Here is a 144,179-nt window from a genome sequence, read left to right as displayed (position 1 = left end):
TTCATAACTACCATAACGAGTTCGGAAAGCAGTTTTGGAGACATCTTCCCCCTTAACCCTCAATTGATGATAACCCGAGCGGAGATCGATTTTCGAATATACACAAGACCCTTGTAGTTGATCAAAGAGGTCATCGATGCGAGGAAGAGGATATCGGTTCTTAACCGTCAATTTATTTAGTTCACGATAATCAATGCACATTCGTAGGGATCCGTCTTTCTTTTTAACAAACAAAATCGGAGCGCCCCAAGGTGAATGGCTAGGTTGGATGAAACCACGATCAAGTAGTTCTTGGATTTGACTTTGCAATTCTTGCATTTCAGATGGAGCGAGTCTATATGGTGCACGCGCTACGGGTGCGGCTCCCGGAATAAGATCGATTTGGAATTCAACCGGTCGATGAGGCGGAAGACCCGGCAATTCGTCGGGAAATACATCGGAATAGTCATTAACAATTGGCACATCATCGATGTGCTTCTCATCGGACTCGACTTTCTTAACGTGAGCAAGGATCGCAAAACAACCCTTACGGAGTAGTTTTCTAACTTTAATACTCGAAACGAGGTTGAGTCCGGTGCAACTCTTATCGCCATAGACGATCAAAGGTTCACCATTCTCGATAGAAATTCGGATTGCGTTAAGATCACAAAGAATGTGAGATTTCGTTTTGACTAACCAATTCATACCGATTATTACATCAAAGCTTCCTAGTTCCATGGGTATCAAGTCAATTTCAAATTCCTTACCCAAAATTTTCAAAGTACACCCCCGGTAGTATGTGTCGGCACTTAAGAGTTTTCCGTTGGCCACTTCGATGGAATAAGTAGTATCTAAAGGGTGTGGTGGAGTGCAAAGGGTAGGGGCTAAAGTCTTGGACACAAAACATTTATCGGCACCCGAATCGAATAAGCAAGTAACATAAGAGTTGTTGAGAAGAAACGTACCCGTGACTAGTTCGTTGTCATCTCGGGCTTCCTCGGTGTTGATGTTAAAGGCTCGGCCTCGGTTGTTGGGGTTGGTTTTCTTTTTCGGGCATTCGTTCTTATAATGGCCCGTTTGGCCACATTCGTAACAAGTGACCGTTTTTGGAGGATTGGGCCCCTTTCGAGCGACGGGGGCGGTGCTTGTGCAATTGTTGGCCCTATGACCAACTCCTTGGCAACGGTGACAAATTAGTTTGTTACATTCGCCGTAATGATGTTTGTGGCACTTGTTGCACAAAGGTAAGTTTCCGACATAACCCTTCTTGCCGTCGTTGTTGAAGGGCTTTTTGGTGAAGGTGTTGTTGTTGTAGTTAGTTGATGGAGTGGCTTCCCATTTCCTTTTGTTGCCACCCGACTTGTCCTCGGCCTTAGGAGCCGGCACTACGACTTCGTCAACCGTTTCGATTAATTGACGAGCCATGTTCATAGCGGCTTGATGAGTAGTGGGTTTGGATGACATCACCCCTTGTTTGATGCTTTTTGGAAGACCGAGCATGTAGAGCTCAATCCTTTGAGATTCGGGGTTAACAAGATTAGGACACATCAAGGATAGTTCGGCGAAGCGTTGATTATAAGCCTTAAGATCGTTTCCGACCGCTTTCAAAGCTCTTAGTTCTTCCTCGAGTTTTCGGGTTTCTTCGCGCGGAAAGTATTCGACAATCATCTTTTCCTTCAAATCGGCCCAAGAGAGGGCATGAGCTTCATCGGTACCCACCGATTGAACATAGGTGTTCCACCAAGTGAGAGCAACACCGGAGAACGTGTGGGTGGAGTATTTAACCTTGTCTTGATCCCGACAACCGCTTATGCTAAAGACGGCCTCGGTTTGTTCAAACCAACGAGTAAGCACAACCGGTCCACCGGTCCCATCATAAGTGTGAGGTTTGCACCCCATGAAAGCTTTGTAGGAGCATCCCTCGTTTGAGTTACCGGCCCCATTGTTGTTGTTGTTGTTGTTGTGGTGGTTGTTATTGTTATTGTTGTTGGAAGAGTGACCGGCCATGGCCGCATCTACGGCGGTAGCTATCATCCGTTCGAGAGCTTGTTCGGGAGTTTCATTGCGGCGTACACGACGAGGAGCCATTGTTCCTTCAAAACAAAATAATACCGTTGGTTAGTATTCTAAATAATACTAACCGTGATATGGGATAAAGATAGAGAGAAAATTATCCTTGACCCGCCTTAAATTCTTTATGTCATAATGTCGGTATGTTCATATGAGTCACCGTAATATAATTTCCGGGAATTATATTACCCTAATTCATATGTGCATTCGACATTACGTCATATAGTCAAGGTGGCGTGTCAATTAAATTATATGACGCAAGATTTAGATAGAATAAGAGTAGATATGAGTAGAAGAGTTAGAGTATAAATGCACAATTTGTCAAGTAATTCCTATGTCAAGTCTATATGCCGGTTGTAGTCTAGACTCACCAATGTACCCTAAGACTCGTGGTTGACACCAATGAACTCTAAATCCCTACAACCAAGGCTCTGATACCACTTGTAGCGACCCCGACAAATCGTCAAGTGACGGCGTCGTCTACGTATGGTCCCATTACATGGTTATAAGTATTTATAACAAAGTTTGACCGAAAATATGTCGCATACAATTCATAAAGGATGTTCCAATGTTTACAAAAGTAATTCCCAAGACAAGTACATAACAAAAGTTATTATTCATATGAAACACGCGCGACATAGTTTAAAAATAGCCAAAAAGACGGTCCACGTATGCAAGTATACTCGACATCCAATGCAAGTATCAAAAAGTATGTGCGGAAGCATGTATCACTTAAGTTCAAGGACCTGAGAAAAACATAGAGAATCTGTCAACGAAAACGTTGGTGAAATCATAGGTTTAAATAAGTAAATGAGTAATAGTAAGTTGAACCACAAGATTTGCAACATCGATAAAGCCATAGTACATTCTAAAAGTTAATATTCACGAGCACCCAATTATCAAAGCTTAACGTTCCGTCCGTTGAATACCCCATCAATTAGTGCTAGAACAACACTGTTCCCGAAAATATATTTCATTCGTAAACGGTAGCGAACCGTTTGAATGAGGGTTTGTCAAACCCATATGGCCATATAACATAAGTTCTCGCTTACACCATCTGATGTAACTAATGATAATCGGATTGGGGATTTTCGTTCTAAACTCGTATGTAGAATGTTTGTTTTCCCGTTCTTGTGTTCACTTAGTTCAAAAGTATCGTTTATGTTTTCTCATCCCAAAAGTAAGTTAAAAGAGTAAAAGTGGGACTATGATCTCACCTTGTATGCACGAACCAAAAAGTACTTCGACAAGTCACGTGTGCAAAGAACAATGCTAGTCTTGACCTAAACAAATAGGTTGTATCAATAACGATAGTCACGAAGGGTCAAAGATGTTCAATTAGTCCTATGGCTCAATACGACTCGATTAATATAGCATGTGAAGCAAATTGTCAAGTTTCATGCAAGATACAAGTATAAAAGCATGTTAGGAAGATTGCATAATTAATTGGTTAAGTTTGACAAAAAGTCAAACTTGGTCGGTCAAAGTCAACGAAAAAGTCAACACGTTCGGGTCGTGTCCCGAACTATTTTTCTGAGGTTTTTAATCATGTATGAGCATGTTAGGACAAGTTACATGTGAATCGGAGGTGCGTAGCATAGCAAACATTATTCAAAAATTGACCAAGTTGGACAGAATTCTGGCCAGGCCATTTGGCGCGCCGCGCGGGGTAGGGGCGCGCCGCGCCACCATCTGTGCAGGTCTGTTTCTGTTTTTCCCAAGTATGCACGAGCCAAAACCTTTTCCAACCCAACTCTTGACCCGCAAACACTTATAATGCCTATTATATATCGTTGGAAAGGTAATTTGACGAGGAATACAACTAAGCACATTTCATCAATCAAACTTCCACTTACAACAACCAAAAACCGTAATTAAACATTCATAATCAAAGTTTAAGTTCCAAAAACGCATTTTATGATTCGGGCAACCAATTTACATGTATGTTATGCCGTTTCGAAGGTAGTCAAACACACATTGCAACAAAACACTTAACAACAATATCTCATAGCATTTGACGCATCAAAAGTTCATGTAAAGCTCATCAAACCCTAATCCAAAATCACAAATTCAACAATCTTGCATATGAAACTAATCCATGTCAACCTACATACCAATTTGAAGCTAGTGATGTTAGGAACACAATTAAAACATGAACTTTCATCATTCAACAACATATGAACACCTAAAACTCAAGATTAAGCAAGTATTCTTTCAATATGAACTAGTTACATCAAAATATCAAAAACGAGCATACAAATCACATAAACAAACTAGACTCGAGCCATAGACACTAGTTAACAACCTTATAACTTAAAAATCTCAAGAACACAAGAATTAGTGATTTTAGAAAGTTACCCAAAATTGATGAAATCGGTATGGAAACGAAGAGGAGATCACGAGGAGTTCAAATATGCAATTTGTTTTGATCGAATCCTTCTTGAACGAATTTGGATGATGATTGAAGGTTTGAGGGTTTTGAGAGAAAAAGGTGAAGTATTATTTGGGAGGTGATAAAATGAATGGAGAGGAAAGAGTTGACTAGTTGACCTAGTCATCTCTTTCTCCATTTGGCAACTTTAGTCCCTCAACTTAGGAAACGGGTACGGGAATTACCTAAACGAGATAATTCAAACGCGTATTAACGAGATGTGTTATAAACATATAACGGAACTTAAATAGTTAAACGGAAAAGTAAATGGAAAAAGGCGGGATGTTACAATACATGCTTCCGCTCATTATTTTGATACTTGCATTGGATGTCGTGTATATATGCATACATGGAGCGTCTTTTGGCTACTTTTAAATTGTGTCGCATAAGTTTCATTTGTACTTATAACTTTGTAACGTAACTTGTGGTGGAACTATTCTCGTAAACTTTGAACAATCTTTACATTTGAAATGAATGCGACATATCTTTTGGTCAAACGTTGTTTTAAAGACTTATGACCACGTAATGGGACCTAAGTAGACGGCGCCGTCAATGACGATTTTGTCGGGTCGCTACATGGACTTAGGTCCCTAACACTCTTAGGCATTAGAGAAGTCGGGAAGGCATCTCCTTTCACAAGGTCATAGTGTTTTCCACTAATGCTCAGCCATACCCAAAGACTTGGGAGTCGCCTCAAAACATATCGTATTACTACTTGCTACACGTACAACTCGACGCGAGACCCAGATTAAATTTCTAGAAAGGAACCTAACGACGTTACCTGAACCTGAACATTTTGAAGAAATTTCGGGACATTTAGGCATTGATGCATGACATACGGAACCTACGCACCCACACCGAGAAAATGTGAGATTAATTATGTAGATTTGTTTTGAGATAGCATAGATAAAGCACCGTTAGATGAAATTGAGTAGAACTTGAAGTGATCACGTTACATTGACCATATGGAGTGATATTGGAATGAACGTACGATTTAGTACAATATAATGACGCCAGGACAGCGTGATTATATTGAACTAAATCATGCAGAAGTCCCAATGCTACTATATAAGGAATATGAATTGATTCAAAGAAAATTTTGGTAGGAACCACTGGAGTATACGCATTATGGTCTATTAGAGGTAGGGAAAGAATAACCGCGTAGCCCAGATACTGTACAAGAAGGGCTTTGATTGCAGAATTGATAACCCAAAAATCTGTTAATGATATAGACACCCTGGACACTTAAGGAAAAAGTTCTCAAATAGGAAAAATGTTGGACTTACTTGCGGTAGAGAAATTGTTATCTCAGCTATGGAGACCCACATGGATCCTGATTTTAGTTAGGGTACGTTTCGTCACAACATTTTATTGTCTCGGAGTTGTTTAGTACTAGAGCGATAGAAACCTTATATCTGAGGACCTTAGTGTTATGACTAATAAGCCGTTAACAACCATGAGAGTTAAGTATTTTCTAGGACGAGCTAATGGTAAGCTAGCAGAGATAGAGGAATGATTTAAGGTAGTACCTTAAAATTAACAGGTGGGTCATTTGGAGATGACCGCATGCCAACAAACTTGGAAATTTTAATGAAGTAGTTGGAAAGGATTAGTTACCTATGCACAAACAAATGTTATTTGAGAAGGTTGATAGAATTTTTCGCGATAGTATAATAAGATTTAGTTGGAATGAACCTTAAGATTAACCTAATACTCATCAAGTCAGGAAGCTTGATGTAAAAGTTGGAATGGACTTTAGGATTAACCTAATACTCATCAAGTTTGGAAGCTTTGATGAAATAGTTGGAACGGAATGGCTTTCAAGGATGAAAGCGAAAGTTATTTATAGTGAGAAGGTCATTCGTATACCTCGCAAGAATGGTGAGCCATTAATAGGTTACGGGGAGAGAAGTAGCCCGAAGTTGAACCTTATTAGTTGCATGACAACAACCCGAAATCCCACAATGGAAATGGGAAGGAATAACAATGGATTTCATCACGAAGCTACCAAAAATGGTAGGCAGTTATGACACTACCTGGGTTACTGTTGACCGCCTCACCAAATCTGTTCACCCTCTAGCCATAAAAGAAACCGATGCAACGGATAAACTTTCACAACGATACATAAAGGAAATTGTATCCCGTCACTTCAGCGATTCGGATTCTATATTAAAAACTACCCGAGAATCTTATTTGATACTCATTCTTACGCGATTCTGAATCCTAACTTATCCCGGGAGATTTCTTATTCGATAATAATCATACCATCATCCCTCTTACGTCGATATTAGCCATACCAGTTCGAAATTTCCAAAATCAATGGGTAGTTAAATATAGTACCATTGTTGGTCACTCCTCAAAATTTCGGGACGAAATTTTCTTTAACAGGTGGGGAATGTAACGACCCGGCTTTTTTCGACTTGTATTTGTGCTTTGTGCCTTCACAAAACTGTTTATATGTGCGTACTGAGCTAGTTTATGCTCTGGGATCTTATTTAATGATTAATTACTCTCATTTATATCTTACAACGTGCTATTAAGTGTGTAATCACTTAACTTGATCCCCGAAAGCTTTTACGACCGTTGGTGTCACTTGACGTTTGAAACGAGCTATGTACTTGGTACACGTTTAACTTTGGTCATAATCGGAATATTATGACTACGTAATACTAATTGTTATTTTATAATAACAATTACTTGGGTTTTTGGATGCTTAATTACGCTTAGTAATTTACTAGAACACACTAGTTGGTCTTGTTGGACTTTTTACCTTGTTGGACCTTAGCCCACCCTACACTAGCTAGTGGAGTATTTAATTAGCCCAATTATAATAAGTTAGTGACCCATAATAATATAAGACAAATGCCCATTTATTAGAGGGAACATACTAGCATTTTTGTTAAACATTATCCTTAATGTTGCATGTGATCCTAACATAAACACCAACTTTAGACAATCATTAACTAAAAAGCAAATCTTGTCCCCCCTTTTTGTCTCCCATAACCCACGGCAACAAGGGCCTCCCCACACCCTCATTCCCTATAAATACCAAGCTTTTCCCATTCATTTCACACTTGATTTCATTTACAAATTACACACACTTACTCTCTAATTCTCTCTCTAGTCTTTCTCACTCTAAAAAGTGTAAGTTTTAAATTTTCTTTCTCTTCTTCTTCCCTTCATCTACATGACATCATCATCATCATTTATTGGATCTAGCTTTTAGCTTTTAATCTTGTTATATCTTGTAGATTTAAACTTGGGTTTGAATCCTCCAAGAACATGAAAGATTCAAGCTTTCTAGCTTGGAATCTTCATTTACTTGTTAGATCTAGCTTGAAATTTCTTTGTTTTGTTATAAAGATCAAAACTTGTGTTTATGATCTTCATGTATCTTAAAGATCCAAGCTCTATGCTTCAAGATCTTCAAGAACACTAAAGATCCAAGCTTTCTAGCTTAGGGTTTCATTATTATGTTAAAGATCTTAGATTTTTAGCTTATGGTCTCATTACTTTCATTATTTTGTTAAAGATCTTAGCTTTCTAGCTTATACTCTCATTAATCTTGTAAAGATCCAAGCTTTCTAGCTTAGGATTTTCTTAATACTTGAAGATCTAAGTTATTATCGTAGATCTCACTTACTTGGAACCTTTTTGTGTTTGTTGTGATGATAAATATCAAGTCTTCATCATCACATATGTTGGAGATGCATAAACTTGTGTAAAATGGACAAAGGTTGAAGCTTTATTGGATCTATGCAATAAAGAGGCAATCTTGATGTTCAAAACTTGTAGAATGATAGATTTTACTCTTAGTTGTGTATTGATGGTTGAACCTTGGTCAAAGTGATGCTAAAACATCAAAGAGTTGTACACTTGAAGCTTACAAGCATCAAGGATGAGAACCATGATGAGCATCAAGCACCAAGAATCTCACCGGAGCACTTGTTTGTGTTGGTTTTATTTTTTGATAGAAAAAATTGATATGGTTACTTTGTGAAGAATGTTATCCCACATAGGTGGGAGGAGAAATTTGGAGGTAGGTGACTTGGTTATAAAAGGAGGGCTAAGTCTTCATTCCAATTTGCACCAATCAATACACTTTAAGTATTTGATTATTTCTTTCTATCTTACCCTTGTTTGAGAGTTGTATTAGTTAAATATTTTAGAGAGTGTAGTTGGCTTAAGAGAGTCGTCTATATCATTGTAACAATTTGTGATATAGTGTATTTCTCTCTTTAGGGGCCGGTGGTTTTTCTCCTGTTTTGGAGATCCTACGTTAAATCTTGTGTTGTGTATTGAACTTATTTCTTTACTATTATTGTTGGGCTGGGTGGTGGGAATTAGTGAGACCGTAATTTCCCAACAACTGGTGTCAGAGCCGGGGTTACCACATCGATGTTGGGGGGGGGGGGGTGGGGGGATTGTTGGGGTGACCTTCACCCCTTTCCCACATCGGTTGGAGAGGCAAAAATAAAGGCCCTATATGTGGCTTGATACCTCTTCCTCACAGGACGCGTTTTAAACCCGTGAGGGCAGTTGAGCCGCTGGTGGCTCGCTGTTCCCAAAACGGACAATATTCTGTGGTGGTCCTGGCTTCTGTCTCCGTTACCATCAACTGGTATCAGAGCGTCAGGTTTGACTGGGGGTCTCGATTATAGGAGTCGGAGTATGCTCTGTGGTTGCCACGGGAGTGGATCGTCCACATCAGAAACGAGTTCTATTGATCGTATAGGGAATCTTTTTGATAGAAAAAGATAACCATACTTCAACATTATAAGGATAACCGATATAGATGCTTCCTCGACGACAACTTCAAGATCCTCATCTTCATGCCGATGACATTATCTCCCAAAATACAAAACTTGCATCTTCATCGAACATTGTCTAAACCGACAATCATTGTTATCACAGACAATCATAACTCTTTACAAGAATTATCATACTTCACCATTAAGAGTATAGCACTTAGAATATCATATTCCAAGCATTTCACCTCGGCACATGTTGTTAAACATCCAGATGAAACTTTATGGTGCAACTTCCCAGTTTGGCTTTCTCGAAAGTCCCATCAGCTACAACATCAGTTTCCACCACACAACCTGCATCAACGCTAAACAAATGCCCATGTGTAGTTGTGGAACCGTTAACGAATATCCCTTTCCACGGTGGCGCGGACACACCATGAGGATGACATGACTTCAGAGGAATTCGTCACTCTCTGTAACAATGGAGACATCATTAGCGCCTTTGGAGCCATTTGCCAACTTAGCTCCACCTGGACAATTAACCCTTACATGCCCAGTTTTCCTGCACTTCCAGTATACCAGATTCTTTCCAGAGTTTCTCTTCCGCCTATCCGAACACAACAGTACCGTACTTTCTAATGACGAGACCATGTTACCTTCCAGTCTTTTCTCCTCGGATAGTAGCTTGCTAGTAACGTCTTCAAACTTCAGAGTTTCTTTCCCATACATCAAAATAGGTTTCATGTGTTCATAAGACGATGACAATGATAATATCAACCTCAAAGCTTTATCTTCATCATCCACTTTAACTCTAATAGCTTCAAGTTCTGAAACAATACCATTAAGAATACTTAAATGATCTGAAATCTTTGAACCCCCATCCATACGCAGAGTATGAAATTGTTCTTTAAGACACAACCGATTTGAGATGCCCTTGCCCTGGTATAACTGCTCTAGTTTAACCCAAAGCTCCTTTGTCGTTGATAACCCGTGCACATTTGAAAGCACGTTCTTTGCAAGACACAAACGAATCGCACTTGCGGCCCTTAAATCCATATCATCCCATTCTTCTTCATCGAACTTCTTGCTAGAATCACTGCCGGGAACAAGGGTGGGTTTACCCTTCAAAGCCTTGTGTAAATAGGACTGAATCAACACATCCTTGACTTGAACCTGCCACAAGCCAAAATTGATCCTCCCATCAAATTTCTCTACATCAAACCTCATCGGACTGAACTTCGACATAGTATCCGTATTCTACGAACAACACTTTCTCTGATTTTGCTCACGTTTCAACTGGCCGACAGATGTAGTGGAGTGGCGCACAGGATCCTTTAAGTCAGAAAATCCAACACCCGGTCCACTACAAATTCTAGACACTACTTACTCCGAATCAGAAAAAAAATATTGTCTAACCAAATACCCTATACGATCAATAGAACTCGTTTCTGATGTGGACGATCCACTCCCGTGGCAATCACAGAGCATACTCCGACTCCTATAATCGAGACCCCCTGTCAAACCTGACGCTCTGATACCAGTTAATGGCAACGGAGACAGAAGCCAGGACCACCACAGAATATTGTCCACTTTGGGAACAGCGAGCCACTAGCGACTCAACTGCCCTCACGGGTTTAAAACGCATCCTGTGCGGAAGAGGTATCAAGCCACATATAAGGGCCTTTGTTTTTGCCTCTCCAACCGATGTGGGAAAGGGGTGAAGGTTACCCCAACAACCCCCCCCCCCCCCCCCAACATCGGTGTGGTAACCTCGGCTCTGATACCAGTTGATGGCAACGTAGACAGAAGCCAGGACCACCACAGAATATTGTCCGCTTTGGGAATAACGAGCCACCAGCGACTCAACTGCCCTCACAGGTTTAAAACGCGTCCCGTGAGGAAGAGGTATCAAGCCACATATAAGGGCCTTTGTTTTTGCCTTTCCAACCGATGTGGGAAAGGGGTGAAGGTCACCCCAACAGTTTTCTGTTTTTCGGGGTCTGATCAGACTCCTGGGCTTCTGGAAAACTGATTTTCAGATAGTTCGTTTCGAGTAGATGACTTTCTGTTTAGCCCTCGACTTAATCCGATATACGGTTTAGGATTTATAGCCTTCCAAAAGTCACTACGCCTTTGTAACGTTGTGCTGAAATTTCTGACCTACTCGCACTTAAACCGTCACCACGGTCAAATGAACACGAGTTAGATTCTGAAAATTGGTCAGAGGTTAGAGGACTCACATACGGAGCCATTTCCACTGACTACACATCTTTTCGATTTGTATAGAGGTCGTAACAGCTGTCCGAAGTCATCCTTTTGTTTTGATGTCTATTCTTGTTAAACTTACCTTGGTTTTGATGAATGATGATGATGATGATGATGATGACACTTAAACTTAATTTATGCATTTTAAACTTATGGGGAAAACATACTGACCTAGTGACCTTTGACTTAGGTTGAAGACCTTTCAGACCGACTTACTACTTGCATACGTATCAAATCGACTTTACTGCTTATTCACTGTGAGTTATAGCTTCTCTTTTTACTTATACTATTTTTAGAACTGAGAATACATGCGCTTTTTATGTTTTACATACTAGACACGAGTACTTAAACACTACATATGTGTGGGTTATATAACGGCATAAACTTTCCCCTTAGCACGGTAACGTTTAATTATTGGTTTTTGAACCGGTGAATGCTAATATTAGATATGGATCCATAGGGTTTGACATCCCCACTAGGGCTAGTCACGCTAGCATTTAACAGGTGTTTGATACTTCGAGGACATACGCACTCGCCAAGTGTACTTTTAGGGGGTATTATTATTACGTTAAGTTAGTTACCGGGTGCCCACGGTTAAACATATACTTTTCATACTGATTTAAGCTGCTGATTGAAGCACTGAAATCTCGTGGTCTACATTACTTTACAGATTACAAACTATAGCTCACCAACATTCGTGTTGACTTTTAAGCGTGTATTTCTCAGGTGCTTAGACGATGTTGCTTCCACTGTTAGAATTGCTGTCCTGGTGTTATAGACTTGCTGTTATGGACCTACTGTGTTAGATTTACGCTGCATTACTTAGAGATGTCTCAATCATGGAACTTTTCCTTTGCATTTGTAATTTATGTTATTTTCAAACAATGACTTTGTAACGACCTTTGTGTCACGTTATCTTTTGTAAAATGCTATCTTTTTATGAATACAAAACTGGTTTTCAAATAGCATATAGTGTTTGACCTTGTAATGATCCTGTTGTTGATGAACCGTACACGATGGTTTTGTACGGGGCGTTACATCAGGACAAGCTCATTTTAGTCATTTAAGATCACCGTGGTCCCCCCTTTTTGGGCACTACTTGGACGGGACTCACCCATGGTGAGTTGATTATTGGGTAGATAAGGCCCGCATCTAGCAATTTGATCACTTCCTCTTTAACTACCTCTTTCATGTTTGGTTTAAGTCTTCATTGTCGTTGGATAACTGATGTTATGCGAGGCGTATATGAAATAGCTTATATTTTACTAGGAAATACTATTAAATATGATACAATTTTACACAAGATATTTATTTATTTATAGAATGGATATACCTAAACCTTGCTACAACACTTATAGGCAGTGTAGTTAATCGTACAGTAGTGTAGTTTTTAGTAAGTCCGGTTCATTCCACAGGGAAATCTTTAAACAAAGCTTAACGCTATATTAGTTTTAATTTTATAAAAATACAAATATATATATATATATATATATATATATATATATATATATATATATATATATATATATATATATATATATATATATATATATATATATATATAAGTAATATTATTATTATAAAGGGGGTTTTTTACCGTTTAATGACTGGTTTGTCGATTTTTAAAACTTTTAGTCGCAGTTAAAACCTAATGTAAAATATTAAATAAATAAAAGACTTAATTTAAAGCGTAAAGTAAATAACGATAATGAAATTGCGATAAATAAAAGTGCGATGAAATAAAATTGCGATAATTAAAAAGTGCGATAATTAAAAGTGCAATTAAATACAATGACAATAAATAAAAGTGCGATAATTAGAAGTGCAATTAAATATGAAAATAAAGGAATTATGCTTATTTAAACTTCCGTAATCATGATGTTTGACGTGTTGATTTTAGTTTATTCCCATGGGTTAATTGTTCTTTGTCCTGGATTATTCAATATGTCCGTCTGGTTTTTGTCCATAACAGTCCATCAGTCATAAATATAAAGTGCGAGTGTCATCGTCAAATTATCCTTATACCCGAAGTCAAATATTTCAACTAATTGGGGACTTAAACTGTAACAAGGTCTTAATACTTTGTTTAATAATTACACCAGGATATCGACTGCGTGTAATCCAAGGTTTTAATACTTTGTTAACAATTACGCCAAGTGTCCTTGTACATAATTTCACCCCTGTTTTAATAATTCTATAGACTATTAATCCATTCTCGTGTCCGGTTAAATGAACGATTATTCGTACATATAAATACCCCACCCATCGTGTCCGATTGAGTGTATATGGTTATTTATAGGGACGTCCAATTGTAAATCTTTATATTAAAATTAACAAACTATCATTTAGTTAAACAAATATAAAGCCCATTAATAGCCTATAATCTAATTTCCACAACTGTCGTTCTTTTGTCCAAACCCCAATTATGGTACAAAGCCCAATTACCCAATTTTAGTAATTAGCCCAACATCATGATTACTTCGTTTTAAATAAGCATAATAATAACTTAGCTACGAGACATTAATGTAAAAAGGTTGAACATAACTTACAATGATTAAAAATAGCGTAGCGTTACACGGACAGAATTTCGACTTACACCCTTACAACATTCACTAACATACCCTTATTATTGGAAATTAAAATTAAAATTAAAATTATAATATATATATATATAATATATATATACATATATATATATATATATATATATATATATATATATATATATATATATATATATATATATATATATATATACACATTGAGAGAGTTGGATGGATAAAGATGTGTTAAATGATGCACCAAAGTTCGAAATTTATAGGCCTGTGAGCTGAAAAAGGGGCTCATGCGACGCATGAGCTTTGCTCTTCAAGGCCATGCGATCGCATGGCCAGCTGGGGAGGCTCACATGTTGTAGTTTTCTTCTGCCGACGGTTTTAATTAAATATATATAATATATAAACAATTTTAAGAATTATTTATATATTATATTATATTTATGTGCATAGTTGACTTGTAATTTTTAGTCCGTTGCGTCGAGCGTTGAGAGTTGACTCTGGTCCCGGTTCTGAATTTTTGAACGTCCTTGCGTATAATTTAATATCTTGTACTTTGCGTTTCGCGTCTTGTACTCTTGTAATTTTGAGACGTTTCTCATCAATAATTGGAACCTCTTTGATTGTACTTTGTACTTTAGAGGTTTTTGGTCATTTGCGTCTTCAATTCGTCGAATCTGTCTTTTGTCTTCACCTTTTATTATTTAAACGAATATCACTTGTAAATAGAACAATTGCAACTAAAAGCTTGTCTTTCTTGAGGGATAATGCTATGAAATATATGTTCGTTTTTAGCATTATCAAATATTCCCACACTTGAGCGTTGCTTGTCCTCAGGCAATATAGTCTTGAAATATACTAGAATCACTTCTTTATTCTTCACACTTTGTACATCAGTGATTACTTTACGACGGTATAAACAATGGTAGTAACGATGTGGTTTACAGTCCCACATGACTATAAAAATTTTGATCCTTTAAGGAAATTGGATCTTTATGAAAACATTTGATCTTTTTGAAAATTCAATCTAGTTTTTACCCTAGATAAGTTTTCCTGAATAACCCTTCTCCGGTGTTTGCAAATTCTTTTTGTGGGTTTGGTGGGTTTCATATTTGAAATTTTTAGCTCAAAACTTAAGGTTTTGTGTCACCCACTTGCTAACCTTGTATTGGGAAAGCAACACGTCCAGTATACTTGCTCCGTATATTACCTTTCGGTAAACTACAGTCCGGTTGTAAAGGAAAGCGTTGAACAAGCAACTGTTAAGGCAATGTCCCCTGACATGCTTTTAATTATGGTCTATAACGTGTCAGATGCAATTACTATCCTTGGTAGGAGCAATAGTAAAGCTCACCCTTATAATTTTTCGGTCTGGCACAAGGTCCTGTCTTTGACCATGCTATGCAACCACCGTTCTTACGGTTGACACCCGATTTGGTTCAGGTGACCTAATGAATTCCAGGTGAATTCCTAGGATTTTACGTTCAATGGTAATGAACGCATTAAAAATAGGTTTTCAAAAAACAAATCGGTTTGTAATTTTGATCAAAATATTTTCTCGTTCAAGCTCGAGTTTAGATATCATTGAATTCCATGAGTTTGTAATTCTCAATCTTTAAGGTCAATCTCTAGGATTGAGTAATATCAGGCTTAAAAGCTGATTTTTGATCTTTAAGGAGATTATCCTTTTCTGGGGATCTGATTCATTAGTCTTATCAAGCTAATTTGCACGGCGTCCTCCCCATTTTACGAGACAGATCCTCTCATGGTTAGGATAAGTCTGACCACTTGGCGACCCTATTTGATGCTGTGGTCCGTGGATTTCCTGCTGATTTTAGTGATGACTTTTCTAGATTTTTCGTCAACCTACAGCTGGTCTGGACGACAACTTCATGACCTAAATCAAGAAGCGCGTTTCTTTTTCGGAAGACTTTACTTCCTTTTAATAATGGAATTGATTTATCGTGTAGATCCATCTTTCTTTCAAATATATTACAGTAAATCGGGTAAAACTGATTAAAATCGTCCAAAACAAAAGTATCTTCAGTTATTTGTTATAAAAATATGTGTGATATATGTTTTAAATAACTTGGTAAATTTTCCCACACTTGGCTTTTATTTTCCTTTTTATTGTCCTCTATTCCATTTTAAATGAATTCTAACATTTTGGGTTGTTTCTCAAATTATGTCCTTTCCGAGGTAACAATAATTTCGGTGTTAACACCTAGTTTTATCGTTCATAAATATGTATAAACATGATTTTGAATTCATTTAATTGAAAATTTTGAAAAATTTTACTAGAATTGGGTAGTCAGTATATAAGACTAGGGCTGTTCTTTATTATTAGAGAGCACTAGATTCTAATACAACTACTGCTTTACTAGTATTTCTAATGGTAACCAAGTGTATAAATCAAAAAAATTTTAAAATTCCGAAAGAATTTAACCCCTTCCCACACTTAAGATCTTGCAATGCCCTCATTTGAAAGAAATCAGTAACAATTTAAATTATTGAGGGTAAATAGCGTAGAAAAATTATTAAATTTTACCAAAGTTTTCAAACATATTGGCATTTGTTTGCTGAATGATAAATGGTGCACATCATTTGTTCATTTCGTCTTGTTGTTACATCACATTTGTTTTTCGTTTTGTCGTCAAAAGTACTAGCTTTTGCTGAACTTAATGCCAGTCTTTGAAAATGCGCAGTTTTACCCTGTTTTGTACAATCGATAATATACATACAATACAAATATAAACATGCATGGTAATTTGAAATGGGACTTAAAATCCCACTTTCAAACTTTCAAATCCTAAATGGGAAATATTAGTACACAATTTTAATAAAATGATAAAAATTACACAAATATATCCAATAACATAAGTTTAAACATGAATAAGTAAAAAGATAAAAACATAAAAATCATAAAAATAACCAATGGAACCAAATCAGTCTGGATAGGGGTTCCAGTTCATCTCGTCAGGTGGGTTCCATTGTTGGTTATAGGTGTTCTGATAGGCTTGGTTATAGTCATACCGGTTAAAGGGTGGTCGGATGTCGGGGTTGTGTGGCGGAAAATGAGAGGTCGAGTAGGCACGTAATTATTTGGTACCTGATATGATAGCTGGCTCATGATTTGGTGCTGATGAACTAACCAGCTATCGTGTTGGCATCGCCTATAATCCTCGTATACTCGCTTGGAGTTCCACTGCTCGTACATACTATGTCTGGCTACGCTCGTCATTGCTTCCTCATCTATACGAACGTAGACGTCAAGAATAGCATCTCGAAAGACATCCCTAATGTCTTCCACTTCCTCCATTTCCTTGTCTGAGCCTCTCTCTACCTGAGGATGATTACCTTCATAGGGAACTGGCTGGTTATGTCTACTCTTCAATACCTTAGCACCCGTATAAACCCGCAATCCTATGGTCTCATCCTATTCTCTACAAACCTGTAATGAACCTCCTTGGTTCCTATCAACACCTAAATACTCTCAAATGAGAGTAACAAAAATACCTCCTCCTATTATACTCCCATCCTGCATTCCTTCTACCATTTTAGATAAATAAAAACCAACACAGTAAGGGATATTAACAAAGCTTCTCGGGTCTCGAATACACTTTAGGTAAAATAAATCATGTAAGGTCATTTTCTCCTTATTGTGACCTCTCTGTGTAATCGAGTTAGCCAAAAATCTATGAATTACACGAAGCTCGGCATTGTTAATATGTAAGTAGGAGTGTTTTCCTCCTAGTGTAAAAACAGTATAGTTTGACATACGCCTCCAAACGGCGTTCGCGTCAAAATTCCTATCTACCATTTCACCACGATAAATCTAAGAAAATTTCTATCATCTAACCTATCTACATCTACATTTAACGCTATAGTACTCATCAGCTCAACACACTATTTCTTATAAACAGGTCTACGAATGGTGAAAAGACGTTCCCAATCTGTAAAAGAAGAACTGTCATACCTTTGAATCAAATGCTGTCTAACACGGTCAGCTAGATGGACCGTTTCCAAAGGATTCCAATCAATTACTCTTGGCACCTCTACCTCTTTTGTTACCAATTTAAATTTATTACTTTGATATGCCGGGTAATCTCTCCATCGTCTATCGAATCTCAGATTAGGATGCAACGTGTGTTCCGGAATTGTTGGGTATTCTACAGGTGGATGTGCCGGAAATACTATGAATTCATTAGGTAACTGTAGCGGATCATAATAAGGTACGTGCTGATCAGGCTGTTGTTGTGGTTCCCGTTGTGGTTTTTGTTCAGGTTCATATTGCATTTCTGGTTCTGGTTCTGGAGCTGGAGCAGGTCGTCTAGATGATGATGATCCTGAACCTCCAGTATCGGCTTTCTGCAAAACACATTAAACACAAAATTTGTGCATCCAAATATGCATTAGTGTTAGCAAAATAACAATTTAAAACAATCACAATAACATGTTAAATCAAAATTAAACTTATACACATTTTCACATTTTTTTTTTTTTTACAATCCTATACTTTTTCAAATAAGCACATATGAAAATGTATACAAAGTTCATAAGCATTTAACTCAAATAACATGTCAAAATAGTCATTACTAACAATTAAACAAGTCTCAATTAGCAATTATATCAAATTAATCAAGTTCATGAATTTTCGCCTAAAAACTCCACTTTAATCTTTAAAAATCATGTTTAGGATCAATGTTTGGATCATTTAACTACCTAAACATGTTACACAACTCAATTAAGCAATAATTCATCACAAAAATCGGCCATAACCTGTTTATATCAAAAAGCTCTAAATTGCTCAAGAACACAAACCCTAGATTTCTAAAATTTTTGAAGTTTTTGGCTTCAAATCATGTTAAATAGCATCAATCTAGGTTATACATGCATAAAATACTAACAATTTAACACTAATTACACTAGAAATTAACAAAATTGCATTAGGTAAAATATTGGTAATTATCACAAAAACTAGAAAATTTATGAGTTTAGGGGTGTAATTTTTACCTTCTTTGAAAAGCTTCTGAACAATTTCATGATTAGAGCGAAAAATTTGACGAATTACGGTGAATTTTGGTGAAATTTTGAGAGTATTTTGGAGTATTTTCGTGTATTTTTGTGTGTTGTGGTGTGAAGAACAGCTCGCTGAGAGTTTTTGATCCTGGACAGTTTTTCAGCTCCATGCGATCGCATGGAGTTGAAGTGTAAACCCCATGCGATCGCATGAGGGTTCGGGTACAGTAATTTTGACTTTTTTTTTTTTTTATAAAACCTTACACTTTATAAAACATAAAATTAATAAAATTTTAAAAATTTGTTTCTTTTTAGGATGAGGGCATTTCGGATCGATGTCCTACTCCGTCCTTCGACAAAATTTTAAAATTTGTCACTTTTTTATCGCGGTTTTAAAAGTAAAGATTTATGAGTTTTTTAATGTTTTTGGCATACTTTAATTCAATAAGATTAAAAATAATGATAATAAAAGTTCTCGTCCCTCCCTTGGTTAGAGCAATTTCGGTTCAACGACCTAGTCTTCAACTCACGACGAATTTTAAAAATCATATTTCTAACTTAACGAAATAAAGTAAATTTTTATTTTTAAATTCACACCAAACTTAAATTTAAAATGCATAAAATTAAAAATTCATATTAAAAATTCACACCAAACTTATATTATATTTTTTTTTATACATACAAACTTATATTAAAAATATTAATTTTTCAGATATTTACAATTTTAAAGAAGTTTACAATATTAATTTAATATTAATTAAAAAAACAAAGTAAAAATAAAATTAAAAATCTTTTTGGCTTTTATCCCACTTTAATCAATCAAATATTATCAAAAATATGCGCCCCTCTTTTCGATAAAGTAATTTTAGTTTCATAACCTAATTTAACTCATGATGAATTTTTGAAATATTTTGGGTTGATTGATTAAAGATATTTATACCTTAAGAATAAACGGTAAATTTCGCAGTGATATAATAAATTTTTGTATGATATCAATAATTTCGGTCGCAAGACCTAATTTTATTGAATACCAATTTAATACTTTATAGCGAACAAATTAGCGTTTATTATCAAAAGGTTAAAAATAAAAATAAAAATAAAAACTGTACAAACTTACCTGTGAGATAGATTTCTTAGTGATATGCTCTAGCCCACTCATAAGATAGTCGGACTAATTGATTTTCCATGGCTACATAGGCGTAACCTCGAGCATTCAACGTTTTTTCTTCTAAACATATAAACGGTCCATCTCTGCATAAAGTAACAAATTCGGTGTTTGAATAGGTTTGATTATTTGAACATTTACCTTCGTGTGACCATTTTCCGCATTTGTGACATCTTTCAAGGTGTCGTGCTCTTCTTTTCGCTGCGGATTTTGATTTTCCTTTACCAAACTGTAACTTATTATTTTCGCATCTGAATTCTTTTCTTACTCCGTCCAATTTACCTCTGATTAATGATACTATTTCACTTGGAAGGGTGTCATTATTACGTTTAGTGATCAAAGCGTGTAGCATTAGACCATGGTTTAATTCACAGGAAGTCTCATCTCGTAAAACCTAAAAAAAATAAAAATTCAGAATGGGAGGAGAAGACTAGTTCTTTAGGGTCTGCTAGGGAAAGACCATTCGGATTCCATTTTTGAGAACTACACGAAAACAGAAAATCTAACTCTAACAGAAATACATATTATCCTTTAAAGACTTGATTCTCCCCACACTTAGTTAGCTGTGGTGTCGAAATTGTTATTAATTTCGTTGTCGACTTCCATCGGACTATCTATGTAATGTTTAACTCTGTGACCATTAACCTTAAATTCAATCCTATTTGAATTTATTAATTCTACTGTTCCGTACGAGAAAACTCTTTTGACTATGAATGGTCCAGACCATCTTGATTTCAATTATCCAGGAAATAGCTTGAATCGTGAATTGAAAAGAAGAACTCTGTCTCCTTCTTTAAATTCTTTTGAACTTCTGATTCTTTTATCATGCCATTTCTTCGTTCTTTCTTTATAGATTAATGAATTATCGTATGCTTCATGTCTTAATTATTCTAATTCATTTAATTGACTTAACCGTAGACGTCCCGCTTCATGTAAATCAAGATTACATATCTTCAAAGCCTAAAATGCTTTGTATTCAATTTCTACTGGAAGATGACATGCTTTTCCGTAGACGAGTCTGAAAGGTGTGGTTCTAATTGGAGTTTTGTAGGCTGTTCTAAAAGCCCAGAGTGCATCCTCCAATTTTATGGACCATTCCTTCGGATTTGATCCTACGGTTTTCTCTAGAATATGTTTTAAAGCTCGGTTGGTATTTTCAACTTGTCCACTTGTTTGTGGATGATATGCGGTGGAGATTTTATGAGTTACTCCATATCTTTTAAGAACTTTCTCAAGTTGACTGTTACAAAAATGAGTACCCCGATCACTTATTAAAGCTTTCGGTGTTCCAAACCTAGCAAAAAGACGTTTTAAAAAGTTGACTACAACTCGTGCATCGTTAGTTGGGAGAGCTTGTGCTTCCGCCCATTTAGATACATAATCAATGGCTACGAGAATGTAGAGATTATTATGAGATTTTGGAAATGGACCCATAAAGTCAATACCCCAAATGTCAAATACTTCACATACTTGAATGACATTTTGTGGCATTTCATCACGTTGACTTATTTTTCCGGCCCTTTGACAAGCATCACAGGATTTGAAAAGAAGGTGTGCGTCTTTGAAAATTGTAGGCCAATAGAATCCAGCATCGTAAACTTTTCTTGCTGTTAGTTGAGGCCCATAATGTCCTCCTGTTGGTCCTATGTGACAATAGTTTAAGATTTTACTAGCTTCATCTCCGAATACACATCGGCGTATTATTCCATCGGGACAACTTTTAAACAAATGTGGATCCTCCCAGAAATAATGTTTTATATCACTAAAGAATTTCTTTCGTTTTTGGTACGATAATCCTTTTTCAAGGAATCCACATACTAAGTAGTTTACATAGTCTTCAAACCATGGAATTTTACTATAATCTATCTTCAATAGATATTCATCAGGAAAGTTTTCTTGTATGGCCGATTCATTTAGAACTTCTAATTCGGGATTTTCAAGACGAGAAAGATGATCAGCGGCGAGATTTTCTGCTCCTCTTTTATCTCGGATTTCAATATCAAACTCTTGTAAGAGTAAGATCCAATGGATTAATCTTGGTTTAGCATCTTGTTTCAAAAATAAGTATCTAAGAGCAGAATGGTCGGTATAGACCACCGTTTTAGCTAGAACGAGATATGAACGAAATTTGTCAAAAGCAAAGACAATAGCAAGGAGTTCTTTTTCAGTAGTTGTGTAATTTGTTTGTGCTCCTTGTAACGTCTTACTAGCATAATATATAGGTTGAAATTGTTTTTCAATCCTTTGTCCTAAAACGGCTCCCATTGCAAAATCACTTGCATCGCGCATTAGTGAGTTTTTCTTTAAGAATATTAAAAGATTTGATACATTCATCTGAAAAGATGAATGGAGCATCCTTTACTAGGAGTTTATTCATAGGAGTGGCAATTTTAGAAAAATCTTTTATGAAACGTCGGTAAAAACCGGCATGCCCTAGAAAACTCCTAACTCCTCTAACATTGATGGGATGTGGAAGTTTAGAAATTACATTTACTTTAGCTCTATCCACTTCAATTCCTTCCTTTGAAATTTTATGTCCAAGAACGATGCCTTCTTTAACCATGAAATGGCATTTCTCCCAATTAAGAACTAGATTTGATTGTTCGCATCTAATAAGCATTCGTTCAAGATTAACTAGACATGATTCAAATGTATCACCGAAGACTGAAAAGTCATCCATGAAAACTTCCATGCATTCTTCTATCATGTCGTGAAAAATCGCCATCATGCACCTTTGATAGGTTGCAGGGGCGTTGCAAAGTCCAAATGGCATGCGTTTGTAAGCAAAAGTACCATAAGGGCACGTGAATGTGGTTTTCTCTTGATCATCGGGTGCTATTGGAATTTGAAAATATCTGAAAAAACCATCAAGAAAACAATAGTAACTATTTTCGGCTAATCTTTCCAACATTTGATCAATGAAAGGTAAGGGAAAGTGATCTTTTCTGGTGGCGTCATTTAATTTTCTATAATCTATACAAACACGCCATCCTATTACAGTCCTAGTAGGAATAAGCTCATTTTTCTCATTTGTGATGACAGTCATGCCACCCTTCTTAGGTACGCATTGAACTGGGCTTACCTATGGACTATCAGAGATTGGATAAATTAAATCTGCATCAAGCAATTTAATAATTTCTTTCTTAACAACATCTTGCATATTAGGATTTAGTCTTCATTGGCGTTGCACATACGTTTTATGACCTTCTTCCATAAGGATTTTATGTGTGCAATACGAAGGACTTATTCCTTTAATATCATGAATCTTCCATGCAATAGCTGGTTTATGAGCTTTTAACACAGAAATGAGTTGAGATTTTTTATTTTCAGTAAGAGAAGACGATATTATTACAGGTAATTCAGATTCACCATGTAAATAAGCGTATTCCAAATGGTTTGGAAGTGGCTTTAACTCTAATGTCAGAGGTTCTTCTATCGATGATTTGTATCGATATCTGTCTTCTTCTTTTAGCATTTGAATTTCTTCTGTTGTTGGTTCATATCCATTAGCCATAAGTGTAGCTAACATTTCAGTTTCATCAATTGGTTCAGTTTCTTCTCCTAAAGAACATTCTCCTGTTCCTTGTAATTCTGGAAATTCTTCTAACAATTCTGCATGTGATTCTATAGTTTGAATATAATAACATGTATCATCTGCAGATTGCGGTTGTTGCATGGCTCTATCAACTGAAAAGGTAACACTCTCGTCCTCTATACTTAGGGTCAGTTTCTTACCGAACACGTCTATTATTGCTTTAGCCGTGTTTAAGAATGGTCTTCCTAATATGAGAGGTACTCGAGAATCTTCTTCCATATCCAGAATAACAAAATCTACTGGAAATACTAAATTACCAACTTTAACTAGCATGTTCTCCATTATCCCTCTAGGATATTTTACTGATCTATCGGCTAGTTGTATGCTTATTCGTGTTGGTTTCAATTCTCCAAGGTCTAGTTTAGCGTATAATGAATACGGCATTAAATTTATACTAGCACCTAAGTCTGCCAATGCTTCTATTGAACTAAGACTACCCAGAAAACATGGAATTGTGAAACTTCCTGGATCTGATAATTTTTCTGGTATCTTATTCAACAGCACTGCTGAACAATTAGCATTCATAGTAACAGCCGAGAGTTCTTCCATTTTCTTTCTATTCGAGATTAGATCTTTCAGAAATTTAGCATATCTAGGCATTCCTGAAATCACATCAATGAAAGGAAGATTTACATTTATCTGTTTAAACATATCCAAGAATTTGGATTGCTCGGCTTCAAGTCTCTCTTTTCTCATTTTACTCGGGTAAGGAAGTGGTGGTTGGTATGGTTTAACATAAGTTTTAGCCTTAACTGTGTTATCTTCATTAACCTTTTTAACTACCGATTCTTTTTCCTTATCTTGTTCAGGTTGTGGTTCTTTTAGAGTAGGAATAGCTTCATTAGAAATTACAGGTATTTCAGGTGGTTTAAGTGTAATACCACTTCTTGTGGTAATAGCTTTAGCTGGTTCATTCCGGGGGTTAGCATTAGTATCACTAGGTAGACTTCCCGGTTTTCTTTCACCTATTAACCTTGCTAGGTTACTTACTTCTTGTTCCAAATTTTGAATAGAAGCTTGTTGATTTCTAAATGCTTGAGTATTTTGTTCATTGGTTTGTTTCTGAGATGTGAAAAACTGTGTTTGAGATTCAACTAGCTTCGTCATCATATCTTCTAAATTTGGCTTTTTATCATCAGTTTGTGGTGGTTTGTTTTGAAAATTAGGTCTTTGCTGATTGTAAGTATTATTGGATACTTGTTGATTGCTAGGACCTTGTTGGTTGTTGTATGGAACATTTCGATTATAATTCTGGTTTTGATTGTAAATTGGTCTTGGCGGTTGATAATTATTCTCATAATTATTTCCAGGCCTTTGGTTTATATATGAAACATTTTCTCTTTATTCCATTGTTAGTTCAATACTGAGACAATCTTTTGTCAAATGTGGTCCTCCACACTGCTCACAACTAATTCGTATTGAGTGAATATCTTTAGTCATCTTTTTCATTCATCTTTCGACATCATCTATCTTTGCAGAAATGGAATCTAAGTCATGGCAAGAATCGGCTCTAGCTGCTTTAGATGATCTAACGATATATTTTTCTTGGTGCCACTCATGTGAGTAGGAAGCAGTGTTATCAATAATTTTATAAGCATCAGTTTCTGTTTTCTTCATAATAGAACCACCGGCTGCTATATTTATGTCTTTTCTTGTAGTGATGTCGCATCCTTGGTAGAATATTTGTACTATTTGACAGGTGTCTAAACCATGTTGCGGACATCCTCTCAATAAATTTCCAAATCTAGTCCATGCCTCATATAGAGTTTCATTTGGCTTTTGTGTGAACGTAACAATTTCTCCTTGAAGTCTTACGGCTTTAGATGCCGGAAAGAATTGTTTAAGAAATTTTTCAACTAAAACATCCCATGTATCAATCGCCCCTTCAGGTAACGATTCCAACCAATCTTTGGCTTCTTCCTTTAAAGTCCAGGGAAATAACATGAGATATATCTGTTCATATTCAACTTCTCTTATTTTAAATAGAGTGCAGATCCTATTAAAGGTACGAAGATGTTCATTTGGATCTTCCTTCGGCGCACCACTAAATTGGCATTGATTAGTCACCATATGTAGAATTTGTCCTTTGATTTCATAATCTGGCGCATTAATGTCTGGATGAGTAATTGCGTGACCTTGGCCAGTGCGTTTAGCTCTCATTCGGTCTTCCATACTTAGAGGTTTCAGATTCTCCATGATTGAATTTGTTGAATCTGAATCACTAGAGGATTCTGATTTAATGGTTGGTTCCTCAACAATCTCTGTTTGAATGATTGGTGGTTCCGGAGGAAAAATTAATGGTTCAGGATCTCGAAATCGTCCCTGAATATTCTCCGGATTCTCAATTGTGAGGTTGGGTTCAAAAAATGGATTATCGGAAATTTGAATTGGAGTACTTGGTCGACTGGATGACGATTCTAAAGAAAAATCAACGGCAACAATATTTGCTAGATGTCTTGATCGAGTTACAGGTGGTGAACGTACAAAAGGTGGTGAACGTTTTGCTCGGTGCATTCACTGAATATCCTATTAGTTTTTAAAAAGGAAGAAAAATTATATAAGTTATCAAATTAATAGACTTTTTTGATTTTGCCCACGTTTTGAATAGCCAAAAGATGCAGCAGAGGGGCAGGATTCATTTGGTCTCAATATAATTGAGTACTGTTTGGCTCCAATAACCAGGTCCACGTACAAATCCAACTATTACTACGAACCAGAAAATTTTTGATGTCTATCAATTTAACCACTTAAAATAAATTTTCGTAATTTAAAGAAATATTAGATAAGAAATAGAGAAAATTCTAAGTCCTAAAAACTAGAATGGCGAGAAATAAGAAAGAAAAAGAGCGCGTCGAAAAACGTCGAAAAATAAAAATAAGAAAGTAGCGCGTCTAAACTTAAAAAGACACTAAAAACTAAAAATTAAAAGTTGCGTCTAAAAATATTAAAGCTTAAAAGAAATACTATATCCCAAATGGCAATATCTTAAAAAGGTACTAAAAACTAAAAACAGCGTCGCAAAATTCTAAAGCACCTAAATCTTAGTCTAAAGAAAAAGCATTTAAGGGATTTTACGGCAAAGCCTAAAAATCTAGAAATAAAAATAACTATGGCAAAAACTATGTCTTAAAACTAAATACGAACGAAAAATACAAAAAAAATTACGCTAAAACAAATAAAAAAAGTACAAAATATAAAAAAAAAATACTAAAATTTGTAAAAAGTACAATTTTTATAAAAATATTATTTTTAGATTATTTATTTTATAAAACTATTAATTTTATAATTTAATTAAACTAATTAAACTAAATATACAAAATAATAATAAAAACTAAATTATATAATAATAATACCCTAATTAGGGTTTAATTTAAATAATAAAAATAATAATTACTCCGTAATGATTACAGAATTAGGGTTGTTTGGCGTGTCAGACACTCTCATGCGATCGCATGAGAAATTGCCTTCGGGCTCATGCGATCGCATGAGCTAGGGTTTCGGGCCAGTGATTGGGCTGCTACAGTACTGGACTCGAGTGTTTTTATTTTTTATATATTTTTTTTACAAAAGTAAACTAAAAATTAATAAAAATATTTTTTTTATATATATATAGCGTTGCGCTTTCGGCGTTTAAGCAGATATGTTCCCTGGCAGCGGCGCCAAAAATACTTGATGTTATGCGAGGCGTATATGAAATAGCTTATATTTTACTAGGAAATACTATTAAATATGATACAATTTTACACAAGATATTTATTTATTTATAGAATGGATATACCTAAACCATGCTACAACACTTATAGGCAGTGTACCTAATCGTACAGTAGTGTAGTTTTTAGTAAGTCCGGTTCTTTCCACAGGGAAATCTTTAAACAAAGCTTAACGCTATATTAGTTTTAATTTTATAAAAATACAAATATATATATAAGTAATATTATTATTATAAAGGGGGGTTTTTACCATTTAATGACCGGTTTGTCGATTTTTAAAACTTTTAGTCGCAGTTAAAACCTAATGTAAAATATTAAATAAATAAAAGACTTAATTTAAAGCGTAAAGTAAATAACGATAATGAAATTGCGATAAATAAAAGTGCGATGAAATAAAATTGCGATAATTAAAAAGTGCGATAATTAAAAGTGCAATTAAATACAATGACAATAAATAAAAGTGCGATAATTAAAAGTGCAATTAAATATGAAAATAAAGGAATTATGCTTATTTAAACTTCCGTAATCATGATGTTTGACGTGTTGATTTAGTTTATTCCCATGGGTTAATTGTTCTTTGTCCTGGATTATTCAATATATCCGTCTGGTTTTTGTCCATAACAGTCCATCAGTCATAAATATAAAGTGCGAGTGTCCTCGTCAAATTATCCTTATACCCGAAGTCAAATATTCCAACTAATTGGGGACTTAAACTGTAACAAGGTCTTAATACTTTGTTTAATAATTACACCAGGATATCGACTGCGTGTAATCCAAGGTTTTAATACTTTATTAACAATTACGCCAAGTGTCCTTGTACATAATTTCACCCCTGTTTTAATAATTCTATAGACTATTAATCCATTCCCGTGTCCGGTTAAATGAACGATTATTCGTACATATAAATACCCTGCCCATCGTGTCCGATTGAGTGTATATGGTTATTTATAGGGACGTCCAATTGTAAATCTTTATATTAAAATTAACAAACTATCATTTAGTTAAACAAATATAAAGCCCATTAATAGCCCATAGTCTAATTTCCACAAGTGTCATTCTTTTGTCCAAACCCCAATTATGGTACAAAGCCCAATTACCCAATTTTAGTAATTAGCCCAACATCATGATTACTTCGTTTTAAATAAGAATAATAATAACTTAGCTACGAGACATTAATGTAAAAAGGTTGAACATAACTTACAATGATTAGAAATAGCGTAGCGTTACACTGACAGAATTTCGACTTACACCCTTACAACATTCACTAACATACCCTTATTATTGGAAATTAAAATTAAAATTAAAATTTTAATATATATATATATATATATATATATATATATATATATATATATATATATATATATATATATACGTTGAGAGAGTTGGATGGATAAAGATGTGTAAAATGATGCACCAAAGTTCGAAATTTATAGGCCTGTGAGCTGGAAAAAGGGCTCATGCGATCGCATGAGCTTTGCTCTTCAAGGCCATGCGATCGCATGGCCAGCTGGGGAGGCTCACATGTTGTTGTTTTCTTCTGCCGACAGTTTTAATTAAATATATATAATATATAAATAATTTTAAGAATTATTTATATACTATATTATATTTATGTGCATAGTTGACTTGTAATTTTTAGTCCGTTGCGTCGAGCGTTGAGAGTTGACTCTGGTCCCAGTTACGGATTTTCGAACGTCCTTGCGTATAATTTAATATCTTGTACTTTGCGTTTCGCGTCTTGTACTCTTGTAATTTTGAGACGTTTCTCATCAATAATTGGAACCTCTTTGATTGTACTTTGTACTTTTGAGCTTTTTGGTCGTTGCGTCTTCAATTCGTCGAATCTGTCTTTTGTCTTCACTTTTTATTATTTAAACGAATATCACTTGTAAATAGAACAATTACAACTAAAAGCTTGTCTTTCTTGAGGGATAATGCTATGAAATATATGTTCGTTTTTAGCATTATCAATAACCGGTTTAAAATTCTCTTCTATGAGAATCTTGTGTGTACAATATGATGGATTGATCCTTGAGATATCTGTGGTCTTCCATGCTATGGCCGTGTAATGGGACTTAAGAAGTGACACAAGTATTGTCTTTTGGTCTTGGGTGAGTCTCGAGGAGATAATCGCCAGAAGTTGATTTCCTTCCTTTAGATAAGCATATCCAAGATGTTCGGGGAACTCCTTGAGCTCAAGAGTAGGAGGTTCTTCCCATGAAGACTTGATTCAAAATCTATCTTCGTAGGGAATAGACTCAAATGGCTCTTCCCGAGTAGTCTCACATTCCAATTCGCTATCATTAACATTAACGTTCATCAAATCCCTAAAGTCAGCCTCTAAATCCACAATGTCATTATCAAAAATTTGGTTGAACCCCTTGTTATCAACCCCTAAAAGCTTTTCAAGCTCCTCATCTACACAAAAGTTAATGTGGTCAAGGGCATAACACTCATCATCATCGGTATTGCTCGGTTGCTTCATATCTTCCCCGATATTTATGCTAACACGCTCTTCACCAACTCCAATGTTGAGTGGATTGCGTTGTACCAAGATGATGTTGTTGGTGGTCGCTAAAAATGGTCTTCTTAAAATGAGGAGGACTTAAAGATCTTCCTTCATCTCCATGATAACAAAATCAACCTGGAACACCAGGGTGTCAATGCTAACCAAGAGGTCCTCGGCGATGCCAATAGCGGTGTCAAATGAATGGTTAGCCAATCTTATCCTAATCCGGGTCGGTTTAAGAGGTCCAAGGCCGAGTCTCTCGTAAAGTGAATGGGTCATTAGGTTAATGCTTGCACCCAAATCGGCAAGTGCATTGAAGACTTCCGAGTCACCAAACTTACAAGAGAAAATGAATTTTCCCGAATCTCCTAACTTCTTAGGAATCCTTTGCCTTGATGCAACAATCTTGTTGCATTCCTCTTCAATAAAGAAAGATGTTTCGTCATGATATTGATATCGGCTAAAAAGTCACGTTTTCACCCCGGTATTAAGGCCCAAAAACAAGAAAGATTCGAACTTCATCAGCAAAATACCCACTTCGTTGGTTAGAATTGAAGAATAAGTAATTACGAAGAGGGTGCAAAAAGGATCAAGAGAATCAGAGCTAAAACGAAGATTCTAGAGTGAAAACGGTGAAAGACAAGAAATTAAGTTACGATCCAGGGAATCAGCAAGCCAAACAGCTTGCCAAACGGGCTGTCAAATGGCCTGCTAGTGTGGCAAACGGCCTGCTAAATGCCCAGATCAAAGGGTCTTTGTCATTCATTCCAACACACACTTCAATTCACTTCTTTCTCTCTCTTGTACAATATTAGTCATACTCTCAAGGCCTTCGACTCCGTGCGGGAAACCTAGTACCCAGAGAAGAATGGCGTAGATTGTATTAGGAGCTGTCTGGAGTCTTGAAGTTGTCACTTTTGTATTCAAAACTCGTTTAATCTACTGGTACTTCTATCCCTTATCCTTATATAATCATTATTTTATGTGATATTGTTGCCATGATTAACGAGTAGTTATCTTTAGTGTATGCTATGATGTAAGCAGTTATAATGTCGAAATAATGTTATGGTTTATGTATGTTGTTAAAATGCTTTCCGATTATGCTTTAAACTCAATCGCTTTTTCAAGTAATAGAACGTAGTTATTGGCTCTGTTATTGGGAAGTCGTGAACCCCGATTCAGAGTACACTATATGTGTCACCCCTTGGTAAGAGAAGTCTATCAGATACAACATAAGATCGACTGAGGCACACCGGTTGTAGTAAGTCTATCAAGCTTTGGATTCCGACTGAGGACTCTTTCGTAGTGAAACATCTGACTAGACCCTTAGTACATTGTCGGTCCCATACCATGCTAGTGTAGTCACCAAGCATATAAACTTCGTACGTGCATGCTGAAGCACAGCGGTTGTTGTAAGCTGTACCTCTGCTAAGTAAGGCCATGGAACCCGATCAGTGTTGATTAGTACACTGCACCATAACGTGGTCTCAAGAATTGCACCCCGCTTGAGGGATTCTTAGTTAATTAAGGAACTGTTTGTTTAGACACATAAAGGATTGGACCGTTAGGATAACCGAAAATGTTCATGGAAGTCAGCTCGACTTGGCCATGGTGTTCTTTATGGTTGAACTCTTTTTAAGGGCCTAACTATCTTTTAAAACCAATCGTTAACAAAAGCATTGAAACACATCACGTCTCTCGGATATGGTAAACCATGTATTCTATTATGCTTAAGAAAGTTTAGACCATTGATGAATGTTAATACGTCACCCAACCGAGTCGCTCAATTGGATGAGCCGTCTGAACGTGTATGCCTGTAGTCAGACTGCACGAGCATCGGGGGCAAGGGACGTTGCTGTCTATTCAGAATCTTCAAGCCTAACGCGGTACCCAGTGACATGTCTTATGATAGGGGCGTTTAGGACCAGTGTAATGAATACAAGGCCTCTGCCTATTCATGAGCCAGCATTCCATAATCTCGGCAGAATAACTGATGAAATCATAGTATGCACTCACTTTAACCTTATCTGAATTACGAATTTTATCGTATTTACTTTATCTGTCTTATAAATTAGAAAATCCCAAAATTAAGTAACCACCACTCCTTCATAACTATCTTAGGCTTAAATATAGGTTCGATTTTACTGATATCTCAAAAATATGACTCTAGGTCATACTTCCCTTACTCATACTAAGGAGTAGTACGATTTAGGCCCCGCTAAATATAAATTTAAAATAGTACCACCCCCTTGGTGGTTGATTCTGGCGTGTTGCGGCCCGACGACACCGCATAAATAAAACCGTCCGTTTCGGCCATATCAAGGGGGAGTCTAGTTTTTTCGCCACTGCCGGGGAACTGGTATCAGACAATACTGCTCTCTATTAAACTTATTCACAAGCATTTAGTGGTGTCTAAGAAATACAATTATACATGGACTTGGTTGTTGGATTTTCCGAATAGTCTCAAATTATATTGGGACAAAAAGGATCCTGCCTCTCCGTAGTCGGCCTGGCCACTTGGTTTGTTGAATAGTTCGTGCGGAGCTCTGTTATCAAAATACTAGGGAATCAGTAGCCAGAACCAAAAACATATTCAATTATAGGATAGTTAATTAAGTTAAATTAGATTACCTTAGACTAAGACCACTTTAGATTAGACTACCTTATACTAGTTAGCCTACCTTAGATTACTTTAGAAGTTTAGTTTATTTGCTAAAAATTAAAAACAAAAAGGCATACCCAGTGTATGACCCAAACCCGATCTAGACTAGGGCCGTTGTTATTCGTACCTGATCCAGACACAATAATCTCTAAAGCACGCAAAGAAGCACGAATCAGAAACCGAATGGCGTTACTCGTTACTTTAGCAGAAAATACCAAACCCTCGATTGAAGGTCGAGGAGGACCGATCAGATTTCCAGAGATTCAAGGACACTCGTTCGAGTTAAAACATCACATCATCCAGCTCATCCAGAATAGCTGTTAGTTTCATGGATTACCGAATGACGATCCTAATTCTCACCTTGATAAATTCATATCTCTTTCGAACTCCTACAAACAGCCAGGGATAGGACAAGATATAGTCTGGCTACACTTGTTTCCCTATTCTCTCACTCATCATGCTCAAACATGGTTCGAAGGACTGGAAAAAGATTCCATCACGTCATGGACGGAGATGGCTACTAAATTTCTAACCAAATATTTCCCTCCTTCTAAACAAACCAAACTAAAGAATGACTTCATTAACTTCAAACAAAGTTATGATGAATCTCTTTACACTGCATGGGAGCGATTCAAAACCCTGCTGAAGAAATGCCCTAATCACCAGCTAGAACAGTCAGCCCAAATCTGTACCTTCTACAATGGTCTTACGGTAAATCATAGGATGACGATCGATGCAGCAGCTTAATAAAATCTGCTGAACCAAACCGCAGACGAAGCATGAGAATTGCTCGAGAACTTGACAATGCATCATCATGACTGGAACAGTGGTGAAACAAATTCATCATCTGCCCCACTCTCTGCACTTAACAATCAAACGGAGGCCATCAAATCCCTCACAGATAAGATGGAATCTCTTGCTAAACAACTCAGAGAATTGAAGACACAGCCACAGCAGGTCAACCAAGCCCAGGCTTGTGTTAATTGTACCAACCCGCAACCTACTGAAGAATATCAAGTTGAGTACGAAAACCCTGATGGTTCAGTCTATTACGTTCAATACCCAGCTCGTCCACCAAATCCTGGATTCAATCAACAACCTAGGGTTAATCAATTTCAACGAAGCAATCAACCTTTTCGCTATCGCTATCCACCTTATCCAGCCCAACAATCTCAATTGACCTACAATCAACCACTTCCACTCACTGGTCTGCCATTCGAGGAAAATTCCCCTACCACCCAGATTATAAAAGCAACTAACCCCACTCTCGGAGCTGATGATCAGTTAACTCAGTTCATTCAAGGACAGCAACAGCTAAATCAGAGAACTGCAGCCAGGCAAGATCAGACGGAGATACTAATGAGAAGTCAATTGGCTCTGCTCAAAAGTCTAGAGACGCAGCTCGGACAGTTATCACAACGCCTTGAAACCCGACCGCAGGGAAGGTTACCAAGTAATACTATCCAAAATCCCCACATAGAAGAAGCAAAGAAAATGGATTCCGTAATCTCAGAGGAAGAACCACGGAGAAGGTCAGCCAGGCTCAAGAACAAATCGACATATACTCAGAAGCTGACCCCTGAAACTCCAGTTCGTGTACCCTATCCTGGAAGGCTACAAGAAGAACCATCCAAGATTGATTCCTTCAAACTTGATGGAAGATTCCTGGACACTATGTCCAAAGTCCCCAACCAGAAGAGATACATCCGAAGGCTTTTCTCTACAAAGGAAAGGATACCCGATTCTAACAAAATTCCACTGAGTGAAGAATGCTCTGCATTACTCAGAAACTCTCTATCACCAAAGCTAGAAGATACGGGCAGATTCGTTTTCCCTTGTTCAATCTACCAATCTGGAACCATTCATGCGCTAGCAGATTTAGGAGCAAGTATCTACCTAATCCCCTACTCTCTCTACAAGAGATTAGAGTTAGGAGACTTGTCACCAACTAAACTGACAATTCAACTAGCCGATCACACAATTCGATATCCTAAGGGCATAGTTGAGAACGTCTTGGTGAAAGTCGTCAAATTCTTGTATCCTACGGATTTCGTAGTAATGGATATCAAGGATGACCTACACACACCAGTAGTGCTAGGAAGACCTTTCATGAATACTGCTAGGACTGTCATTGATGTGTACAATCAAACCTTGATCTTACGATCACATGGGGAGAGCGTTACTGTAGTGACCCGAACTTTTCCATGTTTATATATATTAATTGAGATTGATATTTACATGATTAAATGTTTCCAACATGTTAAGCAATCAAACTTGTTAAGACTTGATTAATTGAAATATGTTTCATATAGACAATTGACCACCCAAGTTGACCGGCGATTCACGAACGTTAAAACTTGTAAAAACGACATGACGATATATATATGGATATACATATGGTTAACATGAGATTATGATAAGTAAGTATCTCCATAAGTATATTAACAATGAGTTATATACATATAAACAAGACTACTAACTTAAGGATTTCGAAACGAGACATATATATAACGATTATCGTTGTAACGACATTTAAATGTATATATATCATATTAAGATATATTAAAATATCATAATATCATGATAATATAATAATTTAACATCTAATTAGATATAATAAACAATGGGTTAATAACATTAATTGAGATCGTTAACTCAAAGGTTTCAAAACAACACTTACATGTAACGACTAACGATGACTTAACGACTCAGTTAAAATGTATATACATGTAGTGTATTTAGATGTATTAAAATACTTTTGGAAGACTTCAAGACATATATCAAAACACTCATACTTAACGAAAATGGTTACAGTTACTTTCCCATTCTTTTCTTTCATCAAGAATTCTAGTCGTATTCTTACCCGTATTATACACAGCTTCAAAACGTACTTACTATGGGTATATACCAATAGGAACTAGCATGGGATTCCACTCTTGATTATGTCATGTATGACTAATCAATTTTAACTTCTACCATGAGCTAGTCAACTAACTAGAACTCCTTTTAACCCCACTCACCACTCACCAATTACCACTCATCATTCACTCCATTTCACTTCCAATTCTCTTTCTAATTCTCTCTCAACACAAACCCTAGATTTCTAAAATTTTTGAAGTTTTTGGCTTCAAATCATGTTAAATAGCATCAATCTAGGTTATACATGCATAAAATACTAACAATTTAACACTAATTACACTAGAAATTAACAAAATTGCATTAGGTAAAATATTGGTAATTATCACAAAAACTAGAAAATTTATGAGTTTAGGGGTGTAATTTTTACCTTCTTTGAAAAGCTTCTGAACAATTTCATGATTAGAGCGAAAAATTTGACGAATTACGGTGAATTTTGGTGAAATTTTGAGAGTATTTTGGAGTATTTTCGTGTATTTTTGTGTGTTGTGGTGTGAAGAACAGCTCGCTGAGAGTTTTTGATCCTGGACAGTTTTTCAGCTCCATGCGATCGCATGGAGTTGAAGTGTAAACCCCATGCGATCGCATGAGGGTTCGGGTACAGTAATTTTGACTTTTTTTTTTTTTATAAAACCTTACACTTTATAAAACATAAAATTAATAAAATTTTAAAAATTTGTTTCTTTTTAGGATGAGGGCATTTCGGATCGATGTCCTAGTCAGTCCTTCGACAAAATTTTAAAATTTGTCACTTTTTTATCGCGGTTTTAAAAGTAAAGATTTATGAGTTTTTTAATGTTTTTGGCATACTTTAATTCAATAAGATTAAAAATAATGATAATAAAAGTTCTCGTCCCTCCCTTGGTTAGAGCAATTTCGGTTCAACGACCTAGTCTTCAACTCACGACGAATTTTAAAAATCATATTTCTAACTTAACGAAATAAAGTAAATTTTTATTTTTAAATTCACACCAAACTTAAATTTAAAATGCATAAAATTAAAAATTCATATTAAAAATTCACACCAAACTTATATTATATTTTTTTTTATACATACAAACTTATATTAAAAATATTAATTTTTCAGATATTTACAATTTTAAAGAAGTTTACAATATTAATTTAATATTAATTAAAAAAACAAAGTAAAAATAAAATTAAAAATCTTTTTGGCTTTTATCCCACTTTAATCAATCAAATATTATCAAAAATATGCGCCCCTCTTTTCGATAAAGTAATTTTAGTTTCATAACCTAATTTAACTCATGATGAATTTTTGAAATATTTTGGGTTGATTGATTAAAGATATTTATACCTTAAGAATAAACGGTAAATTTCGCAGTGATGTAATAAATTTTTGTATGATATCAATAATTTCGGTCGCAAGACCTAATTTTATTGAATACCAATTTAATACTTTATAGCGAACAAATTAGCGTTTATTATCAAAAGGTTAAAAATAAAAATAAAAATAAAAACTGTACAAACTTACCTGTGAGATAGATTTCTTAGTGATATGCTCTAGCCCACTCATAAGATAGTCGGACTAATTGATTTTCCATGGCTACATAGGCGTAACCTCGAGCATTCAACGTTTTTTCTTCTAAACATATAAACGGTCCATCTCTGCATAAAGTAACAAATTCGGTGTTTGAATAGGTTTGATTATTTGAACATTTACCTTCGTGTGACCATTTTCCGCATTTGTGACATCTTTCAAGGTGTCGTGCTCTTCTTTTCGCTGCGGATTTTGATTTTCCTTTACCAAACTGTAACTTATTATTTTCGCATCTGAATTCTTTTCTTACTCCGTCCAATTTACCTCTGATTAATGATACTATTTCACTTGGAAGGGTGTCATTATTACGTTTAGTGATCAAAGCGTGTAGCATTAGACCATGGTTTAATTCACAGGAAGTCTCATCTCGTAAAACCTAAAAAAAATAAAAATTCAGAATGGGGGGAGAAGACTAGTTCTTTAGGGTCTGCTAGGGAAAGACCATTCGGATTCCATTTTTGAGAACTACACGAAAACAGAAAATCTAACTCTAACAGAAATACATATTATCCTTTAAAGACTTGATTCTCCCCACACTTAGTTAGCTGTGGTGTCAAAATTGTTATTAATTTCGTTGTCGACTTCCATCGGACTATCTATGTAATGTTTAACTCTGTGACCATTAACCTTAAATTCAATCCTATTTGAATTTATTAATTCTACTGTTCCGTACGAGAAAACTCTTTTGACTATGAATGGTCCAGACCATCTTGATTTCAATTATCCAGGAAATAGCTTGAATCGTGAATTGAAAAGAAGAACTCTGTCTCCTTCTTTAAATTCTTTTGAACTTCTGATTCTTTTATCATGCCATTTCTTCGTTCTTTCTTTATAGATTAATGAATTATCGTATGCTTCATGTCTTAATTATTCTAATTCATTTAATTGACTTAACCGTAGACGTCCCGCTTCATGTAAATCAAGATTACATATCTTCAAAGCCTAAAATGCTTTGTATTCAATTTCTACTGGAAGATGACATGCTTTTCCGTAGACGAGTCTGAAAGGTGTGGTTCTAATTGGAGTTTTGTAGGCTGTTCTAAAAGCCCAGAGTGCATCCTCCAATTTTATGGACCATTCCTTCGGATTTGATCCTACGGTTTTCTCTAGAATATGTTTTAAAGCTCGGTTGGTATTTTCAACTTGTCCACTTGTTTGTGGATGATATGCGGTGGAGATTTTATGAGTTACTCCATATCTTTTAAGAACTTTCTCAAGTTGACTGTTACAAAAATGAGTACCTCGATCACTTATTAAAGCTTTCGGTGTTCCAAACCTAGCAAAAAGATGTTTTAAAAAGTTGACTACAACTCGTGCATCGTTAGTTGGGAGAGCTTGTGCTTCCGCCCATTTAGATACATAATCAATGGCTACAAGAATGTAGAGATTATTATGAGATTTTGGAAATGGACCCATAAAGTCAATACCCCAAATGTCAAATACTTCACATACTTGAATGACATTTTGTGGCATTTCATCACGTTGACTTATTTTTCCGGCCCTTTGACAAGCATCACAGGATTTGAAAAGAAGGTGTGCGTCTTTGAAAATTGTAGGCCAATAGAATCCAGCATCGTAAACTTTTCTTGCTGTTAGTTGAGGCCCATAATGTCCTCCTGTTGGTCCTATGTGACAATGGTTTAAGATTTTACTAGCTTCATCTCCGAATACACATCGGCGTATTATTCCATCGGGACAACTTTTAAACAAATGTGGATCCTCCCAGAAATAATGTTTTATATCACTAAAGAATTTCTTTCGTTTTTGGTACGATAATCCTTTTTCAAGGAATCCACATACTAAGTAGTTTACATAGTCTTCAAACCATGGAATTTTACTATAATCTATCTTCAATAGATATTCATCAGGAAAGTTTTCTTGTATGGCCGATTCATTTAGAACTTCTAATTCGGGATTTTCAAGACGAGAAAGATGATCAGCGGCGAGATTTTCTGCTCCTCTTTTATCTCGGATTTCAATATCAAACTCTTGTAAGAGTAAGATCCAATGGATTAATCTTGGTTTAGCATCTTGTTTCAAAAATAAGTATCTAAGAGCAGAATGGTCGGTATAGACCACCGTTTTAGCTAGAACGAGATATGAACGAAATTTGTCAAAAGCAAAGACAATAGCAAGGAGTTCTTTTTCAGTAGTTGTGTAATTTGTTTGTGCTCCTTGTAACGTCTTACTAGCATAATATATAGGTTGAAATTGTTTTTCAATCCTTTGTCCTAAAACGGCTCCCATTGCAAAATCACTTGCATCGCGCATTAGTGAGTTTTTCTTTAAGAATATTAAAAGATTTGATACATTCATCTGAAAAGATGAATGGAGCATCCTTTACTAGGAGTTTATTCATAGGAGTGGCAATTTTAGAAAAATCTTTTATGAAACGTCGGTAAAAACCGGCATGCCCTAGAAAACTCCTAACTCCTCTAACATTGATGGGATGTGGAAGTTTAGAAATTACATTTACTTTAGCTCTATCCACTTCAATTCCTTCCTTTGAAATTTTATGTCCAAGAACGATGCCTTCTTTAACCATGAAATGGCATTTCTCCCAATTAAGAACTAGATTTGATTGTTCGCATCTAATAAGCATTCGTTCAAGATTAACTAGACATGATTCAAATGTATCACCGAAGACTGAAAAGTCATCCATGAAAACTTCCATGCATTCTTCTATCATGTTGTGAAAAATCGCCATCATGCACCTTTGATAGGTTGCAGGGGCGTTGCAAAGTCCAAATGGCATGCGTTTGTAAGCAAAAGTACCATAAGGGCACGTGAATGTGGTTTTCTCTTGATCATCGGGTGCTATTGGAATTTGAAAATATCTGAAAAAACCATCAAGAAAACAATAGTAACTATTTTCGGCTAATCTTTCCAACATTTGATCAATGAAAGGTAAGGGAAAGTGATCTTTTCTGGTGGCGTCATTTAATTTTCTATAATCTATACAAACACGCCATCCTATTACAGTCCTAGTAGGAATAAGCTCATTTTTCTCATTTGTGATGACAGTCATGCCACCCTTCTTAGGTACGCATTGAACTGGGCTTACCTATGGACTATCAGAGATTGGATAAATTAAATATGCATCAAGCAATTTAATAATTTCTTTCTTAACAACATCTTGCATATTAGGATTTAGTCTTCATTGGCGTTGCACATACGTTTTATGACCTTCTTCCATAAGGATTTTATGTGTGCAATACGAAGGACTTATTCCTTTAATATCATGAATCTTCCATGCAATAGCTGGTTTATGAGCTTTTAACACAGAAATGAGTTGAGATTTTTTATTTTCAGTAAGAGAAGACGATATTATTACAGGTAATTCAGATTCACCATGTAAATAAGCGTATTCCAAATGGTTTGGAAGTGGCTTTAACTCTAATGTCAGAGGTTCTTCTATCGATGATTTGTATCGATATCTGTCTTCTTCTTTTAGCATTTGAATTTCTTCTGTTGTTGGTTCATATCCATTAGCCATAAGTGTAGCTAACATTTCAGTTTCATCAATTGGTTCAGTTTCTTCTCCTAAAGAACATTCTCCTGTTCCTTGTAATTCTGGAAATTCTTCTAACAATTCTGCATGTGATTCTATAGTTTGAATATAATAACATGTATCATCTGCAGATTGCGGTTGTTGCATGGCTCTATCAACTGAAAAGGTAACACTCTCGTCCTCTATACTTAGGGTCAGTTTCTTACCGAACACGTCTATTATTGCTTTAGCCGTGTTTAAGAATGGTCTTCCTAATATGAGAGGTACTCGAGAATCTTCTTCCATATCCAGAATAACAAAATCTACTGGAAATACTAAATTACCAACTTTAACTAGCATGTTCTCCATTATCCCTCTAGGATATTTTACTGATCTATCGGCTAGTTGTATGCTTATTCGTGTTGGTTTCAATTCTCCAAGGTCTAGTTTAGCGTATAATGAATACGGCATTAAATTTATACTAGCACCTAAGTCTGCCAATGCTTCTATTGAACTAAGACTACCCAGAAAACATGGAATTGTGAAACTTCCTGGATCTGATAATTTTTCTGGTATCTTATTCAACAGCACTGCTGAACAATTAGCATTCATAGTAACAGCCGAGAGTTCTTCCATTTTCTTTCTATTCGAGATTAGATCTTTCAGAAATTTAGCATATCTAGGCATTCCTGAAATCACATCAATGAAAGGAAGATTTACATTTATCTGTTTAAACATATCCAAGAATTTGGATTGCTCGGCTTCAAGTCTCTCTTTTCTCATTTTACTCGGGTAAGGAAGTGGTGGTTGGTATGGTTTAACATAAGGTTTAGCCTTAACTGTGTTATCTTCATTAACCTTTTTAACTACCGATTCTTTTTCCTTATCTTGTTCAGGTTGTGGTTCTTTTAGAGTAGGAATAGCTTCATTAGAAATTACAGGTATTTCAGGTGGTTTAAGTGTAATACCACTTCTTGTGGTAATAGCTTTAGCTGGTTCATTCCGGGGGTTAGCATTAGTATCACTAGGTAGACTTCCCGGTTTTCTTTCACCTATTAACCTTGCTAGGTTACTTACTTCTTGTTCCAAATTTTGAATAGAAGCTTGTTGATTTCTAAATGCTTGAGTATTTTGTTCATTGGTTTGTTTCTGAGATGTGAAAAACTGTGTTTGAGATTCAACTAGCTTCGTCATCATATCTTCTAAATTTGGCTTTTTATCATCGGTTTGTGGTGGTTTGTTTTGAAAATTAGGTCTTTGCTGATTGTAAGTATTATTGGATACTTGTTGATTGCTAGGACCTTGTTGGTTGTTGTATGGAACATTTCGATTATAATTCTGGTTTTGATTGTAAATTGGTCTTGGCGGTTGATAATTATTCTCATAATTTTTTCCAGGCCTTTGGTTTATATATGAAACATTTTCTCTTTATTCCATTGTTAGTTCAATACTGAGACAATCTTTTGTCAAATGTGGTCCTCCACACTGCTCACAACTAATTCGTATTGAGTGAATATCTTTAGTCATCTTTTTCATTCATCTTTCGACATCATCTATCTTTGCAGAAATGGAATCTAAGTCATGGCAAGAATCGGCTCTAGCTGCTTTAGATGATCTAACGATATATTTTTCTTGGTGCCACTCATGTGAGTAGGAAGCAGTGTTATCAATAATTTTATAAGCATCAGTTTCTGTTTTCTTCATAATAGAACCACCGGCTGCTATATTTATGTCTTTTCTTGTAGTGATGTCGCATCCTTGGTAGAATATTTGTACTATTTGACAGGTGTCTAAACCATGTTGCGGACATCCTCTCAATAAATTTCCAAATCTAGTCCATGCCTCATATAGAGTTTCATTTGGCTTTTGTGTGAACGTAACAATTTCTCCTTGAAGTCTTACGGCTTTAGATGCCGGAAAGAATTGTTTAAGAAATTTTTCAACTAAAACATCCCATGTATCAATCGCCCCTTCAGGTAACGATTCCAACCAATCTTTGGCTTCTTCCTTTAAAGTCCAGGGAAATAACATGAGATATATCTGTTCATATTCAACTTCTCTTATTTTAAATAGAGTGCAGATCCTATTAAAGGTACGAAGATGTTCATTTGGATCTTCCTTCGGCGCACCACTAAATTGGCATTGATTAGTCACCATATGTAGAATTTGTCCTTTGATTTCATAATCTGGCGCATTAATGTCTGGATGAGTAATTGCGTGACCTTGGCCAGTGCGTTTAGCTCTCATTCGGTCTTCCATACTTAGAGGTTTCAGATTCTCCATGATTGAATTTGTTGAATCTGAATCACTAGAGGATTCTGATTTAATGGTTGGTTCCTCAACAATCTCTGTTTGAATGATTGGTGGTTCCGGAGGAAAAATTAATGGTTCAGGATCTCGAAATCGTCCCTGAATATTCTCCGGATTCTCAATTGTGAGGTTGGGTTCAAAAAATGGATTATCGGAAATTTGAATTGAGTACTTGGTCGACTGGATGACGATTCTAAAGAAAAATCAACAGCAACAATATTTGCTAGATGTCTTGATCGAGTTACAGGTGGTGAACGTACAAAAGGTGGTGAACGTTTTGCTCGGTGCATTCACTGAATATCCTATTAGTTTTTAAAAAGGAAGAAAAATTATATAAGTTATCAAATTAATAGACTTTTTTGATTTTGCCCACGTTTTGAATAGCCAAAAGATGCAGCAGAGGGGCAGGATTCATTTGGTCTCAATATAATTGAGTACTGTTTGGCTCCAATAACCAGGTCCACGAACAAATCCAACTATTACTACGAACCAGAAAATTTTTGATGTCTATCAATTTAACCACTTAAAATAAATTTTCGTAATTTAAAGAAATATTAGATAAGAAATAGAGAAAATTCTAAGTCCTAAAAACTAGAATGGCGAGAAATAAGAAAGAAAAAGAGCGCGTCGAAAAACGTCGAAAAATAAAAATAAGAAAGTAGCGCGTCTAAACTTAAAAAGACACTAAAAACTAAAAATTAAAAGTTGCGTCTAAAAATATTAAAGCTTAAAAGAAATACTATATCCCAAATGGCAATATCTTAAAAAGGTACTAAAAACTAAAAACAGCGTCGCAAAATTCTAAAGCACCTAAATCTTAGTCTAAAGAAAAAGCATTTAAGGGATTTTACGGCAAAGCCTAAAAATCTAGAAATAAAAATAACTATGGCAAAAACTATGTCTTAAAACTAAATACGAACGAAAAATACAAAAAAAATTACGCTAAAACAAATAAAAAAAGTACAAAATATAAAAAAAAAATACTAAAATTTGTAAAAAGTACAATTTTTATAAAAATATTATTTTTAGATTATTTATTTTATAAAACTATTAATTTTATAATTTAATTAAACTAATTAAACTAAATATACAAAATAATAATAAAAACTAAATTATATAATAATAATACCCTAATTAGGGTTTAATTTAAATAATAAAAATAATAATTACTCCGTAATGATTACAGAATTAGGGTTGTTTGGCGTGTCAGACACTCTCATGCGATCGCATGAGAAATTGCCTTCAGGCTCATGCGATCGCATGAGCTAGGGTTTCGGGCCAGTGATTGGGCTGCTACAGTACTGGACTCGAGTGTTTTTATTTTTTATATATTTTTTTTACAAAAGTAAACTAAAAATTAATAAAAATATTTTTTTTATATATATATAGCGTTGCGCTTTCGGCGTTTAAGCAGATATGTTCCCTGGCAGCGGCGCCAAAAATACTTGATGTTATGCGAGGCGTATATGAAATAGCTTATATTTTACTAGGAAATACTATTAAATATGATACAATTTTACACAAGATATTTATTTATTTATAGAATGGATATACCTAAACCATGCTACAACACTTATATGCAGTGTACCTAATCGTACAGTAGTGTAGTTTTTAGTAAGTCCGGTTCGTTCCACAGGGAAATCTTTAAACAAAGCTTAACGCTATATTAGTTTTAATTTTATAAAAATACAAATATATATATAAGTAATATTATTATTATAAAGGGGGGTTTTTACCATTTAATGACCGGTTTGTCGATTTTTAAAACTTTTAGTCGCAGTTAAAACCTAATGTAAAATATTAAATAAATAAAAGACTTAATTTAAAGCGTAAAGTAAATAAGGATAATGAAATTGTGATAAATAAAAGTGCGATGAAATAAAATTGCGATAATTAAAAAGTGCGATAATTAAAAGTGCAATTAAATACAATGACAATAAATAAAAGTGCGATAATTAAAAGTGCAATTAAATATGAAAATAAAGGAATTATGCTTATTTAAACTTCCGTAATCATGATGTTTGACGTGTTGATTTAGTTTATTCCCATGGGTTAATTGTTCTTTGTCCTGGATTATTCAATATATCCGTCTGGTTTTTGTCCATAACAGTCCATCAGTCATAAATATAAAGTGCGAGTGTCCTCGTCAAATTATCCTTATACCCGAAGTCAAATATTCCAACTAATTGGGGACTTAAACTGTAACAAGGTCTTAATACTTTGTTTAATAATTACACCAGGATATCGACTGCGTGTAATCCAAGGTTTTAATACTTTGTTAACAATTACGCCAAGTGTCCTTGTACATAATTTCACCCCTGTTTTAATAATTCTATAGACTATTAATCCATTCCCGTGTCCGGTTAAATGAACGATTATTCGTACATATAAATACCCTGCCCATCGTGTCCGATTGAGTGTATATGGTTATTTATAGGGACGTCCAATTGTAAATCTTTATATTAAAATTAACAAACTATCATTTAGTTAAACAAATATAAAGCCCATTAATAGCCCATAGTCTAATTTCCACAAGTGTCATTCTTTTGTCCAAACCCCAATTATGGTACAAAGCCCAATTACCCAATTTTAGTAATTAGCCCAACATCATGATTACTTCGTTTTAAATAAGAATAATAATAACTTAGCTACGAGACATTAATGTAAAAAGGTTGAACATAACTTACAATGATTAGAAATAGCGTAGCGTTACACTGACAGAATTTCGACTTACACCCTTACAACATTCACTAACATACCCTTATTATTGGAAATTAAAATTAAAATTAAAATTATAATATATATATATATATATATATATATATATATATATATATATATATATATATATATATATATATACGTTGAGAGAGTTGGATGGATAAATATGTGTAAAATGATGCACCAAAGTTCGAAATTTATAGGCTTGTGAGCTGGAAAAAGGGCTCATGCGATCGCATGAGCTTTGCTCTTCAAGGCCATGCGATCGCATGGCCAGCTGGGGAGGCTCACATGTTGTTGTTTTCTTCTGCCGACAGTTTTAATTAAATATATATAATATATAAATAATTTTAAGAATTATTTATATACTATATTATATTTATGTGCATAGTTGACTTGTAATTTTTAGTCCGTTGCGTCGAGCGTTGAGAGTTGACTCTGGTCCCAGTTACGGATTTTCGAACGTCCTTGCGTATAATTTAATATCTTGTACTTTGCGTTTCGCGTCTTGTACTCTTGTAATTTTGAGACGTTTCTCATCAATAATTGGAACCTCTTTGATTGTACTTTGTACTTTTGAGCTTTTTGGTCGTTTGCGTCTTCAATTCGTCGAATCTGTCTTTTGTCTTCACTTTTTATTATTTAAACGAATATCACTTGTAAATAGAACAATTGCAACTAAAAGCTTGTCTTTCTTGAGGGATAATGCTATGAAATATATGTTCGTTTTTAGCATTATCAATAACCGGTTTAAAATTCTCTTCTATGAGAATCTTGTGTGTACAATATGATGGATTGATCCTTGAGATATCTGTGGTCTTCCATGCTATGGCCGTGTAATGGGACTTAAGAAGTGACACAAGTATTGTCTTTTGGTCTTGGGTGAGTCTCGAGGAGATAATCGCCAGAAGTTGATTTCCTTCCTTTAGATAAGCATATCCAAGATGTTCGGGGAACTCCTTGAGCTCAAGAGTAGGAGGTTCTTCCCATGAAGACTTGATTCAAAATCTATCTTCGTAGGGAATAGACTCAAATGGCTCTTCCCGAGTAGTCTCACATTCCAATTCGCTATCATTAACATTAACGTTCATCAAATCCCTAAAGTCAGCCTCTAAATCTACAATGTCATTATCAAAAATTTGGTTGAACCCCTTGTTATCAACCCCTAAAAGCTTTTCAAGCTCCTCATCTACACAAAAGTTAATGTGGTCAAGGGCATAACACTCATCATCATCGGTATTGCTCGGTTGCTTCATATCTTCCCCGATATTTATGCTAACACGCTCTTCACCAACTCCAATGTTGAGTGGATTGCGTTGTACCAAGATGATGTTGTTGGTGGTCGCTAAAAATGGTCTTCTTAAAATGAGGAGGACTTAAAGATCTTTCTTCATCTCCATGATAACAAAATCAACCTGGAACACCAGGGTGTCAATGCTAACCAAGAGGTCCTTGGCGATGCCAATAGCGGTGTCAAATGAATGGTTAGCCAATCTTATCCTAATCCGGGTCGGTTTAAGAGGTCCAAGGCCGAGTCTCTCGTAAAGTGAAGGGGTCATTAGGTTAATGCTTGCACCCAAATCGGCAAGTGCATTGAAGACTTCCGAGTCACCAAACTTACAAGAGAAAATGAATTTTCCCGAATCTCCTAACTTCTTAGGAATCCTTTGCCTTGATGCAACAATCTTGTTGCATTCCTCTTCAATAAAGAAAGATGTTTCGTCATGATATTGATATCGGCTAAAAAGTCACGTTTTCACCCCGGTATTAAGGCCCAAAAACAAGAAAGATTCGAACTTCATCAGCAAAATACCCACTTCGTTGGTTAGAATTGAAGAATAAGTAATTACGAAGAGGGTGCAAAAAGAATCAAGAGAATCAGAGCTAAAACGAAGATTCTAGAGTGAAAACGGTGAAAGACAAGAAATTAAGTTACGATCCAGGGAATCAGCAAGCCAAACAGCTTGCCAAACGGGCTGTCAAATGGCCTGCTAGTGTGGCAAACGGCCTGCTAAATGCCCAGATCAAAGGGTCTTTGTCATTCATTCCAACACACACTTCAATTCACTTCTTTCTCTCTCTTGTACAATATTAGTCATACTCTCAAGGCCTTCGACTCCGTGCGGGAAACCTAGTACCCAGAGAAGAATGGCGTAGATTGTATTAGGAGCTGTCTGGAGTCTTGAAGTTGTCACTTTTGTATTCAAAACTCGTTTAATCTACTGGTACTTCTATCCCTTATCCTTATATAATCATTATTTTATGTGATATTGTTGCCATGATTAACGAGTAGTTATCTTTAGTGTATGCTATGATGTAAGCAGTTATAATGTCGAAATAATGTTATGGTTTATGTATGTTGTTAAAATGCTTTCCGATTATGCTTTAAACTCAATCGCTTTTTCAAGTAATAGAACGTAGTTATTGGCTCTGTTATTGGGAAGTCGTGAACCCCGATTCAGAGTACACTATCTGTGTCACCCCTTGGTAAGAGAAGTCTATCAGATACAACATAAGATCGACTGAGGCACACCGGTTGTAGTAAGTCTATCAAGCTTTGGATTCCGACTGAGGACTCTTTCGTAGTGAAACATCTTACTAGACCCTTAGTACATTGTCGGTCCCATACCATGCTAGTGTAGTCACCAAGCATATAAACTTCGTACGTGCATGCTGAAGCATAGCGGTTGTTGTAAGCTGTACCTCTGCTAAGTAAGGCCATGGAACCCGATCAGTGTTGATTAGTACACTGCACCATAACGTGGTCTCAAGAATTGCACCCCGCTTGAGGGATTCTTAGTTAATTAAGGAACTGTTTGTTTAGACACATAAAGGATTGGACCGTTAGGATAACCGAAAATGTTCATGGAAGTCAGCTCGACTTGGCCATGGTGTTCTTTATGGTTGAACTCTTTTTAAGGGCCTAACTATCTTTTAAAACCAATCGTTAACAAAAGCATTGAAACACATCACGTCTCTCGGATATGGTAAACCATGTATTCTATTATGCTTAAGAAAGTTTAGACCATTGATGAATGTTAATACGTCACCCAACCGAGTCGCTCAATTGGATGAGCCGTCTGAACGTGTATGCCTGTAGTCAGACTGCACGAGCATCGGGGGCAAGGGACGTTGCTGTCTATTCAGAATCTTCAAGCCTAACGCGGTACCCAGTGACATGTCTTATGATAGGGGCGTTTAGGACCAGTGTAATGAATACAAGGCCTCTGCCTATTCATGAGCCAGCATTCCATAATCTCGGCAGAATAACTGATGAAATCATAGTATGCACTCACTTTAACCTTATCTGAATTACGAATTTTATCGTATTTACTTTATCTGTCTTATAAATTAGAAAATCCCAAAATTAAGTAACCACCACTCCTTCATAACTATCTTAGGCTTAAATATAGGTTCGATTTTACTGATATCTCAAAAATATGACTCTAGGTCATACTTCCCTTACTCATACTAAGGAGTAGTACGATTTAGGCCCCGCTAAATATAAATTTAAAATAGTACCACCCCCTTGGTGGTTGATTCTGGCGTGTTGCGGCCCGACGACACCGCATAAATAAAACCGTCCGTTTCGGCCATATCAAGGGGGAGTCTAGTTTTTTCGCCACTGCCGGGGAACTGGTATCAGACAATACTGCTCTCTATTAAACTTATTCACAAGCATTTAGTGGTGTCTAAGAAATACAATTATACATGGACTTGGTTGTTGGATTTTCCGAATAGTCTCAAATTATATTGGGACAAAAAGGATCCTGCCTCTCCGTAGTCGGCCTGGCCACTTGGTTTGTTGAATAGTTCGTGCGGAGCTCTGTTATCAAAATACTAGGGAATCAGTAGCCAGAACCAAAAACATATTCAATTATAGGATAGTTAATTAAGTTAAATTAGATTACCTTAGACTAAGACCACTTTAGATTAGACTACCTTATACTAGTTAGCCTACCTTAGATTACTTTAGAAGTTTAGTTTATTTGCTAAAAATTAAAAACAAAAAGGCATACCCAGTGTATGACCCAAACCCGATCTAGACTAGGGCCGTTGTTATTCGTACCTGATCCAGACACAATAATCTCTAAAGCACGCAAGGAAGCACGAATCAGAAACCGAATGGCGTTACTCGTTACTTTAGTAGAAAATACCAAACCCTCGATTGAAGGTCGAGGAGGACCGATCAGATTTCCAGAGATTCAAGGACACTCGTTCGAGTTAAAACATCACATCATCCAGCTCATCCAGAATAGCTGTCAGTTTCATGGATTACCGAATGACGATCCTAATTCTCACCTTGATAAATTCATATCTCTTTCGAACTCCTACAAACAGCCAGGGATAGGACAAGATATAGTCTGGCTACACTTGTTTCCCTATTCTCTCACTCATCATGCTCAAACATGGTTCGAAGGACTGGAAAAAGATTCCATCACGTCATGGACGGAGATGGCTACTAAATTTCTAACCAAATATTTCCCTCCTTCTAAACAAACCAAACTAAAGAATGACTTCATTAACTTCAAACAAAGTTATGATGAATCTCTTTACACTGCATGGGAGCGATTCAAAACCCTGCTGAAGAAATGCCCTAATCACCAGCTAGAACAGTCAGCCCAAATCTGTACCTTCTACAATGGTCTTACGGTAAATCATAGGATGACGATCGATGCAGCAGCTTAATAAAATCTGCTGAACCAAACCGCAGACGAAGCATGAGAATTGCTCGAGAACTTGACAATGCATCATCATGACTGGAACAGTGGTGAAACAAATTCATCATCTGCCCCACTCTCTGCACTTAACAATCAAACGGAGGCCATCAAATCCCTCACAGATAAGATGGAATCTCTTGCTAAACAACTCAGAGAATTGAAGACACGGCCACAGCAGGTCAACCAAGCCCAGGCTTGTGTTAATTGTACCAACCCGCAACCTACTGAAGAATATCAAGTTGAGTACGAAAACCCTGATGGTTCAGTCTATTACGTTCAATACCCAGCTCGTCCACCAAATCCTGGATTCAATCAACAACCTAGGGTTAATCAATTTCAACGAAGCAATCAACCTTTTCGCTATCGCTATCCACCTTATCCAGCCCAACAATCTCAATTGACCTACAATCAACCACTTCCACTCACTGGTCTGCCATTCGAGGAAAATTCCCCTACCACCCAGATTATAAAAGCAACTAACCCCACTCTCGGAGCTGATGATCAGTTAACTCAGTTCATTCAAGGACAGCAACAGCTAAATCAGAGAACTGCAGCCAGGCAAGATCAGACGGAGATACTAATGAGAAGTCAATTGGCTCTGCTCAAAAGTCTAGAGACGCAGCTCGGACAGTTATCACAACGCCTTGAAACCCGACCGCAGGGAAGGTTACCAAGTAATACTATCCAAAATCCCCACATAGAAGAAGCAAAGAAAATGGATTCCGTAATCTCAGAGGAAGAACCACGGAGAAGGTCAGCCAGGCTCAAGAACAAATCGACATATACTCAGAAGCTGACCCCTGAAACTCCAGTTCGTGTACCCTATCCTGGAAGGCTACAAGAAGAACCATCCAAGATTGATTCCTTCAAACTTGATGGAAGATTCCTGGACACTATGTCCAAAGTCCCCAACCAGAAGAGATACATCCGAAGGCTTTTCTCTACAAAGGAAAGGATACCCGATTCTAACAAAATTCCACTGAGTGAAGAATGCTCTGCATTACTCAGAAACTCTCTATCACCAAAGCTAGAAGATACGGGCAGATTCGTTTTCCCTTGTTCAATCTACCAATCTGGAACCATTCATGCGCTAGCAGATTTAGGAGCAAGTATCTACCTAATCCCCTACTCTCTCTACAAGAGATTAGAGTTAGGAGACTTGTCACCAACTAAACTGACAATTCAACTCGCCGATCACACAATTCGATATCCTAAGGGCATAGTTGAGAACGTCTTGGTGAAAGTCGTCAAATTCTTGTATCCTACGGATTTCGTAGTAATGGATATCAAGGATGACCTACACACACCAGTAGTGCTAGGAAGACCTTTCATGAATACTGCTAGGACTGTCATTGATGTGTACAATCAAACCTTGATCTTACGATCACATGGGGAGAGCGTTACTGTAGTGACCCGAACTTTTCCATGTTTATATATATTAATTGAGATTGATATTTACATGATTAAATGTTTCCAACATGTTAAGCAATCAAACTTGTTAAGACTTGATTAATTGAAATATGTTTCATATAGACAATTGACCACCCAAGTTGACCGGCGATTCACGAACGTTAAAACTTGTAAAAACGACATGACGATATATATATGGATATACATATGGTTAACATGAGATTATGATAAGTAAGTATCTCCATAAGTATATTAACAATGAGTTATATACATATAAACAAGACTACTAACTTAAGGATTTCGAAACGAGACATATATGTAACGATTATCGTTGTAACGACATTTAAATGTATATATATCATATTAAGATATATTAATATATCATAATATCATGATAATATAATAATTTAACATCTAATTAGATATAATAAACAATGGGTTAATAACATTAATTGAGATCGTTAACTCAAAGGTTTCAAAACAACACTTACATGTAACGACTAACGATGACTTAACGACTCAGTTAAAATGTATATACATGTAGTGTATTTAGATGTATTAAAATACTTTTGGAAGACTTCAAGACATATATCAAAACACTCATACTTAACGAAAATGGTTACAGTTACTTTCCCATTCTTTTCTTTCATCAAGAATTCTAGTCGTATTCTTACCCGTATTATACACAGCTTCAAAACGTACTTACTATGGGTATATACCAATAGGAACTAGCATGGGATTCCACTCTTGATTATGTTATGTATGACTAATCAATTTTAACTTCTACCATGAGCTAGTCAACTAACTAGAACTCCTTTTAACCCCACTCACCACTCACCAATTACCACTCATCATTCACTCCATTTCACTTCCAATTCTCTTTCTAATTCTCTCTCAACACACACACACACACTATTATGAATGTATTTTTCCAGTAGTTAATCATCATCTTCATCAAAAATCACTTCAAGAATCAAGCTATAATTATCATAGGAAGAACACTTCAAGAACACTTCAAAAATCCCTTCAAGTTTACTAATTTACTTCCAAGCTTTCTAATCCATTCCAAGTAATCATCTAAGATCAAGAAACCTTTGTTATATACAGTAGGTTATCTTTCTTATTCAAGGTAATATTCATATTCAAACTTTGATTCAATTTCTATAACTATAAACTATCTTAATTCGAGTAAAAATCTTACTTGAACTTGTTTTTGTGTCATGATCCTACTTCAAGAACTTTCAAGCCATCCAAGATCCTTTGAAGCTAGATCATTTCTTGTCACTTCCAGTAGGTTTACCTACTAAACTTGAGGTAGTAATGATTTTCATAACATCATTCGATTCATATATATAAAACTATCTTATTCGAAGGTTTAAACTCGTAATCACTAGAACATAGCTTAGTTAATTCTAAACTTGTTCGCAAACAAAAGTTAATCCTTCTAACTTGACTTTTAAAATTAACTAAAAACATGTTATATATCTATATGATATGCTAACTTAATGATTTAAAACCTGGAAACACGAAAAACACCGTAAAACCGGATTTACGCCGTCGTAGTAACACCGCGGGCTGTTTTGGGTTAGTTAATTAAAAACTATGATAAACTTTGATTTAAAAGTTGTTATTCTGAGAAAATGATTTTTATTATGAACATGAAACTATATCCAAAAATTATGGTTAAACTCAAAGTGGAAGTATGTTTTCTAAAATGGTCATCTAGACGTCGTTCTTTCGACTGAAATGACTACCTTTACAAAAATGACTTGTAACTTATTTTTCTGACTATAAACCTATACTTTTTATGTTTAGATTCATAAAATAGAGTTCAATATGAAACCATAGCAATTTTATTCACTCAAAACGGATTTAAAATGAAGAAGTTATGGGTAAAACAAGATTGGATAATTTTTCTCATTTTAGCTACGTGAAAATTGGTAACAAATCTATTCCAACCATAACTTAATCAACTTGTATTGTATATTATGTAATCTTGAGATACCATAGACTCTTATACAATGTTTTGACCTATCATGTCGACACATCTATCAGAACAACCAAAGACACTCTATATGTGAATGTTGGAGTTAGCTATACAGGGTTGAGGTTGATTCCAAAATATATATAGTTTGAGTTGTGATCAATACTGAGATACGTATACACTGGGTCGTGAATTGATTCAAGATAATATTTATCGATTTATTTCTGTACATCTAACTGTGGACAACTAGTTGTAGGTTACTAACGAGGACAGCTGACTTAATAAACTTAAAACATCAAAATATATTAAAAGTGTTGTAAATATATTTTGAACATACTTTAATATATATGTATATATTGTTATAGGTTCGTGAATCAACAGTGGCCAAGTCTTACTTCTAGACGAAGTAAAAATCTGTGAAAGTGAGTTATAGTCCCACTTTTAAAATCTAATATTTTTGGGATGAGAATACATGCAGGTTTTATAAATGATTTACAAAGTAGACACAAGTACGTGAAACTACATTCTATGGTTGAATTATCGAAATCGAATATGCCCCTTTTTATTAAGTCTGGTAATCTAAGAATTAGGGAACAGACACCCTAATTGACGCGAATCCTAAAGATAGATCTATTGGGCCTAACAAACCCCATCCAAAGTACCGGATGCTTTAGTACTTCGAAATTTATATCATATCCGAAGGGTGTCCCGGAATGATGGGGATATTCTTATATATGCATCTTGTTAATGTCGGTTACCAGGTGTTCACCATATGAATGATTTTTATCTCTATGTATGGGATGTGTATTGAAATATGAAATCTTGTGGTCTATTATTATGATTTGATATATATAGGTTAAACCTATAACTCACCAACATTTTTGTTGACGTTTTAAGCATGTTTATTCTCAGGTGATTATTAAGAGCTTCCGCTGTCGCATACTTAAATAAGGACGAGATTTGGAGTCCATGCTTGTATGATATTGTGTAAAAACTGCATTCAAGAAACTTATTTTGTTGTAACATATTTGTATTGTAAAGCATTATGTAATGGTCGTGTATAAACAGGATATTTTAGATTATCATTATTTGATAATCTACGTAAAGCTTTTTAAACCTTTATTGATGAAATAAAGGTTATGGTTTGTTTTTAAAATGAATGCAGTCTTTGAAAAACGTCTCATATAGAGGTCAAAACCTCGCAACGAAATCAATTAATATGAAACGTTTTTAATCAATAAGAACGGGACATTTCAGTTGGTATCCGAGCGTTGGTCTTAGAGAACCAGAATATTGCATTAGTGTGTCTTATCGAGTTTGTTAGGATGCATTAGTGAGTCTGGACTTCGACCGTGTTTACTTGAAAAATGATTGCTTAACAAATTTTGTTGGAAACTATATATTTTTAACATGTGAATATTATGTGATATATTAATCTCTTAACGCGTTTGATATTATGTGATAGATGTCTACCTCTAGAACAAGTCCCATTGACTCACCTAATAATAATGAAGAGTCAAATGTAAATTGGAATGATTCGTGGACTGATTCACAAGTTCCCGAAGAGTAACCGGAAGAAGAGTCGGAACCAGAAGAAGAATCGGAACCGGAAGAAGAATCGGAACCGGATGAAGAAATAGAACCGGTGGGGGAAATAATAAAACGGTTAAGTAAAAGAAAATCCTCAACCAACCGACCAAGGATAATTATGGTCAATGGTATTTCCGCTAAGGAAGCAAAATATTGGGAGGATTACCAATTCTCCGATGAATAGGATTCCGACGAGAATTCCGATGATGTTATAGAAATTACCCCAACTGAATTTAAAAAGGCAAAAGAAAATAATAAGGGAAAGGGCATAAAAATAGAGAAATCTAATTCCAACCCCGATGAACTTTATATGTATCGTCAACCCCCGAAGTCCTTAAGTTGTAACAATGACCCGGGAACCTCTAAACCACCAGGTTTTTCTAAACCAATGTGGATAACGACGGCTCGTATTAGGGGAACATCATATATCCCTAGAAACTTGGCAAAACGAACCAAAACCGAAGAAGAAGAAACAAACGAGTCGGAATAAGATAGTTGTATTCGTGTGGTGTAATATATGTAATATAGTGTGCTTATGCTTTATGATATATGTAAAAATTGCTTGTATTAATAAGTATTTTTTTTTATGAATCTAACTCTTGTCTATTTTACAGTATAAAAACACAAAATGGATAGACAACCCAATATTTTAAGAGACCTACCCAGAGACATGATTGATGAAATCTTATCTAGAGTCGGTCAAAATTCTTCGGCACAACTATTTAAGGCAAGATCAGTTTGTAAGACATTCGAAGAATGTTCCAAGAATGCCTTGGTTTATAAAAAGCTTTCGTTCGAAAGATGGGGGATATCACATTGGGAAATCCATAAGTTACGATGTGTTTACTTTGACGCATATATTGCGGGGAACCCAAATGCTATTTTACGCAATGGGTTAAGAAATTATTTTGACTCAATATATCCGAATATTGGACTTCGTGATTTAGAAAAAGCGGCAAACATGCAACATAAAGAAGCATGTTATGCTTACGGATTAGTAATGTTCGCTTCTCACCAAAGTGAGAACAAGAACATCGGCCTACAACTATTAAACAAAACGTTCCCACAAGTGACGGAGTCGGTAATTGGGGTAAGAAATGAGGTTTTTATATTGTTACGGGACTGTTGGACATTACGTAACCCTAGTCCCTTTGACGACGTTACAACACGCTGTCTTATCAACGGCCATAATGGTTATGTTCCACAAGACCAAGGATGGGAAGTAGTCCTAGTAAAACCAGAATGCATGACTTGTTTCTGGACGTATGAATTACGTGTCTTTATTGCCTTTGCTGAACGACTTGTGTACTAGCTAGAATTATCTTGACAACTATCTTGTATGAAAGTTATTGTGTGCTATATTTCATGCTTTATGTAAAATAAGCGGTATTGTAAGTTTGTAAAATATTGTATAAAAGTTTGAACGCGAAATATTATTATAATCAGTTTTTCATATAGAATTGTAGTAGTTGAATTGTATATTAGCTACTAAGTATGAACTTAACGGGTAGGTACTACCCTAATTTAAACTTATAAAACGCTAATATGAAGAAAAAGCTTTTATAAATGAGTTCATATTATGCTACGAAATACTATTAACTACTCTTAATATTCTGTATGATTAACTTGTTCCATTTGACTATTCTGAAGGAAATGGCACCGACTACTCGACACACCGTGAATATGAATGAAGAGAAATTCCGTACTTTTCTAGCTTCAAACATAGCCGCAGTACAGGCTGCGCTACATACCAACAATAACCTTGGATCTAGCAGTACAGGAAATCGTGTAGGATGCACCTACAAAGAATTCACTGCCTGCAAACCTTTGGAATTTGATGGAACCAAAGGACCGCTCGGATTGAAAGGGTGGACCGAGAAGGTCGAATCGGTGTTTGCCATAAGTAAGTGTACTGAAGAGGACAAAGTAAAGTACTTTACGCATACCTTCATAGGTTCTGCGTTAACATGGTGGAATACCTATCTAGAGCAAGTGGGACAAGACGATGCGTACGCACTACCGTGGTCAGCATTCAAGCACTTGATGAACGAGAAGTACCGTCCCAGAACCGAGGTCAATAAGCTCAAGACAGAACTTAGAGGGTTACGAACCCAAGGATTTGATATTACCACGTACGAAAGACGATTCACAGAATTGTGCCTATTGTGTCCGGGAGCATTCGAAGATGAGGAAGAGAAGATCGACGCGTTTGTGAAAGGATTACCGGAAAGAATCCAAGAAGATATAAGTTCACACGAGCCCGCCTCCATACAACAGGCATGTAGAATGGCTCACAAACTAGTGAACCAGATTGAAGAAAGAATTAAAGAACAGACTGCTGAAGAGGCCAATGTGAAGCAAGTCAAAAGAAAGTGGGAGGAAAACGGTGATAAGAATCACCAATACAACAACAACAGCAATTACAACAATAATCGCAACAATTATCCCAACAATCGCAACATCAATCGCAACTACAACAAACGGCCCAACAACAACAACAACAACAACAACAACAACAACAACAACAACAACAACAACAACAACAACAACAACAACAACAACAACAACAACAACAACAATCATCCCAACAACAATAATAACCGCAACAACAATAACAACAACAACAACAACAATCAGAAGCAGCTATGCCAAAGGTGTGAAAAGTATCACTCGAGGTTCTGCACCAAATTTTGCAACAAGTGTAAAAGAAATGGTCATAGCGCGGCGAAGTGTGAGGTCTATGGACCAGGGATTAATAGAACGAAAGGAACAAATGGTGTCGGAAAGAGTAATGGCGGAGCAAGTAGTGTCGGAGCAAGTTATGCCAATGTAGTTTGTTATAAATGTGGAAAACCGGGCCACATTATTAGAAATTGCCCGAACCAGGAGAACACGAATGGACAAGGCCGCAGAAGAGTTTTCAATATTAATGCGGCAGAGGCACAGGAAGACCCGGAGCTTGTTACGGGTACGTTTCTTATTGACAATAAATCTGCTTACGTTTTATTTGATTCGGGTGCGGATAGAAGCTATATGAGTAGAGATTTTTGTGCTAAATTAAGTTGTCCATTGACGCCTTTGGATAGTAAATTTTTACTCGAATTAGCAAATGGTAAATTAATTTCAGCAGATAATATATGCCGGAATCGAGAAATTAAACTGGTTAGCGAAACATTTAAGATTGATTTGATACTAGTAGAGTTAGGGAGTTTTGATGTGATAATCGGTATGGACTGGTTGAAAGAAGTGAAAGCAGAGATCGTTTGTTACAAAAATGCAATTCGCATTATACGAGAAAAAGGAAAACCCTTAATGGTGTACGGAGAAAAGGGCAACACGAAGCTACATCTTATTAGTAATTTGAAGGCACAAAAACTAATAAGAAAAGGTTGCTATGCTGTTCTAGCACACGTTGAGAAAGTACAAACTGAAGAAAAGAGCATCAATGATGTTCCCGTCGCAAAAGAATTTCCCGATGTATTTCCGAAAGAATTACCGGGATTACCTCCACATCGATCTGTTGAATTTCAAATAGATCTTGTACCAGGAGCTGCACCAATAGCTCGTGCTCCTTACAGACTCGCACCCAGGGAGATGAAAGAACTGCAAAGCCAATTACAAGAACTTTTAGAGCGTGGTTTCATTCGACCAAGCACATCACCGTGGGGAGCTCCTGTTTTGTTTGTCAAGAAGAAAGATGGTACATTCAGGTTGTGTATCGACTACCGAGAGTTGAACAAACTTACCATCAAGAACCGCTACCCACTACCGAGAATCGACGACTTATTTGATCAACTACAAGGCTCGTCTGTTTATTCAAAGATTGACTTACGTTCCGGGTATCATCAAATGCGGGTGAAAGAAGATGATATTCCAAAGACTGCTTTCAGAACACGTTACGGTCATTACGAGTTTATGGTCATGCCGTTTGGTTTAACTAATGCACCAGCTGTGTTCATGGACCTTATGAACCGAGTGTGTGGACCATACCTTGACAAGTTTGTCATTGTTTTCATTGATGACATACTTATTTACTCAAAGAATGACCAAGAACACGGTGAACATTTGAGAAAGGTGTTAGAAGTATTGAGGAAGGAAGAATTGTACGCTAAATTTTCAAAGTGTGCATTTTGGTTGGAAGAAGTTCAATTCCTCGGTCACATAGTGAACAAAGAAGGTATTAAGGTGGATCCGGCAAAGATAGAAACTGTTGAAAAGTGGGAAACCCCGAAAACTCCGAAACACATACGCCAGTTTTTAGGACTAGCTGGTTACTACAGAAGGTTCATCCAAGACTTTTCCAGAATAGCAAAACCCTTGACTGCATTAACGCATAAAGGGAAGAAATTTGAATGGAATGATGAACAAGAGAAAGCGTTTCAGTTATTGAAGAAAAAGCTAACTACGGCACCTATATTGTCATTGCCTGAAGGGAATGATGATTTTGTGATTTATTGTGATGCATCAAAGCAAGGTCTCGGTTGTGTATTAATGCAACGAACGAAGGTGATTGCTTATGCGTCTAGACAATTGAAGATTCACGAACAAAATTATACGACGCATGATTTGGAATTAGGCGCGGTTGTTTTTGCATTAAAGACTTGGAGACACTACTTATATGGGGTCAAAAGTATTATATATACCTACCACAAAAGTCTTCAACACATATTTAATCAGAAACAACTGAATATGAGGCAGCGTAAGTGGATTGAATTATTGAATGATTACGACTTTGAGATTCGTTACCACCCGGGGAAGGCAAATGTGGTAGCCGATGCCTTGAGCAGGAAGGACAGAGAACCCATTCGAGTAAAATCTATGAATATAATGATTCATAATAACCTTACTACTCAAATAAAGGAGGCGCAACAAGGAGTTTTAAAAGAAGGAAATTTAAAGGATGAAATACCCAAAGGATCGGAGCAGCATCTTAATATTCGAGAAGACGGAACCCGGTATAGGGCTGAAAGGATTTAGGTACCAAAATTTGGAGATATGAGAGAAATGGTACTTAGAGAAGCTCATAAAACCAGATACTCAATACATCCTGGAACGGGGAAGATGTACAAGGATCTCAAGAAACATTTTTGGTGGCTGGGTATGAAAGCCGATGTTGCTAAATATGTAGGAGAATGTTTGACGTGTTCTAAGGTCAAAGCTGAGCATCAGAAACCATCAGGTCTACTTCAACAACCCGAAATCCCGGAATGGAAATGGGAAAACATTACCATGGATTTCATCACTAAATTGCCAAGGACTGCAAGTGGTTTTGATACTATTTGAGTAATAGTTGATCGTCTCACCAAATCAGCACACTTCCTGCCAATAAGAGAAGATGACAAGATGGAGAAGTTAGCATGACTGTATTTGAAGGAAGTCATCTCCAGACATGGAATACCAATCTCTATTATCTCTGATAGGGATGGTAGATTTATTTCAAGATTCTGGCAGACATTACAGCAAGCATTAGGAACTCGTCTAGACATGAGTACTGCCTATCATCCACAAACTGATGGGCAGAGCAAAAGGACGATACAAACGCTTGAAGACATGCTACGAGCATGTGTTATTGATTTCGGAAACAGTTGGGATCGACATCTACCGTTAGCAGAATTTTCCTACAACAACAGCTACCATTCAAGCATTGAGATGGCGCCGTTTGAAGCACTTTATGGTAGAAAGTGCAGGTCTCCGATTTGTTGGAGTGAAGTGGGGGATAGACAAATTACGGGTCCGGAGATTATACAAGAAACTACCGAGAAGATCATCCAAATTCAACAACGGTTGAAAACCGCCCAAAGTCGATAAAAGAGCTACGCTGACATTAAAAGAAAAGATATAGAATTTGAAATTGGAGAGATGGTCATGCTTAAAGTTGCACCTTGGAAAGGCGTTGTTCGATTTGGTAAACGAGGGAAATTAAATCCAAGGTATATTGGACCATTCAAGATTATTGATCGTGTCGGACCAGTAGCTTACCGACTTGAGTTACCTCAACAACTCGCGGCTGTACATAACACTTTCCACGTCTCGAATTTGAAGAAATGTTTTGCTAAAGAAGATCTCACTATTCCGTTAGATGAAATCCAAATCAACGAAAAACTTCAATTCATCGAAGAACCCGTCGAAATAATGGATCGTGAGGTTAAAAGACTTAAGCAAAACAAGATACCAATTGTTAAGGTTCGATGGAATGCTCGTAGAGGACCCGAGTTCACCTGGGAGTGTGAAGATCAGATGAAGAAGAAATACCCGCATCTATTTCCAGAAGATTCGTCAACACCTTCAACAGCTTAAAATTTCGGGACGAAATTTATTTAACGGGTAGGTACTGTAGTGACCCGAACTTTTCCATGTTTATATATATTAATTGAGATTGATATTTACATGATTAAATGTTTCCAACATGGTAAGCAATCAAACTTGTTAAGACTTGATTAATTGAAATATGTTTCATATAGACAATTGACCACCCAAGTTGACCGGCGATTCACGAACGTTAAAACTTGTAAAAACGACATGATGATATATATATATATGGATATACATATGGTTAACATGAGATTATGATAATTAAGTATCTCCATAAGTGTATTAACAATGAGTTATATACATATAAACAAGACTACTAACTTAAGGATTTCGAAACGAGACATATATGTAACGATTATCGTTGTAACGACATTTAAATGTATATATATCATATTAAGATATATTAATATATCATAATATCATGATAATATAATAATTTAACATCTAATTAGATATAATAAACAATGGGTTAACAACATTAATTGAGATCGTTAACTCAAAGGTTTCAAAACAACACTTACATGTAACGACTAACGATGACTTAACGACTCAGTTAAAATGTATATACATGTAGTGTATTTAGATGTATTAAAATACTTTCGGAAGACTTCAAGACATATATCAAAACACTCATACTTAACGAAAATGGTTACAGTTACTTTCCCATTCTTTTCTTTCATCAAGAATTCTAGTCGTATTCTTACACGTATTATACACAGCTTCAAAACGTGCTTACTATGGGTATATACCAATAGGAACTAGCATGGGATTCCACTCTTGATTATGTCATGTATGACTAATCAATTTTAACTTCTACCATGAGCTAGTCAACTAACTAGAACTCCTTTTAACCCCACTCACCACTCACCAATTACCACTCATCATTTACTCCATTTCACTTCCAATTCTCTTTCTAATTCTCTCTCAACACACACACACTATTATGAACGCATTTTTCCAGTATTTAATCATCATCTTCATCAAAAATCACTTCAAGAATCAAGCTATAATCATCATAGGAAGAACACTTCAAGAACACTTCAAAAATCCCTTCAAGTTTACTAATTTACTTCCAAGCTTTCTAATCCATTCCAAGTAATCATCTAAGATCAAGAAACCTTTGTTATATACAGTAGGTTATCTTTCTTATTCAAGGTAATATTCATATTCAAACTTTGATTCAATTTCTATAACTATAAACTATCTTAATTCGAGTAAAAATCTTACTTGAACTTGTTTTTGTGTCATGATCCTACTTCAAGAACTTTCAAGCCATCCAAGATCCTTTGAAGCTAGATCATTTCTTGTCACTTCCAGTAGGTTTACCTACTAAACTTGAGGTAGTAATGATGTTCATAACATCATTCGATTCATATATATAAAACTATCTTATTCGAAGGTTTAAACTCGTAATCACTAGAACATAGTTTAGTTAATTCTAAACTTGTTCGCAAACAAAAGTTAATCCTTATAAATTGACTTTTAAAATTAACTAAACACATGTTATATATCTATATGATATGCTAACTTAATAATTTAAAACCTGGAAACACGAAAAACACCGTAAAACCTGATTTACGCCGTCGTAGTAACACCGCGGGCTGTTTTGGGTTAGTTAATTAAAAACTATGATAAACTTTGATTTAAAAGTTGTTATTCTGAGAAAATGATTTTTATTATGAACATGAAACTATATCCAAAAATTATGGTTAAACTCAAAGTGGAAGTATGTTTTCTAAAATGGTCATCTAGACGTCGTTCTTTCGACTGAAATGACTACCTTTACAAAAATGACTTGTAACTTATTTTTCCGACTATAAACCTATACTTTTTCTGTTTAGATTCATAAAATAGAGTTCAATATGAAATCATATTAATTTGATTCACTCAAAACGGATTTAAAATGAAGAAGTTATGGGTAAAACAAGATTGGATAATTTTTCTCATTTTAGCTACGTGAAAATTGGTAACAAATCTATTCCAACCATAACTTAATCAACTTGTATTGTATATTATGTAATCTTGAGATACCATAGACACGTATACAATGTTTCGACCTATCATGTCGACACATCTATATATATTTCGCAACAACCATAGACACTCTATATGTGAATGTTGGAGTAAGCTCAGGGTTGAGGTTGATTCCAAAATATATATAGTTTGAGTTGTGATCAATACTTAGATACGTATACACTGGGTCGTGGATTGATTCAAGATAATATTTATCGATTTATTTCTGTACATCTAACTGTGGACAACTAGTTGTAGGTTACTAACGAGGACAGCTGACTTAATAAACTTAAAACATCAAAATATATTAAAAGTGTTGTAAATATATTTTGAACATACTTTAATATATATGTATATATTGTTATAGGTTCGTGAATCAACAGTGGCCAAGTCTTACTTCTCGACGAAGTAAAAATCTGTGAAAGTGAGTTATAGTCCCACTTTTAAAATCTAATATTTTTGGGATGAGAATACATGCAGGTTTTATAAATGATTTACAAAGTAGACACAAGTACGTGAAACTACATTCTATGGTTGAATTATCGAAATCGAATATGCCCCTTTTTATTAAGTCTGGTAATCTAAGAATTAGGGAACAGACACCCTAATTGATGCGAATCCTAAAGATAGATCTATTGGGCCTAACAAACCCCATCCAAAGTATCGGATGCTTTAGTACTTCAAAATTTATATCATATCCGAAGGGTGTCCCGGAATGATGGGGATATTCTTATATATGCATCTTGTTAATGTCGGTTACCAGGTGTTCACCATATGAATGATTTTTATCTCTATGTATGGGATGTGTATTGAAATATGAAATCTTGTGGTCTATTATTATGATTTGATATATATAGGTTAAACCTATAACTCACCAACATTTTTGTTGACGTTTTAAGCATGTTTATTCTCAGGTGATTATTAAGAGCTTCCGCTGTCGCATACTTAAATAAGGACGAGATTTGGAGTCCATGCTTGTATGATATTGTGTAAAAACTTGTAAGACCCAAATATTTATTGTAGATAATGTATTTATGGTGTACTATGCATGTATGAAGTGTACGAAGCATGTACGTGTTGCTTGCTCGAACGTTGGAGGAAACTGGACATTGTCTGAAGTGACAAGGAGTGTACGTATCTTTTCAACCCCAAATAAAGTTTGTGTTGATGTTTCAAAGCCTTACCATTGGAAAGAAAATCTTATTACGTTTCCAACGATATTTGATTCATCGAAAACGGAGCTACGGTCAAAAAGTTATGGCCAAAACAAGTTTCTGAAATCTGACCTGCAGAGTGGAACGGCGCTCCACAATGTGGCGCGGCGCGCTGAATGGGTCAGAAGCAATTTTCAGCCTTTTAAAAGGCTTTAAATGAAGGGTACTTTGGTCTTTTCACTTGGGGTCGGTTTAGGGTCATCAAAACTGATCCTTTGATCAGTTTGGATCAAATTCTCACCAACCAAAAAACACTCTCAACCATTTTTAGAGAGAGAGTAAGGGTTTAGAGAGAGAGGGCTTGATTTGGGGAAGAAGGAGTCGATTTCTCACCAAAGCTCGGGTTCTAAAGTTGTTCCTTTCGTTCTTGGCTACGCGGTGATAGTATTGGTAAGCTCAAACTCCGAATTTCAATTATTTGATTTGATATTCAAGTTAGGGTTTGAGTTAATTTGTTGTAAAACCCTTTTAGGTGATGAAGTGACTTTAGTGATGCTAGTAATCGGGTTTATTGTTATTGTTGGTGGATTTCGGTTTGGTGAACAAATTGGTTATGTTTAGAACTTGAAATTGGGTTTAATCACTAGGTTTAGTGATTGTGGAAGTATTGAAACCTATTTAGGGTTATTTGGTTGACTAACTTTGACTTTGGGTCAAATTAGGGTTTGGTGGTGATTATGACCCAATTGGCGATTTAATGAAGTTTATAAACTTAAAATGGATTAAGTTGAAGTATAAAACCGAGTTAAATGTGTTTTGGTGTCAAAACTTGTAAAGAATGAGATTTTGACCTTTATGGGTCAAAATTAGGGTTTAAGTGTCATTTTGGGCAAGATAGGTGTTTAACACCTATGATCGGGTTTAATTGGCGTATTAAGACCATTCTCACTTGTGTTAGTGATTATTGGTTAATTTTGGGCGCGTTTTGTACTTGGAAGTGCATTTGGGTCAAATTTGCACTAAGTGTCAATTTGGGTTGATTTGTGAATCCATTCTAAGTGTATTGTTGTAATTATGATAATGGAATAGGTATTTTCCATTGGCGAGTTGCGGATTATTCGGAAGCTTTCATCAAGACTTCAAGGTGAGTGTTAATATCCTATATGCATATGTATGTGTAGGATGGGTGCGGGTCGGGTGAAGTGATTCTCGGCTTTAGAGCTCACTTCACATATAGGTGGATTTGATGGACTTGTTGTAACGACCCGGATTTTTCCGATCGTTTTACACTTATAAGATTAATATTTACATAAATTAAAACTTACCAACATGATAAGCAATCTAAATTGTTGAGATTTATGATTTTGAAAAGAGTTTTACATAACGTTTAACCGTCTAGTTTGACCGATGATATCACGAACTATACAATATATGTTAATTATACGTTTGTGTATATATATGTATATATACATATTTAACATGATTTAAGGATGTTTAAATATCTCATTTTGTATTAATAACAATAAGTTATAAGTATATTTTGAAACTACTAACTTAAGCTTTCAAAACGATAACTATACGTAACGTTATTTGACATAAATACTTACGACCTATAATGTTTATACATATATCGTATATATAATGTATTTAATCACTTTTAAAGACTTAAATACATAAAACAATATAAGTATATTCACAAAAGATAGCTATATTTGAATCCTCATTCCATTTTTCATAAGATTTCTATACGTATATCTAGAGTATATGTACTCGTATCATACCTAGCTTCTATACGTATTTACTATTGGTATATACACATCAAATCACCACCAACCAGCCCTTGTTCATGCCTTATGTATAAGGTAACTACTTTTGTTATTTAGTATGACAATTTCACATGATTAAAAGATCTTTTCACAAAATTACAAATTTATACACCTTTTACACCACCATAAATACATGCATCCATTTTCAATTTTTGGAACATCATTTCTCTAGCTAAACACACACACTTACTAGCCTCATGTCTCTCTAAGAACTCCAGCAAAAATCCTCTCAAGAATCACCTTAAACACCACCATAAAAAGATCAACAAAAACACTACAAAAATACAACTTTCAATTCAAGTTTATGTCTTAAGTTGCTTCCAATCTTTCATCCAATTTCATCACTCTTTTGGTTCTAGGTTTTTACTCCTCTTTTACAGCAATCTTGTCCAAGTAACTTGAGGTAGTAACTTTGTTCATAACCTTATTCGATTCATATATATATAGCTATCTTATTGTATGGTATACAATTTTAACAACAAAAACATAGTTTGAATGATTTCAAACTTGTTTGTAAACTAAATAGATCCTTCTAACTTAACTTTTAAAATACTTCAAGACCTGTAATATAACTTAAATATATGCTAATTTAACAAGGTATAACTTGGTTTTTCAAAGAATACCTTAAAAAACTGTTTTTATGACGTCGGAGTGCAACCGGGGGCTGTTTTGGGTTGGATAATTAAAAACCATCTTGAACTTTGAATTGGAGGTTTATATTCTGGAAAAATGATATTTCTTATGAATATGTTAACACATAAAAATTTCATGATTTAATTCATAGTATAAGTATTTTTAGAAAAATGGTCATTAAATGATGTTTTTGTAACAAAAATGATTAACTTCATAAGTTTCACCAAAATTTGACCTATGACCTATGATTTCGAATACAAACTAAGGTATTTACAGTTCATATTCTTAAAGAGGGACTCGATCCAAGGAAGTGGAAAGTTGAATCAACGAAAACGGAGTTGTAACGAAGAAATTATGACCAAAACAAAATCGGATATCCAAGACTAGTTTAGCCACGAAAATAATTGGAGAAAATTAAATAAATCACATCTTCCTAAAGTAACATGATATTTTATACATATGTACTCATAATTTAATTTTATATGGTTCAGGATCACCCGTAAACAATACGAGAAGATTAATCAAAAGATTCCATGATTGTACGCAACACGTCATTTGACAACACCGGTACTTTATGTACGCAACACGTCATTTGACAACACCGGTACCATGGGTCAAGATTAATCTCGACCAATACATATACGATGGGGGGTTTTATTTATTTCATTGGGGGTTTATTAAACAACTAAATATGAACCATTAAAATTGAATTACTAACATCGGACTGCTAACTACGGACTAAGGAATTATTAAAAGTATTAAAAGTATTATAAGTATATATATGTGACGATTGTTTAAAAAGAAAAGGTATTGATATATTATATATGGATAGGTTCGTGATATCAATCGGAGACCAAGTTGAAATTACATATCTTCAAGACAAAAGTGAGTATATAGTCCCACTTTTAAACTCTAAATATTTCGGGATGAGAATACATGTATTTTATGTTTTACGCTATGGACACAAGTAACTGAAAAATATATTCTACGTTGAGTTGTACCACTGGCATACTTCCCTGTAGCTTGGTAACTAATATTTACAGCGGTATTGTAAACGCGAATCCTGTTGATAGATCTATCGGGCCTGACAACCCCAATCGGACTGGACGACCAGTATTCAACGGTTGCACAGTACTTCGTTTCGTGACTACACCTTGGTACGGTGTAGTAAGATTTCATAATAAAGGGAATATGCGACGTGATTAAATGTTAAGTATGGTTACCAAGTGCTCAACCACTTAGAATATTTTTATTAAAATGTTTATATATGAAATCTTGTGTTCCATTGTTGTAACGCTGCTAGCATCAAACCTATATATCTCACCAACTTTATGTTGACGTTTTAAAGCATGTTATTCTCAGGTATGAATTAAGTCTTCCGCTGTGCATTAGCTCATGTTAAGGATACTACTTGGGACCTTTTAAGCCATGATACAAAGACGTTGCATTCGAGTCATTGGAGTTCAATAGAGAATATAAATAAGTAAATGACAGATTAGGTCATTTGGATATTATGAAATGTTAGACGAAAATGTCAAATATTGATGTAATGATAGTTTGCCTTTTAAGAATAAATGCAACGTTTGTAAAATGTATCATATAGAGGTCAAGTACCTCGCAATGTTATCATATGTTATTGTATTCGTCCCTATGGATTGGGTCGGGTCGTCTCATGTGGTATCAGAGCTTTGGTCTTAGCGAACCAGGCCTTGCATTAGTGTGTCTAACTGGTAGTTGTTAGGATGCATTAGTGAGTCTGGACTTTGACCGTGTCTACATGTCAAAAGTTTTGCTTATCATATCTAGTCGAAAATCATCTGCTTATCATCCTTAAGAATTGCCTGCTTAGTATTCTTAAGTCTAGACACGTCTTACTGCATTTGGTGCATCGATAGTGTATAGACAAAATTCGTATCCTAGCGTATCTGTTGCTATAGACATTGCCTGATGAATTTCAAAGATTCTCCGTAATTCACGGGATTTTGAGTATTATAAATACATATGTAAATTATGTATTGAAGAATACCAAACCCAACTCCTATAATCTATTCCAAACCAAAAATTCATTTCCCCGACTGTACAAGATGAACTCCGCGTCCAGTTCAAATTCCTCCGACTCCGACAGCTACGCTGATATGGATTTCCATTCGGGCTCCGAAGGCAGCGTCACTGGAATGGATCAACCAATTTCTCATCATCTATTCTGGATGAATTGGGGATGGGTTCGTAGTATACTAAATTATTGGAGACAAGAAGAAGGTGATCCCTTTCACCCACCGAATTGCCCCATTGGCGACGAACCTGAAGCACTTACCGGCGAACCTGTTCGAGAAACCATTTTCTCTCTCATTTCTCGAGTATCTCGTCACGATTATATCCTATCCCATATTTCGGATCTTGTTCATTCGCTCACTCCAACCGCCAATCATCCTGGTGTACTAGCAGAAATTAACGAACTTCGCGCTCGTGTGACGGCTTTGGAGAACACGGTGCGAAGGTTACAAACACCAGCAGCAGCACCAGCAGCATAACCAGTACCGTTAACAACATCAACCTCGCAATCTTCAGTACCAGTAGCATCATCGACGTCAACGACATCATCAGCATCAACACCAACCGTATCATTACCACCACCAACAATCACATCCGCACCACGTACCTCAACATCATCATCTGAACTTCGAATATGATCTTTGTTCTACATATCATTCTACACCGATTACCTCTTCTTTACGTATCATTCTTCGTTCGACATGACGATTATGTAATCTCTAATGTTTTGGAGATTATGTAATCTAGTAATAACGATAAATCAAATGAGTTGAATATTTTATTGACTCATTAAATTCATAGTTACCTCCGAAGAAAATATATATGCAAATATATTTTCATAAAGATTGTAATTAAAAATTTCATTCGTACAAACTGTTAATGATGAAAATATTTTAACGGGTGGGTAGTACCCAAGGAATATTTAGAATTCACATTAACAAGTTACACTGTACATTCTTCGAATCTGATTCAACGATCATTTATTATCCTACTTACAATTACCGATATACGTATCCGTTCACCCCAGATTAACCATTTCCATTTAAATTTCATATTTGGATTTTTACCTATCCGAATCCAACAAGTGGCATAATGAAGAAACATTGGCAAAATAAAAATTGTTAGAAACAGATGAATTAATTAATTGAAATTGTGATAGGATTACACGCTAACTATTCCGGCTAACTGTTCCCAGCTAACTGATTAATATTTAATTTATCGCAATTTACATTCTTGCAATTTTAATTTCTGTACTTTACATACCGTCGGGACACATGTACAACAACACGTCGGATTAATTCTGAGACAACACGTTGTATAATGGGTCATGATATATATTTATTTATTTTACGCATTTTAAATAACGGGACACGTATACAAGGTTTCGACTTATCATATTGATCCATCTATATATATATTTCGGAACAACCATAGACACTCTATATGTGAAGGTGGGAGTTGGCTATACAGGGTCGGAGTTGATTCCAAAATATATATATACTTTGAGTTGTGATCGACACCGAGACCAGTACACGGGTCACGATACGTATTAAGTAATTCGAATATTATATATTTAGTTCATATATGAATTTATTGAACCATTGGACAATCGGACTATTGGACTGCTAACTTTGGACAATTAAAAATGAGTTAAAATGATGATTATTACATATGAAACTAAACAATCCTTCAAGTTTGCCACTTGATTCTATTTTAAACCTCATTTGTATCTTGACGATTACAATTCGCATTCACAACTTTTCATGATTCTTGAAAACATCTCGATCGAGAAGTTCAACCAGCCGCACCTCGTCTACGGAATAAAGATTTATGCATACAGTTATGCACCTAAAAATTTTTGAACTCGAAGTTATAGTTAAAACGTATCCGCATCGAATTCCTTATCATCCATTAGCAAAAACAATCACGCGATTCCTTTTCAATTAACTAATTTTGTCACAGCTCCACTTCGATATCTCAGTAAGACTACTCTTATTACAATCTCGATATATATATATACGTTGTTCTTTCGCCATCGTTACCGGAGAACCTTTTATATTCCATCATATTACCATCAGCGTTTAATCATCTAAAAATACAATTCTCCTTAAACCATCTTGGTTTGATAACCAATGACCCAGATCCGATAACTTTGAAAATACTGACGAAGCAGCATGTTGTAGAAGGTCTTAATGACCAAATGTTGATGATAAAAGAAGGAAGTGTTAGGAACGCTCGATAGAAAATTGGTACTGAAAACCGGATTGAACAAACCATGAAGGAGACTCTGAACAAGTTACAAGGACTAAACTTGTACATAAAGAATTATGACGATTCTGTAGCAAACACCTTGCTTCTGAATCTAAACCCTTACGGGTCAATCTTCATCATCATCCTTCGACATTAGAAATTCCAAGATATTATCATATCTTTCATTATAAATATCCTCAATATTTCTGAAGATATTTTCACCACTATCCTTATCTGAAATCATTTATCTCTCTGTAATATCTGCGTTACAATATAAAGGAAACTGTGTTAGTTTCTAAATCCTTCAAGTTTAAAATAGGAATGTTCTGAAGCAGTGTTGGGAACTGATGCATGAACTAGTATAATATAATGAAACTTGATCAACTTCATTATATTACAGTAAGTCATGTTAAGTTTCTAATGGAATATGATGATTCACAGTACCGTCATCATGTGCCATGTTACACGACTTTTACATTCTATCCAATTCCGAAACATATTAAGAACAAATCATCTTGATAGTTCTATTTTCCTGGATATTCTGGTAATTTGACAAATCAAAATCGTGCCATTACCATTCCTTTCTTAGAGCATTAGCTATGTTCATTCTGAATTTTATACCTAGGAATTTCGAACTATTGATCGCTTGACTCAATGACGGGAAGAAGAAACGAAGGGACAAAGTCCCAAAATAGAAATTGGGGTATAGATTACAGCAAATAGGAGAGAGTATTAACTATGGATGACAATGATTATGGAAAACAGAAGCAGGAGCATCGAAATATAAGGAAAGATATCAAACCCAATAACCACCCACAAACTACAAACCGTGTGTATCAATACGTATGGCGACGTAAAGACACGGGAGAATTAGAAACATTATAATTCCAAGAAAATCATAAAAGTGAATAGATTCTTCTAGCGGTAGATGAAAGAGAAGAATGAAAGATATGAAAGTTAGAAGTATAACAAAAATCAGAACGGGATGAAGCATTTTAAAGGATACCTTAAGGTATGAATTAGAGGAGGAAGAGTAAGAGATGTGAGGTATGGAAGTAAGAAAGGGAAGGAGGTGGATTTATAGTGAAATATCCGACAAAGAAATCGAAACAGATTATCGCATTAAATCAAAGGAGATCCTGTTTTCTAAATCATCGAAGAACCAAATCTTATTACATAAGATTTTCTTTAAATCCCTTAAATTCTGGAAATCAATCCTAATCTCGACATCGGTTAAAACAATTCTATATTCACTCATTTCATTCTTTTGTGATAGCTTCACTCGTGCGCTTCACATGACCGAATCGTTTTATCCATATCTTCCAATAATGATAAAACTCTATTAATACCTCATATTCGTCATGAAAACATTCCTATTGTTATTTATGACAACCTCTACCAAATTTCGGGACGAAATTTCTTTAACGGGTGGGTACTGTAACGACCCGGATTTTTCCGATCGTTTTACACTTATAAGATTAATATTTACATAAATTAAAACTTACCAACATGATAAGCAATCTAAATTGTTGAGATTTATGATTTTGAAAAGAGTTTTACATAACGTTTAACCGTCTAGTTTGACCGATGATATCACGAACTATACAATATATGTTAATTATACGTTTGTGTATATATATGTATATATACATATTTAACATGATTTAAGGATGTTTAAATATCTCATTTTGTATTAATAACAATAAGTTATAAGTATATTTTGAAACTACTAACTTAAGCTTTCAAAACGATAACTATACGTAACGTTATTTGACATAAATACTTACGACCTATAATGTTTATACATATATCGTATATATAATGTATTTAATCACTTTTAAAGACTTAAATACATAAAACAATATAAGTATATTCACAAAAGATAGCTATATTTGAATCCTCATTCCATTTTTCATAAGATTTCTATACGTATATCTAGAGTATATGTACTCGTATCATACCTAGCTTCTATACGTATTTACTATTGGTATATACACATCAAATCACCACCAACCAGCCCTTGTTCATGCCTTATGTATAAGGTAACTACTTTTGTTATTTAGTATGACAATTTCACATGATTAAAAGATCTTTTCACAAAATTACAAATTTATACACCTTTTACACCACCATAAATACATGCATCCATTTTCAATTTTTGGAACATCATTTCTCTAGCTAAACACACACACTTACTAGCCTCATGTCTCTCTAAGAACTCCAGCAAAAATCCTCTCAAGAATCACCTTAAACACCACCATAAAAAGATCAACAAAAACACTACAAAAATACAACTTTCAATTCAAGTTTATGTCTTAAGTTGCTTCCAATCTTTCATCCAATTTCATCACTCTTTTGGTTCTAGGTTTTTACTCCTCTTTTACAGCAATCTTGTCCAAGTAACTTGAGGTAGTAACTTTGTTCATAACCTTATTCGATTCATATATATATAGCTATCTTATTGTATGGTATACAATTTTAACAACAAAAACATAGTTTGAATGATTTCAAACTTGTTTGTAAACTAAATAGATCCTTCTAACTTAACTTTTAAAATACTTCAAGACCTGTAATATAACTTAAATATATGCTAATTTAACAAGGTATAACTTGGTTTTTCAAAGAATACCTTAAAAAACTGTTTTTATGACGTCGGAGTGCAACCGGGGGCTGTTTTGGGTTGGATAATTAAAAACCATCTTGAACTTTGAATTGGAGGTTTATATTCTGGAAAAATGATATTTCTTATGAATATGTTAACACATAAAAATTTCATGATTTAATTCATAGTATAAGTATTTTTAGAAAAATGGTCATTAAATGATGTTTTTGTAACAAAAATGATTAACTTCATAAGTTTCACCAAAATTTGACCTATGACCTATGATTTCGAATACAAACTAAGGTATTTACAGTTCATATTCTTAAAGAGGGACTCGATCCAAGGAAGTGGAAAGTTGAATCAACGAAAACGGAGTTGTAACGAAGAAATTATGACCAAAACAAAATCGGATATCCAAGACTAGTTTAGCCACGAAAATAATTGGAGAAAATTAAATAAATCACATCTTCCTAAAGTAACATGATATTTTATACATATGTACTCATAATTTAATTTTATATGGTTCAGGATCACCCGTAAACAATACGAGAAGATTAATCAAAAGATTCCATGATTGTACGCAACACGTCATTTGACAACACCGGTACTTTATGTACGCAACACGTCATTTGACAACACCGGTACCATGGGTCAAGATTAATCTCGACCAATACATATACGATGGGGGGTTTTATTTATTTCATTGGGGGTTTATTAAACAACTAAATATGAACCATTAAAATTGAATTACTAACATCGGACTGCTAACTACGGACTAAGGAATTATTAAAAGTATTAAAAGTATTATAAGTATATATATGTGACGATTGTTTAAAAAGAAAAGGTATTGATATATTATATATGGATAGGTTCGTGATATCAATCGGAGACCAAGTTGAAATTACATATCTTCAAGACAAAAGTGAGTATATAGTCCCACTTTTAAACTCTAAATATTTCGGGATGAGAATACATGTATTTTATGTTTTACGCTATGGACACAAGTAACTGAAAAATATATTCTACGTTGAGTTGTACCACTGGCATACTTCCCTGTAGCTTGGTAACTAATATTTACAGCGGTATTGTAAACGCGAATCCTGTTGATAGATCTATCGGGCCTGACAACCCCAACCGGACTGGACGACCAGTATTCAACGGTTGCACAGTACTTCGTTTCGTGACTACACCTTGGTACGGTGTAGTAAGATTTCATAATAAAGGGAATATGCGACGTGATTAAATGTTAAGTATGGTTACCAAGTGCTCAACCACTTAGAATATTTTTATTAAAATGTTTATATATGAAATCTTGTGTTCCATTGTTGTAACGCTGCTAGCATCAAACCTATATATCTCACCAACTTTATGTTGACGTTTTAAAGCATGTTATTCTCAGGTATGAATTAAGTCTTCCGCTGTGCATTAGCTCATGTTAAGGATACTACTTGGGACCTTTTAAGCCATGATACAAAGACGTTGCATTCGAGTCATTGGAGTTCAATAGAGAATATAAATAAGTAAATGACAGATTAGGTCATTTGGATATTATGAAATGTTAGACGAAAATGTCAAATATTGATGTAATGATAGTTTGCCTTTTAAGAATAAATGCAACGTTTGTAAAATGTATCATATAGAGGTCAAGTACCTCGCAATGTTATCATATGTTATTGTATTCGTCCCTATGGATTGGGTCGGGTCGTCTCACTTGTGCATAGGTCCAATTGGCACGGTTGTGCGTTTTGGTTGACTACCTTTAGCAAAGTACACATTTTGGGTGTACGTTATCACACGTGGTTGTGAGTGGAATAATTATGCGTATGTGTATATAATGTATTTATTTGTGTCGTATGAATGTGGCATTGTCGCGTTGCTTAAGACACCACATTTTAAAGAAGTGGATGTCGCGTTGTTTAAGACACCACATGGTAAAGAAGTGGATGTCGCGTTGTTTAAGACACCACAATGTATTGGAGTGGATGTCGCGTTGTTTAAGACACCACCCATCGTATTGAATGGCATGTGGAATCGTCGCGTTGTTTAAGACGCCACATTGGAAAGGGTGAGTGAGTCGCGTTGTTTAAGACATCACCCGGGGGATTAGTGACTACGCGTTGATTAAGTAGCACTAACGGATGTTATGAACTCCAACGGTCTTGTATGTACCGTTTCCCTTGTTCGAATTGGTTAACCATGGTTGTATGAATTATGTATTGGCATATTTAATTATGAACTATATGCTATTGGTATTGCTAGCTAATGTGGAATTGCGGTTATTGGTATATGCACGATATGTTGCATGATTGTCGAATTGCTAATTCGTGATTAATGTTGTATTGTCGTGATGTAGTTAACCCTCCGGGTGTAGTTATTGGCGTTGTTCACTTTGACGTTGGTGAACTTACCTTATTGATGGTATTATTAGCTTGTTGCTTAGTGATCGTACGGTATACTTAGATTAGCTTGCCTTTAGGCTTGGACGCTCCGGTATGCGGTATTTGTTTATTTATGTGGCGTGTCCATTTTATGCATATATATGTATGTAGTATATTATCATTCACTAAGCGTTAGCTTACCCTCTCGTTGTTGACTCTTTTTATAGATTGCATGCGGATGGTGGCTCGGGTAAGCGCGAGGACCAGAAGACGTGCATAGTTGCTTTAGTGACTTACTTTTGGATCATTTAGGATTGGGTAGCGTATTCCCAATCGCCATGCTCGGCTTTGTTGTATTAAAAGTCTTTTGGTCAAATATTGTATTTTGGTACTTAAGGTGGTAAAATGGGTCGTTGTGGGACCCGCTTCGTAAACTTAATTTTATTAATTTAATGTGCTAGTTTTATATATATGAATTTATGGTTAAAAGCGTTTTGGCTAAAAATGTCGGGAACTAGTCAAACATTTTCGTTAAATTGACTTCCGGGGACAGCGGGCTGTCCAGGTGGTTTGGCGCGCCGCGCACCCACCTGGCGCGCCGCGCAGATGAACTGCACCAGAAATTTTTTTTTTTATGTTGTGAAATTTAACGGGAATTGTCGTGGTTTGGTTTGGGTTGTTACAAGTGGTATCAGAGCATGGTCTAAGGGATTTAGGTGACTTGAGATAGGTGCCTAGACTTAGACTTTTGTATGTGCTTAATTTGTTGCGGGACTTGTAGGATTACGGGTCGGAATAGGTTTAGTTAGTGCCTTGTTATAGGTTGACTAACGTTTATATTAGTAATGCGGATAATATAAATATGCTATTGTGTTGTGATATTGATTCTTGCGTTGTGCTTTGTTTATGTTGTGGTTGCATATATCATCGAGTGAGGCGGTCGTTGTACTAACGAGTCGATGCGGCGTGTGTGCGTAATAAGGACTTGCAAACCTTATTACGGGTGCAAATCGTGTCTATCGAGTGATGTACGACGAGTGTTTAGCAAGATGGGACGGTGTTGTGCGTGCGGTTTTATACGTTCGTGGACTAATCGTTTTGCATTCTTTTGAATGACGACGCGAAACGAGACCGAGGCGAATGACGCGGAGTTTAACGCTAGAGTTGCGGCCGCCGTTGCGGAGCAAATGGGTGCGTTGGAAGAAAGAATGGAAAGGAGGTATTCCGAACTTCAAAGTAGTAGTGAAATGGAGCGTTATCTTAAGAGCTTCATGAGGACTAAATCCCCGATGTATGACGGAAAGTCGGATCCTTTGGTGAGCACAACTTGGATTTCGGACGTCGAAGGGTGTTTCCGTACTATTGATTGCCCTCCCGAGAGAAAGACGAGACTCGCTACGAGTTTGTTGCGGGGTAGGGCGAGGGATTGGTTGGATGGTAAGATTGATCTTGTCGGTGGTGAAGCGTTTATGGCCTTATCGTGGGACGAATTTAAGGAGGAATTCTTCGAGGAATTCCGGACTCCGGCCGATTTGTGGGAATTGCGTAATGAGTTGCGAAATTTGCGACAAGGATCTATGGATTTAAATACTCTCAAGACGACCTTTATGGCGAAGGCTCGTTTTTGTCCGGAGTATTTGGGAAGTGATCGTTTATTAATGGGGGATTTCTATCGGACTTTGAATGACGACTTGAAAAGAAAAATTAGACGTGGTCAAGCGAAATCGTTTTCGGAATTATTCGACTTGGCTAGGGGTTTCGAGTCGCATACACGATCGAAGAAGGGTGAGCCTTCAAGGGATAGAAGGGTTGTTTCTTATGGTGCTCCGAGTAAGAGGACTAAGGGTCCGAGTGTGAGCACGGGTGGTACGCGGATGAGTATATCGAATTCTAGCGCGTCTAGATGTTACAATGGTGGCATGAGGGGTCACAAGTCTTGGGAATGTTCGATGCTGTTTGAGTTTGAGTTGTTAATGCCTTGTGTTGTGCATATTGTTGTTATGGGTGACGTTCCTAATGGAAGTACCCTATGGTGACGTTTGATTGTCGGGCGAAGGGCGTAAGACTTGGTGCAACCAAGCATTCCTTGATATTTGAGAAATGTTTCTACCAAGCCACGGAAATGGTTTTGGTGTTCGATTGTTAAGCGCGTGTTCGCTTTTATGTTGAAGTGATGAACCATGAGGTTCGTCGGGTGGTTGGAACCCTTGAGATCAAGTGTTTGAAATCTCGATGTATGTTGGTAATGGAGTCATTATGACGCGACATTAGGTGCCTCTTTTATACCTACTAGCGTGGTGTTCGACTCCGACTAGGTTATGGTTGTGGTTGCATTGTACTTAGGGTACCGGAGTAAAACCCTTAGATACATGAGTGACTAGGTGGAATTTGACAAACTAATGAAATTGGATGATTGCGAGGGTATAGTTTGGGTATTTGTGGTACACTTTTCGTTCAAAGTGTTTAAGGATTGGTCAAGTCCTTCGTGTGCTCAAGGTTTGGAGCAAGGTATGGTAACGGGTCGTGTGAACCCAATTGTTTGTAAAGTCTACCTTTGGTAGCATTGTACGGTTGTACGAGTTGTGGATATGGAACGTAGTTCCAAGTGAGGGAGTGGCACTCCCGCACGAGGAGGTTTTAGTGTGAGATTTCGGATGATGCTTTCGTTAGATCCGGAAATTTGGTCGAGACCTAGTTTTGGTCAATTGGTGGTAGAGTACAATTTTTGGCTCATTGGTACTTATGATATTGGATTTGTAAATTACCACCGAGGTGGTAAGTTTGGTGAATCTCGTCGAGAGATAATGGACGTGTTTTGGCGAGCAAGGTGAAATCCCTCGGTTAAGGGATGTGCGTATCGGATTCTCTTCTAGAGAAATATTGTTTTGTGCCTATGTTTGATATAGGTGGTTCTTGCTCGATAGTGTAGACGGTTAGCGGTACCCGTTAGGGTTCACTATAGTGTAGCGGAGCGCGATGTTGCACTACTCGTTGTGTGAGGTATTGTTATAGTGGTGAAGCATGACTTTCGGGGTCCGCTGACTTCATCATGGGATTATATCGGTGAAGCATGACCGTTGACGGGGTCCGCTGACTTCATCGGGTGTTGAGTGATCTATCGGTTGTTTTATACACCGATGGTGGGATCGTGAGGACCATGTTGTGTGATTAGGGATGCGATAGCCGTGTTTCGCTCACATGTTGTTACGGGTGTGACAATAGTCAATTTTGTACACCTTAGGTTTAGCGTTGCCATAGTCGTTTTGGGCGCTTTTGGTTTTAGCCGTTGGATTTTGATGCTATGGTAGTTGCGTATAGGTCGTATTGCGCACTACAAGGGATGTTAGTGATTAATGTTATCCGTAAGGATTTGTTTGGTTCGGTCTTTATCGTTTCGGATTGTTGACTTTAAGTTGAGACTTGGTTGCTTTTAGCGTTGTCCTTGGTAAAGGTACGCTAAGGAATTGATATCTCGGTACGAGATGGGTCGAGTTTTTCCCGATATGGGAAATTGAGCAGGTTTCAGTGCTCGGATTGTGGTTTTGATAAATCACGGTTGACGACTTTAGTTGTTGAAAGTGATCCATTGGGAAGAATGGTCTAGGAAAGTTCGTATTGGGACTTGATTGAGGATCGTTAAGCAGGTCCGGATTGTTTAAGTGGAGAAGATCACGAGGACGTGATCGAGTTTAAGTGGGGGAGAGTTGTAAGACCCAAATATTTATTGTAGATAATGTATTTATGGTGTACTATGCATGTATGAAGTGTACGAAGCATGTACGTGTTGCTTGCTCGAACGTTGGAGGAAACTGGACATTGTCTGAAGTGACAAGGAGTGTACGTATCTTTTCAACCCCAAATAAAGTTTGTATTGATGTTTCAAAGCCTTACCATTGGAAAGAAAATCTTATTACGTTTCCAACGATATTTGATTCATCGAAAACGGAGCTACGGTCAAAAAGTTATGGCCAAAACAAGTTTCTGAAATCTGACCTGCAGAGTGGAGCGGCGCTCCACAATGTGGCGCGGCGCGCCGAATGGGTCAGAAGCAATTTTCAGCCTTTTAAAAGGCTTTAAATGAAGGGTACTTTGGTCTTTTCACTTGGGGTCGGTTTAGGGTCATCAAAACTGATCCTTTGATCAGTTTGGATCAAATTCTCACCAACCAAAAAACACTCTCAACCATTTTTAGAGAGAGAGTAAGGGTTTAGAGAGAGAGGGCTTGATTTGGGGAAGAAGGAGTCGATTTCTCACCAAAGCTCGGGTTCTAAAGTTGTTCCTTTCGTTCTTGGCTACGCGGTGATAGTATTGGTAAGCTCAAACTCCGAATTTCAATTATTTGATTTGATATTCAAGTTAGGGTTTGAGTTAATTTGTTGTAAAACCCTTTTAGGTGATGAAGTGACTTTAGTGATGCTAGTAATCGGGTTTATTGTTATTGTTGGTGGATTTCGGTTTGGTGAACAAATTGGTTATGTTTAGAACTTGAAATTGGGTTTAATCACTAAGTTTAGTGATTGTGGAAGTATTGAAACCTATTTAGGGTTATTTGGTTGACTAACTTTGACTTTGGGTCAAATTAGGGTTTGGTGGTGATTATGACCCAATTGGCGATTTAATGAAGTTTATAAACTTAAAATGGATTAAGTTGAAGTATAAAACCGAGTTAAATGTGTTTTGGTGTCAAAACTTGTAAAGAATGAGATTTTGACCTTTATGGGTCAAAATTAGGGTTTAAGTGTCATTTTGGGCAAGATAGGTGTTTAACACCTATGATCGGGTTTAATTGGCATATTAAGACCATTCTCACTTGTGTTAGTGATTATTGGTTAATTTTGGGCGCGTTTTGTACTTGGAAGTGCATTTGGGTCAAATTTGCACTAAGTGTCAATTTGGGTTGATTTGTGAATCCATTCTAAGTGTATTGTTGTAATTATGATAATGGAATAGGTATTTTCCATTGGCGAGTTGCGGATTATTCGGAAGCTTTCATCAAGACTTCAAGGTGAGTGTTAATATCCTATATGCATATGTATGTGTAGGATGGGTGCGGGTCGGGTGAAGTGATTCTCGGCTTTAGAGCTCACTTCACATATAGGTGGATTTGATGGACTTGTGCATAGGTCCAATTGGCACGGTTGTGCGTTTTGGTTGACTACCTTTAGCAAAGTACACATTTTGGGTGTACGTTATCACACGTGGTTGTAAGTGGAATAATTATGCGTATGTGTATATAATGTATTTATTTGTGTCGTATGAATGTGGCATTGTCGCGTTGCTTAAGACACCACATTGTAAAGAAGTGGATGTCGCGTTGTTTAAGACACCACATGGTAAAGAAGTGGATGTCGCGTTGTTTAAGACACCACAATGTATTGGAGTGGATGTCGCGTTGTTTAAGACACCACCCATCGTATTGAATGGCATGTGGAATCGTCGCGTTGTTTAAGACGCCACATTGGAAAGGGTGAGTGAGTCGCGTTGTTTAAGACATCACCCGGGGGATTAGTGACTACGCGTTGATTAAGTAGCACTAACGGATGTTATGAACTCCAACGGTCTTGTATGTACCGTTTCCCTTGTTCGAATTGGTTAACCATGGTTGTATGAATTATGTATTGGCATATTTAATTATGAACTATATGCTATTGGTATTGCTAGCTAATGTGGAATTGCGGTTATTGGTATATGCACGATATGTTGCATGATTGTCGAATTGCTAATTCGTGATTAATGTTGTATTGTCGTGATGTAGTTAACCCTCCGGGTGTAGTTATTGGCGTTGTTCACTTTGACGTTGGTGAACTTACCTTATTGATGGTATTATTAGCTTGTTGCTTAGTGATCGTACGGTATACTTAGATTAGCTTGCCTTTAGGCTTGGACGCTCCGGTATGCGGTATTTGTTTATTTATGTGGCGTGTCCATTTTATGCATATATATGTATGTAGTATATTATCATTCACTAAGCGTTAGCTTACCCTCTCGTTGTTGACTCTTTTTATAGATTGCATGCGGATGGTGGCTCGGGTAAGCGCGAGGACTAGAAGACGTGCATAGTTGCTTTAGTGACTTACTTTTGGATCATTTAGGATTGGGTAGCGTATTCCCAATCGCCATGCTCGGCTTTGTTGTATTAAAAGTCTTTTGGTCAAATATTGTATTTTGGTACTTAAGGTGGTAAAATGGGTCGTTGTGGGACCCGCTTCGTAAACTTAATTTTATTAATTAAATGTGCTAGTTTTATATATATGAATTTATGGTTAAAAGCGTTTTGGCTAAAAATGTCGGGAACTAGTCAAACATTTTCGTTAAATTGACTTCCGGGGACAGCGGGCTGTCCAGGTGGTTTGGCGCGCCGCGCACCCACCTGGCGCGCCGCGCAGATGAACTGCACCAGAAAAATTTTTTTTTATGTTGTGAAATTTAACGGGAATTGTCGTGGTTTGGTTTGGGTTGTTACAAAACTGCATTCAAGAAATTTATTTTGTTGTAACATATTTATATTGTAAACCATTATGTAATGGTCGTGTATAAATAGGATATTTTAGATTATCATTATTTGATAATCTATGTAAAGCTTTTTAAACCTTTATTGATGAAATAAAGGTTATGGTTTGTTTTTAAAATGAATGCAGTCTTTGAAAAACGTCTCATATAGAGGTCAAAACCTCGCAACGAAATCAATTAATATGAAACGTTTTTAATCAATAAGAACGGGACATTTCAGTTACCTTCAAAATTGACCAACCAATTGATCTTTCTAGGCAGGCAGAGATGTTTGCTATTTCCACCAGACGGATCACTTCCAATGACGAGTCTTCACCACCAGCCGATGATATCGAGATGGGTGTCGAATCACAGTCTGTAGACGACCCATAGATGGAAGAAGAGGATCCCAGCAAAGAAATAGAGGAAGAGGAGGAATCTGAAGAGGAAGAGGAAATGGAAGACGTAAAAGAAACTGCGAAAATACCCGCTCTAAGCATTAAGCGTCATGAAGAATTAATGAGGCTTGAAATGGAAGATCACAGTTTAATCATTCGCTTCAAGAAGAAGACCGATAAAGCTGAGGTTAAGGATATAAAAATTGATCCTGCAAGTATCAAAGTGGAGAATTAGAATACTGAAGAAACCCGTTCATCAGACGCATCCTCAGAAGAACAATATACCGATGATGATGAGGAAGAGCAACATGAAGACATTTTGAATAACTCACACTCTCCAACCGAACCAGATTCAGGGGAGCCGGACTCTTCTTCAGATCGAATTCCGGTCATATCTACACACGCAGATATGATAACCTTCATCAATGATACCAATGAATTTAAAGATATTCTCGAAGCCATCTGTAAATCAATAATCAATTTTACGCTACACTTAACAGAACGAATTATGGCTATCCGAGAAGAACACAACCTCTATCTCCAAAGAGAAGACGATGATGTTAAAATCCTAGAAGAACGCATTCAAGACTTTATCAATTCTCTTCACGATCATATCTACCAAGAAGAAAGGCAACGAGAGCACAATTCAGTGGTTCGCACTATTCTTGAGACAAGATTCTGTCGAGATCAGAAGATCATTTACTCTAAGGTTTATAACGCCTTAGCCGGATCTGCACTTCCGTTCGCAGCAAACCAACTAGCACTACTGACTCTCATCTGGAAGCACATGGATCTTTCCACCAGATGCCCGACTTATCACTCTGATTTGTAAATGATCGAGGATATTCACAGCTTGTTCGCTCTCTTTGAAAGAGATAATTTCAAAAGCACACCAGACATACTAGTGATTTACGTAACAATTGATCACCATGCTGATCTGATTATCAAAGAGTTACGAGACACTGTTACGGAGGAAGTAAGGCGAAACAATCCGTTCTCTCATCTTGAACCAGATCGAGTCAACATTGCCACCTATGTTACGAAGCAGATATTACGTATCTTCACGAATCTACAGATCCTAGTTTCACATTTAAAGCTGGATGTCAGGAGATATACTCAAAGACGGTGACATTAGTGCTCGGATCAGGATTGCTGTTCACTTCTTTTCAGCTTCGTCTTTTAACAAATCTGTGCAAAGCTACAGACTCTTACTGTAGAGATCACCATTCCGAAGACTTCGAAATTCTAAAGATACAGTTTCTAACATTGTTTGAAGACCTTCGAAATGAGCATCCCATCAGAGAAACAATCACCACCAGCACTGCTTCTATGATTGACATTCATGGGTCAACCAGCAGAGCCATGGATCATGTTCTCATCGGACTTCAAGACTTATCAAGAGCCGAAACTTATCACTACTTATCTTTCAGAAGATCTTCAAGAGAAGTACCGGACCTTCTACCACTATTGGTCCGACACTTTCTCAGGATTTACCCGCCAAGACTCACATTCCCTCGAGAAGACCAAGATTACAACCATCAGCGAGGAATGTTTACTTTTTAGAGCGTCACTACGGTCGAGCCAACAACGTTAAACAAAAGCGCTTCTCGGGAGGCAACCCGTGCAATAAAGTAGAGTAGAAGAATAAAGGATGACAAATGAGCCGATCAATAAAAGATGCAAGGATTGAAAGCCAGCCGCATCTCCTAGGAGTATTTCTTTCTTTTCGCTACTAGCTCAAGATTCAAACTATGCCACATCCTAGCTTATCACTAAGTGTGGGATTCCTACCCAATTAAAACACTAGACAAATACTCCCAAATCTTCAACTAAAACTCCTAAGTGTGGGATACACTAGGAACATTGAAGACAATGTTCGTCTAAGTGTGGAATGTTGGTATAATCTTTTTATGCTATATTAAAATAACCCATTACGAAGATTCCAAGTCCTTAAGTCAAATTTCAAAATTTTTGCAAAAGAAAGCCTTTTCGAAAAAGTATTTTTGAAAACCTAAAACGTTTGTCAATAAAAGTAAGGCTTAAGTTGGGTGGAAATCTTGTTAGGTTAAATCAAATCTCTAATAGAGCATTGCATAACTAAGGCATTATCGACCTAAATTGATTATGGTGAGGCACCCAAAATAAGACCAGCATTCATCTTTAATGCTTCACTATTTTTCGTTGAGAGTGCTGATGCCTGTACTCAGATGCAGAACTTGCTTTAGATCTACATTTTCGAGCAGCGAAACGTGATTATGTTATAATCAGAAGAGCTAGCCATTTGTCAAAATTAAGCCTTTCGCACCTCCACTACTTCTACTCCACCACCACACCCACATCATCTTTACTATTACTCAAAAAATCCAGAAAACGAGATTCCTTCCAAAAACCCGATGTTATAAACCTCTCAAGTATCATGGCAAAGGTCTTGAAAAAGTTTACCGGCAAAAAGTTTCTCGAGACGAAATTTCTAAAAAAATAAATAAATACATAAATAAATAAATAAATATATTTCAAAGTTCTGAAAAAAGGAGCAGAACTTAATAAGAGAAATGCCGAAGAAAACTTGACCGAAAATGATTATCAAATGAAGAAAAGTTCAAAAGTGCTTCTCAAACACTTCAGCACTCCTATCTATCCAAATTAAAGTCTGTATAAAGACTACATTTCCCTTTTATCTCAACCCTCAAAAACAACTTCACTACCACTCCAAAATTCCTTTTCCATCATTGACAAATGACCTAGAAGCTAAGATTACTACCGTTCTCGCATTAGCAGCAAGGATTTGAGTCTTTATCAAGCCTATGATGATGGGTACAGCATGACTGGCTATGAGTGAATTCATTTTTTAGATCTATAGGGAACCCTAAAACACTTGTGTGATTTGAGTGACCCGTAAAAGCTAGCATATGTCATGTAACCTCCTCGCATGCTTGCAGAGATAGTTTCAATCATAACATAGATGACTCACCTTATCTTTTTGCTCTTATAATAAAAGCAAGCCTCTTAGGCTATTAGAAAAGAAACTCCGAAAATATTCTTAAGGAAATGAGAGTTTTCTTGAGGACAAGCAAAGTCTAAGTGTGGGATATTTGATATCGGCTAAAAGTCACGTTTTCACCCCGGTATTAAGGCCCAAAATCAAGAAAGATTTGAACTTTGTCGGAAAAATACCTACTTCGTCGGTTAGAATTGAAGAACAAGTAATTACGAAGACGGTGCAAAAAGAATCAAGAGAATCGGAGCTAAAACAAAGATTCTAGAGCGAAAACGGTGAAAGACAAGAAATTAAGTTACGATCCAGGGAATCAGCAAGCCAAACGGGCTACCAAACGGCCTGCCAAACGCCCAGATCAAATAGCCTCGTTAAATGGCTTGCCTTAGCAAACGGGCCCTGCAAACGGCCTGCCAAACGGCCTGCCAGCCGTTTGCAGGAAAATTTTGTGCTTATTTAAAGGGTCTTTGTCATTCATTCCAACACACACTTCAATTCACTTCTTTCTCTCTCTTGTACAATATTAGTCATACTCTCAAGGCCTTCGAATCCGTGCGGGAAACCTAGTACCCGGAGAAGTACGTCGAAGATTGTATTAGGAGCGGTCTGGAGTCTTGAAGTTGTCACTTTTGTATTCGGAACTCGTTTAATCTATTGGTACTTCTATCCCTTATCCTTATATAATCATTATGATCTGTGATATTGTTGCCATGATTATCAAGTAGTTATCTTTAGTGTATGCTATGATGTAAGCAGTTATAATGCCAAAATAATGTTTTCATTTGTGTATGCTGTTGAAATGCTTTCCGATTATGCTTTAAACTCAATCACTTTTCCAACTAATTGAACGTAGTTATTGGCTCTGTTATTGGGAAGTCGCGAACCCCAATTCAGAGTACACTATCTGTGTCACCCCTTGGTAAGAGAAGTCTATCGGATACAACGTAAGATCTATTGAGGCACACCGGTTGTAGTAACTCTATCAAGCTTTGGATTCCGACTGAGGACTCTTTCGTAGTGAAACATCTGACTAGACCCTTAGTACATTGTCGGTCCCAGACCATGCTAGTGTAGTCACCAAGCATATAAACTTCGTACGTGCATGCTGAAGCACAACAGTTGTTGTAAGCTGTACCTCTGATAAGTAAGGCCATGGAAACCGGTAAGTGTTGATTAGTACACTGCACCATAACGTGGTCTCAAGCATTGCACCCCGCTTGAGGGATTCTTAGTTAATTAAGGAACTATTTATTTAGACACATAAAGGATTGGACCGTTAGGATAACCGAACGTGTTCATGGAAGTCAGCTCGACTTGGCCATGGTGTTCTTTATGGTTGAACTCTTTTTAAGGGCCTAACTATCTTTTAAAACCAATCGTTAACGAAAGCATTGAAACACATCACGTCTCTCGGATATGGTAAACCATGTATTCTATTATGCTTAAGAAATTTTAGACCATTGGGGAATGTTAATACGTCACCCAATCGAGTCGCTCAATTGGATGAGCCGTCTGAACGTGTATGCCTGTAGTCAAACTGCACGGGCGTCGGGGGTAAGGGACGTTGCTGTCTATTCAGAATCTTCAAGCCTAACGCAGTACCCAGTGACATGTCTTATGACAGGGGCGTTTAGGACCAGTGTAATGAATACAAGGCCTCTGCCTATTCATGAGCCAGCATTCTATAATTTCGGCAGAATAACTGATGAAATCATAGTATGCACTCACTTTAACCTTATCTGAATTACGAATTTTATCGCATTTACTTTATCTGTCTTATAAATTAGAAAATCCCAAAATTAAGTAACCACTACTCCTTCATAACTATCTTAGGCTTAAATATAGGTTCGATTCTACTGATATCTCAAAAATACGACTCTAGGTCATACTTTCCTTACTCATACTAAGGAGTAGTATGATATAGGCCCCGCTAAATATAAATTTAAAACAGTACCAACCCCTTGGTGGTTGATTCTGGCGCGCTGCGGCCCGACGACAACGCACAAATAAAACCGTCCGTTTTGACCGTATCAATATTTACCCCTTTTAGATATTAGCTACTTGATGAACCGATCATATTTTGGCATTCCTTTAAGCACATCGGTGATTGGCAAGTTGACCGAGACGTTTTTCATCATATCTTGAAACTTTTTGTATTGAGCCAGCAACTTATCCTTCCTTAAAGCTTTTGGATATGGCACCGGTCTCGTAGCTTTCAAAGGCTCATTACCTTTTTTCTTACCCGTTTCATCATTACCCGTACCCTTGGTTGAGTCGACCTTTTCTTTACCCTTCTTCTTACTAACCCCGGTTTCTTCTTCAATAAAACTTGGTAGTGGTTCATGGGTGATAAAGGGTTGTAGATGGGGATCTTCAATTCCTTGAGTGGTTAAGCCGCTTCGAGTGGTTATGGCATTGACATTTTCATTTCGGTTTGGGTAGTTAGGTTTTTGGTTGGTGCTTTCGATAGGAATCACTCTTGTGTTTTTGTTTTATTGGTTTTAGTTTTGTTGTCGGTTATTGTTGTACTTGTTGTTCGGGTTGACTTGTGTGTTGGATGGTAAGGTTCTTTGAGGTCTTTCGGCAACTTGGTTTGAAAGTCTCCCAACGGTGCTCTCGAGGTTTTGAAATGAAGCTTGTTGGTGTTTTCATTGTTGCTTCAAGAACTCATTCTCCTTTAACAAAAATGCTTCGGTTGTCTCCGCCTTCTTTATGTAATTTTGCATGATTTCTTCTAGGCTCTTTGAAGGTTGGGATTGTTGAGTGTTTTGTTGAGGTTGTTGATTGTAACCTTGGTTATTTTGTGGTTGACTATAACCTTGGTTTTGATAGCTTTGATTTCTTTGATTGGTATAAGGTTGGTTGTTATAGGATTGGTTTTGGGATTGGTAATTGTTGTTTCGGTTTTGGTTGTAGTTTGAATTATAGCCTTGGTTTCAGTTTTGATTGGTAAATCTGGGTGGTGGATTGGTTTGATTGTTGAACGATACTTGTCTTTGGTTAGGGTTGTAATAGCTTTGGTTTGATGTTCCACTCCTTTGATAGTTTTGATTACTCACATAGTTGACATGAGCATCCGAATTCATGGGAATTTCGTCCCAATCAATATGGATGCATTGATTAATTTGGGGAAAATTCTTGGTGAGATGTGGCCCTTTGCACCTTTGACAACCTACTTGCATTGCAACGATCGATTGTTGTAGCTTTTTCAACTCTTTCCCATACATTTGAAATTGATTATTTAAGCTTGCAAAGGTGACTTGCCCATTATCACTCTCTACTTGTGCTACACTTTTCCTTGATAAATCACAAGGTGAAGGTGCCCATTCGTGTGTATTAATCGAGATGTCTTCTAACAAAATTTCGGCCGCATTTGGTGATTTGTACATAAACACTCCACCTGAGGAGGAATCAAGATATTGTCTAGTCAAAGCATTAGTACCCCGGTAGAACGTGTTGATGTACTCCTTCTTAGTCAAACCATGTGGTGGGCAAGCTCTTAGCATCTTCTTGAAACATACCCATGCATCATACAAAGACTCATCACTCCGCTGAGTGAATCCATTAATTTCCATTCTAAGTCACTCCACCTTGGATGGTGGAAAGAAGTGATTAGTAAACACGTCGGCTAAATCTTGAAAAGTCCTAATAGAATCGGATGGCAAATTCCTTAACCAAACTTTCGCATCTCCTTAGAGTGTAAAGGGGAATGCCCTTAACTTAAAAGCGTCATCGGTAACATCTTTGGTCTTGTAGATATCACAAATATCATTGAAGTGTTGAATGTGTTCGAAAGGATTTTCTTCTATTAACCCACTGAAGAACATATATTTGATCATTGTAAAAAAGTTTCCCTCAATCTTCGAATTATCGGCTCCAATTGGTGGTTTTTTAATAGCCGAAAACACCAAGGTAGGTGCAACGAACCTAGCATTCCACATCCATCTTGTTGTTCTTGATTAACCGGTAGACTATGACCAATTGGATCACCCTCTTCATTGTGAATTGGTTGACCGTTAGGATCCATCTTTTCTAAACAAAATGATAAAGCTTCGAATTTTTTTTTAATACCCTTTCTTCTCTACGCTTATAAACCTCGTGCACGTGTTTCTCCTTATCGGAAAATGGATGTGTAAACTCTTGATCCTTTTGGAATCTCCTTTTCATACACAAAAGTACCTATCCTTTAATCACAACACAAATACAAACGGTTTTCCGAGCACAAATAATATATATAAAAATAAGGAAAGTAACTTTTGCAAGGATAAATCCTTACAAAAGGATCAAACGATTAAAAGCTAAAAAAACAAAGATACCACTAACTAACCGCTCCCCGGCAGCGATGCTAAGAAATTTGATTGGCTCGTTCACAAACATATCTTTAATTTCTAAATTTATACTCAAACGTGGACTCAACTATGTGACAAGCTATATGAGTAATTTTGACTCGGTAGTTACAATTAGTAAGTTTTTCGTTTAAGGTTCGTCCCAATAGAGCGGTAGTTGTTAGTTGAATCTAAGTAAACTCATAATCATCCTAGGTTGTATTTGATTGGGGGGGGGGAGGTTTGAAGTTTAAGATATTAAGAAGACTAATTTAAATTAAACTAAGAACTAAGTGATTAAGTAAATATCAATATTAAAAGCATGCACACTTGTTTTATCCACTTGAAGCATTCGGTTTGTTCCTTCGTTCACTTAAGGTCTAATTATGCTCCAACATTAGACTAGTTTCCCTACTAGATGTTATAGTGATCAAATCAATACTTGCAAATTCCCAAAGCTTATACCAATTGATCTTAGTTGAATCATGCAATTATCAAAAGTGCTTAGCCTAGGTTAAAGTCCCCTAAAACCCTTTGGTGATCAAAATTGATATGGCTGAAACAGAAAGTTTTGTTTATGCGGTGTCGTTAGGCCGCAAGGCGTCAGAATCAACCACCAACAAGGGTTAATGGTTTTAAATTTATATTTAGCGGGGCCTAAATCTTACTACTCCTTATTATGAGTAAGGGAAGTATGACCTAGAGTCGTATTTTTGAGATATCAGTAGAATCGAACCTATATCTAAAACTTAAGATAAGTCTAAGGTGCAGGAGTAGCGGTTTATTACCTAATTTTGGGTTTTCTAAATTATAAAAAAAGTAAAGTAAATACGATAAAATTTGTAATTCAGATATGGGTAAAACAAGTGCATGCTATGACTTCGTCTGTTACTTTTGCCTAGGTTATAGAATGCTGGCTCATGGATAGGCAGTAACCTTGTATTCATTACACTAGTCCTAAACACCCCTGTCATAAGACATGTCACTGGGTAATGCGATAGACTTGAAGATTCTGAATAGATAGCAACGTCCCTTACCCCTGACGCCCGTGCACTCTGACTACAGGCATACACGTTCAGACGGCTCATCCAATTGAGCGACTCGGTTGGGTGACGTATTGACATTCCACAATGGTCTAAACTTTCTTAAGCATAATGGGATACATGGTTTTCCATATCCGAGAGACGTGATGTGCCTCGATGCTTTACATGGTTTTCCATATCCGAGAGACGTGATGTGCCTCGATGCTTTCGTTAATGATTGGTTTTAAAAGATAGTTAGACCCTTAAAAAGAGTTCAACCGTAAAGAACACCATGGCCAAGTCTAGTGACTTCCATGAACACGTTCGGTTATCCTAACGGTCCAATCCTTTATGTGTTCGAACAAACAGTTCCTTAATTAACCAAGAATCCCTCAAGAGGGATGCAACGCTCGAGACTGCATTATGGTGAAGTGTACTAGTCAGCACTAACCGTGTTCCATGACCTTACTTAGCAGAGGTACAGCTTACAACAACCGTTGTGCTTCAGCGTGCACGTACTATAACGACCCGTCCTAATCCATCTGGACGAATGCATTACATTTGGTTACATCGCGAGGTACTTGACCTCTATATGATACATTTTACAAACATTGCATTCATTTTTGAAAGACAAACTTTCATTACATCGAAAGTTGACAGCATGCATAACATTTCATAATATATCCAATTATAATTGACTAAATAATAATCTTGATGAACTCAACGACTCGAATGCAACATCTTTTGAAATATATCATGGATGACTCCAAGTAGTATCTCTAAAATGAGCAAATGCACAGCGGAAGATTTCTTTAATACCTGAGAATAAACATGCTTTCAAGTGTCAACCAAAAGGTTGGTGAGTTCATTAGTTTATCGTAATCAATCATTTTCATAATTTTAATAGACCACAAGATTTCATTTATTCAATAATCATACACTCGCAAGTGTTTAAAAATCATTCATATGGATTGAACACCTGGTAACCGACATTAACATAATGCATATAGAATATCCCCAAAACAGAAATCCATCTGTATAATATAAACTCGAAGTACTAAAGCATACCATTTTCCAGTATGGGGGGAGTTAGTGCCCATAGATCTACCTTTAGGATTCGCGTCAATTAGGGTGTCTGTTCCCTAATTCTTAGGCTACCAAGCTAAAAGGGTGATATTCAATTTCGATAATCCAACCATAGAATGTAGTTTCGATTACTTGTGTCTATTCCGTAAAACATTTATAAAAGCAGCGCATGTATTCTCAGTCCCAAAAATATATATTGCAAAAGCATTTAAAAAGGGAGCAAATGAAACTCACACTACAATATTTTGTAGTAAAAATATTCATACGACGATACTGAACAATGCAGGGTTGGCCTCGGATTCACGAACCTATATCAAGTATATATATTAACACATATCACATTTAATCAACTAAGTTTATTTATATTATATAATGTATTAAGATTAATATCTTTATATATATATGACTGCCTTAATACTTATAATATGTTTTAATATATATATGATATATATAATTTAATAAATGTTATATCAATATAAATAAAAATATATTAGTTAATATATTAAAAACATATTAGTATGTAATATTAGTATACTTGTGATTTATGTAATCAATATATATATATTTTTTTATAGACATCTTTTGTTTGTAAAAATAATAATTATAATAATAAAAAGATAATAATAATAATAATAATAATAATTAGATTTGAAAATAATAATAATAATAATAATAATAATAATAATAATAATAATAATAATAATAATAATAATAATAATAATAATAATAATAATAATAATAAGAATAATAATAATGATAATAATAATAACAACAATGATAATAATGGTAATCGTAATACTACCTCAAAGGAGTAGTCCTTAAAAAAATGCCCAAGTCCGGGTTTGACCCCGCGACGTCCCGCTAACCCGATAACATCCCTAACTACTCCTCTGATCACACTTTTTCTGATTAAATCCCCATAAAAATTCTATTTAACTTATATGTTTCTGCTTCCCTAATTCTTCTCTTCCTAATCAATATTAATTCGGATCATCATCAAATACATCATAACCTGTTATTATCATAATCATCAGCAATATCATACGTGTCACCTCATCATGATCATCTTTAACATCCTCATCATAATAAACGTGTTTCATTATCATCATCATTAATAACTATGGACAAAACCATATCATAATCATAATCATCTCTTTTATTCCTATTTCATAATCATAATCATAATGATCATAATCAACTATCATCATCTTAACCCGTATCATCATCGCCTATAATCAATTTATTATCACCATGCATCGTTACCTTGATCTAACATTATTTAATAATCATGATCATCATTGATCCCACATAAGATCATAATCACCCACTTCTAGGCCCAACATAATTCTAGATTTCGGCCCAAATAGAGAGCCCATTAAATACGAATGTTTGTTACACGACTCAATTAGCATCTCCTGGAATGTTAGATAAATAGGACCCGCTTATCATGTTTTTAATTACACTCATTTGGATTGTGGGATTATTGCTTTGTCACTGTCGGCCAATCAAGGAAAAAAGAAAAACAGCGTGTAGCAGCGACAACAGAAACATTCTCATTATTGTTCACTGTAGCGTTGTTATTTTCTTCATATTCTTCGTCGTTCACCATAATCATTTATCGACTGCAATAGCAACAGAAATATGTCATAGTAGTAGCCTTAGTAACACAATAGTAGCAGCAGTTTATAGATCGTTGAATGATGGTTTTCACGATGGCTTTTCAAACAGAAAACAAGAGAGAGAGAGATGAGAGAGAGTGAGGATGATGGTTGGGTGGTTTTACTCGACAGAAACAAGGACAAGAAAGGCAGTGGTCATGGTGTTGTGTTCTCAGCTGCAATATTAGAAACCGAAACATAGGATAATGGTTGTTCCCAATGGAGAGGATGGTTATAGCAGCAGTACAACAGTAACAAAATAGCGGGTGGTGGTCTGTTTTGGTGTGTCTAATATCCAAGGAAAGTGAACCAAAAGAATACAAGTGATGGTTGTTCATATGTGATTGTAGGGTGGCGGTGATAAGGGTGGTTCACGGTTGCCGATGGATCTTGGTGGAAGGTGAAGTGTGGTGTTGGTGGCCGAAGCAAGAAGCATAGAAGGTGATCAAATATAGGGGTGGGTGTTTGGTTGAAGGGGGTGAGGTTAGGATAGTGTTTGATGATGATTAAAGTAAAACCGAAAGCTACAGTGGCAAGTATCTGTCGATCGAGCAGGTAAACAGGAATGAGTTTGTTGTTGTTCTTCGATGGGTAAAACAGCAAGGAATAATATGAAAAATTGGTAGTTGCAGTAACCAAGAACCAAAAGCACGAAAAGAATTTTGTTTGTGTGCAAGTATATGTTATCTATGTGTATATTATATATGGTAGTGGAAAACTAGTGGGGAATTGAAAAGGAAGACATAAATGAAAAGTAGTTGCAAGTAGGGGTTGTTTTGCATTCATAATATCCACACATATATGTATACATATATTTCAATTTGTGATGAAGTCATAAAGTAAACACACTATCTTCAATCATAACACCAATATCACGGGTAATATATAATATTATAATATAATACTATGTGAATTAATTAGCCGCCTCTATGTCGACATCCCAATCTAATTTACGGACTAGTATAACGAGCTCCATTGTTAATCAGTGACGGATAAAAATCTTCAGAAAAATCCCACACTTTCACAGTAATTATCTTTATTTATTTCGGTCCTTATGGTATAAAATTCGATAATTAATTTAATAAATAAAAATTACATTAATTATTCACTCCCAACCCCAAGTAAAATATAAAAAAAAAATTTTAAACTCAATAAATAGTTCCTAAATATATTTTTAATAAGCCTATATTTTATATAACTCATTTTCGAATCAACGTTTATTTTAAAATCATGTAAGTTTGAATTTAACTTACTTAATATCAATCGGGACATCAAATGAGTATTACAATCATTTAATATTTATTTTTAATATACTTTATATATATATATATATATATATATATATATATATATATATATATATATATATATATATATATATATATATATATATATATATATTTAAATAATAATTATTATAATATCCTATTTTTATTTTATTTTACATAATTAAATTTAAATAGCAATAACATATAATATTTCAAATTATATTTTCAATTACCATTTATATATATATACATACATATCTATTTACAAATAGTTGTTCGTAAATCGTCGGAAATAGTTAAAGGTCAAATGAATTCATATAAATAGTTCAAAATTTTTTAAAACACAACATTAAAGATTTTGCTTATCGCGTCGGTATCATAATAAGATTAAGTTTAAATTTGATCGGAAATTTTCGGGTCGTTACAATACCTACCCGTTAAAGAAATTTCGTCCCGAAATTTGATTGGGATGGTCATGGCTGACAATAAGTATGTTTCCATGACGAATATGAGTCAGTACATAGGGTTTTATCATTAATGAGAAATATGGATAAAACAATTCGATTACGCGAAGAGTACGAGTGAAGCTATCACAAAAGAATGAAAGGATTTATCTTGACTTTTGATGTAGTCACTATTGAATTTCGGAATTCAAGGAATTTAAAGAAATCTTCGAAATCTAAAAGATTTGATTCTTCGGCGAATAAGGAAATTAAGATCTCTATAATTAAATACGGTGATCTGCCTCGATTACTCTGTCTGATATTTCCATTATAAATTAAATCTTCCGTTCCATTATTCTCACCATTCCTATACTTTCTTTCTTAGTTCATAGATCCAAAAGATTGAGAAAATGCTTAATCCCGTTCTAATCCTTGATATTTTCCTAATTATCATTTCTGTCATCCTTCTTTTCAATCTTTCACAAGAAACATCTGTTTACTTCTACTATTACCTTGGGTGATATTATTCTTAATTATATCGTGTCTTTATATTTCCATTCGTATTAATATCCACGGTTTGTAATCCCCGTGTTGTTATTGGGTTTTATATTTTCTCTTATATTTTGGAGTCTCTGCTTCCGTCTTCTATAATCATTGTCATTCACAGTTAATGCCCTATCTTATTTGCTACAATTTATACCCCCTTTCTATTTCAGAGCTTCATGCTTTTGTTTTCTTTTCGCAAGTAATGGTCCAGAATTCATAAGTATGGAGTTTCGAATGAACTTAATGTTCTAAACAAGAAAGAACGTAATCGCACTATTTGATTTGTCGAATTACCAGAATCACTGAGAATAGAACTATCAAAAATATATTTTCTTGATATGTTCAGAAGTTAAGCAGAATGAAAGAGTTATGTAACATGGCACGTGATGACGTTATGATCTGTGAATCATCACGTTCCATTAGAAACTCAGCATGACTTACTGTAATATAATCACGTTGATCAAGTGTCATTATATTATACTAATTCATGCATCAATTTCTTTACATTTCTTCAGAATTCATTCATAAATAAAACTTAGATTTTACAGAAGTTTCCAATATAATGAAACATAGGAAGCACGAAGAGGTATATAATTTCGGACGAGAATATTTATGAAAATATCCTCAGAAATATCGAAGATATTTTTGATGATATTTTAGAATTTCTAAGTTCGAAAGTTGATGAAGAAAATCCTTTCGCAAGGATTTAGAATAAATAAGGAGTAAGATATTCGCTGAAGAGTTCATCAGATATAGAATCATCTGAATTCGTTAAGTACAGGTTTATTCCTTGTGATTTGTCTACAGTCTCCTTTATAGTTTGCTCAATTCATTTTCCTGTTCCAACCTTTCTGAGCTTTGCCAACATACTATCCTTTATCATCAAACTTTTGACGATTAAGCTCGTTTACAATTTTTGCTGCTTCATTCAACTTTTTCAACATTTAAAGTAACGATAAATGCAGATCATAATTCCAGGAGACAAGTGTTATATGTATGCATATAACTGTTGATGTATAAATGCTGCGAGATTCAAAATACTGATTGCTGATTCTCAGTAATTGGTATGGCAATTATCGTTACAAGATACGGATAGGGTTTCGATAAGGATAATGATTTTTCGGAAAGTCAAAGATCAACGAAGTTGTTGGTAAGTTTACTGCTAATGTGGTGAGATATAAACGGTTCCCCGATAATGATGACGAAAGGGCAATCGTATACATTAAGGTTCTAATCGAGCTTATTGGAATGAAAAGTCGAAATTGATTTGCTGAAGCTGTGACAAAACTCTCTAATATGAAAAGGAATTGCAAAGTTATTTTCGGTAATAACAATGCCAAAGGAGCTAGCACAGATACGTGTTAAACGTTTACTCAAGTTTTCGAATGTTTTCAGGTGCATGACTATATGCATGGATCAATGCCAAAGGAGCTAGCACAGATACGTGTTAAACGTTTACTCAAGTTTCCGAATGTTTTCAGGTGCATGACTATATGCATCGATCTTTCCTTCCGTATGTAACACCCAAATAATTATTGTACAGACGTGTAATTATAGTACATAAAGCGTGGGAATAATTCTGAATTTAAACAGAAGTCAGATTCTGTTCAGGCCTAGGTGTGCTCAGCTCACACTTAGGGGTGCGAATGGCGCACTCCTACTGTAGCCGGGTTCTGCCTTTTTAATTAGTTATTTTGGAAGGGCATTGTGGTAATTTCACTTAGGGACGAGATAAGATCACAGATCAGTGGGTTGGGAGTCATAACTCCATTTTCAACCACCTTCATCTTTCTAATTCAATTTTAGTGAGAGAAACCCATTTGAGTGAGAGAAAGCTCAAGTAAAGGAAGAAGGAGCTAGTTTTGGGTCTTAGCTCGAGTTATAAAGTTGTTCATCTCCCCTCTAGCTACGTTTGAAATGTCCCGTTCTTATTGATTAAAAACGTTTCATATTAATTGATTTCGTTGCGAGGTTTTGACCTCTATATGAGACGTTTTTCAAAGACTGCATTCATTTTAAAACAAACCATAACCTTTATTTCATCAATAAAGGTTTAAAAAGCTTTACGTAGATTATCAAATAATGATAATCTAAAATATCCTGTTTACACACGACCATTACATAATGGTTTACAATACAAATATGTTACAACAAAATAAGTTTCTTGAATGCAGTTTTTACACAATATCATACAAGCATGGACTCCAAATCTCGTCTTTATTTAAGTATGCGACAGCGGAAGCTCTTAATAATCACCTGAGAATAAACATGCTTAAAATGTCAATAAAAATGTTGGTGAGTTATAGGTTTAACCTATATATATCAAATCATAATAATAGACCACAAGATTTCATATTTCAATACACCCCATACATAGAGATAAAAATCATTCATATGGTGAACACCTGGTAACCGACATTAACAAGATGCATATATAAGAATATCCCCATCATTCCGGGACACCCTTCGGATATGATATAAATTTCGAAGTACTAAAGCATCCGGTACTTTGGATGGAGTTTGTTAGGCCCAATAGATCTATCTTTAGGATTCGCATCAATTAGGGTGTCTGTTCCCTAATTCTTAGATTACCAGACTTAATAAAAAGGGGCATATTCGATTTCGATAATTCAACCATAGAATGTAGTTTCACGTACTTGTGTCTATTTTGTAAATCATTTATAAAACCTGCATGTATTCTCATCCCAAAAATATTAGATTTTAAAAGTGGGACTATAACTCACTTTCACAGATTTTTACTTCGTCGGGAAGTAAGACTTGGCCACTGGTTGATTCACGAACCTATAACAATATATACATATATATCAAAGTATGTTCAAAATATATTTACAACACTTTTAATATATTTTGATGTTTTAAGTTTATTAAGTCAGCTGTCCTCGTTAGTAACCTACAACTAGTTGTCCACAGTTAGATGTACAGAAATAAATCGATAAATATTATCTTGAATCAATCCACGACCCAGTGTATACGTATCTCAGTATTGATCACAACTCAAACTATATATATTTTGGAATCAACCTCAACCCTGTATAGCTAACTCCAACATTCACATATAGAGTGTCTATGGTTGTTCCGAAATATATATAGATGTGTCGACATGATAGGTCGAAACATTGTATACGTGTCTATGGTATCTCAAGATTACATAATATACAATACAAGTTGATTAAGTTATGGTTGGAATAGATTTGTTACCAATTTTCACGTAGCTAAAATGAGAAAAATTATCCAATCTTGTTTTACCCATAACTTCTTCATTTTAAATCCGTTTTGAGTGAATCAAATTGCTATGGTTTCATATTGAACTCTATTTTATGAATCTAAACAGAAAAAGTATAGGTTTATAGTCGGAAAAATAAGTTACAAGTCGTTTTTGTAAAGGTAGTCATTTCAGTCGAAAGAACGACGTCTAGATGACCATTTTAGAAAACATACTTCCACTTTGAGTTTAACCATAATTTTTGGATATAGTTTCATGTTCATAATAAAAATCATTTTCTCAGAATAAAAAATTTTAAATCAAAGTTAATCATAGTTTTTAATTAACTAACCCAAAACAGCCCGCGGTGTTACTACGACGGCGTAAATCCGGTTTACGGTGTTTTTCGTGTTTCCAGGTTTTAAATCATTAAGTTAGCATATCATATAGATATAGAATATGTGTTTAGTTGATTTTAAAAGTCAAGTTAGAATGATTAACTTTTGTTTGCGAACAAGTTTAGAATTAACTAAACTATGTTCTAGTGATTACAAGTTTAAACCTTCGAATAAGATAGCTTTATATGTATGAATCGAATAATGTTATGAACATCATTACTACCTTAAGTTCCTTGGATAAACCTACTGGGAAATAGAAAAATGGATCTAGCTTCAACGGATCCTTGGATGGCTCGAAGTTCTTGAAGCAGAATCATGACACGAAAACAAGTTCAAGTAAGATCATCACTTGAAATAAGATTGTTATAGTTATAGAAATTGAACCAAAGTTTGAATATGATTATTAACTTGTATTAGAATGATAACCTACTATAAGAAACAAAGATTTCTTGAGGTTGGATGATCACCTTACAAGATTGGAAGTGAGCTAGCAAACTTGAAAGTATTCTTGATTTTATGAAACTAGAACTTTTGGAATTTATGAAGAACACTTAGAACTTGAAGATAGAACTTGAGAGAGATCAATTAGATGAATAAAATTGAAGAATGAAAGTGTTTGTAGGTGTTTTTGGTCTTTGGTGTATGGATTAGATATAAAGGATATGTAATTTTGTTTTCATGTAAATAAGTCATGAATGATTACTCATATTTTTGTAATTTTATGAGATATTTCATGCTAGTTGCCAAATGATGGTTCCCACATGTGTTAGGTGACTCACATGGGCTGCTAATAGCTGATCATTGGAGTGTATATACCAATAGTACATACATCTAAAAGCTGTGTATTGTACGAGTACGAATACGGGTGCATACGAGTAGAATTGTTGATGAAACTGAATGAGGATGTAATTATAAGCATTTTTGTTAAGTAGAAGTATTTTGATAAGTGTATTGAAGTCTTTCAAAAGTGTATAAATACATATTAAAACACTACATGTATATACATTTTAGCTGAGTCGTTAAGTCATCGTTAGTCGTTACATGTAAGTGTTGTTTTGAAACCTTTAGGTTAACGATCTTGTTAAATGTTGTTAACCCAATGTTTATAATATCAAATGAGATTTTAAATTATTATATTATCATGATATTATCATGTATGAATATCTCTTAATATGATATATATACATTAAATGTCTTTACAACGATAATCGTTACATATATGTCTCGTTTAAAAATCATTAAGTTAGTAGTCTTGTTTTTACATATGTAGTTCATTGTTAATATACTTAATGATATGTTTACTTATCATAGTATCATGTTAACTATATATATATCCATATATATGTCATCATATAGTTTTTACAAGTTTTAACGTTCGTGAATCACCGGTCAACTTGGGTGGTCAATTGTCTATATGAAACCTATTTCAATTAATCAAGTCTTAACAAGTTTGATTGCTTAACATGTTGGAAACATTTAATCATGTAAATATAAATCTCAATTAATATATATAAACATGGAAAAGTTCGGGTCACTACAGTACCTACCCGTTAAATAAATTTCGTCCCGAAATTTTAAGCTGTTGAAGGTGTTGACGAATCTTCTGGAAATAGATGCGGGTATTTCTTCTTCATCTGATCTTCATGCTCCCAGGTGAACTCGGGTCCTCTAAGAGCATTCCATCGAACCTTAACAATTGGTATATTGTTTTGCTTAAGTCTTTTAACCTCACGATCCATTATTTCGATGGGTTCTTCGATGAATTGAAGTTTTTCGTTGATTTGGATTTCATCTAACGGAATAGTGAGATCTTCTTTAGTGAAACATTTCTTCAAATTCAAGACGTGGAAAGTGTTATGTACAGCCGCGAGTTGTTGAGGTAACTCAAGTCGGTAAGCTACTGGTCCGACACGATCAATAATCTTGAATGGTCCAATATACCTTGGATTTAATTTCCCTCGTTTACCAAATCGAACAACGCCTTTCCAAGGTGCAACTTTAAGCATGACCATCTCTCCAATTTCAAATTCTATATCTTTTCTTTTAATGTCAGCGTAGCTCTTTTGTCGACTTTGGGCGGTTTTCAACCGTTGTTGAATTTGGATGATCTTCTCGGTAGTTTCTTGTATAATCTCCGGACCCGTAATCTGTCTATCCCCCACTTCACTCCAACAAATCGGAGATCTGCACTTTCTACCATAAAGTGCTTCAAACGGCGCCATCTCAATGCTTGAATGGTAGCTGTTGTTGTAGGAAAATTTTGCTAACGGTAGATGTCGATCTCAACTGTTTCCGAAATCAATAACACATGCTCGTAGCATGTCTTCAAGCGTTTGTATCGTCCTTTCGCTCTGCCCATCAGTTTTTGGATGATAGGCAGTACTCATGTCTAGACGAGTTCCTAATGCTTGCTGTAATGTCTGCCAGAATCTTGAAATAAATCTACCATCCCTATCAGAGATAATAGAGATTGGTATTCCATGTCTGGAGACGACTTCCTTCAAATACAGTCGTGCTAACTTTTCCATCTTGTCATCTTCTCTTATTGGCAGGAAGTGTGCTGATTTGGTGAGACGATCAACTATTACCCAAATAGTATCAAAACCACTTGCAGTCCTTGGCAATTTAGTGATGAAATCCATGGTAATGTTTTCCCATTTCCATTCCGGGATTTCGGGTTGTTGAAGTAGACCTGATGGTTTATGATGCTCAGCTTTGACCTTAGAACACGTCAAACATTCTCCTACATATTTAGCAACATCGGCTTTCATACCCAGCCACCAAAAATGTTTCTTGAGATCCTTGTACATCTTCCCCGTTCCAGGATGTATTGAGTATCTAGTTTTATGAGCTTCTCTAAGTACCATTTCTCTCATATCTCCAAATTTTGGTACCCAAATCCTTTCAGCCCTATACCGGGTTCCGTCTTCCCGAATATTAAGATGCTTCTCCGATCCCTTGGGTATTTCATCCTTTAAATTTCCCTCTTTTAAAACTCCTTGTTGCGCCTCCTTTATTTGAGTAGTAAGGTTATTATGAATCATTATATTCATAGATTTTACTCGAATGGGTTCTCTGTCCTTCCTGCTCAAGGCATCGGCTACCACATTTGCCTTTCCCGGGTGGTAACGAATCTCAAAGTCGTAATCATTCAACAATTCAATCCACCTACGCTGCCTCATATTCAGTTGTTTCTGATTAAATATGTGTTGAAGACTTTTATGGTCGGTATATATAATACTTTTGACCCCATATAAGTAGTGCCTCCAAGTCTTTAATGCAAAAACAACCGCGCCTAATTCCAAATCATGCGTCGTATAATTTTGTTCGTGAATCTTCAATTGTCTAGACGCATAAGCAATCACCTTCGTCCGTTACATTAATACACAACCGAGACCTTGATTTGATGCGTCACAATAAATCACAAAATCATCATTCCCTTCAGGCAATGACAATATAGGTGCCGTAGTTAGCTTTTTCTTCAATAACTGAAACGCTTTCTCTTGTTCATCATTCCATTCAAATTTCTTCCCTTTATGCGTTAATGCAGTCAAGGGTTTTGCTATTCTGGAAAAGTCTTGGATGAACCTTCTGTAGTAACCAGCTAGTCCTAAAAATTGGCGTATGTGTTTCGGATTTTTCGGGGTTTCCCACTTTTCAACAGTTTCTATCTTTGCCGGATCCACCTTAATACCTTCTTTGTTCACTATGTGACCGAGTAATTGAACTTCTTCCAACCAAAATGCACACTTTGAAAACTTAGCGTACAATTCTTCCTTCCTCAATACTTCTAACACCTTTCTCAAATGTTCACCGTGTTCTTGGTCATTCTTTGAGTAAATAAGTATGTCATCAATGAAAACAATGACAAACTTGTCAAGGTATGGTCCACACACTCGGTTCATAAGGTCCATGAACACAGCTGGTGCATTAGTTAAACCAAACGGCATGACCATAAACTCGTAATGACCGTAACGTGTTCTGAAAGCAGTCTTTGGAATATCATCTTCTTTCACCCGCATTTGATGATACCCGGAACGTAAGTCAATCTTTGAATAAACAGACGAGCCTTGTAGTTGATCAAATAAGTCGTCGATTCTTGGTAGTGGGTAGCGATTCTTGATGGTAAGTGTGTTCAACTCTCGGTAGTCGATACACAACCTGAATGTACCATCTTTCTTCTTGACAAACAAAACAGGAGCTCCCCACGGTGATGTGCTTGGTCGAATGAAACCACGCTCTAAAAGTTCTTGTAATTGGCTTTGCAGTTCTTTCATCTCGCTGGGTGCGAGTCTATAAGGAGCACGAGCTATTGGTGCAGCTCCTGGTACAAGATCTATTTGAAATTCAACGGATCGTTGTGGGGGTAATCCCGGTAATTCTTTTGGAAATACATCGGGAAATTCTTTTGCGACGGAAAAATCATTGATGCTCTTTTCTTCAGTTTGTACTTTCTCGACGTGTGCTAGAACAGCATAGCAACCTTTTCTTATTAGTTTTTGTGCCTTCAAATTACTAATAAGATGTAGCTTCGTGTTGCCCTTTTCTCCGTACACCATTAAGGGTTTTCCTCTTTCTCGTATAATGCGAATTGCATTTTTGTAACAAACGATCTCTGCTTTCACTTCTTTCAACCAGTCCATACCGATTATCACATCAAAACTCCCTAACTCTACTGGTATCAAATCAATCTTAAATGTTTCGCTAATCAGTTTAATTTCTCGATTCCGACATATATTATCTGCTAAAATTAATTTACCATTTGCTAATTCGAGTAAAAATTTACTATCCAAAGGTGTCAATGGACAACTTAATTTAGCACAAAAATCTCTACTCATATAGCTTCTATCCGCACCCGAATCAAATAAAACGTAAGCAGATTTATTGTCAATAAGAAACGTACCCGTAACAAGCTCTGGGTCTTCCTGTGCCTCTGCCGCATTAATATTGAAAACTCTTTCGCGGCCTTGTCCATTCGTGTTCTCCTGGTTCGGGCAATTTCTAATAATGTGGCCCGGTTTTCCACATTTATAACAAACTACATTGGCGTAACTTGCTCTGACACTACTTGCTCCGCCATTACTCATTCTGACACCATTTGTTCCTTTCGTTCTATTAACCCCTGGTCCGTAGACCTCACACTTCGTCGCGCTATGACCGTTTCTTTTACACTTGTTGCAAAATTTGGTGCAGAACCCCGAGTGATACTTTTCACACCTTTGGCATAGCTGCTTCTGATTGTTGTTGTTGTTGCGGTTATTATTGTTGTTGGGATGATTGTTGTAGTTGCTGTTGTTGTTGTTGTTGTTGTTGTTGGGCCGTTTGTTGTAGTTGCGATTGATGTTGTGATTGTTGGGATAATTGTTGCGATTATTGTTGTAATTGCTGTTGTTGTTGTATTGGTGATTCTTATCACCGTTTTCCTCCCACTTTCTTTTGACTTGCTTCACATTGGCCTCTTCAGCAGTCTGTTCTTTAATTCTTTCTTCAATCTGGTTCACTAGTTTGTGAGCCATTCTACATGCCTGTTGTATGGAGGCGGGCTCGTGTGAACTTATATCTTCTTGGATTCTTTCCAGTAATCCTTTCACAAACGCATCGATCTTCTCTTCCTCATCTTCGAACGCTCCCGGACACAATAGGCACAATTCTGTGAATCGTCTTTCGTGCGTGGTAATATCAAATCCTTGGGTTCGTAACCCTCTAAGTTCTGTCTTGAGCTTATTGACCTCGGTTCTGGGACGGTACTTCTCGTTCATCAAGTGCTTGAATGCTGACCACGGTAGTGCGTACGCATCGTCTTGTCCCACTTGCTCTAGATAGGTATTCCACCATGTTAACGCAGAACCTGTGAAGGTATGCGTAGCGTACTTCACTTTGTCCTCTTCAGTACACTTACTTATGGCAAACACCGATTCGACCTTCTCGGTCCACCGTTTTAATTCGATCGGTCCTTCAGTTCCATCAAATTCCAAAGGTTTGCAAGCAGTGAATTCTTTGTAGGTGCATCCTACACGATTTCCTGTACTGCTAGATCCAAGGTTATTGTTGGTATGTAGCGCAGCCTGTACTGCGGCTATGCTTGAAGCTAGAAAAATACGGAATTCCTCTTCATTCATATTCACGGTGTGTCGAGTAGTCGGTGCCATTTCCTTCAAAATAGTCAAATGGAACAAGTTAATCATACAGAATATTAAGAGTAGTTAATAGTATTTCGTAGCATAATATGAACTCATTTATAAAAGCTTTTTCTTCATATTAGCGTTTTATAAGTTTAAATTCGGGTAGTACCTACCCGTTAAGTTCATACTTAGTAGCTAATATACAATTCAACTACTACAATTCTATATGAAAAACTGATTATAATAATATTTCGCGTTCAAACTTTTACACAATATTTTACAAACTTACAATACCGCTTATTTTACATATAGCATGAAATATAGCACACAATAAATTTGATACAAGATGGTTGTGAAGATAATTCTAGCTAGTACACAAGTCGTTCAGCAAAGGCAATAAAGACACGTAATTCATACGTCCAGAAACAAGTCATGCATTCTGGTTTTACTAGGATTACTTCCCATCCTTGGTCTTGTGGAACATAACCGGTATGGCCGTTGATAAGACATCGTGTTGTAACATCGTCAAAGGGACGAGGGTTACGTAATGTCCAACAGTCCCGTAACAATCTAAAAACCTCATTTCTTACCCCAATTACTGACTCCGTCACTTGTGGGAACGTTTTGTTTAATAGTTGTAGCCCGATGTTCTTGTTCTCACTTTGGTGAGAAGCGAACATTACTAATCCGTAAGCATAGCATGCTTCTTTATGTTGCATGTTAGCCGCTTTTTCTAAATCATGAAGTCCTATATTCGGATACATTGAGTCAAAATAATTTCTTAACCCGTTGCGTAAAATAGCATTTGGGTTTCCCGCAATATATGCGTCAAAGTAAACACATCGTAACTTATGGGTTTCCCAATGTGATATCCCCCATCTTTCAAACGAAAGTCTCTTATAAACCAAGACATTCTTGGAACGTTCTTCGAATGTCTTACAAACTGATCTCGCCTTAAATAGTTGTGCCGAGGAATTCTGACCGACTCTAGACAGGATTTCATCAATCATGTCTCCGGGTAGGTCTCTTAAAATATTGGATTGTCTATCCATTTTGTGTTTTTAAACTGTAAAATAGACAAGAGTTAGATTCATAAAAAAAATACTTATTAATACAAGCAATTTTTACATATATCATAAAGCATAAGCACACTATATTACATATATTACACCACACGAATACAACTATCTTATTCCGACTCGCTTGTTTCTTCTTCTTCGGTTTTGGTTCGTTTTGCCAAGTTTCTAGGGATATATGATGTTCCCCTAATACGAACCGTCGTTTTCCACATTGGTTTAGAAAAACCTGGTGGTTTAGAGGTTCCCGGGTCATTGTTACAACTTAAGGACTTCGGGGGTTGACGATACATATAAAGTTCATCGGGGTTGGAATTAGATTTCTCTATTTTTATGCCCTTTCCCTTATTATTTTCTTTTGCCTTTTTAAATTCAGTTGGGGTAATTTCTATAACATCATCGGAATTCTCGTCGGAATCCGATTCATCGGAGAATTGGTAATCCTCCCAATATTTTGCTTCCTTGGCAGAAACACCATTGACCATAATTAACCTTGGTCGGTTGGTTGAGGATTTTCTTTTACTTAACCGTTTTATTATTTCCCCCACCGGTTCTATTTCTTCATCCGGTTCCGATTCTTCTTCCGGTTCCGAATCTTCTTCCGGTTCCGACTCTTCTTCCGGTTCCTCTTCGGGAACTTGTGAATCAGTCCACGAATCATTCCAATTTACATTTGACTCTTCATTATTATTAGGTGAGTCAATGGGACTTGTTCTAGAGGTAGACATCTATCACATAATACCAAACGCGTTAAGAGATTAATATATCACATAATATTCACATGTTAAAAATATATAGTTTCCAACAAAATTTGTTAAGCAATCATTTTCAAGTAAACACGGTCGAAGTCCAGACTCACTAATGCATCCTAACAAACTCGATAAGACACACTAATTCAAAATTCTGGTTCTCTAAGACCAACGCTCGGATACCAACTGAAATGTCCCGTTCTTATTGATTAAAAACGTTTCATATTAATTGATTTCGTTGCGAGGTTTTGACCTCTATATGAGACGTTTTTCAAAGACTGCATTCATTTTAAAACAAACCATAACCTTTATTTCATCAATAAAGGTTTAAAAAGCTTTACGTAGATTATCAAATAATGATAATCTAAAATATCCTGTTTACACACGACCATTACATAATGGTTTACAATACAAATATGTTACAACAAAATAAGTTTCTTGAATGCAGTTTTTACACAATATCATACAAGCATGGACTCCAACTCTCGTCCTTATTTAAGTATGCGACAGCGGAAGCTTTTAATAATCACCTGAGAATAAACATGCTTAAAATGTCAACAAAAATGTTGGTGAGTTATAGGTTTAACCTATATATATCAAATCATAATAATAGACCACAAGATTTCATATTTCAATACACCCCATACATAGAGATAAAAATCATTCATATGGTGAACACCTGGTAACCAACATTAACAAGATGCATATATAAGAATATCCCCATCATTCCGGGACACCCTTCGGATATGATATAAATTTCGAAGTACTAAAGCATCCGGTACTTTGGATGGGGTTTGTTAGGCCCAATAGATCTATCTTTAGGATTCGCGTCAATTAGGGTGTCTGTTCCCAAATTCTTAGATTACCAGACTTAATAAAAAGGGGCATATTCGATTTCGATAATTCAACCATAGAATGTAGTTTCACGTACTTGTGTCTATTTTATAAATCATTTATAAAACCTGCATGTATTCTCATCCCAAAAATATTAGATTTTAAAAGTGGGACTATAACTCACGTTCACAGATTTTTACTTCGTCGGGAAGTAAGACTTGGCCACTGGTTGATTCACGAACCTATAACAATATATACATATATATCAAAGTATGTTCAAAATATATTTACAACACTTTTAATATATTTTGATGTTTTAAGTTTATTAAGTCAGCTGTCCTCATTAGTAACCTACAACTAGTTGTCCACAGTTAGATGTACAGAAATAAATCGATAAATATTATCTTGAATCAATCCACGACCCAGTGTATACGTATCTCAGTATTGATCACAACTCAAACTATATATATTTTGGAATCAACCTCAACCCTGTATAGCTAACTCCAACATTCACATATAGAGTGTCTATGGTTGTTCCGAAATATATATAGATGTGTCGACATGATAGGTCGAAACATTGTATACGTGTCTATGGTATCTCAAGATTACATAGTATACAATACAAGTTGATTAAGTTATGGTTGGAATAGATTTGTTACCAATTTTCACGTAGCTAAAATGAGAAAAATTATCCAATCTTGTTTTACCCATAACTTCTTCATTTTAAATCCGTTTTGAGTGAATCAAATTGCTATGGTTTCATATTGAACTCTATTTTATGAATCTAAACAGAAAAAGTATAGGTTTATAGTCGTAAAAATAAGTTACAAGTCGTTTTTGTAAAGGTAGTCATTTCAGTCGAAAGAACGACGTCTAGATGACCATTTTAGAAAACATACTTTCACTTTGAGTTTACCCATAATTTTTGGATATAGTTTCATGTTCATAATAAAAATCATTTTCTCAGAATAACAACTTTTAAATCAAAGTTTATCATAGTTTTTAATTAACTAACCCAAAACAGCCCGCGGTGTTACTACGACGGCGTAAATCCGGTTTTACGGTGTTTTTCGTGTTTCCAGGTTTTAAATCATTAAGTTAGCATATCATATAGATATAGAAAATGTGTTTAGTTGATTTTAAAAGTCAAGTTAGAAGGATTAACTTTTGTTTGCGAACAAGTTTAGAATTAACTAAACTATGTTCTAGTGATTACAAGTTTAAACCTTCGAATAAGATAGATTTATATGTATGAATCGAATAATGTTATGAACATCATTACTACCTTAAGTTCCTTGGATAAACCTACTGGGAAATAGAAAAATTGATCTAGCTTCAACGGATCCTTGGATGGCTAGAAGTTCTTGAAGCAGAATCATGACACGAAAACAAGTTCAAGTAAGATCATCACTTGAAATAAGATTGTTATAGTTATAGAAATTGAACCAAAGTTTGAATATGATTATTACCTTGTATTAGAATTATAACCTACTGTAAGAAATAAAGATTTCTTGAGGTTGGATGATCACCTTACAAGATTGGAAGTGAGCTAGCAAACTTGAAAGTATTCTTGATTTTATGAAACTAGAACTTTTGGAATTTATGAAGAACACTTAGAACTTGAAGATAGAACTTGAGAGAGATCAATTAGATGAAGAAAATTGAAGAATGAAAGTGTTTGTAGGTGTTTTTGGTCATTGGTGTATGGATTAGATATAAAGGATATGTAATTTTGTTTTCATGTAAATAAGTCATGAATGATTACTCATATTTTTGTAATTTTATGAGATATTTCATGCTAGTTGCCAAATGATGGTTCCCACATGTGTTAGGTGACTCACATGGGCTGCTAAGAGCTGATCATTGGAGTGTATATACCAATAGTACATACATCTAAAAGCTGTGTATTGTACGAGTACGAATACGGGTGCATACGAGTAGAATTGTTGATGAAACTGAATGAGGATGTAATTGTAAGAATTTTTGTTAAGTAGAAGTATTTTGATAAGTGTATTGAAGTCTTTCAAAAGTTTATAAATACATATTAAAACACTACATTTATATACATTTTAACTGAGTCGTTAAGTCTTTGTTAGTCGTTACATGTAAGTGTTGTTTTGAAACCTTTAGGTTAACGATCTTGTTAAATGTTGTTAACCCAATGTTTATAATATCAAATGAGATTTTAAATTATTATATTATCATGATATTATCATGTATGAATATCTCTTAATATGATATATATACATTAAATGTCTTTACAACGATAATCGTTACATATATGTCTCGTTTAAAAATCATTAAGTTAGTAGTCTTGTTTTTACATATGTAGTTCATTGTTAATATACTTAATGATATGTTTACTTATCATAGTATCATGTTAACTATATATATATCCATATATATGTCATCATATAGTTTTTACAAGTTTTAACGTTCGTGAATCACCAGTCAACTTGGGTAGTCAATTGTCTATATGAAACCTATTTCAATTAATCAAATCTTAACAAGTTTGATTGCTTAACATGTTGGAAACATTTAATCATGTAAATATCAATCTCAATTAATATATATAAACATGGAAAAGTTTGGGTCACTACAACGTTTTGGTTGTGGTGGTAAGTTCTAATTTTGATTTTCTTAATTTAAGTTGTTTAAGGGTTAGAACTTGGGTTAGTGATGAACATAAAACCTATTGTTTGTGATTTTGGGGGTTTTGGGTAAGATTGAGTCAAGAGGACTCAAGAATGACTAACCTAGGGTTTTAAAGTAATAATTGGTGTTATTGAGTCTAAAATGGTTAGTTATTCACTAGCTCACTTGTGTTGCTAGTAAAATTGGTTCTAGGGTTTATGGTTGACTTGAAATGGGTCAAATGGGTGGGTTTGACCTAGCGGGTTAAATTGTGTATGAAAACACCCTAGTTATGTGTTGATGGAAGTCTTAGAACCTTAGTCACTAGCTTTTAGTGATTAGTTGTGAGTCTCGATTAGTTGTGAGTCACTAGCTTTAATATTCGAATTAATTAATACGTATTGTGAACCGTGTACGTGTATCAGACTCGATCACAACTCAAAGTATATATATTATTATAGAATAAACCTCAACCCAGTATAGCTAACTCTATCATTACTGCATATAGAGTGTCTATGGTTATTCCAAATAATATATATAGATGCGTCGATATGATATGTCAAAACATTGTATACGTGTCCCGATATTTAAAATGCGTAAATAACAGTATTTAAATGACGATAAATAAAGTGCGTAAAATAAATAACAGAAATTAAATGACATTAAATAAAATTGCGAGAATTAAATTGCGATAAAATAAATTTCGATAAATAAAATGTAATCAGTTAGCTAGGAACAGTTAGCTGGAAACAGTTAGCGTGGATTCTTAACAAAAAATTTCTCATAGTTAATTTGTTTGTTTCTAACAAATTTTATTTTGTCCAATGTTTTCTTCATTATGCCACTTGTTGGATTCTGATAGGTCAAAATCCAAATATGAAATTGAATGAAAATGGTTATTCTGTGATGAACGGATTCGTACTTCTGTGGTTGTAAGTAGGAGAGTGAATGATCATTGAATCAGATTCAAAGAATGTACAGTGTAACTTATTCATGTGGAATCTAAATATTCCTCGGGTATTACCTACCCGTTAAAATATTTTCACCATTAATAGTTTGTACAATAAAAATTTTAATTACAATCTTTATGAAAACATATATACATATATATTTTCTTCAGACGTAATCATGGATTTAATGCGTCAATGTAATATTAAACTCATTAGATTTACGGCTAGAACTAGAGTATATAATCTCTAAAACATTAGAGATTACATAATCGCCATGAAGGACGAAGATAGTTTATGTAGAACGATTTGTAAAACGATGATTATGCTTGAGGTATATATTGCGAGGTTGAGACGTGTGATGATGTTGTTATTGTTGGTACTGGTTATGCTGCTGGTGCTGCTGATGGTGGTACTGTTGCTGTCGGTGCTACAAGTGTTGTTCGTGCAGAAGTTGGTGATGATGTTGGTGTAGTAAGTATAGCTTGTAGATCACGCACCATTCTTGTCAGGGTTTCTATCCTACCCTCTATCATTTCTATCCATCCACTCATCTGATTTGATAGATCTTGATTATCAATTCGAAGTTCTCTAACTTCTTCTAATATTCCCCTTCGATTGGTATTCGGAAGTAGAGGTTGAATATTTTATGAGATTGCAGTAATGTGACCTTCGAGGTGGAAAACTTTAGCAATAAGGGTGAATACAGTGTTGCGCATAGGTTCACCGGTGAGTACATCGTTTTCTCCGATGTTAGGAGGTAAGTTTAGTTCGCGGTAGGACTCGCCTTCTTCATTTCTCCATCGAGTGAGTAAGTCTCGGACCCACCCCCATCTCCTTCAGAAAGAAAAATAGCTAAACGGTGGAGACACTTCGGGTTCATTGACTTCGGAGTCTACTTCAATATGCATCTCGAAATTGCTTCCGGAACTAATGGAATCCAAGCTAGGTGTAGGATCCATCTCTTATGATCAGTTAGAGGATTTTCGATATGAAATGATTTTCGGTTATCGAATAATATTCTAATTATATAGAATATCTAATATAGTACAGAAGATCCCGTAGATTACGGAGGAAATTAAGAAAACGTGTCAGATAAAGTCTACAGTAACAGATACGCTAAGATATGGATTTGTCTATACACTATTCATGCAATCAATGCAGTAAGATGTATCTAGACTAGGAATGATAAGAAGGTAATTTCCTAAGGATGATAATGTGACGACCCGGAAATTTTCGACCAAATTTAAGCTTAATCTTTATATGATTCCGACACGATAAGCAAAATCTGTAATGTTGAAGTCTCAAAACTTTTGAACTGTGTTCATGTATACATATGACCTTCGATCATGCCCGACGATTCACGAACAATTGTGTGTAAATAAATATGTATATATAAATATAAGTATATATATATATATATATATATATATATATATATATATATATATATAATTGGAAATAATAAAATTTAATATAAACATTAAAGTTAAAAATGTAAAATAATATATATATATATATATATATATATATATATATATATATATATATATACATATATATATATATATATATATATATATATATATATATATATATATATATATATATATATATATATATATATATATTAGCTAAGTTGCTATTAGAATGAATATATATATATATGTATATGAATGATTTCTATATAATCAATAAATATGCACATTGTATTATATAAATTATACAAATATTACATATTCAAGGAGGTTATTATATAACATAAGTATTAAATAATTTATAACATGTAAGGCTAAAAAACGAATTCTTATTACAAGTTAAAACTTAAGTACTTATAGTAATATTATTATTACTTTCATTATTCTAATTAATTGTAACATTAATATTAATATCAGTATTATGAATATTATTATTATATAATATTTAGATATAAAATTTGATTTGTTATATTATTATTAATATTATTAATATAAAAGTATTATTGTGAAAACTAGCATCTATTATAATTATCAAAATTATTTTTCATCATATAACCTTGTTAGTGTATTCTTTACATAAATATTATTATTATTAGTATTATTATCATATATTATTAATTAATAATTATTAATATTAAATTGAATGTAATACAATTCAGATAAATAATTTAGATATATAATATATAAATACGCGTAATATTTATGTCTTTATCATCTTTTTTTTTTTGGTTTACTATCTACTTGTGACTCCTGGTCGGACATCCAGCTGTTATATGGAATAATCGATTTTTTTATTTTGTAATATCTACTTTTTCATATAAAAGCAAATCCTACACTATCTCTATCTGTATTATCTCTTCTTCTGATTTCCTTTTCATTTTTTTCTTCTGCTGGTGATATATTGTCAAGCCAGATACTTCCACAAGATCAAATCTAAAATTAATCTTGTTACTTCATTAATCCTTCAATTACATCATAGTGTACCTACTGATATCCTTTAACTCAAACAGAAACTATTTTTTTTTATTGTTCGTGACCCATTAAAATACATAACCCAATCTCGGATCAATCTCCAAAATATATTAATGCAAAGTTATCAGAAATCATCCATTGAAGCTCTCTCTAAATTTCCAAAGTTTAATTTATCATTTTGATTGTTAATTCTTCAAGTCAAAGTTTTTGAGGTAAAAAGTCAAATTATGTTCATCAATCGAATTCGCATTTTCTGTGATGATTTGAGTTAAATTGACGACTCCTATAGTTTCTAGGATCGATTTAAAATATACTTTGTGTTGTAACAATTGTCCAATTTTTTATAAAAAAATTGAAATCAATTTTTTTTTAAAAGGCTGCGTCGAACAGCAGTAGGCCTTCTTTTTTTTTTTTTTTTTTTTGCTGTTGAGTCTAGTAATTTAAGATCACCAAATTTCAGGTAGCATGGGTTTCAAAGTGTGGAAACTAATTTGTTAGTTGATTGATTTGATAACGGCAAGTCTTCGACGATTTGAGAAGGAAGAAGAAGGTAGACTCAGAAAAACAGTTTAAGTATATTTGGAAACAAAATAAATCTAGAAAAACAACATTAGAGCCACGGTTTAATGTGTTAGCGGGTATTCGAGAGGTCTTGGGTTCGATTCTGGTCCGGGACAAATTATTTTTTTGAAAAGCTTTTACACGGGTATATATATCTATTTTAATTTCTATTATTATTATTAGCATTATTATCAGTTATTATGATTATTACTATGGTTATTATTATTTTTATTATAATTATCATTGTTATTGTTTTTATTATTATTATTATTATTATTATTATTATTATTATTATTATTATTATTATTATTATTATTATTATTATTATTATTACTAAATTAAAAATTTGAGGAATATCATTTTGGATATAATTATAATTGTAAGGATATGAAAATTGTGATTCAGTTATTTAATACAATTATGAGATGTTTATGATTAATAAGATATAAAAAATTGGTTATGAATATAATTATAATAAAATTCATGATTAAAGGAATTATTATTATCATTTTAGTTATTATTATTTAATATCATAAAGTATTAATAGCATTATTGTTATTATCATTTATATGATATAAGAGTGATTATTATGAATGTGATTATTATTATTATTATTGCTATTACGAAAATAACGCAAGATATTATTACTATCATTAATATTAATATTAGTATCAAGTTATTAATATTATTATTAGTATTATTATTATTATTATTATTATTATTATTATTATTATTATTATCATTAATATTATTATTATTAATAACATAGGTATCATTTAATGAACTACTACAAAAATTATTATCTTTAGTAATAAAATAGTTATTTTTATAGTTATTACTAATATCGGTATTATTACCTTTATCTTTACTATTAGGAGTATCATTATTATTAACATTATAAGTATCATTAATAATTATCAAATTATATAAAATTTTCATAATTATTATTATTATTAAATCTAATAGTATTAGTACCCTTATTCTAGTATTTTCATGAAGTTAACTAACAAATGACATCCAGATAACAATATACTTAATACGCCTCATAAAACTATATTAATATCTTAGTTATTAAAATATATAAAATGAGTATACTTAATAAGATATATAGTTATTAATATAAAAATTATATCACTAATAATAATGTATATAATTGTATGATTACAAGTATATGTTTTAATATATATACAAATGATATAGGTTCGTGAATCCGAGGCCAACCCTGCATTGTTCAATATTGTTATATGTATTTTTACTACAAAATACAGTATGGTGAGTTTCATTTGCTCCCTTTTTAAATGCTTTTGCAATATATATTTTTAGGACTGAGAATACATTCGCTGCTTTTATAAATGTTTTACGAAATAGACACAAGTAATCGAAACTACATTCTATGGTTGGATTATCGAATCGAATATGCCCCTTTTTAGCTTGGTAGCCTAAGAATTAGGGAAATGGCCCCTAATTGACGCGAATCCTAAAGATAGATCTATGGACCTTGACACGTCCCATTCGGGTTACGAATGCTTTAGTACTTCGATTATCATGTTCGATGAGAGTCCCGGAGTGATGGGGATATTCTATATGCATCCTGTTAGTTCGGTTATCAAGCGTTCAATCCATATGAATGATTTTTATCTCTATGCAGTTTGCGAAATGCCTGATATGAGATTATGTTTATTAGAAATTGAAATATGAAATCTTGTGGTCTATTAAAATTATGAAATGATTATTTATGATAAACTAATGAACTCACCAACCTTTTGGTTGACACTTTAAAGCATGTTTATTCTCAGGTATGAAAGAAATCTTCCGCTGTGCATTTGCTCATTTTAGAGATATTACTTGGAGTCATTCATGACATATTTCAAAAGACGTTGCATTCGAGAGATTGAGCTCATCAAGATTATTAATAAGTCAATTATAGTTGGATATATTATGAAATGATATGCATGCCGTCAACTTTCGATGTAAAGCAAGTTTGTCTTTTAAAAACGAATGCAATGTTTATAAAATGTATCATATAGAGGTCAAGTACCTCGCGATGAAATCAACTATTACGAATCGTCTATAATCAATATGGACTTTGTCCGGATGGATTAGGATGGGTTATGAAAGTTGGTATCAGAGCGGTGGTCTTAGCGAACCAGGTCTTGCATTAGTATGTCTAACTGATAGTTGTTAGGATGCATTAGTGTGTCTGGACTTCGACCGTGTCTGCATGTCAAAAGTTTTGCTTATCATTTCTGCTTATCATCATTAGGAAATTACATGCTTATCACTCTTAGCCTAGACACATCTTACTGCATTGATTGCATGAATAGTGTATAGACAAAATTCATATCTTAGAGTATCTGTTATTGTTACCTTTGCCTGATAGATTCCGTAGATTCCTCCATAACTTATGGGATTTTAGTATTATATATGCATATGTAAACTAGGTATTGCAGGGTACTAATCTACATCCTATAATCTATTTCTTATCGAAAATCCTTTATCTGATCGTACGAGATGAATCCCTCAACTAGTTCGAATTCCTCGGATTCCGACAGCTATTCCGATATGGAGTTTCACCTAAGCTCCGAAAGCAGTGTCACTAGAATGAATCAACAAATCATCCATTCCCAATTCATCTGATGGGTTCGTAGTCGACTTAATCAATGGAGACCCGAAAAAGACGATCCTTTCCACCAACCAAATTGCCCTCTTGGAGAAGAACATGAAGCACTTATCGGCGAACCTATCCGAAACACCATTTTCAGCCTCATTTCCAGAGTAACTCGACATGATTATATTCCATCTACAATTCTAAACCTTATTCATCCGCTCGTTCCGACCGACAATCATCCCGGAATAATGGAAGAATTCAACGAGCTTCGCGCCCGAGTTGTAGTCTTGAAAAATATAGTGCAAAACAACATCATCGGCACCAACAGTACCACCAATAACCCAAGTTTCAACATCACACGCCTAATCATCATTCTACGAATCGATCTACATCATTTATCTCCGTTGTACATGGCGGTTATGTAATCTCTAATGTTTTAGAGATTATGTATCATAGCTTTAATCATAAATCAGATGAATTCAATATCACATTGACTCCTTAAATCCATGATTACATCTGAATAAAATATATAGGTATATATATTTTTCATAAAGATTGTAATTAAAAATTCTTTTGTACAAACTGTTAATGGTGAAAATATTTTAACGGGTAGGTAATACCCGAGGAATATTTAGATTTCACATTAATAAGTTACATTGTACGTTCTTCGAATCTGATTCAACAGTCATTTACTATCCTACTTACATCCATAGATATACGTATCCGTTCACTGCAGAATAACCATTTTCATTCAATTTCATATTTGGATTTTGACCTATCAGAATTCAACAAGTGGCATAATGAAGAAAATATTTGACAAAATAAAATTTGTTAGAAACAGATAAATTAACTATGAGAAATTTTGTTAAGAATCCACGCTAACTGATCCTAGCTAACTGTTCCTAGCTAACTGATTACATTTTATTTATCGCAATTTAATTATCGCAATTTTATTTATCGTCATTTAATTTCTGTTATTTACTTTACGCATTTTATTTATCGTCATTTAATTTATGTATTTATTTTACGCACTTTAAATATCGGGACATGTATACAAGGTTTTGACATATCATATCGACGCATATATATATATATATATATATATATATATATATATATATATATATATATATATATATATATATATATATATATATATTATTTTGAATAACCATAGACACTCTATATGCAGTAATGATCGAGTTCTCTATACGGGGTTGAGGTTGATTCTAAAATAATATATATACTTTGAGTTGTGATCGAGTCTGAGACATGTATACGGGTCACAATACGTATTAATTCGAATATTATATATATAATTATATATGAATTATTGAACTGCTAACTGTGGACTATCAACTGAGGGCTATCAACATTGGACAATTAAAATGAATTAAAATATTGATTATAACATATGAAACTAAACAATTCTTCAAGTTTGCCACTTGATTTCATCTTAAACCTCATTTGTATTTTGACGATTACAATCTGCGTTCAAACCTTTCTTGATTCTTGAAAACACCTCAATCGAGAGGATGAATCGACCGCACTTCATCTACGGAAGAAAAGATTGATGCATATAGTTATGCACCTAAAAATACTCGGAACCTGTGTAAACATTTAACGCGTAGCTGTGCTAATTCCTATAGCGTTATTATTACCGAAAATAACTTTGCAATCTCTTTCCAAAATAGCCAGTTTTGTCACAGCTTCAGCAAGTCAACTTCGACATTTCATTCGGATTGGTCTTATTATAACCTTGATATATAAGTTTGCCTTTCATCATCGTTACTGGGGAACTGTTTATATTCCATCACATTAGCAGTAAACTTACCAGCAACTTCAATGAATCTGGACTTTCCGAAAAATCACTATAATCAGTGAAACCCCATCGTGTATTCATCTATACCCTGTAACAATAATTGCCATACCAATTACCGAGAATTAGCAATCAGTATTTCGAATCTCGTAACATTTCTACACCAATAGTTATATGTATACATATAACAATTACCTCCTAGAATTACGATCTTCAATTCTGAAATTTTGAAAAGCACCCAGCCTACGAATCAATACATTGAACTTTAAAAAAGCGGAATGAAGCAACAGAAACTGTAGGTAACCTTGAAACTGTAGGCAACCTTAAACGACCTTAATCGTCGGAAATTTGATGATAAAGAATAGTATGTTGGAAAAGCTCAGAAAAGTTTGAAATTGAAAAACTGATTGAGCAAACTACGAAGGATGTCTCTAAACAAATCACAAGGACTAAACTTGTACATTAAGAATCCTAATGATTCTGTTTCTGATGAAATCTTTAGCGAATACCTTGCTTCTGACTCCAAACTCTTGTGGACAAAATTTCTTCACCATCCTTCGATATTAGAAATTCCAAGATATCATCGTATCTTTCATTATAAATATCCTCCATATTTTTGAAGATATTTTCATAACTATTCTTATCTAAAATCATTAATCTCTTCGTGCTATTAGTGTTACATCATATAGAAACTGTTAGTTTCTATATTCTGTAAACTTTCGAGCTTAAAATATGAATGTTATTGAAGTAATGTTGGAAACTGATGCATGAGTTAGTATAATATAATGACACTTGATCAACGTGATTATATTACAGTAAGTCATGCTGAGTTTCTAAATGAAACGTGATGATTCACAGATCATAAAGTCATCATGTGCCATGTTACACGACTCTTACGTCCTGTCTAATCTATAAACATATCAAGAACATATTTTTCTTGATAGTCCTATCTTTCCTTGAATTCTGGTAATTTGACAAGTCAAATTGTGCTATTACCGTTTATTTCTTAGAACATTAGTAATGTTCATACCGAAATTCATATCTGCAAATTCTGGACCATTAAAAGAGATGCCTAATCGCAAGAAGAAGAAACGAAGGGATAAAGCTCCTAAATAGAAATTGGAGTATAAATCGCAGCAAATAGGGGGAGTATTAACTGGGGATGACAATGATTATAGAAAACAAAAGCAAGGACTTCGAAGTATAAGAGAAGATATAAAGCCCGATAACAACACATAAATTACAAACCGTGGATATTAATATGAATAGCAATATAAAGACACGGTATAATTAAGAATAGTATCACCCTAAGGCGATAGTAGAAGTAAACAGATTTTTCTGGTGGAAGGATGAAAAGAAGGATGACAGAAATGATAATTAGAAAAATATCAAGGATTAGAACGGGATTAAACATTTTCACAATCTTTTGGATGTATGAACTAAGAAAGAAAGTATAAGAATGGTGAGAATAATGGAATGAAAGAATTTAATATATAATGGAAATATCAGATAGAGTAATCGAGACAGATCATCGTATTTAATTATAGAAATCTTAATTTCCTTACTCGCCGAAGAATCAAATCTTTTAGATTTCGAAGATTTTCTTTAAATCCCTTGAATTCCGGAATTCAACCCTAACTCTGCCAAAAGTTAAGACGAATCTTTACTTTTCCTATTTCAATCTTTTGTGTTAGCTTCATTCGTGCTCTTCGAATAATAAAATTGTTTTATCTATATTACTCAATAATGATACAACTCTATTTATCAACTCATATTCGTCATGAAAACATTTTTATTGTTAACCATGACGACCACACTTAAATTTCGAGACGAAATTTCTTTAACGGGTAGGTACTGTGACGACCCGGAAATTTCCGACCAAATTTAAGCTTAATCTTTATATGATTCCGACACGATAAGCAAAATCTGTAATGTTGAAGTCTCAAAACTTTTGAACTGTGTTCATGTATACATATGACCTTCGATCATGCCCGACGATTCACGAATAATTGTGTGTAAATAAATATGTAAATATAAATAAAAGTATATATATAATAATAATTGGAAATAATAAAATTTAATATAAACATTAAAGTTAAAAATGTAAAATAATATATATATTAGCTAAGTTGCTATTAGAATGAATATATATATATATATATATATATATATATATATATATATATATATATATATATATATATATATATATATATATATATATATATATATATATATATATATATATATATATATATATATATATATATATGAATGATTTCTATATAATCAATAAATATGCACATTGTATTATATAAATTATACAAATATTACATATTCAAGGAGGTTATTATATAACATAAGTATTAAATAATTTATAACATGTAAGGCTAAAATACGAACTCTTATTACAAGTTAAAACTTAAGTGGTTATAGTAATATTATTATTACTTTCATTATTCTAATTAATAGTAACATTAATATTAATATCAGTATTATGAATATTATTATTATATAATATGTAGATATAAAATTTGATTTGTTATATTATTATTAATATTATTAATATAAAAGTATTATTATGAAAACTAGCATCTATTATAATTAACAAAATTATTTTTCATCATATAACCTTGTTAGTGTATTTTTTACATAAATATTATTATTATTAGTATTATTATCATATATTATTAATTAATAATTATTAATATTAAATTGAATGTAATACAATTCATATATATAATTCAGATAAATAATTCAGATATATAATATATAAATACGTGTAATATTTATGTCTTTATCATCTTTATTTTTTTTTGTTGGTTTACTATCTACTTGTGACTCCTGGTCGAACATCCAGCTGTTATATGGCATAATCGATTTTTTTTTTGTTTTGTAATATCTGGTTTTTCATATAAAAGCAGATCCTACACTATCTCTATCTGTGTTATCTCTTCTTCTGATTTCCTTTTCATTTTTTTCTTCTGCTCGTGATATATTGTCAAGCCAGATACTTCCACAAGATCAAATCTAAAATTAATCTTGTTACTTCATTAATCCTTCAATTACATCATAGTGTACCTACTGATATCCTTTAACTCAAACAGAAACTATTTTTTTTATTGTTCGTGACCCATTAAAATCCATAACACATCTCAGATCAATCTCCAAAATCTATTAATGCAAAGTTATCAGGAATCATCCATTGAAGCTCTCTGTAAATTTCCAAAGTTTAATTTATCATTTTGATTGTTAATTCTTCAAGTCAAAGTTTTTGAGGTAAAAAGTCAAATTATGTTCATCAATCGAATTCGCATTTTCTGTGATGATTTGAGTTAAATTGATGACTCCTATAGTTTCTAGGATCGATTTAAAATATACTTTGTGTTGTAACAATTGTCCAATTTTTTATTAAAAAAATTGAAATCAAATTTTTTTTTAAAAAGGCTGCGTCGAACAGCAGTAGGCCTTTTTATTTTTTTTATTTTTGCTGTTGAGTCTAGTAATTTAAGATCACCAAATTTCAGGTAGCTTGGGTTTCAAAGTATGGAAACTAATTTGTTAGTTGATTGATTTGATAATGGCAAGTCTTGGACGATTTGAGAAGGAAGAAGAAGGTAGACTCAGAAAAATAGTTTAAGTATATTTAGAAACGAAATAATTCCAGAAAAACAACATTAGAGCCACGGTTTAATGTGTTAACGGGTATTCGAGAGGTCTTGGGTTTGATTCCGGTCCGGGACAAATTCTTTTTTTGAAAAGCTTTTACAAGGGTATATATCTCTATTTTAATTTCTATTATTATTATTAGCATTATTATCAGTTATTATGATTATTACTATGGTTATTATTATTGTTATTATAATTATCATTGTAATTGTTTTTATTATTATTATTATTATTATTATTATTATTATTATTATTATTATTATTATTACTAAATTAAAAATTTGAGGAATATCATTTTGGATATAATTATAATTGTAAGGATATGAAAATTGTGATTCAGTTATTTAATACAATTATGAGATGTTTATGATTAATAAGATATAAAGAATTGGTTATGAATATAATTATAATAAAATTCATGATTAAAGGAATTATTATTATCATTTTAGTTATTATTATTTAATATCATAAAGTATTAATAGTATTATTATTATTATCATTGATATAAGAGTGATTATTATGAATGTGATTATTATTATTATTATTGCTATTACGAAAATAACGCAAGATATTATTATTATCATTAATATTAATATTAGTATCAAGTTATTAATATTATTATTAGTATTATTATTATTATTATTATCATTAATATTATTATTATTAATAACATAGGTATCATTTAATGAACTACTACAAAAATTATTATCTTTAGTAATAAAATAGTTATTATTATAGTTATTACTAATATCGGTATTATTACCGTTATCTTTACTATTAGGAGTATCATTATTATTAACATTATAAGTATCATTAAAAATTATCAAATTATATAAAATTTTCATAATTATTATTATTATTAAATCTAATAGTATTAGTACCCTTATTCTAATATTTTCATGAAGTTAACTCACAAATGACATCCAGATAACAATATACTTAATCCGCCTCATAAAACTATATTAATATCTTAGTTATTAAAATATATAAAATGAGTATACTTAATAAGATATATAGTTATTAATATAAAAATTATATCACTAATAATAATGTATATAATCGTATGATTACAAGTATATGTTTTAATATATATACAAATGATATAGGTTCGTGAATCCGAGGCCAACCCTGCATTGTTCAATATTGTTATATGTATTTTTACTACAAAATATAGTATGGTGAGTTTCATTTGCTCCCCTTTTAAATGTTTTTGCAATATATATTTTTGGGACTGAGAATACATGCGCTGCTTTTATAAATGTTTTACGAAATAGACACAAGTAATCGAAACTACATTCTATGGTTGGATTATCGAATCGAATATGCCTCTTTTTAGCTTGGTAGCCTAAGAATTAGGGAAATGGCCCCTAATTGACGCGAATCCTAAAGATAGATCTATGGACCTTGACACATCCCAATCGGGTTACGAATGCTTTAGTACTTCGATTATCATGTCCGATGAGAGTCCCGGAGTGATGGGGATATTCTATATGCATCCTGTTAGTTCGGTTGTCAAGCGTTCAATCCATATGAATGATTTTTATCTCTATGTAGTTTGCGAAATGCCTGATATGAGATTATGTTTATGAGAAATTGAAATATGAAATCTTGTGGTCTATTAAAATTATGAAATGATTATTTATGATAAACTAATGAACTCACCAACCTTTTGGTTGACACTTTAAAGCATGTTTATTCTTAGGTATGAAAGAAATCTTCCACTGTGCATTTGCTCATTTTAGAGATATTACTTGGAGTCATTCATGACATATTTCAAAAGACGTTGCATTCGAGACATTGAGCTCATCATGATTATTAATAAGTCAATTATTGTTGGATATATTATGAAATGATATGCATGCCGTCAACTTTCGATGTAAAGCAAGTTTGTCTTTTAAAAACGAATGCAATGTTTGTAAAATGTATTATATAGAGGTCAAGTACCTCGCGATGAAATCAACTATTACGAATCGTCTATAATCAATATAGACTTCGTCCGGATGGATTAGGACGAGTTATGAAAGATAAGCAGGTAATTTTCGACACGGAATGATAAGTAAACTTTTGACATGCAGACACGGTCGAAGTCCAGACCCACTAATGTATCTAAACAACTATCAGTTAGACACACTAATGCAAGACCTGGTTCACTAAGACCACCGCTCTGATACCACCTATAACGACCCGTCCTAATCCATCTGGACGAATACATTACATTTGGTTACATCGCGAGGTACTTGACCTCTATATGATACATTTTACAAACATTGCATTCATTTTTTAAAAGACAAACTTTCATTACATCGAAAGTTGATAGCATGCATAACATTTCATAATATATCCAATTATAATTGACTAAATAATAATCTTGATGAACTCAACGACTCGAATGCAACGTCTTTTGAAATATGTCATGAATGACTCCAAGTAGTATCTCTATAATGAGCAAATGCACAGCGGAAGATTTCTTTAATACCTGAGAATAAACATGCTTTCAAGTGTCAACCAAAAGGTTGGTGAGTTCATTAGTTTATCGTAATCAATCATTTCTATAATTTTAATAGACCACAAGATTACATTTATTCAATAATCATACACTCGCAAGTGTTTAAAAATCATTCATATGGATTGAACACCTGGTAACCGACATTAACATAATGCATATAGAATATCCCCAAAACAGAAATCCATCTGTATAATATAAACTAGAAGTACTAAAGCATACCATTTTCCAGTATGGGGGGTGTTAGTGCCCGTAGATCTACCTGTAGGATTCGTGTCAATTAGGGTGTCTGTTCCCTAATTCTTATGCTACCAAGCTAAAAGGATGATATTCAATTTCGATAATCCAACCATAGAATGTAGTTTCGATTACTTGTGTCTATTCCGTAAAACATTTATAAAAGCAGCGCATGTATTCTCAGTCCCAAAAATATATATTGCAAAAGCATTTAAAAAGGGAGCAAATGAAACTCACACTACAATATTCTGTAGTAAAAATATTCATACGACGATACTGAACAATGCAGGGTTGGCCTCGGATTCACGAACCTATATCAAGTATATATATTAACACATATCATATTTAATCAACTAAGTTTATTTATATTATATAATGTATTAAGATTAATATCTTTATATATATATGATTGCCTTAATACTTATAATATGTTTTAATATATATATGATATATATAATTTAATAAATGTTATATCAATATAAATAAAAATATATTAGTTAATATATTAAAAACATATTAGTATGTAATATTAGTATACTTGTGATTTATGTAATCAATATATGTATTTTTTTTATAGATATCTTTTGTTTGTAAAAATAATAATTATAATAATAATTAGATAATATTAATAATAATAATAATTAGATTTGAAAATAATAATAATAATAATGATGATGATAATAATAATAATAATAATAATAATAATAATAATAATAACAACAATGATAATAATGGTAATCATAATACTACCTCAAAGGAGTAGTCCTTAAAAAAATGCCCAAGTCTGGGTTTGACCCCGCGACGTCCCGCTAACCCGATAACATCCCTAACTACTCCTCTGATCACACTTTTTCTGATTAAATCTGAAAGGACCCGTTCATATACATTATAAACGATTCACAATAGTTAATTACATTGTAAGGTATTTGACCTCTATATGATACATTTTACAAACATTGCATTCGTTTTTAAAAGACAAACTTTCTTTACATCGAAAATTGACAGGCATGCATATCATTTCATAATATCCACTATTCAACTATAAATTGATTTAATAATAATCTTTGATGAATTCAATGACTCGAATGCAACGTTCTTCGAAATATGCTTTGAAAGACTCCAAGTAATATCTTTAAAATGAGCAAATGCACAGCAGAAGATTTCTTTAACACCTGAGAATAAACATGCTTTAAAGTGTCAACTAAAAGGTTGGTGAGTTCATTAGTTTATCATAATCATTTATTTCCATCATTTTAATAGACCACAAGAATTTCATTTCCAGTTCTCATAAATATACGTCCCATGCATAGAGACAAAAATAATCATTCATATGGTGAACACCTGGTAACCGACATTAACTAGATACATATAAGAATATCCCCTATCATTCCGGGATCCTCCTTCGGACATGATATAAATTTCGAAGTACTAAAGCATCCGGTACTTTGGATGGGGTTTGTTAGGCCTAATAGATCTATCTTTAGGATTCGCGTCAATTAGGGTGTATGTTCCCTAATTCTTAGATTACCAGACTTTAATAAAAAGGGGCATATTCGATTTTGATAATTCAACCATAGAATGTAGTTTCAATTACTTGTGTCTATTTCGTCAAACATTTATAAAAGCGCATGTATTCTCAGTCCCAAAAATATAAAGGGTAAAAAGGCAAATGAAACTCACCATACTGTATTTCGTAGTAAAAATACATATAACGTCATTGAACAAGTGCAAGGTTGGCCTCGGATTCACGAACCTAAATTAATTATATATAATTATGTGTTGGTCAATATTTGTCTAACAAATTAGGTCAAGTCATAGTGTACCACAATCCTAATGCTCGAGACTAATATGCAAAAGTCAACAAAAGTAAATTTGACTCAAAATAATTTCCAAAAATCTATACATGATTAATATATAGTTTAAATATCGTCGTTTTATATTTTTAAAAGATTTATTAGAGTAAATAATATAATTTATTTATTAATAAATAAAATTTTATATTAAATTTATATAATAAAATATACTTTTATATATATTAAGTAATAAAATTTATAGGGTTCATTTAATATCATAAAGATAATATGATAGGTATTATTAAAGTAAGTTATTACACGTAGTAAAATATGTTTGTATCACATATTTATTTGATAAAATAATATCTATAATGATAGTAAGTAAAAGTTGTATTATTTTGTAATAATAATTATTATTATAAAAATATCAATATTTATAATTACTAAGATGACATTATGATAAAACGATAATTCTAATTATGATAACTTTAATATTTACGATAATTTTTAATATTATCTTTAAAATAATAATTCTATTTAAAATAATAATAATAATAATAATATTTTATAGTAACAATGACATTTCTATTAAAATGATAATTTTTATTAAAATGATAGTTTTAATACTAACGATACTTTTAATAATAATAGTAATGATAAAAATAATAAGAACGCTAATTTTATCTAAATCAATATCTTATAATATTTTAATTTCATCATGATACTCTTACTCATTATTTCCTAATCGTTTCGTTTAATAGCTTTTAATCGTCTTTTATATCATGTTCATAATAATGATAATAATAGTAATCAAAATAATTAGGTGTTACAAATATTTGTTTTAATTACACTAATATTAATAATGATAGTTACTATAACATTATTAACGATAATACTAATAATTATAATTATCTTAATGATAATACAGTAATAATAATAATAATAACACTAACAATAACCATTTTTAAATAATGATATATATATTAATAATGATAATAATAATACTAATACTAATACTAATACTAATAATAATAATAATAATAATAATAATAATAATAATAATAATAATAATAATAATAATTGGATAATAATAATAATACTAATTATAACTCTAACGATAATAACGATAGTAATAATAATAAAAAAAATAACAATTTTTAATGATAAATCCCTTTTATTGATAAAGATAATAATAATGATAATAATAAGATAAAACTAGAACGACGATAAAAACGACGATAATAATAATCATTTTTAATAAAAATATCGAAAATTCAATTGATTATAACTTCTAATCCGTTCATCGAAACCATTCGATATCTAAAGGAAAAGTTCTTAATTTTTCGCTAGCTTTCCAAGGACATGCATATCTTATACCTTATCTCAACCGCAAGTGAAACTAATTCAATATTCAACCTAACTTGTCTAAGGGCAATATCAAAAGTACAAGCATGCATAATCCTAAATACTCGAGCACTAGTCAGGGATACACTATTTGTATGTAAAAATTAAATTATGAGTACTCACATATCAATATTGAGATTCAGTATTGCAGGAAAGGTACGTAGACGCAACGGAAATGATAAACACTATATTGACCTCACGAGCATACCCATGAACCATAATCAATCACCTCCATAGCTATAACCTATAAATTCCTTAATCCTATCCTACTCGAAAAACAATTTCGAAATCACTCGGACAGCACTCCGTCGTAATATTTTATGTATACTAATAATATCTTGAAATAATACGGAGTAAATATATATATGTAAATCGATTGAGAGAGTTTAGAGAAAAATATTTTCAAGTTTCTATGAAATAATGAAACCTATTGAATTCTATTTATAATAGATTTTTGAATTATTAAAGTATGAATTATTAACGTGAATTATTAAAGTATGAATTATTAAAGTGAATTATTAAAGTATGAATTATTAAAGTGAATTATTAAAGTATGAATTATTAAAGTGAATTATTAAAGTTAAAGTAAAGTAAAAATAAAGTAAAGGTAAAATTTAAGTATAGTAAAAGTATAAAACTATGTACGTATAATACGCGTATAAATATATATAATATTAATTTAAATCGTTATATATATTTAATAAAATAAAATATAAATATCGTTATCTTTATTATACTAGTTAAGTAATGAGTTGTCAAAAGTGGTTCTAGATATTTATAAAAGTTATATACGTTTTAATAATAAAGTTCTTTTTAAACTAAAAACGTTTTTGTACGTTTGAAACTAAATAGATCAATCGAGTCTTTATGAGATTCAATCTTCCACTATCCTTTGTCTAGTTCTCAATGATTGACAATTTGTTCTTATTTATAAATCACTTTACCATTTTTCGAATATTGTTAAAATGGAAAGATTTCTCAAATCAACGTGGGCCTTTCAACAGAGACTTGTAATCATAATTCAATATATCTGATAATTCAATCATTTGATCTTATCTTCTAATTCAGTTGATAAACATTTTGAAACGGATACAATCATATAAAGTATTTAATCTAATATTTTGTTTACGTTTCAAGTTATAATATATATACACATATACATATATAATCATATTCGTTTAATGGTTCGTGAATCGTTGGAACTTGGTCGAGGTTGAATGAATGTATGAACATAGTTTAAAATTCTTGCAATTTAACTTAACAAATATTGCTTATCGTGTCGGAAACATATAAAGATTAAAGTTTAAATTTGGTTGGAAATTTCCGGGTTGTCACAGTACCTACCCGTTAAAGAAATTTCGTCCCGAAATTTGAGTGGAAAGATCGTGAATGATAATAAGTATTTTTCATGATGCATACGGGCTGAAAATTAGAGTTTTATCATCAGCGAATAATTTGGATAAACAATCCATTTATATGAAGAGTACAAATGAAGCTAACATAGAAGAGTGAAATGAGTAAGTGTAGATTCATCTTATCATTTGACGTAGATATGATTGATTCCCAGATTTCAAGGGATTTGAAGAAAATCTTCTTAATAAGATTTGACTCTCCGGTAATCAAGGGAATTAGGATCCGCTTTAAATGTGATCGTCCATTTTAATTGTTCTGTAGGAGATTTTCTTATAAATTCACCTCATTCGTTTCCTTACAACTCATACCTTCTGTTGATGCATTTTATACAACTCCCTTGACATCTACCCACGTCCATTGCAGGTACAACAGTTTACAGGCCACCACGATTGCTCGTTATTATCCTATCCGTGTTTGTATGTGGTTACAGGAACTGCAGGAATGAGATTTAGATGTTTGACTATGTTAGACTTAGTCAGACGTACGAGTGAAGCCTCACTAGTACAGCTGACAGGCTCATACGCACGGTTGATGCTGAGCTAAGTCACAATTACAACCTAAATGAGAAGACACGAGTGAGTGATCACCCGTACGGCTGATGAAGCCAACTCGTACGTGTGATGAATGAATCGTATGGGTGAGTCAACAGCAGGGGTATATAAAGTCTTATATTCTTCATTTTAGGTTAAGCCTCTCATTTGTTACACACACTCAGATCTAGTGAGCTCCTCCGATTCTCTCTCAGTCCAAATCACCCAGGTGGTGAATAATAGCTCTAGGTGTTGATCTAATCACACTTGATTTAGTTGTGGTTTGACTAAATTAATTAAAAAAAAAAAAAAACTTAACCTATTCACTAGAGGGTTTGATTCACTTATTCCGCCATTGTGTGAGTTAAATCTGTTGATTTCTAAGTTCCTAGTCATGTTTCATCAACTTCTATTCTTTCCCCCTCAACTCATATTTTAAAGTATTCATCAATATGCTCCATCCAGTTCTGATTCTCGATATACTTCTAACTTTCATATCGGTCATTCTTCTTTTTCATCTACCGCCGGAAGAATCTATTTACTTCTACTATACTCTTGGGTTTATAGTGTTTCTAGTTCTCCCGTGTCTTTATATTGCTATATGCATCGATATATATGGTTTATAATTTCTGGTTTGTCGTTGGGATTTATATGTTCCCTTATATTTCAAAGTCTCTGCTTCTGTCTTCTATAATCATTATCATTCACAGTTAATGCTCTCTTTTATTTGCTGCAATATATACCCCAATTTCTATTTCGGAGTTTTGTCCTTTCGTTTCTTCTTCTTGTGATTAAGCATCGCTTGTAATGGTCCAGAATTCACAGATATGAATTTCGGAATGAACATTGTTAATGTTCTAGGAAGGAAATTGTGATGGCACGATCTTGATTTGTCAAATTACTAGAATACCTTGGAAAAGGCCGAATCATCAAGAAATATTTTCTTGATATTTTAGAGGTTAAATAGAATACAAGAGTCGTATAACATGGCACATGATGATGTTATGATCTGTGAATCATCACGTTCCATTTAGAAACTCAGCATGACTTACTGTAATATAATCACATTGATCAAGTGTCATTATATTATACTAATTCATGCTTCAGTTCCCAACATTACTTCAAAATATTCCTATTTTAAACTTGAATGTTTCAGAATTTAGAAACTAAAATAGTTTCTTTTATGATGTAATACAGATAGCGCGAAGAGGTAAATGATTTCAAATTAGAAAAATTAAGAAAATATCTTCAGAAATATGGAGGATATTTATAATGAAAGATATGATGATATTTTAGAATTTCTAATATCAGAGGATGATGAAGAATATTGTCCGCAGCGGTTTAGAGTCAGGAGCAAGGTATTCGCTAATGACTTCAGCAGGTACTGAATCATTTGGATCCTTTAAAGTCAGGTTCAGTCTTTGTAATTTGTCCACAGCCTCCTTCCTACTTTGCTCAATCCGTTTTCCAGTTCCAAAACTTCTCTTTTTCTGCGCTTTGCCAGCACATTTCATCATTATAATCCAGCTTTTACCGTTTAAAGTAGTTTATAGTTTTTGCTGCTTCATCAGCATTTTTTTTCTTTTTCGGAGAACCAATTTGTAGTTCGGAGTGTTTTTCAGAAACTTCACATTCAAATTAAGTCCAGAAGATAGACGTTATATATACACATATAACTGTTGGCGTAGACATCCTGCGAGATTTCAAAATACTGATTGCTAATTTCCAATGATTCGTATGACAATTCTCATTACAAGATGCGAATGAGTAAATGATGGGGTTTCAATGAATAATTATAATGACTTTTTGGAGAGGCTAAAGTCAAAGGGTAATGAAGTTGTTGGTACATCTGCTAATAATGTGGTGGAATGTAAAAGGTTCCCTGGTAACAATGGTGTATATCTCAAGGTTATAATAAGGTTAGTCTGACTGAAAAGTCAAAGTTGACTTGCTGGAGCTATGACAAAACTGGCTACTTTGAATAGGAGTCGCAAAGTTATTTTTTCTAATAAATGCCAAAGAATCTGACGCGGATACGTTATTTAAACTTTTACTTTGGTTTCAAGAGTTTTTCGGGTACATAACTGTGGGTAACATGTGGTTGGATCATCATCTCGATTGATCATCATTCGAAGTGTCTTCAGAAATTTTCGAAGGGTTTGAACACAGATTGTAATCGTTAACATACATTTGATGTTCTAACACAGTTTTGAAGTCAAAATATAGCTTGTGAAAGATGTAAGGATCTAAGAGTGATGATTTTGGTCATATCTCAAGTTGAATTTTGAGATTTCAAAATCAGAATATGTAATTAAATTTTGAATGAGTATGGTTGTTTTGATTTCTATAAAAGAATGTATATTGTTGTGAAAGTAGGGAGTATAATGGATGATTTGCTGAATCAGATTCGAAGAATGTAACATATTAATTGTGAATTTATATATCTCTCGGGTATTACCTATCCGTTAAAAAAAAATTTCACAATTAATATTTTGTACAAAAGAATTTTATTACAGTCTTTATGAAAATATATATATGTATATTTTCTTCAGATGTAACATAGATTTAATGAGTTAATGTTAAATTAAACTCATTTGATTTACAGTTGAAACTAGAATTGAATAATCCCTAAAGGCTTTAAAAAGTACATAACTTTTACGCAGTATTTCTTTAATGACATTGAAATTATGAATCAATACTTCGTTATTTGTTGATGTATGATGTTCGGTTCGTGGAATTCTTGTGAATTTCGCAAAGTACGAATGATGTTATCTGATAAGTTTCGGGTACATCGATGATGAAAGTGTAAAATCAAATATATACTTGATTTATTATGAATTGAAATTTGTTGAATTGCGACAGAGATTGTAGTTAACGCTTATTAAGTTGCGGCCGAAGGACGTACATTACTGCATATTTGTAATATGAATTAACCGAGTAGTTAAGATTCACACACAATAGCTTAGCACGGAAAGATTTATTTCAATATATATATATATATATATATATATATATATATATATATATATATATATATATATATATATATATATATATATATATATAATATACATATAATTTCTTCAGAGGGAATGAGTTAATTCTTCATAACTCGTTGATACAATATACACGTTATTGATTCGTAATGATGTCCACAGTGATTCTTGAACTGACGGAGTTTGTGATGTTATCGGTGTTGTTGATTCGGATGTTGACTGTACTGACGATGCTGGTAACGCTGACGGTACTGTTGATGCTGTTGGTAAAGCAAGTTTAGCATGTTAATCACACACCATTTTTGTCAGGGTTTCTACTCTTCCTTCTATCATTTTGGTTCGTTTAACTGATTTATGGTTAGGGCTAGATTAGATAATCTCTAAGACTTTAGAGATTACATAATCGCCGCGGAATGTTTCTCCAATGAAGTTATGAATTAATACTTCGTCAGTTATTGTTGTTGGTACTCCTTGGTATCTATGGTGCGTATGACGTTGATGCTCGTGGGACAGATTGTGAAGTTGAGGTTTACGACGCGGTTGTGGTTGGAGGTGGTAATGGTACTGTTGGTGTTGATGATGGTGGTACTGGTTATGCTGCTGATGCTGCTGCTGGTATTTGTAATCTCTGCACCATATTCTCCAAAGCCACTACCCGAGCGCGAAGCTCGTTGAATTCTTCTATTACACCGGGGTGATTGTCGGTTCAGACGAGCAGATAAATAAAATCTAAAATTTGATGTAATATATAATCGTGACGAGATACTCTGGAAATGAGCGAGAAAATGGTGTTTCGGACAGGTTCGCCGGTAAGTGCTTCAGGTTCTTCGTCAAGAGGGCAATGTGGTGGATGGAAGGGATCACCTTCTTCTTGTCTCCAATGATTGAGGAGGCTACGAACCCATCCCCAATTCATCCAGAATAGGTGATGACTGATTGGTTGATCTATTCCGGTCACACTTCTTTTGGAGCTTGAATGGGATTCCATTTCGGAATCTGAGTGACTTGAACTGATGACGAATTCCATTTCGTACGATTGGATAAAGGATTTTTTTTTTTCGATATGAAATGATTTTGGCTAACGGATGGTATTCTAATTACATAGAATATATATATATATATATATATATATATATATATATATATATATATATATATATATATATATATATATATATATATATATATATATATATATATATAGATCTAAAGATTTCGTAGATTATGGAGGACTTTGCGGGATATGTCAGGCAAAGTTTAAAGTAACAGATACGATAAGATATGATTTAGCAGATATGCTAAGATATGAATTTTTGTCTATACACTATTCATGCAATCAATGCAGCAAGACGTGTCTTAGACTAAAAATGATAAGCAGGTAATTTCCTGAGGATGATAAGTAGTTAATTTTTGACACAAAATGATAAGAAAAACTTTTGACATGCAGACACGGTCGAAGTCCAGACTCACTAATGCATCCTATCGACTTATCAGTTAGACACACTAATGCAGACCTGGTTCACTAAGACTACCACTCTGATACCAACTGAAAGGACCCGTTCATATACATTATAAACGATTCACAATAGTTGATTACATTGCAAGGTATTTGACCTCTATATGATACATTTTACAAACATTGCATTCGTTTTTAAAAGACAAACTTTCTTTACATCGAAAATTGACAGGCATGCATATCATTTCATAATATCCACTATTCAACTATAAATTGATTTAATAATAATCTTTGATGAATTCAATGACTCGAATGCAACGTTCTTCGAAATATGCTTTGAAAGACTCCAAGTAATATCTTTAAAATGAGCAAATGCACAGCAGAAGATTTCTTTAACACCTGAGAATAAACATGCTTTAAAGTGTCAACTAAAAGGTTGGTGAGTTCATTAGTTTATCATAATCATTTATTTCCATCATTTTAATAGACCACAAGAATTTCATTTCCAGTTCTCATAAATATACGTCCCATGCATAGAGACAAAAATAATCATTCATATGGTGAACACCTGGTAACCGACATTAACTAGATACATATAAGAATATCCCCTATCATTCCGGGATCCTCCTTCAGACATGATATAAATTTCGAAGTACTAAAGCATCCGGTACTTTGGATGGGGTTTGTTAGGCCCAATAGATCTATCTTTAGGATTCGCGTCAATTAGGGTGTATGTTCCCTAATTCTTAGATTACCAGACTTTAATAAAAAGGGGCATATTCGATTTCGATAATTCAACCATAGAATGTAGTTTCAATTACTTGTGTCTATTTCGTCAAACATTTATAAAAGCGTTTTATAGTTTCAATTACTTGTGTCTAATTCAACCATGATTAATATATAGTTTAAATATCGTCGTTTTATATTTTTAAAAGATTTATTAGAGTAAATAATATAATTTATTTATTAATAAATAAAATTTTATATTAAATTTATATAATAAAATATACTTTTATATATATTAAGTAATAAAATTTATAGGGTTCATTTAATATCATAAAGATAATATGATAGGTATTATTAAAGTAAGTTATTATACGTAGTAAAATATGTTTGTATCACATATTTATTTGATAAAATAATATCTATAATGATAGTAAGTAAAAGTTGTATTATTTTGTAATAATAATTATTATTATAAAAATATCAATATTTATAATTACTAAGATGACATTATGATAAAACGATAATTCTAATTATGATAACTTTAATATTTACGATAATTTTTAATATTATCTTTAAAATAATAATTCTATTTAAAATAATAATAATAATAATGATATTTTATAGTAACAATGACATTTCTATTAAAATGATAATTTTTATTAAAATGATAGTTTTAATACTAACGATACTTTTAATAATAATAGTAATGATAAAAATAATAAGAACGCTAATTTTATCTAAATCAATATCTTATAATATTTTAATTTCATCATGATACTCTTACTCATTATTTCCTAATCGTTTCGTTTAATAGCTTTTAATCGTCTTTTATATCATGTTCATAATAATGATAATAATAGTAATCAAAATAATTAGGTGTTACAAATATTTGTTTTAATTACACTAATATTAATAATGATAGTTACTATAACATTATTAACGATAATACTAATAATTATCTTAATGATAATACAGTAATAATAATAATAACAATTACAATAACCATTTTTAAATAATGATATATATATTAATAATGATAATAATAATACTAATACTAATACTAATAATAATAATAATAATAATAATAATAATTGGATAATAATAATAATACTAATTATAACTCTAACAATAATAACGATAGTAATAATAATAAAAAAATAACAATTTTTAATGATAAATCCCTTTTATTGATAAAGATAATAATAATGATAATAATAAGATAAAACTAGAACGTCGATAAAAACGACGATAATAATAATCATTTTTAATAAAAATATCGAAAATTCAATTGATTATAACTTCTAATCCGTTCATCGAAACCATTCGATATCTAAAGGAAAAGTTCTTAATTTTTCGCTAGCTTTCCAAGGACATGCATATCTTATACCTTATCTCAACCGCAAGTGTAACTAATTCAATATTCAACCTAACTTGTCTAAGGGCAATATCAAAAGTACAAGCATGCATAATCCTAAATACTCGAGCACTAGTCAGGGATACACTATTTGTATGTAAAAATTAAATTATGAGTATTCACATATTAATATTGAGATTCAGTATTGCAGGAAAGGTACGTAGACGCAACGGAAATGATAAACACTATATTGACCTCACGAGCATACCCATGAACCATAATCAATCACCTCCATAGCTATAACTCATAATTTCCTTAATCCTATCCTACTCGAAAAACAATTTCGAAATCACTCGGACAGCACTCCGTCGTAATATTTTATGTATACTAATAATATCTTGAAATAATACGGAGTAAATATATATATGTAAATCGATTGAGAGAGTTTAGAGAAAAATATTTTCAAGTTTCTATGAAATAATGAAACCTATTGAATTCTATTTATAATAGATTTTTGAATTATTAAAGTATGAATTATTAAAGTGAATTATTAAAGTATGAATTATTAAAGTGAATTATTAAAGTATGAATTATTAAAGTGAATTATTAAAGTATGAATTATTAAAGTGAATTATTAAAGTTAAAGTAAAGGTAAAATTTAAGTATAGTAAAAGTATAAAACTATGTACGTATAATATGCGTATAAATATATATAATATTAATTTAAATCGTTATATATATTTAATAAAATAAAATATAAATATCGTTATCTTTATTATACTAGTTAAGTAATGAGTTGTCAAAAGTGGTTCTAGATATTTATAAAAGTTATATACGTTTTAATAATAAAGTTCTTTTTAAACTGAAAACGTTTTTGTACGTTTAAAACTAAATAGATCAATCGAGTCTTTATGAGATTCAATCTTCCACTATCCTTTGTCTAGTTCTCAATGATTGACAATTTGTTCTTATTTATAAATCACTTTACCATTTTCCGAATATTGTTAAAATGGAAAGATTTCTCAAATCAACGTGGGCCTTTCAACAGAGACTTGTAATCATAATTCAATATATCTGATAATTCAATCATTTGATCTTATCTTCTAATTCAATTGATAAACATTTTGAAACAGATACAATCATATAAAGTATTTAATCTAATATTTTGTTTACGTTTCAAGTTATAATATATATACACATATACATATATAATCATATTCATTTAATGGTTCGTGAATCGTTGGAACTTGGTCGAGGTTGAATGAATGTATGAACATAGTTTAAAATTCTTGCAATTTAACTTAACAAATATTGCTTATCGTGTCGGAAACATATAAAGATTAAAGTTTAAATTTGGTTGGAAATTTCCGGGTTGTCACAAAATCCCCATAACAATTCTATTTAACTTATATGTTTCTGCTTCCCTAATTCTTCTCTTCCTAATCAATATTAATTCGGATCATCATCAAATACATCATAACCCGTTATTATCATAATCATCAGCAATATCATACGTGTCACCTCATCATGATCATCTTTAACATCCTTATCATAATAAACGTGTTTCATTATCATCATCATTAATAACTATGGACAAAACCATATCATAATCATAATCATCTCTTTTATTCCTATTTCATAATCATAATCATAATGATCATAATCAACTATCATCATCTTAACCCGTATCATCATTGCCTATAATTAATTTAGTATCACCATGCATCGTTACCTTGATCTAACACTATTTAATAATCATGATCATCATTGATCCCACATAAGATCATAATCACCCACTTCTTGGCCCAACATAATGAAATGTCACGTTCTTATTGATTAAAAACGTTACATATTAATTGATTTCGTTGCGAGGTTTTGACCTCTATATGAGACGTTTTTCAAAGACTGCATTCATTTTTAAAACAAACCATAACCTTTATTTCATAAATAAAGGTTTAAAAAGCTTTACGTAGATTATTAAATAATGATAATCTAAAATATCCTGTTTACACACGACCATTACATAATGGTTTACAATACAAATATGTTACATCGAAATCAGTTTCTTGAATGCAGTTTTTACACAATATCATACAAACATGGACTCCAAATCTTGTCCTTATTTTAGTATGCAACAGCGGAAGCTCTTAGTATTCACCTGAGAATAAACATGCTTTAAACGTCAACAAAAATATAGGTGAGTTATAGGTTTAACCTATATATATCAAATCGTAACAATAGACCACAAGATTTCATATTTCAATACACATCCCATACATAGAGATAAAAATCATTCATATGGTGAACACCTGGTAACCGACATTAACAAGATGCATATATAAGAATATCCCCATCATTCCGGGATCCTCCATCGGACATGATATAAATTTCGAAGTACTAAAGCATCTGGTACTTTGGATGGGGTTTGTTAGGCCCAATAGATCTATTATTAGGATTCGCGTCAATTAGGGTGTCTGTTCCCTAATTCTTAGATTACCAGACTTAATAAAAAGGGGCATATTCGATTTCGATAATTCAACCATAGAATGTAGTTTCACGTACTTATGTCTATTTTGTAAATCATTTATAAAACCTGCATGTATTCTCATCCCAAAAATATTAGATTTTAAAAGTGGGACTATAACTCGCTTTCACAGATTTTTACTTCGTCGGGAAGTAAGACTTGGCCACTGGTTGATTTACGAACCTATAACAATATATACATATATATATCAAAGTATGTTCAAAATATGTTTACAACACTTTTAATATATTTTGATGTTTTAAGTTTATTAAGTCAGCTGTCCTCGTTAGTAACCTACAACTAGTTGTTCACAGTTAGATGTACAGAAATAAATCGATAAATATTATCTTGAATCAATCCACGACCCAGTGTATACGTATCTCAGTATTGATCACAACTCAAACTATATATATTTTGGAATCAACCTCAACCTTGTATAGCTAACTCCAACATTTACATATAGAGTGTCTATGGTTGTTCCGAAATATATATAGATGTGTCGACATGATAGGTCGAAACATTGTATACGTGTCTATGGTATCTCAAGATTACATAATATACAATACAAGTTGATTAAGTTATGGTTGGAATAGATTTGTTACCAATTTTCACGTAGCTAAAATGAGAAAAATTATCCAATCTTGTTTTACCCATAACTTCTTTATTTTAAATCCGTTTTGAGTGAATCAAATTGCTATGGTTTCATATTGAACTCTATTTTATGAATCTAAACAGAAAAAGTATAGGTTTATTATCGGAAAAATAAGTTACAAGTCGTTTTTGTAAAGGTAGTCATTTCAGTCGAAAGAACAACGTCTAGATGACCATTTTAGAAAACATACTTCCACTTTGAGTTTAACCATGATTTTTGGATATAGTTTCATGTTCATAATAAAAATCATTTCCACAGAATAACAACTTTTAAATCAAAGTTTATCATAGTTTTTAATTAACTAACCCAAAACAGCCCGCGGTGTTACTACGACGGCGTAAATCCGGTTTTACGGTGTTTTTCGTGTTTCTAGGTTTTAAATCATTAAGTTAGCATATCATATAGATATAGAACATGTGTTTAGTTGATTTTAAAAGTCAAGTTAGAAGGATTAACTATTATTTGCGAACAAGTTTAGAATTAACTAAACTATGTTCTAGTGATTACAAGTTTAAACCTTCGAATAAGATAGCTTTATATGTATGAATCGAATGATGTTATGAACATCATTACTACCTCAAGTTCCTTGGATAAACCTACTGGAAATGAGAAAAATAGATCTAGCTTCAAAGGATCCTTGGATGGCTTGAAAGTTCTTGAAGCAGAATCATGACACGAAAATAATTTCAAGTAAGATTTCCACTCGAAATAAGATTGTTATAGTTATAGAAATTGAATTAAAGTTTGAATATGATTATTACCTTGTATTAGAAAGATAACCTACTGTAAGTAACAAAGGTTTCTTGATCTTGGATGATTACTTGGAATGGATTTAGAAAACTTGGAAGTAAACTTGCAATCTTGGAAGTATTCTTGATTTTATGAAACTAGAACTTTTGGAATTTATGAAGAACACTTAGTACTTGAAGATAGAACTTGAGAGAGATCAATTAAATGAAGAAAATTGAAGAATGAAAGTGTTTGTAGGTGTTTTTGGTCGTTGGTGTATGGATTAGATATAAAGGATATGTAATTTTGTTTTCATGTAAATAAGTCATGAATGATTACTCATATTTTTGTAATTTTATGAGATATTTCATGCTAGTTGCCAAATGATGGTTCCCACATGTGTTAGATGACTCACATGGGCTGCTAAGAGCTGATCATTGGATTATATATACCAATAGTACATACATCTAAAAGCTGTGTATTGTACGAGTACGAATACGGGTGCATACGAGTAGAATTGTTGATGAAACTGAACGAGGATGTAATTGTAAGCATTTTTGTTAATTAGAAGTATTTTGATAAGTTTCTTGAAGTCTTTCAAAAGTGTATGAATACATATTAAAACACTACATGTATATACATTTTAACTGAGTCGTTAAGTCATCGTTAGTCGTTAGATGTAAATGTTGTTTTGAAACCTTTAGGTTAACGATCTTGTTGAATGTTGTTAACCCATTGTTTATTATAACAAATGAGATGTTAAATTGTTATATTATCATGATATTATGATATATAATATATCTTAGTATGATATATATACAGTTAAATGTCGTTACAACGATAATCGTTACATATATGTCTTATTTCGAAATCATTAAGTTAGTAGTCTTATTTTTACATATGTATTTCATTGTTAATACACTTAATAATATATTTACTTATCATTTAACATAATTAACCAAGTGTATCAATATCTTAATATGATTCATATGTACCTAGTAAGACGTTGTTATAACGATAATCGTTATATATATCGTTTTCGAGTTTCTTAAATTAATAGTCTCATTTTTATGTATATAACTCATTGTTAAAATACCTAATGAGATACATACTTATAATAAAATCATGTTAACTATATATATATAACCATATATATGTCATCGTATAGTTTTTACAAGTTTTAACGTTCGTGAATCACCGGTCAACTTGGGTGGTCAATTGTCTATATGAAACCTATTTCAATTAATCAAGTCTTAACAAGTTTGATTGCTTAAAATGTTGGAAACACTTAATCATGTAAATAACAATTTCATTTAATATATATATATAAACATGGAAAAGTTCGGGTCACTACAGTACCCGAAATTTTAAGCAGTTGGAGGTGTTGACGTATCTTCTGGAAATAAATGCGGGTATTTCTTCTTCATCTGATCTTCACGCTCCCAGGTGAACTCGGGTCCTCTACGAGCATTCCATCGAACCTTAACAATTGGTATCTTGTTTTGTTTAAGTCTCTTAACCTCACGATCCATTATTTCGACGGGTTCTTCAATGAATTGAAGTTTTTCATTGATTTGGATTTCGTCCAACGGAATAGTGAGATCTTCTTTAGCAAAACATTTCTTCAAATTCGAGACGTGGAAAGTGTTATGTACATTCGCAAATTGTTGAGGTAACTCAAGTCGGTAAGCTACTGGTCCGACACGTTCAATAATCTTGAATGGTCCAATATACCTTGGATTTAGTTTCCCTCGTTTACCAAATCGAACAACGCCTTTCCAAGGTGAAACCTTAAGCATGACCATTTCTCCAATTTCAAACTCTATATCTTTTCTTTTACTGTCCGCGTAGCTCTTTTGTCGACTCTGGGCGGTTTTCAATCTTTGTTGAATTTGGATGATTTTCTCGGTA

The 144,179-nt window shown here is 34.1% G+C and overlaps 1 protein-coding gene and 1 non-coding gene across 2 annotated transcripts; one reads left to right on the top strand and one right to left on the bottom strand.

Annotated features, from left to right (window-relative positions):
• Positions 1 to 47,082: 47,082 nt before the first annotated feature.
• LOC139890572 (uncharacterized) lies at positions 47,083 to 90,088 on the bottom strand. Its single transcript, XM_071873455.1, has 3 exons — positions 89,676 to 90,088; positions 88,575 to 88,991; positions 47,083 to 47,446 (listed from the first exon to the last, which is right to left on the bottom strand). The coding sequence occupies exons 1-3, from the start codon at positions 90,086 to 90,088 to the stop codon at positions 47,083 to 47,085; spliced, it is 1,194 nt and encodes a 397-aa protein (XP_071729556.1).
• On the top strand, positions 89,991 to 90,097 carry LOC139886701 (small nucleolar RNA R71). Its single transcript, XR_011772574.1, has one exon. It is a non-coding gene; the product is annotated as a small nucleolar RNA R71 (small nucleolar RNA).
• Positions 90,098 to 144,179: the final 54,082 nt, after the last annotated feature.

Source organism: Rutidosis leptorrhynchoides, chromosome 1 (assembly GCF_046630445.1).
Source record: "Rutidosis leptorrhynchoides isolate AG116_Rl617_1_P2 chromosome 1, CSIRO_AGI_Rlap_v1, whole genome shotgun sequence".
Classification (NCBI taxonomy): domain Eukaryota; kingdom Viridiplantae; phylum Streptophyta; class Magnoliopsida; order Asterales; family Asteraceae; genus Rutidosis; species Rutidosis leptorrhynchoides.
The sequence above is the reverse complement of the archived record's forward strand: the minus strand, read 5'-3'. Positions and strand labels throughout refer to the sequence as shown.

What these genes read in the sequence shown, in the direction of transcription:
- LOC139890572 (XM_071873455.1), bottom strand. Translation starts at nt 90,088, where the DNA reads ATGGAAATTAATGGATTCACTCAGCGGAGTGATGAGTCTTTGTATGAT. An exon ending in ATGCAAGTAGGTTGTCAAAG is followed by an intron (nt 88,992 to 89,675) that starts GTGCAAAGGGCC and finishes CAAAAACACAAG; the next exon opens with AGTGATTCCTATCGAAAGCA. An exon ending in AAATATGATCGGTTCATCAA is followed by an intron (nt 47,447 to 88,574) that starts GTAGCTAATATC and finishes GTGACTTTTTAG; the next exon opens with CCGATATCAATATCATGACG.